At 41.6% G+C, this 119,241-nt stretch overlaps 2 protein-coding genes across 4 annotated transcripts; both read right to left on the reverse strand.

The window, feature by feature from the left end:
* Positions 1-603: 603 nt before the first annotated feature.
* kcnab2a (potassium voltage-gated channel subfamily A regulatory beta subunit 2a) lies at positions 604-86,602 on the reverse strand. Of its 3 annotated transcripts, XM_041952625.1 has the most exons (16): positions 86,544-86,602; positions 52,069-52,236; positions 49,224-49,265; positions 16,909-16,952; positions 16,462-16,499; positions 16,096-16,175; positions 12,213-12,257; positions 11,620-11,664; positions 11,298-11,341; positions 10,934-11,020; positions 9,218-9,303; positions 8,945-9,065; positions 8,234-8,328; positions 6,925-7,045; positions 4,647-4,735; positions 604-3,519 (listed from the first exon to the last, which is right to left on the reverse strand). In XM_041952625.1, the coding sequence occupies exons 2-16, from the start codon at positions 52,143-52,145 to the stop codon at positions 3,430-3,432; spliced, it is 1,104 nt and encodes a 367-aa protein (XP_041808559.1). In that variant the 5' UTR covers positions 52,146-52,236; positions 86,544-86,602; the 3' UTR covers positions 604-3,429. The 3 variants fall into 3 exon arrangements, with proteins under 3 accessions (XP_041808559.1, XP_041808567.1, XP_041808551.1); XM_041952633.1 differs by lacking the exon at positions 49,224-49,265; XM_041952617.1 differs by lacking the exons at positions 49,224-49,265; positions 52,069-52,236; positions 86,544-86,602 and adding an exon at positions 29,687-29,898.
* A 300-nt stretch (positions 86,603-86,902) lies between these two features.
* Positions 86,903-97,940, reverse strand: park7 (parkinson protein 7). The gene is made up of 6 exons (XM_041957197.1): positions 97,767-97,940; positions 97,133-97,234; positions 96,648-96,707; positions 94,716-94,785; positions 87,818-87,904; positions 86,903-87,416 (listed from the first exon to the last, which is right to left on the reverse strand). Exons 1-6 carry the CDS (start codon positions 97,854-97,856, stop codon positions 87,256-87,258), a joined length of 570 nt encoding a protein of 189 aa, XP_041813131.1. The 5' UTR covers positions 97,857-97,940; the 3' UTR covers positions 86,903-87,255.
* Positions 97,941-119,241: the final 21,301 nt, after the last annotated feature.

Here is a 119,241-nt window from a genome sequence, read left to right on the forward strand (position 1 = left end):
ACAAAAAATGGCTTCTTTTCGTCAGCCTTAAATTGATACAATACTAATAGGAAAAATGCAGCATGATGAAAAAAATAAAAACAGTTCTTTTAATTCTCTCTACTGCATTAAAGGCTAGAACATAAAAAATATATTCTCTGTATAACCTAGAACCTTCTGTAAAATAAGCTCTATCCATCTGTGGCTCTGGTTTCATTTCTGAACTAGTCATTAAAATGTTAGAACAGGAAATTTGAAACTAGGACCACTTAAAGCATGAATGTCTCCTACACAGGCGAGGGCGCTGGCTAATTACACTTCAGCCTGAAAACATTAAGAGTTATTTCTACAATGTGCAGAAACCTTTTAACACCACAAGGTCTTTGTTGGGCAGGTCAGCACGGAGTGAAATACTGATGGTCAAACAAAACGCACAGCGATACCGTTTAAAGGTCAAATCTGACATTTTGGGAAATACACTTATTCATTTTCTTGCCATGTGTTATATTAGAAGACTGATATCACGCTCATGTCTAGACACTAAAAATGTAGCTCTCGGAAGCTCCAGCTAGCTTAGCTTAGCATTACATTTTGTGCAAAGCTGCCCTCTGCTGGGTAATGTGATGCTTGTCTGTGTGGTTTTTTTTTTGCAAGGCATTGTGGGATTCCAGGCAGTGTAGGACTGACTGGCAGAGTAAAACAGGAGGGGCAAATGAACGAACAAACTCATCTGGAGGCTACGCAGCGACTACTTGACGCAACACTGGGACAGGAAGTTTAGTCTGCTGTGGAGATTATTTTTGAAGGGGCGATCTGTTCACTGCCAGTGGGTCGTAATCATTAGGGCATAAGTTAGTATTTGGGTGTTGCAGAAGTAACTAGCTGGGGTTTGGATTGATTGGGTTCACGTTCAAGTAATGGGGAACAAATCGAAAGGTTTTTGCATGGAATAAACAAACAGTATTTAACTTGTTAATCACTGAGCTTTAGAAGTGCTGGTAGGTGGATTTTGTCAGTTTAGGACAGAGTCAGACTAGCTGTTGTCCCTGTTTTCGGGCTTTATGCTAAGCTTAATTAGCCGGCTGCTGGCGATAACGTTAGCTTTGCATTTAGCAGAAATATGAGCGTGGTCTTTTTATTCCAACTCTTGGCAAGAAAGCAAATAAGCAAACTTTTCCTCCAAGTCTTTTCCCTGCAGATGAAAAAATGAAGACACAGGAACTCCACAGACTCAAAGAACTGCATGTTCTTCGCTTCTTTTTTTCCCTCTCCTGAGAAAACATCCCCAGTTTTAGTCACTCAGACACAGCAAATCAAACATATACAGGGATCAATTTATACAACAGGTTAAAGCAAGGGCTTATTTGCCCCCCACACACATACACACAAACAGGATCAACAGCAGAGACGTTCGGAGGACTAACGACTAACGAACTGTAAACCGCGCAAATCCCCCACGTCAACTCTCGCTTTGATTGTTCCCTCCACTGTAACCGAGAAGCACCCACAGCTCATTCACGTCATCATTCGCACTAACATGACTTAATCTGTACTGGTTTTATTTCTGCTAAGAATCAATAGTTTATCAGCTGTTAGTTAAGATCTGTTATCTACACGTGTTAGTAAGCGGAGTAGCATAACCTTGCTCGTCCCGGGTGAAGAGGGTCCATGCTTTGAGGATGTATCGCATGCTATCCACTTGTGCTTTAATCACAGTAAGAGAGCACCCAGAGGAGAAAGAATGATACAGGGTGGCGTCAAATTTTGCAATAATACTTCTGACACGTCTCAGCTCGTATGTGGCCTGAGACGAACCTTACCGATCCTAAAGCGAGTAGCTGTACTATGCATTCTGTATATGAAGGACGTATTTGTTCACTAGTATAACTGCATTGTCAAGTAAAGATATATATGGAGTAAAGTCCATACTATGATAGATAACAAGCTGGAGAGCACATGCGTCAAGATGAGTTCTATAATCTTGCGGGAAGTGAGAGTGAAACCGTGTCGTCAAAGAGAGATGATGAAGAAGAAGGAGGAGGAGGAGGAGGAGGAGGAGATCTTTGGCTCGAGCCACGCTGAAAATGTCACTGGTCCTCCCCAGTGTCCACACATGAAAGACAAACAGACGAGTAAATACAACCTCCTGACCATGTGCACGCCAACACACGACTACAACCACCTGCTGTTCCCTGAGCTGCTGCCGCCACTCACTGATTAACTGGGCATACGCCACGTCTTCCCCCGCGTCCACGGGTCAGCCTTCCCGTACGCATGGGCCACGGAGGCGCCCGCCAAGCCGTTCGTCTACGCTGAGAGCCCACAGCACAGTCTGATGCAACTGTAAATAAGGCAAAATACTTGAACAGAATTTGATCAAGGACAAGTTTCCATGAGATGTGGCGCCAAGCACAGATATGACCACTTCCTGTCCAGTAAATCCTCAGCCTGGAAGCAGAGGTTGGGGAACACAGTGAAGCATTTGATTTAACGAGACTGTAGCTTCTACCATTGGGGGCGAATAAATAGCTAATCTCTTCAGTGGCAGACGAGCCGCCCTGACACATCGGCCCCTGACTCGTCATTGCGGATGGTTCGAGGGCCAGGACGGAAGAGGAGCGTCTCTGTCCCCCCTCCCTCCTCATCTTGACCGCCGCGCTCAGACAGCAGGAGCGTTGGAGCATCAGGCCGGACGAACGCACTGCTGGCAAAGATAGAGAGGGAGGATGAGGAGTAACAAGAGGCCATACGATTCTGCATCCTCTCCCCTCCTCACAACTACCCTCCAACACCGAGACCGACAATACTAAAGTGCTGATTGTTGCCCGCAACGAGGCTCATACACCGATGATGTCAACCACACAAAGAGCGTTTTGTCAGAGAAACCTTGACGGACTCAGTACAGTACACACACGTTTGTAAACAGAACATCCAAGGAACAAATGCATGGCTATGGTACATGTGCAACAGAGTAGTTCTCGTATATTCACACAGTATGAACTTAATCTTCCTTTTAGTTGCATTCAGTTTTAGAAAAAGAAAAACAGCACAAAAAGAAAAAAAATACAACCAAAAAGAAATCTGGCTGCCAAGCAAGCGTGTGCTTATTTTTTTAAAAAGATATTTTAGTCTACGGTTTTTAAAATACGTTCAGCTGAATTGACTGTATAACTGATTTAAGTATGAGCGCATATCCCTAACCTCTCTCCCACTTGCGTCTTTCTTTGTCAATCCCTTCCTTCTCCTGTGGAGGTGATTGTATTTTTTTCCCCCTTTTCTTATCTTATCCCTGTGACTCTAAATGAGGTGCCCTGGGTGGCCTTGGTGTGGCCAGACTCATGCGCCAGGGTCTCACTCAGTAAAAGCTCAAGCAAACAGAGGATCAGGCAAAGGTGGGGCGCTGCGGCTGCAGCCCGGGTGCAGCCCTGCCGGGCGGGGCTGCGCTGCGCGTTAGGAGCGGTAGTCCTTTTTACTGTACGGCTTGTTCCCCAGGATGCTGTCCACCTCGTGTGTGATGGACGACGACAACTTTGGAAGAACCTGCGACGGGAAAGAGACACAAAGGGTGAAGATGCTCGGGTATTTACTGTCTGTGGGTTTGGGTGTTTATTGTTTAACAGTCCTTTAGAAATTGTCTGCAGTTGCACATCACAGCCTCTAGATAGCGCTGAAGGGCGACTCAGGGTCACCAACGTCGTGGAGAAAGTATTGCTTTAGACAATGTAAAAATCCTCCCTTCAAATTTTATTATTAGGAAAATGCTCTACAGTTATTGCAGTAAAAGTCCACATTGCACAGCAGCATGCCTCCTGTCAGTGTTATATTATTATATTGTTCATTATTATAGTTTTTTTCACTTAAATTTGATTTTGAGGGATCCAGAAAATACTTTAAAATAGACAAATTGTTTAATCAAATTAAAAGTATTCCCATGTACAAAATATAAAAGATAATTTGTTCTCTCATTTCCTTTCTTACAGTGTGGTCATTAAATGAATACTAAATGAAAAAAAGAGTTTTATGTGGGCTTCCTGTCCAGATGAGGGACTGTGTGTCTATTTCAGGGTCCCTCATGTAAAACTCCTGGTAACAGGAATGCTGTGGAGCCCTGGGGAAATGTGAGCATAGCAATTCAAATGTGAAATATCAAACGTACTAAGGGAGAGGAGACATATGTATATAGCGTGCACACATCTAGTATACTAATGTGTGTACACACACACACATACACACAGGAAGCCACACAAAGCATGAGAAGAGCAGGAATGCTCTTTACTGCAGGCCAGACATAATGTGAGGAGAGGACGCAAACCCCCGCCGGTCTGAAAACCCCATTAAAAGAGTGCATCTTATCAGGGGAGGAAGAAGTGGCCGTAAGCCTGTCTCCAATCCCCCTGGCAACTGATACTCCGCTGACCTTATTAACTCGGTACAGTAAAGCACCCAAGCGTGCAGCAGCAAACTGCCCAAGAGGCCGAGCTGTACCCAGGAGAGGGGGCTGCTGCTCCGGCACCAATGCAGGGCCTCGTGAAGCAGGTCAGGTCACATTTTCACAAATTAAACCACTGATTTGATCTGCAGGACGACAAACACGTGACACATACACACACACACACACACACACGTACGTACACACACACGCACACACACGCATCCTGTGGCCTCACCTGTATTGCTCCTATGTTCTCCATCAGCTGGTCGGTGTTGGACGCCCCTAAAAGGACAGAGCTCACCCCCTCGTTCCGTAGGCACCACGCTGCAGGAGACCAGTAAACAGCAATGACACCCCCACCACCACTATACACACACACACACACACACACACACACACACACACACACACACACACACACACAGAGCACAACATTTCCACAGCACACTGTTTTTTGAGTTCTCACATGACTAAAACATGCTGATAAAACTGCTGCAGCGTTTCCTGCCCATAAGTGAACTATAACAAAATCAGAACTGGTTATAACCTCAGCACTCAGCACTCACACACACTCTTCAACACTTTACCAAATCCTTTAAATACCACAGCATAGAAAAATACTCCACTACAAGCTCAACTCCTGAGACCATCAAAAGTAAAAGTACTCACTGTGGAGCAGAACATCTTCTTCCATTATCATATCCTCTTATTACTATTACTTCTGAATTAACATGTGACCAGCAGGTCTTTAATGGTGTCGACGGTTGAGAGGAAGCTAATTTGTTTTAGTTGTTGTGTAATTGTTGGATACTTTTATCTATAACTGCATTTTTTCTGAAAAGTTAGGTTGTACCTTTAGCCGTGACATTTTTTTCCTACCAAAACTGATTCCGGCGACTTAGCGACATTCAGTGACCTCATCATTTTATGCAGGTAAGATGGCGGTCAGCAGTCTGTCACGACCGAACGAAACACTTTCAAAACGACAGTGACAAACAAAGTGTGCTTAATCAGTCATGTCGTGGACAAATCCATACTGACCTTATTAAGCGGATCAGTGACCTGCTTAATAAGGTCAGCGTGTGTGACGATATCAATCCAGCATATTGGATCAGTGGTGAAATAAGTGTCGAGGAGCAAAAAGTACATTATTTCCCTCTGAAATGTAGTGGAGTAGAAGTAGAAAGTATAAAATGGGAATACTCAAGTATAAGTACATAAAAATGTCCCTTCAGTACAATATTGGAGTAAATGTCCTTATTTAAATCCCACCACTGCACTCTTTGTTGTGACCTCTCTGATAAAACAGAACAGAAAGACCTCAGCCCTGCTTGGTGTGCTGTTATAATGGAAAGCTGTATTATGCAATACAACCCCCCCCTCCCCTCCAAATGAGGGAAACACTCTTGTAAGCAGATTACAGCATAAAGGCTAAATAGTGGGGTTATATTTCTACACAAATCCTCCACCAACATAGGAATAATGGTCAAAAATGACACCAGCTGACGGTCTTGCACTGGATTGACATGAGCGCAGACCTTCCCTCGGGCCAGTGAAACACCCACAACAGCTAATAACGCTATTCTCTCTCTCACAACCACCTGATTCCTGGATTTCCCACCTGCTCCAGGAGCAGGAGGCCTCAGTATCAAGGCAAAGGCAGAGAGGAGTCTGTCATTATTATATAGTTTTTATTCAATACTGGAGCGCCACAGTGATGTAGAGGACTATATGTTGGACATTAATCTCTGCCTTCAGCAGCGTTCGAAGGATTTATAGTAACCGGGAGAGATGAGGGTGTCCGCTAATGGGCCGTGAAACCTAATCTATGACACTGCATTACTGCGAGGTTGAGAAATCTGCCTCGATCTGCGGCGAGATAGGAGAGGGAGTCCCAGATTTAGTCGCTGCGTCCCGAACGTCTGACGCTTTGACGGCCCTCGCAGGAGCGTGCGTCTGCAGGGGTTTGCACATTCTCACTTTCCCGCCCGGCAGTGAATCGATATCGGCCACTCGCTGGATTTATGTCTGGGACGCTGTTTTAATGCTGACGCTGGAAAGTGTTAAATACATGTCAACACCCGGGAGAGCCACAGAACTGCACATACAAATATATACTGCAAACATGTTTGCATTCCTTATGTTCATATTTACAGTTTTAATGTATTCAAAGGGAAAGATCCTGGGGATTATATTAATATTGATGCAACTGCTTCTGGTCCCAGAGAGACCATGTTAAAGGTTATATATGAGTTTATGTCCCTTTAACATACAACATTTACCTTTTACGTTCTTTTTGTCCATTTTCTCCCTATTTACTCGTTTCCCACTCTCCCTTTCTCATTAATGTCTTTTTAAAAACTGCAGTCATCACAGCACAGACACATGACAACACAAACACAACCACAGTCAAGCCAGTCAGCTGCGAGAGCGTCGCTGACCTCGGCCCGTCCGAGGCCGAGGGACGGACAGACAGACAGAAAGAGAGAGAGCGGCAGAGTGTATCTGCGTACCGATGGCGAGTTGGGGCAGAGTGCAGCCCAGCCGCTCCGCGATTGCCTGCAGCTCTTTCAACTTCGCCTGCTGACGCCGGCCCTCCTCGCTCAAGATCTTGTCCTTCAACCACTGGTAACCCTGTCGAAAACACAGCACACCTGCTCAAAAACACAGCCCTGCTCACACCGCTGCGCCGCAGCTCCCGTGTCACCAGGGCCTGTTTTTAAACAAGTGCCTCTGTCTCCTGCAGCCTACGCCTCGGTCAGAGAAACACAGCTATGGCAACGCTCACTGAAATGCTGAATTTTAGTTCAGAGTTGTTATTACAAAGTTACAAACATTAGAGGAAGTAGAATTCTCTGTTTAAACTGACTATAACTGTACCTGTTGATATGATATCTGCGCTCAGCTGAGTCAAAACAGTTATCTTCATATCTTATCGAGGATCAGGAATTATACCAGAATGCGATTAGTGACACCAGTAAGAATAATCACTGAGTTAAAGAGCCAAAATACCACAAACATCCACAGGCAACACTGAACCAAACAAGGAAGCAGCACATTCCACACACGTCATCCAAAGTACTGCACAACACCAACATGGAGCCACTTTCATGAACCAGGAGATCAGTCACTGACACACAATTCACAGGTACACGACATGCCACTCCACTACACGGACACATTGTTGCAGGAAGTCAGGTGTTAGCTTCAAGTGGTCTCTTGACATAATGTGTAAACTGCAGCTGGTCCACTGAATGAAATCATTAAAACTGCTTCTCCTCCTCATTATTGTGCAGTTCCCTTACGCTTGGAGGGAAACAAATCTTTAAAAAAAATGATTCTCGGTCACATACGAGTCACTTGGAAAAACACTGAATTGCTTCAGGATTCATCCACCAATTTAAATATTTAGTTAGAGTTTAAAAAGTGTTGGTATCATTACTGTTGAATTAAAAACAAACATATTTCAATAAATATGCACACATGCTGCACTGCTGTTGTTCTGTGCATGTGCATTTCTGTGCACATGTATGGTATGCGTTCATGTGCGTGCACTAAAATGCGTTAAGCTGACACCAGCTGGCAAACGGCGTCACACGGCGCTGCTCGGGAAGAAGCGCACAGTGCATGGCGTCAACATGGCACTGAAAACACACAGATATGAGGTGTGCACAGAGTTACAGAACCTGAAAGACACAAACACACGATAAACAAACAAACAAACAACCGGCAACCGGCAGGGAAACATGGAGAAGTGACACCGGCACGGATGGTCAGAGCGAGAGAAAAAACAGGAAACAGAAGCGAGCGAGGTGCGTCTACCTTCAGAGAGGCCCGAGAGTAGGGAGGCACCCTGCCGTCGTATTTCCCTGAGATGATCCCACAGGCCAGTGGTGACCACGTCATGGCCCCCACACCTGAGGACAAAAACATACAATCATCATCCAATTCATCACTGACGCCATCGCTTCCTTTCTCATAGAACTGCAGACCTCATTTCGTGTCTGGAAGGAGAAACGATGTCAGGAACATCAAGTCCACAAGTTCAAATCTGCTCAGTGTGGATTTTAGGATGTGCCTGTTTTTGCTGACGTGACAGTGGTGTCTGAAAGGACTCCTGTCAGTCACGTCACACACTGTTGATTGCATGATTTGTGACAACTTACACAAGACTTGTCTGGATGAGTTTGTGTAGTTTACCTGGATTTTTTTCTGTTCACATTTGTTGAAATTTCATGCTTTCACCCAGAGATATTAGTAATATCACATTCTGTTGATTCTCATATAATAAAACATACTGCATGTGTGTGTGTGTGTGTGTGTGTGTGTGCTGTAAATTGATATACAGGATGCTCCTTTGCAAACCTAGCTTGTCTTCTGGCTTGTGTGTCCACAGGCTACAATTTTCTGTTCAAATTTGTACTCAAAAGTGGGCTTCGTCCAAATGAGTGTCCAGTATATTGCAGTCACCTGACCTCTGTAGCCCCACCCTACCATAAGAAGACCTCAGGGCACAGGGCAATCACTGCTCACCTATCTTATGGAAGAGCTCAGGTAGCTGCACCTCCACCTTCTCCCTCTGGAACATGTGGTACTCAGCCTGCTCGCAGATGGGAGGAATCTGGTTGAACTGTCGTGCCACAGAGTACGCTTCCTGAAGGGAAAACATCGGAATAAACAAGATTAGGCTCACGTACAGCACAGTGCTACATATATAGTGTAAAGAGGATCCAGAAGAGGTGAAGGTAGGATACAGCAAGGTCAGAAATAAACTCAAAACTTTGCGATGGTAGAAATACTTGTCACCATTATCTCCATTGGGCTCCAGCGGGATGTTCCCCAGTACATGGCCATGCCTTGGTTTATCACATGGGTCATTGCTCGAACCGTTTCTGCAAGTCAAAACACACAAAAATGTTAAATCCACTGTCAATGCTGGAGTCTCTGTGTTGTGTTTACAGATGAGTATTTTCTCTGTGTTTTTTTTTGACTCTCTGTTCCGCTCTATCGAGCAGACAATGTCTACTGTATGCGTATCTGAGCTGCTTGTTCTTTTATATCATGAAAGACGTATTTATTATCATTTGCAATCCAAATGGACCGGGCTGCTCGGGAGAGAAGTGGAAAAGCTGATTATGTTAATCAGAATGGTGAGTGATTCGTTCTGATGAGGGTGACATCTATTCATAACGAGGCACACTTGAATGACATTTATGTAAAAATCCACAAGAATCTGTCGTTTTTGATCTGCAGCATGCTACAAGGGAACATAAAAGGAGCCCAGCGAAATAAATAAGAGATGACAGGCATATTTGCATCAGCTCAACTCTGTTTAATCATACACAAAGCGTCTTCACAAGGTTGACAAACTGGACTGCAGAGTATGTATTTTAAGCACAGAGGGTTAAAAAAATATATAGGTTTGATTATGATATGAAAAGTACATCAGGGATTAGGTTTTTCCCATTAATGTGCTGACCAGGCCTGACTGAACGTTATACAGATTAATCTTGTGTTATTCTGTCGACACATCGCTGTATTTTATTCAAAGCCATCAGATATGGAATTTCATTTTACAGCCATGTCTGACCCTGTGTGACAGCAAATATAATCTCACATTACCCAACATTAATTTCCGTCTTTAGCGAAGATTTGTTTCATTCGACCGCAGAACAAAATATGGCTCGTGTTGGACAGCGAACGCGGTGTCCCGGGCGCGATCAGGATCACCAGAGAGCAATAAAACAGGGGAGTGTCGACCCTCAATAATCTACCATCCAGTCATCTATCTACCTTGCTGATGCGCCTTTCTGAAAAGTCTCTCGGACAACCAAACCAGCCCTCCTATCATCTCTGGGTGCTCGGCTTAAGAGGGTTTCTCTGTAAACTGACAGAACAGCAGCTCCTCTTCCCCCTGTGCTACTGCCCTTCAGCTACTGCCAGAATAAAACACAGCAGATGGCCAAACTACTGTGGGTTTGAAGACACAGACTTAAAGATGTCCATGTGAACTGTGTGCAATCTTTAAAGGGCAGATGGGCAAAAGAATTGCCTTGACTTTTAGGTCAGATAACACCAGCTTCTTCTGACTAACAGGACAGTGAAGCATGGTGAAAGAGCCGGAGCCGGTGAAGCATCAAACCTAAGGCAGAAAGGTGACCTCTGACCGAACTCTGACCCAAAGGGGAACTCTGACATGAGAGCAGATGCATGCTGTGAGGCCAACTGAGCCCACACACAGTTAGCACTCTGCCATTTAAAGGTCTTCAGCATCAGTATCTATCCTCATTCTGACTGTGGAGGTGGAAGCGCCAGGACAACACGCTGCATTTAAAAATAGATATTTCAGTTACAAGAGGTTTGTATATTTAAGTCTTCATGTTGCTGTAGTCATAGAGACGGAAAAGAGGTGCGGTTTTTTTATGTGCAATATGACAAAACATGGGGAAAGTGTGTGTGAGAGGTTTAGAAAAAATAGGTGAGAATTCAAAATGGTTTAAGTAGAGACAACAGAACAGTTACCTTCCATAGGTGTGTTAGGGTCCGGTCTGTTCGCAAAAACCACATCCACATAGTCTAACTGCAGTCTTTCTAAAGAGGCTTTTAAACCTGGAAATAAGCACCACAGTTAAATGTTACGAGGAGGTGAAACTACATCATTACGTTCTTTACAAAAACCCAATTTATATATACTGCCAAATTCTCAAACTATTTATTTTCATAGGGTTAATGTGCCCAGCTTTCTTTGCCACTCCAGTAACCCCAAGAGTGTGTCAATTATTAAAAATGCAGCTTTGACTCCCTAAAGCCAAAGCAACTAATTAGGAAGTATTTTGTTGCTGTAGTGTCAGCATTTAATCCAATAAACTGCAGCGCTGTTACTTACCTTCTATAATGTGTTTTCGGGATAAACCTCTTTCAGTCTCCGCTCTAAAAAAAAAAAAAAAAAAAAACTTCAGGTCATAAACAATTACTTGGTATATGACTGGAACAGCCCCTCCATGTTAATATAATATCATATATCCTACGTGAAATATGATCTAATAAATGTTCCAGCTTCATTGAAAGTACCTGACAACAGATCAGTTTGGGTGACACACGATCGCATTACCAGGAGCATCAAACACGCGGGGCAAAATTATACAAGGAGGATCGTTTCTCGTGCGGACACGCAAGCTTTGTCAAAGAAGCGACCGGATGAAACTTACTTTCCACCCCAGAAGATCTTTGTTGTTATCACCAGACTTGAGCGTCTGAAAAATGGAAAATGAAAACACATCTGTTACAACACCTGCAACACGTAGCATTATAGGGGAAAAAAAAGCCTTGAGTATTGGAGCTGGTGATGTCTAAGTGCTACACAAACCCTATATTATATGTATTAAACGCTGGGATGAAAAACTCCCCCACATCATTCGGGTAATCATGCATTTCTACCTTATTCTGTCAATGTCACACACACCCACATCCCACAATAAGTGTGACTGTGCCAGGGCTCGCCAGCGCCAGTGAATGAGTGTTGTAGGCGTATAACCTGACGGAGCTATACAAATGCCGATCCAAGGCCGACAAAGTAGGAGACAAGGCACTAGAAGTTCATCCATTATTCAGCATCTTTGAGGAGGGACGCGGGAGTGTGGGCATGGCTGCCTGCATGAATCTTTCATCTCCCTACCTTACCGTTCCAGTTCACAACACACAGCCTCCCAATATGTGCAAGGGAGGAGATGATGCGATATTAGGGAGGCTGGCTGGGACGGAAATTAAAACCCCCCAAACTCAATTAAAGTGTGCCTCGTACCTCCATCCTTTCTTCTTTATGATGTTTCCGAGCACCACCTCTGCCCTGCGAAGCAGACGGGGAGAAGGCACGATTAAAAAAAGATAAGTCTTAAAATGCTAAGAGCATCTACACCCGACTGTCTGAGGAATGATTTCAAGCTCTGAATTAAAGAAAGCACAAGCGCTGTATAATGCATAAGAGAGCTTTCACTGGAAAGAGCACCTGTTTTGTAGCTGTGAGTGTGAATGAGCTGCCTGGTCAGAGTCAGCGGCCCAGCTGTGCTGTGGAGCCACCGCTATGTCACTCATTAGTAGCCACAGGGGTGCTAATGAGTGACATTACGATCAACACGGGGCTCATTAGGGCTGGGTAGAAACCTGTCAGTAGGATGTCTCTCCAGTGCTCTCACTCTGACAAATAATGAGACACTCCCTTGTAATGGCAGTTTCACATAAATTGTATTTGGACGCTCCTCAGAGGCAAGAAAGTAACAACTGTGATTTGTTTTGGATTCATTTTGGGTGAGCTGATGAATAAAGATAGCTGCTCGTTTTCAAACAAACAAAACAGAATGTTTTGTTGGCAAGAGTCAAGGCAAGTGTGTTGAGAGCTACAAGGAGCATTACTCATCTCACCGATGATACGGCACATTAGTGCTGCCGCTGGTGCCGGTGTGTCTGTGTCGGGACTGTGTCGAGACATGTAGCTGTGGACACGAGCCTACTGGGAGACTATCAGTCTGGACAAATGTCAGTTAGTGAAGGAAACATCGTTAAAGGAAAATGACAGCGTGATTCAACCAGGGTCTAATTCTTATAATTGTGGCCCTTTGGATTTAAGTCTAAAGTCTAGTTTAAAGATGAAAGGATTACTTATTTGTACAGTCATTATGGTCACGCCACTAAAGCCTTTTGAATTGAAACAATTAATCAAATAGTCTCTCAACATAAAATACTCTGTTTAAATGTTGACAATTTTAAAGCTCAGGAGGATTTTCTGCTTTTCTTCATCTTTAGTGACCGTAAACTAAAGGTCTTTGGGTTATGGATTCTTGGTCAGAGAAAAAAACAAGACATTTCAAGATGTCACCCTGGGCTCTGGGACATTTTACCAACTAAACAATGAATTGAGAAAATGATCTACAGATTAATTAATAATGAAATTACATGTTAGTTGTCCTGATGCTGCTGAAATGAACTGATTGAAGCCAGAGTGAACCACTGTGACGTGACCTCACTGAACAAACAGTGAACATCTCCCTTTCTTCCTGTTTGGTATTTAATGCAAGAAGATTTATTGTAAATAGTTACTCAAACACTTCACACCCTGATCTCCAACTTCATCTTGTTTTGTTTTTTTTTACTTTCTTCTCCGTGACAGCATGTGTTAATAATTAATTATCTTCTACCAATCTTAATTATCTTCTCTGTGTGATACATCACATGTTTTGCTGTGCCATGCTGTATACTGTTACCAGACAGATGATCCTACTGGTGCTGTGAGGTTGATTTCAGCCATACTGCCCATCTTTATATATGTACTGTATATAGTGTATGTGTGTCAGTGCCAACACTCTGCAGAAACTTATATATTGATGTATGGATGCTAGTAAAGAGTAAATAAGTAAGTACGAAAATGTAAAGAAATATATGATTTAAATTTTCATATTGTCAAATTAGTTTCTCTTTTGTTTGTGTGTGTTTTGTTTTTATATAAGAGTCATGCTTTAATATTTTGTCTGTGTGTGTGTGTGTGTTTGTGTGTTTGTCACTTATTTAAAAAAAGGTTAATAAAAGGTTAATAATACCCCCAATGTTTTCTTACTTCCTCCTTGCATGTGTGTGTGCCTGGTACAGTCTGCTGATCCAACAAGCAGCATGAGTACAGTAGGTGCTGCACTACTGCTGGCTGTTTCAGACCACACCAGCTGGACCCACACCTTTTTCAGCAAAGAGGATTCAAGCACTCCCCTGAGAGCAAAAATCTGCGTGTCTGTGTGCATAACAGTGTGTGTATGTGTGGGTGCGTCATTGGCAAACACCCACACAGTGCGCTGTGTCTTGCCCTTCTGAAACCGGAGTAATTTGAGAGCCATAAGAGAGCACAGTGTGCCTTGAGCAGGTTGACTTTCTTCATTCATCCGTCCATTAATTACTGTTGGTCTGCATTCCATAACTGAGTCCATATTATGACTTATGGCAGAAGCCAATGACATAATTTTGCATTATTCATGGCTTTATAAAAGTGTATTACTTTCAGATTTCTCTGTAATTATACGTCCAATTTGTCACTGGCTTCACACAATACCATGCAATTACTATGCATTTGGATCAAAATGTCTAAGCCTGAAAGAAAATGACGAAGGAAATTCTGTTCTGCCAATTACTCGCATACTTTTAAATGCTTTGACACCATGTGTGTTTGCTGATAACAGCAGCTACGCGGGATGAGCAGAGCATGTTTGTTTGTGCAGTTACACGTATTTATTCATAAACGTACGAGAAACAGCAGCCTGCATACTGGGATGGATACGCTAGTTAAGAATCATAATCAATATCTAAATATCTGTGTGTGTTGACTATTTTATGACTGTTTGTGTTTTTGTCTAAGCCAGGACAAACAGGCCTAACACACAACCAACAACTGCCAAGCGCTGAGCAAGGCGAGGAGCGTGAGCACAGTTTACACACCTCCCGTATCTGTGCACAAAAACCAACATTACAGCAGCCTGCCTGTACAGCCACCGACTCAGCTTCACTTTCTCTGAGCCTGACTGACGAAGGAATCGCAGTAATACAGAACCGAGCACTGCATGTGAAAGCTTTATCCTTTCTTACGTGCAAAGTGCGCGATGTGTTCTACTGCTGTGTATGTGTGTGATATAAGCTCCTCTAAGCTGTCAGGATTAACACCTGTGCAACACACACTGAGCTGTGTGAGATGCTGTCACATAGTGCCCAAACAGATCTGTCCATCTGTCCAACTGTGGTTCGTTTTATGGTAGCACGGTGATCTACTTACGTGTCAAAGATCAAATCTTTCGGGCCACATCCTAAAAACAACAAGGCTTAACCGGCAGATTGTAGACAGCTCTGCAGAACAATAAAGCATGCAGCGATGACGTTTAGCAGGCAACAGCTGCTGAGGCATTAGGAGAGAAATGAGGAAAAACCACTGGGACCTACTGTATGTTTACTGCGTTTTTGTTGTCTTTTGATTTTCTTTTCCGAGACACAGGCATTCTGTGGCATCTCCCCAGACATAATGGCAATACAAGAATTTTCTTGGGAGGATTTAGAAAAGGACTTGGTGCGGTTAATCAGAGATAATGTTTGCAATGGATAATCCCTTAGATTATTTCAAAGCACCCAAGTTACTACAAAGCCAGATTAATCCATGATGGAAGTTAAACCATCACTACATAAGGCACATAGGGCACTACAAGGCTGCTTTCTGAGGTTAAATATATCATCAACGTCAGTCCTGTAAATTTAGACTTAGACTATGAATATCTGAACCCTCATGAATGTTAATCTGTTGCGTCCCTTCATAAATCACTGGAACTACTTTCTGCCGACTAAATAGTCCCAATGGAAACTGTTGACAGGGATGTTTGTGGGTTGTGGGGTAACAAGGACTTTGTTTCTGGAAAGACAAATTGCTGATGAATAATTTTTGCAGCAACCAAATTCCATTTACTGCCATTGCGCCTGGAAAACTGGAACTATCTGCATGGCTACACATCGATAGCAACGCAAACATGAGATCAGAGATTGTCTGACCTTGAGTTTGGATGTGGCAATGTGGTATTTACATGGTGCTTTTAGAATGAATCACATAGGAGCAGCTTGGTAATATTTGGTGTCACTGCTGAGTGACCTGTGGCACAGGATACACTCACTTTCCAGCAGCGTAGACCTCCGCTGTGTCAAACAGATTGATGCCGTTTTCATAGGCCAGAGTCATCAGCTGCTCTGCCATCTGTTGAGAGAGCAGGGGGGAAGGAACCGAGAGGGGAGAAGATGGGGTGAGACTCATGTGAGGTGTTAGGACTTTTCAATTATCAAACTTCCCTCACAAGACTAAAGAAGGCTTTGTCTTCCTATAACATGTGTTTATTCTCTGGCTGTTGTCTCCCTCTGGCAGTATGTTTTCACTATAAGTAAAAATAGGCTTGTTGAGCAATCCAGGATGCGCCAGATCACATGGAGGGTTTCCATTCCCAAACTTTGACTGATTGAAGGTGACAGAATCCATCTGCTCTCACCTCATCCGTTATCTGCCCGCCGAACGTCACCCATGTTCCTACAGAGGATGACAGGGAAGGTGGGTTCAGGGTTTAAGCTCATAAACACACATGTGCACACAGATGCACAGATTGTACAAGAAACAAGATACAGTCAAGAAAAGGCACTGATTTTGCATCATATATTTGAGTGCTTTTATAACTTGCAGAGTCACTGGAATTGATTTTTTCACACTTCAAAACACTCTGTTCTGCCTATTTAAAGATAAGAGATTTTTTTCTCTTTTAAACCTTGATCTTTTATTGTGCTTTTGGGTGTACTCTTTTATCTGGACGGTGAGTCTGAATAAAGCTTTGAATGAAATGAGTAAAGGACCGTAAGGCTCTAAGTTCTGCTTGCAAATCTGTTAAAAAAGTCTTGGGGGTGCAGCAAACTTCAGTGTGTCTCATGATCCAAGAGACTCTTACCTAATCCAAGGCAGGACACCCGCAGGCCCGACTTCCCAAGGTTTCTGTCAACAGAGAGACAGAGAGAAGTACATTAATATTAATGCATCACTGAGGTGGCAGATACATATGATATTCTACACTCTGGCGGTGGTTATGACCATTAGAGTAGGCCTCATTTTGAACTTTGATTGATTGACATATTAATAAATAAACAACCCTATCACTCGTCTGTTATGTGAGAAAAGTCTGATCTTAAGGTTCTTACTGCAGTGGAAGCTTAGAGTCACAGAAGCTGAGAAGAACAGGGCTTTGTATGGATTTGAAGCCAGTCTGCATCTACTGCAGCGCTGACACATGTAGATAGGATGGGTAAAGGAAGGACAGTAACATGTGTGCTGACAATGAGAATGTGTGTATGCCTGTGCGTGTGTGCAGTGAAATGTCAGGGGAAAGTCAAAGAGAGGAAGTGGGTCTTAAGCAGGCCCACCATGACATCCACTGAAATTTCTCGCAGCACACCAGGATCCCTCAGCTGCCATCTGACTGAAATCCCCCACAGCGGCGCTGGAAGCTCGACTACTCTCAACAACTTGCTCCTAAAGCTGGCGTCTCTGAGCCTATCACAGCCCGGACAGACCCCTCTGCTGACAATCACAGCTTTGCTCGGGTCTTTGATTCTTTTGTGCAAGCTTTTAAACATGTCTAAGACGTCTGTGGTTCCTAGTTAAAAGGCAATATCGTGTTATGGGCCCTGAAATAACTGATCTGGTTGAATTTGCTTATATCTTTATATTCAGGCATGTGTCTTCAGACCTTAATAGCTCCTTTTCTTCAGCTATCGCTGATCTAAGAAATTATTACACATACAAAATGAAGTGTGCTACTTCTGGTCAGCTTCCCTCAAGAGATGGGCTGGCAGTGTAGAGAAATAGAAGAAATGTGGCATCAGAGATGATGTAACACGAGCAGGAGTCAAAGTGAGCGTGTGGGAGGATATCTAATTTATTTTTATAAGATTGCCTGTATAGAAATACAGTGAAAAGGAGTAGAGAGGGAGACAGAAGATAGGTGTGTGGCGTGTGTGTGTGCGCGTGCAGATGTGCGTGTTACATGACTGCGCTTGTGACTGCATGTGTGAGTGGGACTGTGTGTGTGTGTGTGTGTGTGTGTGTGTGTGTGTGTGGGTGGGTGTTTTGTGAAGCCATGATAAGACCGTTGAATTGCTGTGGTGACTAACAAAACATTTCTTTCAACGTGGTCTGAACACCAAGTCCAAAAACACTGACTAAACCGTTTAAAATAAACATGGAAATCTCAGCACTATCACATCCCCTCTAAGCAGGCTAAGTGGGCTACATTTGTGTTGTAGTGAAACAAAAAAAAGCAGCTTTTCAAATGATTTTACTTTCTTTTTGATGTATGTCCATATACAGTGCTGGAAGAGTGGATCCACAGAGAAGATTTAATCCAGTTACATGTTCACTACATCGTCCAGCATCATTAGTTCCACTCTTTTACTTCACTGAACCACCATGGATGCTGGAAGAGTCTCTCTCTCTCTCTCTCTCCATTCATTTCTACTCTATTCTGTGTTTTCTAACTCGCCATATTTTATAGCTGAAAATCAACCGCTTTCTGGGGGTTTCACTGCGATGGAGCGATACTGAAAACTAATGAAATCATGTTCAGTTTGTGTATTTTGTAAGTAAAATATTTCTGTCAAACTTATTTTCCACGAAGAGGCTCATTAAAAAGATCTTATTTGGTCAGTGAGGTCTGTAATCGTGTTACAGTTTGAATCCAAGAGCCTGATGATATCATGTATAGGAGCTCGCTGACTTATAGGCAAACTCAGGCAGTCGTGAGGGAGAAGAGAGAGTGGCTATGCGAATCTAGTGGGACCACGTGCCCTTACGGTGCACTGCGGTGACAAGGTTAACACAAGTCCCCTCTGGCACACCACTGGAGCTGATCTACAATTAACTGCCTCTTAATTGCATGAGTAAAATACCCCCTTGGGGAGCTGCTGCTCGGCATCACAAGCAGAGATAACAGAAATCAAAAGCAGCTTACTGACCAAAACTGTTAGTGGAGCATGTTTTTTAATGACGGACTGAGACATTTGTTTAATGACAGCGCAAAATTTCCTCCTCACTTAAAATTCTGCTTCATGTCATCTTGCTTTAGTCGAGTTTGCCTCTAAACAGTGTTGTGCAGTAGAGTGCTACCGCACCATCGAGTCTTGCATTATTCCAGATTTAAACACGTAATGTGATTAAATGATTCTGTGTTGCTGAATATGTTAATACATGGTGTACAAGCATGTTCAGCAAACAAGATGCATCCTAAACCCCGTCTAATTAGATAAACTAGCAGCAACTGTATACACATGCTTCTAGAGTTGCACCATTTTCATCCGCGTGTATTAGGGCTTATCACAAAGCAAAGCTTACTGTGTGAGTGTTGCATAAGCATGCTCTAACCATGACTGCTGCACATATAGTACCAGTGCATTTAAGCACTTCTCCAAACCTAAAAATAAGCAACAAGGACATCAGAATACATAGCTCTGCCCTTGCCATTGTTGTCATTGTAAGGATGTCCCTTTGTCAGCACATTGTTGTGTTCAATATTTTACTGGACTGGCCTTGAATGCTGCATTGTGCATTGCTGCAATGACCCTCTGCTAGGACCTGTGAGCAGGCAGGGGTCAGGTTCCCGCTGAGCCTCAGCAGACAAGAACCACAACAGTAAAGTCATCTCTCTCACGCCCTCCTCAATAATGTAGGAGACAGGTACAGTACAGGACAGCAACACCGGTGCAGCCGCAGGGACAAAGCCGGATGAGATTCGGGGGACAGGACACGCAGAGACCACAGCACATGTCCAGTAGGGCTGTTCACTTTGAAATACTAGGTAACCTTACTCTGACGTTTCTATTAACATCCACCTTCTAAGCTCATCAGCCCCGAGCCCAAGTGGTTTACATTTTGGTATGTTGGTTTATCTGGCTTGGAGATCTATTTGGGGCTTGTTTACACACAGGTTGCATTACACCTTAGCTTAACATAATGAATCCTACATGTCTCATTCAACCATTCAGCTCCGCTGCTGACCTTGGCAGCCATGATGGAAGGTGACCTGTGGAAAATGGCTTTGGAAATCTATTTTTTCATCAAGGTCAACATCAGGCAGGGACATATCAGAGGTCACCTCAGAGTGTCTTTCACTCATTTAATATTGATTACTTGTTGATTATGTTGTTTTCTCTAGAAAAAAAAACAGGAAATAGAAAATAGAATGACAAGACATCAGCACAGTAATAGAAAGTGTGCAAAGACACAGTGTGAAGCTGAACATCACTGTTATTGTCATTGTTTATGGACAGTGTTCAGCGTTAGCCTACTGGTAGCTGAGCCATTGTAACTCTACATTCTTGTCTACTTAATGATATTTAAGCACTGCTAACTGCATAATTCACCTTGTCACTATAGCATCAAAACTCTCTATACCTTGGGGTAGAAATGGTGAAATAGATACTACTAACCAACATAAATAAACATACAAGCGAGCACCGTGAGATGCTCGTCTTTGATATGTTGCACATGCACAGTCGCAGGAAAACTGAAGTGTCACGAGTGAATAACCGACACAAAACCGGCTGGCCAAATGAACAGACTTTTGCAGTGAAGGTGGGAGCTGCATCAAACTGTTCTGACACAACATCTAACTCCAAATAACTTCCAAATAAACAATAAAGAAAAAAAATGGGTCTAGCTGTTGATGCAGCCAGACATTTTCTATCTATCGACATCTTGAATGTGTCATTTCCCATGACTCACACACACACTCCTCCATTGGGCCAATCAATGAACCTGTAAGCAACCCCTTCAGGCAAATCAATACAATTTCTTAATTTAAAATGATATGAATCATTTCTTTAAGATGTGTGACACTACAGCCAGGGCTGTGTTAAGATATTGAGCAGGACATACAGGGACTATAAAACTATAAAACAATGTGATGAAAACAAATTTGTCTTTTGACCATGTGACTCCCTTTGTGTCCCTTTAACTTGTTAAGTAAAAAGCAGAGCTGGAAGTCAAACTACCAAAACAGCACCACCTGAGTCTACATGATGAAACTTAATGCGAATCATCATGGTTAATCATGCTTATGTCATCTAAATCTACCAACTCAATACTGTTAAAACCAGACAGTCAGTTTTTAGAAAACAATAACCTGCTGCAGATACGTCTGCTGTGCCATCACAAACATTTCTCAACACATTCTCAGGATGCAAGTTTTGGTCCCTTTACTGTAAGTCATAATTTATACAGGGAATCAAATAATGGCTGATAATGTCAAACCTGTGTTTTAAAACTACATTTGAGAGGGATTGTTATGAATGTAGGAGCAGATCTACATAAATTCTTTCCAGATTAACAGCTCTATACTGATATATACTGGTTCACGTGTGAGAGCAGAGCACCAGGATGGACTAGAGCAACAGAGCGATCGGTAGGAAAGAGGACTTAAAGTCAAAGTGAAGTCAATGGACAGAACAGGACAGGCTGATGAATGAGGAAACAAGGTCACAGAGCCGTAAAGAGGAGCGTGTTGAGAGATATGGTCGCTGAGCAGAACTATTAATACTACCACACCCGTGACTTCAACCTCAGAAAAACACACATGCCGAATGTCACTTGCTCATGTCGGCTGCAGGTGGTTTCCTCCTCATTCAGGTTTAGGTAACATCCATTCCACTTAAAGGAGGGGGGAGAGAGAGAGAGGGAGCGACAGCAGAGAACTTAAAACACTGGATTCAAAAATGTCCTGACCAGGCATTAAGAAAAGAGGAGGAACAGGGTGAGCCGCATTGCTCTGAAATGCTGCTTCCACACTTTAACTGTGATTAAAGGAACAGCTGACACAAAGTGACAAGTTTCTCCATCACCTGTTCCTCTGTATCGTCTGAACTTAAACAAGCGTACAGCATGCTAGTCCTACTTACTCTATTCACCTCATTGATAAGAAACATGAATGGTTGTGCGCTCATTGTGCACATCCTACAGCATTGTACTCGCTGCCAGCTGGATGACCTTTGTTGTGTAGCTCAAAACAAAAAGACTCAACTCTTGTTCCAAATAAAACCCAACATGGATTTGCGGGGGTGAGTTGTGACTGGAGGTGAATAGATAAAGATTTTTATCCCCCCACCCGAATTAAATTATTGTTTAAGAAAGTATGCTAATCCGTTTTCTTGCCAAAAGTTAGATGAGAAAATAATAACGAGGTAGGAAGCCAGAGGCAGGAAACGATTAGCTTAGCTCAGCATCGAGACTGGATGCAGGAGGAAACAGCTAGTCTAGCTCTGTCCATATAAGATGAAAAGATCTGTCTAGCACCTGTAAAGCTCACTAATTAATATGCTATATATAGCTCTTATGCTAAGCTAAGATAACAGGCACCATAAAATACATGAGAGATGTCACTCAAAACAGCCATGGTTATGCAAAAAAAAAAAAAAAAAAAAAAAAAAAAACTGGATGAAACTACCGAGCTGAATGTATGTAAATCTTTACACACTCTTCTACAGGTAAATCAGGGGCAATTATTTTTTGGGAAATGCCTCTTTGAGTGTCAGCTATGATTTTCTTTTAGTGGGTCAGGTTAAACTGCCATCACACTTCTGTCTAAACTGAAGTGTGTTCTTACTGGCAGAAAGGCTGGATTTGTGACCAAACAGAGGCTCTGTACTGAACTTAGAGTGACTTCCGGCTGGCTTGTACACATTTTCCACAGCCTAGGCATCCACAACCGCGATGGAGATGTCGGTAACTGGTCAAGAAATGCAATGCCATACTTCCAGGCTACATATTTTATCAAAGTTCTACAGTTCCACTGTTTTTTTTTTTCTTGTTGTGAGGGACCTTCCAGTCATTTCTGCTCTTGGTGTGACTTGAAAGACCTGTTATCTCTCGTGGAAACCATTAAATGAACACACGTTCAGTTATACACTGTATACTCGTATATTTGCTTGCAGCGTAATATCTGACAACAGACTGAGAACACGTCAAATGTGATTTCATTTGAAGTATACCAACTTTATACACACAGACAGAAACAGAGCCACTGGTACTGAGGCACTTTAAAACCATTATCAATGGCAGTTTATTTACTTATTTATTTATTTATGTATGTATTTTCTAAACTGGGGCATTAACAGATTGTTGCCTCAGAGGGTTTTCCTCTGGCTGAATTTGTTTTTCTTCTTACTCAGGCGTTTTCAGAGGCTCTTGTCTGGGGATAAATCTGCCAGTGCCCACAGGGTTGGAAAATCTTCTGCTATATCCTGGAGAGGAACGACGGAGAAACTTATTAGAACCCGTGGGGGATTCCAAGACTTATAGTGTAATGTCACACTCAGCTGTGCTCCAACATCCTGACATGCCTTTAAACTGAATATTGTTGCCAAAGGATACTGATAGAGTACATTTGCTGACGGGCCAACAGATTAAATGCATTTTCTAATCCTAAATTCAATGGAAAAAGTGAGTAAATGTCCTAACCAACAACCTGAATGTAACGCACTGAAAGAAGGTGGCGAACATAATCACAAAGAGGGCTGCAAGGATTAGCTGATGAATTGATTAGTGGATTGAGAAAAAATAAATGACCAACTATTTCAATAATCAAATCATTGTCTTTCAGTGGTCAGAGTAAAAAATGCCATGATTCTCATGCTCCAACTTCTTAGATTAGCCATATTTACCCAGACTTAACCATATTTTTTTTCTTTATAGTGGCAGAAAAATAACAGAAAAAGACTAATCGTTAATCACAGCTATTTGTATGCCAATCAATCATCAACGTTTCAAAGTCTAATAACAAGGTTAAACAACGAGAGACCATCCAGCAAACAAAAAACGAGATTGCATTGAAAACTGTATCGTTTAAATCAAACTGGTGCCACCTGCCTAATTAAAAAAAACGTTGAGGTTTAATATTCATACTACGAATGATTGAGCATGGTGCTGTGAGGTAGATGAGACTGTTCACTGCTGACCTGTGCTCCACTACTTTGTGGAATAAGCTGAAGCTCTGGCCTCCTGCTACAGTATAGCCTCACTTCTATTTGTGCTACAATTTGTCCTCAATCAGTGCCTCACACGTTGCGTAACATGCTGTTGCTTCTCATGCAGAAAGAAAAGCTAAACACAAATTTACTTGTCAAAATAAGTCTGTTGAGTCACTACTCACTTATATATCTAAGCTTACCTTGTTACTGTATGCAGAATAACGGTCTAATGTGGCAGCTTGAACACATATGTACTGAACTTTGCACTAAATCTGTATTTTAACATGCTGAACTGGGCCCAACAGCTATGTGTTATCTTTGTGGAAAACAGGAATGCAAATGGTTGTTTTAAATTCCTACTGGGGCTGGGCAACCAAACACACTGCTTTCGAAAACGCAACATGGTGGAGTGCAATATCTGAACAGCAGGACCTGCAATTTTTTTGCTTAGGGTAAAACATGTCACAGCATAGCATTATAAATGAAGTCCTCTGGTGCTGCAGGGATGCTCAGGCCTACAAATCGTATTGTACAGGAGGGCTGGGATGACAGGCTTCTCTACCGATTCGATACTATCATGATACTTGTGTGCCAATTCCATATATATTGTGATTCTACAAGTATTGCAATTCAATATTATGATTTATTGTTATTTTTGTTTGCATCTTTGACTCTATGCCATGGGAAAAAGCTGAATCATGCACTTCTAGTGACTGCATGATTCATGAGACATACTTCCAAAAACCAATGCACATTACATGTCAGGCATTCTTTCTGACTTTTATTTGAATAATTGCTATGCTGCATATGAAAGTTAAAGTAAAGTAAACTGCTATATTGAGTGTTTGAAGGAACTGCTATTGTCCCTACTCATCAAGCTCTAGTGCCATAAGGATAGGATATCCTGTCCTTATGGCACTAGCTTGATGAGCATAATTGCGATGTGATTTTTGTATTTTTGCATATTGTTCAGCCCTAATTCATGCACACACACACACATGCATGCGCACGCACGCACACGCACGCACACGCACACGCACACACACACACACATTATGAAACACTATAGACCAACTACAGTGCAGATACTGAGTGCGAGTTGCTTCTTCTTGGCAGTGTACGTGGAATTAATAAATACAGGCTATTTCTAGAGCATTTCAGAAAATAACATGTAGAGAGAAATGAGTGGTGCTAACACACACACACACACACACACACACACACAAAGACTCTAATTAAACTCTATCAGTGAGGCAAAGAAAGAACAGCTGTCTTCATTTTCTCCTTCAACATAACACAAGTGTGTCTCTCACATGCAGACACGCTTATAGACACATAGGCAAAATATTCCACAACAAACCCCCCTCTCCAACTCACTTGCAAGACACAGACAAATCCTCAGTACATATACAGTAGTGAAACACAAGGCTACATCAATAAATGAACCATTCCGCTGCTCTGCAATTTCCCTCTACATGCCCAGAGCAAACAGATGGTGAATGTTCTGTGTGCATTTAAGATGGTACCTCAGTGACTGTGGCCTGAAATCTGTGCTGTGGATGAGTCTTAATATTTACATCATAGTGGCCAAAGTGTAGTGCTGTGTGTATGTGTTCTGTTCAACTACCACCGTCTATTTATGATTCATACTTCAACAGGGAGTACAGGCTGTGGAAAGCTGGCTCCCTGATGAAGAGCCCTCAGAATGCAGGAAAACGTCCCAGCATGCACCCACACTCACGACGCCCCAAATCTCACACCCACAGCTTTTGTCACCCAAGCCTGAGCGATACATGCTTTTGCATGTGTGTAACAAAATATTGGATAAATGATGCTCAGTTTTATCTTTCTTAAAAAATTATATAAAAAAAAGAGGATGAGGACAAAAATATTCCATCAATTCAATTTTCCTCCTGCAATTACAGCTAATACAATAAGGAAACATTAAATCTGCATGCAGATGATTGATTTGTACATGTTGCAAGTTTCATTTGTAAATTTTTATCGTTCTCCCATATCTGTCTTTAGAAATTCTGCCATCTGTTACATCAAATTACTTCAAGGTGCACCAAATGAAAACAGAACTGGTGGGACGGGCTTTTCAAAGTAGTGTCTTGTCTCCGTCTTTGATAACGATACATCACAACTTCACACAACACGGTGGTGGGATTTAAATGCCATCCGCTTACACAACGCTGCCAGTAGCTATTTACTGTGGCTGTGACTCACTGTCAACTTTACAACCAAAAGTGGACCTCCAGAGATGTGAGGAATGCTACTGACAGCCTGGACCGTGGCGAGTTTACTTGTAGATTTTCACCAGGGTGGAAGGTGAGTCAGCTCTGATTTACATGGCCACTGCAGTAAAAGATACTGAGTGCAACACACCAGAAGTATTTTGGAACTGATACAAACTGTGACAAAGAACAATATCATGCGCCGAACAAAAAAAAAAACCTCCTGAAGCACAAATGTTATCCTCAGCAGTTTGTAGTGAGCTCTTACATTTAGTCTGCACAAAGCACAAAAATGGCAGCGCAAATGAAAAGCGATACGTATTCGAACTTATTCACCTCAGGATTACTTTGCAGCAGTTTATGTGCTACGCCTAAGCAAATAAACCTGGCTCTTGTAAAAGTGAGTCATTCCCTCAAGACCCTTCCCGGGTTTGGCTGCTTGAGAGAAGAGCTGATAACTGGACTGTGAAAGGCAGGGGCTTTATGGGATTGACGCCCCACCTGCATTGCCTTCCCAATCTCCCAGATATTCTTCCATTCCCTGAGCAAGACTACTTTACATAATCATAAGCCATTTTGTGAGCATCATTAATTCAGTCCTGACTGAAGCCATTTAATCATTCCTTGGAGGAGGTGCGGGCTCACACAGTCAGGCTTGATGATTTTAACCAGTCATGTCATGCAGGCCCAGCGTCACATTACGGAACGGCTCAGTCTATGGTGAGCTGCCATACCTTGAAAAGATGTTCATGTTGGGTTTCATTGGCCTTGGGGGGGAGGTCATTCCATAACCTGCATTCTTGCCCACTGATGTAGACTGACAGTCTTGATTCAAACTCAAGGCCGCCATTCAAGGGAACAGAGATGACTGTATGCAAATGAGGCTGATCTGAATTTCACACTGCTCTTCTGCAGTGTGGATAATCGCGGAAAGTTTTGTTGGGTGGATAAGCTCTGACCGTATTCTTTTGGGGAACAGTTATGAAATAACGCCTTCAGCTGTCAAAATGGAAGATGAAAAACTGAATTTAAGAAAGAAAAAAAATCTTGCACTCAGGGATTGAAAAGAGAAACGCATGGCCATGCTAAATGGCCCGCGAGCTTCAACTCCGAGAGGCACGTTTGAAAGATACGCAGTGACATGAGCACAGATCACTCCAGCCTACTGTACTTCCTCTTGGGCATAGTGCCTACACCAGCATTAACCTTAGCACTCTCCCATTCTTTCTATTTTTCACTCTCGCCCTCCTTCCCTTTCATTCGCATCTCTTCAGAACCACAAAACAATATGTCGTACCCTCAGAGCATGCATCCCTAAGCCTCACGCTGCATTTAGGCCTGCATTACCTTCAGTTTACATCAGACACGCGAACACAGAGCCCGTTATGTGCTTTGGACTACACTGCGGAAGCGAAGAATACAAACAGCCGCTGGCCCCCCGAGCTGAACATGACTTTACTCATTCAATATCATTAGCCTCAATAATGACAGTGTGCCAACATGGCGAGGCTGCCGTTAGCGAATCAGATGCAAAGCATTGCAATGTGCCTTCAGACAACAGTACTGAGGATGGGTAACACGTTTCCACATATCAATGCCTTAATTGTGTCTGTCAACAATCAAAATACCAGTAACTTTTCACCCAAAAGTAGACTCTGCTTTAAAGGCATCACCTTGTAGATTTTCTCCTTAAAGTTTGGGGCTTGAAAAACACTATTTGGAAAGACAATTTATTATATTTATTTATACCCTTTACTTTGATATTTGATATTAAGTTCTATCAGAAATGTTGTCATCACTTGAATGACAATGCCAAAGTAATGCCAGAAGTATTGATCAATATTTTCATATATCAGCATAATAAGCTGTTAGTTGGAAAAGAGTATGAACAAACGCATACAAGAAATATGTATATTGCAATGTTTGCAGCTACAATGCAATACATGGATGCAGTTTTTGGTGAAATCTTATGATTTTAAATCAATATTTTATGTCAAACAATTGTCTTTGAGCAGCTGAGTGACGTTTTTATTACAAAACACTTCCTGACAGGCTGAATGAAGTCTGCGATACAAAGCGGATACACTGCATTTTACGGCCAGCTTGCTGCAGATCATAATGTACTGTACCTCGCCACGCTGAAAAGTAATGTGAACTCATTTTCTCACCAACACTGCCTACAGATTTTGTGTTCCTCCTCTGCTGTTCAATTTGCCATTTGCTCCTCTACCCTCAGTGCTTCAATGTGCATTTAAAGATATTCCGCTTCATAATCTGCTCCCTTTTCAGCCTTGACTGTCAAATTATTCCAGCTTTTACAAGATGGAATAATTTGAATAATTTTACCACAGAAATAGAAGACACTGGCATTTTGCTAGAAATGCTTTTCTGGAAGTAAACCTTTGCCTAAATATGAAATATAGGTTATGGTAGTATCATTTGTCTTCATGTCTCTGGGGATTTCTACAGACACAAAGGCTATAAAATCCCTAAAAATAACTAACCTTTTCATCCACAACATCAGAATGAAAGCACCAGAACTGTAAATACGTACTACAATGGAGCAGCAATCAACTGACTGAAGGGGTGGCATAAATATTCAGTGCAACAGCATGTCAACATACAATGTTGTGGGCAAAAGCAATAATTATGCAAAGTGTTTGTTTTCACAGCATGCCAGGGACACTCTTTAATATGACAAAAAAGGGTATTCTAATAGTGACAGTCACTTTATAAAGCTTTGATTCAGTGATTGGAAGTATATCTGATTTGAATATTTCTCTTTCCAAGTTCAACAAAAGACTCTGCAGTGATAATAACTAATAGAAACCCATATATGAAATTCAAAACTGAGGCATTATCATTATAAGGCAGACAAACAGAAAAATGCTGTTTTATGATAATAGCACTTTTGAACTTTGGAGACTAATCTGGGAAAATACAAATTGGTTTCCCCTTTAAAGCTGAACAAAGGCAGCTTACTGTACTTTGTTTGTCACTCCTGCACAAAACAGATTAGACATCAATGGCCACAAACTTAAATTAAATTACATGCCAACCACTTAGTTCAACCACTTCGGTACAGATCAGAGAATACTACAAATTGCTATTTTTTCCTTCTTAGATTTTGCTGTTTATGAGGTGCCACTCCATAAAAAATGAGTATGGGGAGGATAATTAATTAGTGACTGTCAAACTGAAGCACCTCTGGTAGCTGTCATCAATCTTTAACTGGTGGGGTTTGGCAGTTCTGAATGGAGGGAGTAAGGAAGAAAAACTGGCTTACAATAGCAAGAAAATGGTCTGTCTTAGTCATGTATTGTAGCCTGAGCCAAAGAATTTGCTGGTATCATTCTAAATCTTGTTCAGCAGATAAATCCTGTAGTTTATGATCCATTCAAATATTTCATAAACTGTAAGTCAGAAATTTTATGGGCCAAACTTATAGCTACCAGTAAACCCTTCAGACATGCCCTACCTATACTTCATGCCAGTCTTCATGCTTTGCTCGCTGGAAGAAGGCACACTCTGAACAGAGAGCTGTCCCAGACTGCGAGCCACCATCGCCACTGCTCTGAACTTGCTGCGGGTGCCTGTGTTGGGGCTGTTGGCATTCTGTCGGTTTAGCCGGTCCTCCGTGTTGCGGCTCACACCCCCACGATGGTCTGTGCACACTAATGACACCTGCATCCTGGCTTTTGGCCGGCTGTCCCAGTTGCAGATACTCTTAATTAAACCTCTCCTCTGGCTAAATCAGGTAGGGCAAATTCCCAGAGGTGGAAAGTCTGAGAATCCTCTGAAGAGCTTGAGGCAGTTCTGCTCGTAGGATGCAACTGCTACGAATCCAGCCTCACACACACTGCGCCTCTGCAAGAAATCACTGCCCAGTCGCTGAAGTGACCGACCAGCTCACAACGTTGAGTAAAAAAGAGGGGCAGAGGGGTGGGAGGGCAGAGCAGAATGCATTCAAGCAGTGAAGGACCGCTGATCATGTGAAAACAAAATCCTCTCAAAGGAAGTCCAAATCCAAGCACATTACAGCATCTGTGCCTCAGCTGGTGTGAGAAAATGTGCAATCACTGCAGACGTCAGATACATAAAACGCAGGTCCAGTACAAAGATATAAATAAAAATAAAATCAAAATCTTCTAAAAACCAGAGTCCAAAAAAGCAGAGCTTTTATGAATTCCCCTCTGCAAGTTTTTCCTTGACTCATCTGGATGTCCTCCTCTTGCTTTATCATTTAATCAGAGGCTCATCAGAGGCTGACAGGCAGATTTAGAGTCTTGCAATTTCCTTTTAGAGCTGAGCTCAGTGCTAGAGATAACACCTCTTGCTGCCAAGCTTTAGGAGTGGAAACGCATAGATCCACACAAAGAAATGGAGAGAATAAAACACAAACACACAGTTCCAGGAGGTTTTCATCTCCCCTTCTTGAATCCGCCTTGACAGTTGTGTTGGCTGCTGACTATTCTACTGAATACTACTGCATGTTAGCAAAAGGGCAACCTCATATTCACTTCCCAGCTCTGACCGTTGCCTGGATTAAACTTACATCTGTATGCCTTGTGCTCAGTGTAAAGCGGCACGGTGCACACAGGCAAGAGATGGGAGGGGAGAGAGAGAGCAGAGAGAGAGAGAGAGGGAATGTGGTGGGAGGGATATGAAGAGAAGCTATGAGGAGGAATATTCAGAGAGCTACAGCAGTGTGAGAGAGCGAGGCATTGAAATCTGTTGTGTTTGTAGGAGCTCTCTTAAGAAAAGGGTAGTGCGTGTTTTTGTGCCCTTCTTTGTCCATATGCTGCCCTGCAGTATGGTTTAATACAGTTTATTCTGTCAGAAGAAAAAAGGGAGAGGCTGAATGCTCAGTGGTCAGGACTTTGCAGTAGCCTATGGTTCCAGAAATGGGGGCTCTCACGTGGGTCTGTTCAACTGGCCATGAAATATTCATTATGTAACTTTATCTGCGACAATATATGTCCACGGCAGGGCTGTCACAAACATAACTGAGATGCTGCGTATTTGTCTGTACTGCGTAATTCCTCTTGCCCCGACTATAATAGTGCACGTGATTAAAAGAAATTATTTAATCTGGCATATTCTCAAATTTAGCAAGGCAATAACTAAGGTTGCAGGAAGCAGCTCCTGTGTACAACTGCTGAACAGCTTTCATTACTGGTAATTAGATGCTGATCTGATGAACAATAAAAGCATTCTGAGTCAGTGCAGGTAGTAAGCGTGAATAGTAAAAATATGATAATGGTTGGGGGTTGTAAGTAAACACCACAGTAATTGGACTCAACGCAAGAGTGGCTGCAGATTGAAGAGACAGTAGATGAGACACATGCTCCCAGTAATATAATACTGAAGCTTATCTGAGGGGACCAGCTCGTGTGCCGGGGAGATAATTAAAAGAGATGCCATCAGGAGCAGACATGTATAGTAAAGCAGTGGAAGAAGCGACCTCCATCAAAGGAATCCAGCAAACAGGCTGTTGCTAACTGACAGCCCTATTCTTGGAGCTATGACCTTTTGGTCTCGTGGACTTAAATAGAACCCTGAGGGGAAAGGTGGTTTAATTCAACTGAAATCTGATTTAAATTTCACACTGTGAGAGGAGAAGCCGAGCTCAAGAAGACCTTTTCCAACCGTCCTCCATCTTCTAACAAAGGCAAAGTGAGTTTGCGTTTAAAAGGGGTGGTTAGGTACTGACATCATATTGAATGTATGACTGCAAATCCATCATAGCAGCAGCAGCAGCAGAAGCAACACATAGGCAAGATCAATGGGCTCTTTGCGACGTTATGTCCTGCACTCCGGGTCGGGCTGGTGGGGAACACATTGGGAGCTGATGCTATTCCCTCCACCAACTCTCTCTGCTCATTTTGACAGAGCAGTTGAGCATGAGAGCATGAGTCTGACCTGGCGTCCCTCAACCACGGGGTACGGTCCATGCGCTCACCGCCAGTGCTGCGGAAACGTGACGCCCCGATCCCCGCCCCCAAGAGTCATGGTATGGGGATGGTACGGAGAAGTGGGAGAGGCCATGGACGGGAGTTCAGGCTGAACAGATACAGTGACGGTCTTGTGATCCATGCTAAGCACACATAATAAGCGTGACGAAATCCCACAGCCCCAGCTAGATATGGGGACGTGTAACGTGTATTGTTACTTGTAGCCTAAGGTACAAGTAACAATATTCAAGCAAAGGAGTAAAATAAAATAGATTTTTTTTAGATACAACCTCCGTCCCAAAGTATTTTGTTTGGGCTTGTACTAGCCTGCCATGGTTTTTCATGGCTACTTAAATCCCATGTATGACAACTGATTTCTTGCCATTCCTTCACCCTTTCAGTCCTTTGTCGATCCTTGATTCATCTGCGTCTGAATATCTCCACATTTATTGATTAGCGTGCAATGCAAGGTACAGTAATCAATACAGGCATGCATCACTGGTGATCCATCACCAAAATGAATATACAGAACAACCATTTTTCACTTGCAAACCACATTGCACTAGGCATACTCATAATCTCTATCCACTGAAAAAGTCCTGTAAAATGTTAAAATAAATAAATGCCACGACACCACATGCATGGAAGCCTTTAATTAATAAACACTCCAGGAGCTATAAACTGCCACAAATATATGCCAACAGAGTGAGCAACAAATAGGCTCAATCCAATAAACCATGCCTGTCACACTTACTATGATTTAATAATTCACAACAGGCACATCTGCCAACTTTCTTAAGATTGACAGCATGCGTTTCATTTCCCTTTGACTAGATCTCGAAAACAAAAAAAAAGGACCAAAAGACCAGACAAACAGAGGAGACGATCATTAAAGATGACTGACACCTTATCACTGCAGGGTGACATGTGTGATTCTCTTGAAGAAATCACAACGTTAACAGGCGTTCACTGTAAGCGTGCCTTACTGACATTTTACGGGTCTTCATGCACTGCTATCAGTGAAAAGATGATTAGTGAAACCGTTTATATTTAGTTAGAAACCTGCGACCTTGTTCCACATGTGCCCACTTATCAACATGTAACACTCCTGCAGTGCACTTGTGCCTTTGCTGAAGGGAAGGTCTTTCAACTGCGTGACATAAAGCACCTCTATGTTTATTTCATTACTGAAGTTTTCACTTGCATGACACATCAAATTGCACCGCAGAGGACGTGTTGCCTCCTGGACTGCTTGTGAACCCTGAGTGAAAGTCAGACTGAACAAATGGCGACACGTTTCTAATCTCATTCAGTCTTACATACACACTTTTAATCAGGATTTCTTCTTTTCATCACTATTGTCCAGTGAATACTGGTCTGAACTGTGAGCTGCTTTGTGTTCATTCATCAGAGTCTGCTGGAGTACATTTGGAATGAACCTCTATTCATTGTGAGTCACAAGGTAAATCAGTCATAAAGGATGCTGAACTAAAAATAAGAAACTCTGATCTTTACATAATGCCTTAGAGTGCCGCTGTTAAATTGCTAATTAGTGACATTGTGTTTAGGCTGCACACAGTAGAGTGAGTCAGAATTTAATCAACACAGTGCATGACTGTTCTTTAATGATAAAAAGTCATTTTTGTATCAGTGCAGACGAAAAGAAGTGAACAATACCTGAAAACCAAATCTATCAGTTCCCATTATTAGTGCTGGACTCTGTAGCTGAATGTTAGATAACGGTGCTGGCCAAATCTCAGTGTAAAGACAGAAATCCATCTCCTCCCACTCCACATTTTATAATAATACCCCCCTCGTGTCATGGCCTTCGTCTCCTTGCTTTGATTAAGTGCCTGATTTGTGGTTATCCAAAAATCTACTGAGCTGCTAAAATCCCTCTCAGACACTCAATCACTGCGAGCAAATGCAGAGTCCAGATAGGACCGTGCACTTCATTCAACAGGCGGGGGAGGAAGAGGACGGAAAAACTGGTGATATATAGCAGCAGAACATGTGTGTTCCTCTGATCACGACTACAGCCGAGCAAAAATTCACAAATACCGACAAGTCTTTTTCAGGAGTGCGCAGATGGAAGTCGAGAAAACAACAATATTGAGATTCACATTTGCTACGTAGCCCAACAGCTGTAAACACAAGCAAAAAGCTGTAAAAATAAGCTGTGGAAATGTATCCCACTTACTGGCAATCCTACATCCCTTATTACCAATACTAGAAAAGAAAGCTGAAGAAAACACACATACACACAAGTGAAATTATTGGATTTGTTCTGCTCATCTTTGCAGCCCCAGCCGACAGGAGGTGTTGGCAATCAATGATGCCATACCATAATGAAGCCTCAGTGGTCCATCCTGGTCGTACAGGGGTGTTAGCTACGACAGCTGCCCTATCTCAAACTACAGCGGCACAGTGGCAGGAAGGGGAAAACAACTCCTGTAATCGACAGAGCGTTAGAAACTACTCTGACCACAGAGGTACTGTGGGGTACAGTCATGAGCGGTGATCCTTCACCACAACGGCAGCATTCGCTCTAAAAATAGGCGCTGGCTCTCTGAATCAATTCTACACAGTGAGCCTGGACAAAATACAAAGAATGCCCTTAGCCACTGTGAGGGGAAAGGGTCTCCCAAATTTGACATCTGCCACCGCATAGAGTGTCTCGTGGGGTTTTTTCCACTAATTTGCTCTCAGGGGCAGTCTGGACTCCTCCATCAAGCTGGGTTTGGCACATTGGGACTTGCTGCAGGGTGCTAGGCCCGATCTGTCCAAGCAAGTTCACAGGGCACTGGCTTTCTGCAGCCCTCTATATACACTGCTGCAGAGAGCCTCTGATTATCATTCCTTTGAAATCTGCAATTAATAACATCTTAAAGTCCTTCAAGCTGGGTAAACCGAGTAACCTATACTCATGAATTTTAAGGCATAGATAGTTTGACTGCTTCATCCAAATCTAGCTCAGCCTTCGTCTGCGTACATCTCCCATAGTTACATTAAGTAAGATTATCCACTGACACCGGGCCAGGACAATGTCATTTGTGGCAGGTGGTCATTGTTAGTGCAGCGTATAACCGGCTGCAGAGAATGACCACAGTTGTATCATGTGTAACTGTTGGCCAGCTGTCCAGTGGAGGTTTAAGTTCCACTGACGGAGGGTTTAATTGAAAAGCATTACTGAGAATTCGAGTAACCGAGTTAAAAGGATGGCGTCCCTGAGGTGGGGGTGGCGAGGAAGAGGAGTGCGCGTGTGTGTGAGGGAGTGGGTGAAGGGGCTTAAGAGAGTTAATGGAAAGTGATGTGAGGTCAGACAGATTGACAGTGTTGATCGGCAGATGTGGTGATGCTTTTCTAGAAGCCTCATGCATCCAGAGTCTGTGTGTCGAAACATTCCTAACTGTTCCATACCTGCAATGAGGATGTAATTACCTGAAGTAAAAAATATATGACAATATTGTCATCCATGGGCAATCTTAGCATGAGTATTTTGTGTCTATATTACATAAGTCAAATAACAAACCTACGAATTGCTGATCTGCCAGAGCTTAAATGTAAAAACAAGGGTTTTAAATAGCTGTAATACAAACAGAAAGAATGCTCAAAATTAGGTTTAGCTAAGGTTAAACACTATGTCAGTGATTCTGGGAATTCCTGAGGAAAGAGAAGAGTGAAGAGAGACACAGGTCACATCTGTGAGCAGCGAGTGCTGTAATTCTTAACTCTCCAGTGAACATGACAGATTCCCAGCAGACAGCAGGGCTCAGGAGGAGTTGTCGTTTCAGCTGTCCCCGCTGACACATCTTACAGAGCAGGAGAGCTGAGACAATCAAAAATAGAGGACAGGGAAGCCCTGCTCTTATGTAATATAAAGTCATTACTATGGCTTTTGGCTTTAGCTAAAAAAGCCTCTGCAATAAGACAAATTCTATGTTATCCTAAATATGGGAAATAGTGCCTATAAACAGCATTCTTGCATTAAGATGTTTATACCATAAGCAGATACATATCTAAGGAAATTTGTATTTCAGTGTACAGTGTGCAATAGAGTGAAGGCACATTGTGAGTTTAAGTAAATATGTTGACCATCACAAAAAAGCAGTTGGGATTTCAGCATCACTGCTTGTGTAACAAGGTGTGCTTAAACCAAACCGGGCAGAGTTACACGGTCCCTCGCTAATCTGGGGAGAGAGAGAGTGAATGGAGGAAGCAGAATAATCTGTACTGGTCAGTGGAAGATCCTCTCGCCTGCCTGTGTGCATTAGTACCTAAGGGAATGTTTGCACAGAGAAGCGCTGCTAGGCAAATGTTTTCTATTGCACGCCTTTCAGAGAAAAGACGCGGCTGCTGGCTCTTGGAGCTCTGGCATTCTGTGTCCAAGACTGTTTTAAGGAACTTGAGTTCAACAGCTGGTGAAGGGACCTGGTCTGCAAACCACAGCCTTAAAAAAATTCAAGACACAACAAGCCATCTTTTCAGAAATCTACAGAAAGGAGCATTACAGTATATTTTAGAGGTATTCAACAACAATGATAATGCGCTAATTTAATTCTGGCTTTATTAATGTAAACAACACTGAATGTGTTCTTCTTACGAATGATTAAATGGTCGATGACCATTCTAAACAACAACTTGATCACATCAACATTTGTTATAATTGGGGATTTTATTTTGTCAACTACTGAAATCAAATGTAGGATATCGCAGGGATCCTGACTACCTTCACTATATATCATCTATGAACATTACGTCTCTGTTCATTATGTGTTTGTCTACAAATAAGAGAAACACTGTCAGTCAGGAATAATGTTTTATAATTTTTCAGACATAATAAATCAGGTTTATTCTGATAAACAGTGTGACCGAAGTTTGATTTATAGATAAAAACGTTTTTTCTGTTTCCCATTCAATCACATTTAAACCATTCTTTTGAAATGATGCCAGTCACTGGCAAATTTTAGAAGCTAATTAACATTTTTGTCCACCAAAGTTGGATGAAAACGGTTTCATATAGGAAGAAGCATCATTTACATACGAGAAAAAGCTAGAGCACTGTGTCTTGTTGTAGGAGTGGTGACTCTCCCAGCTGCACTTCCACAAATGTAGTCAACACTTAAAATCTCCAATTAGCCAGAAATACACAGGTGACATCAGCTATTCCAGTCTTGTTTATATAAATGTGTGTATCAACTCATATTTTTAATCAATAGATCACCCTGACCCTTAAACTGCCACATTTACTTTGGTATGGTGACACTCTTAATACCCACAAAATGGACAGCGGTTGCATCTGTCCTGTTTGACACAGTAATAAAGAAAATAATATTTGATTTCAAATTCTATTACTGCAAATTGACTGGTACAGTATACTTTATAGAATAGACTGCAAGCGAAGAACCAATTGGAAAGAACTATTTTATAACCATCTACTGGTAATGTGTCATCCAAAACGATCCACACGTCTATTACAGTCAATGACCCATCACTTTATAGCAAATGCCATTTGAACATAAGATTTTGAGTGTTCTGTCATATTACTGTTGAATCAAAGTGATTAAACCAAGCTCATGAAACAGATGGTTGTTATTTATCTCTCGGCTAGTAATTTGTGTCCTTGGCTGGCCTCTACCAGTGGAACATATAGACACAAAGCTGCTCCATAATGTGATCAGGCTGCTGTTAGTAAATCCCTGACCTAGCCTTTGTGAGAGGTCAAACCAGCCACGACCTTTTGCCTGGTGGTCCAGTCCTGAGGTCTCAGTCTACACCACATTCTGACCTTAAAATAACAAAGGAACAATCTGAGAGGAAATATCAGGCAGACCACAATAAACACAAATGCTACAGCTTACCGGCAAAAATCAAGGAGGGAAATAGGAGATGGAAAAAAGAAAAATACGCAAGAAAAGTGCTTGTTTGTGCAATAAGAAATGAGGTCAAAACTGTAGTTTGGGAGAAGTGAATTCAGTTGGGCTGGATATTGTGTTTCCTCAATGTTAAAACGCATAAAAACAGGGACCATGAAAGAATCAGAAGGATCAACAGAGCATGAGGAGACAAACAACATAAGGAAATATGATGACAGGTTTAATTAAAAAGAAAATAGGTTTAAAGATTATCTGTGTTTTATACATTATGGAACAGCAACACCTGCTTTAAACAAGGTCAGGGCCGGGTTTTTCCTGCATTTACTGAAGGATCAGTCAAGCGAGAAACTGAAAACTTCCCTCTCCATTAAATTTGCACGAGTGACCAGAAAACCACAGAAATGTACTAAAAGCTCCGGTGTACGCTCCCTCTTCACCGGGATCGCCTTGTGAATGAAAAACACTTTGGCTAAGTATTCCCAACCTGTAACCTACGGAGGGAATTGCAAGAACAACGGCTTCCTGCATGTAATGATTTACAGCCATCATATTTTCTGGTGCCTATGGACCTATTGTTATTTATTATGGAAACAAATTTAACACTGATGCAGCACATTCTGGCATTCAATGAGAAGTTCACGAGAGAAGGAAAGCAATAGACATGGCCCTGGGAGAACTTTTAAACAAACAAAACTTCACATTTTATTCAGAGACAAAACATGACAGTTTAGAAAATGTGTGCTGAATGTTGTTAAGCAACAACTTTATGGGATCCAAAGTGACAGCGGCACATTCTTAAGCCTGAGTGTCTAAAAGGCTGGGGACAGTGGAGAGGGCCTCCTACATCCTGTCACTACTGGGTACTCATAAAGTACAGAGCATTCCCCCTGCAGCCTCCAGTGACACACACACTCACACTATAATACACACAGACACACACAACACAAGACATGAAGAAAAAGGCACGGTTCATGCAGAAAGGCTTGAAAGCACATGTTAACATAGGTGTAAGTCATGATCGGTCTGGCTTAATTAAAAACAACACGTCCTGACACACAGCTTCCAGCACGCATTCATCAGTATGATGAAGGGCAGAACAGGTATAAAGGTGCTCTAGCTGTTGATATTTGCGGAATAGCAACAACAGCACAGCCTGTGTTTTACATAGGAATCGAACAATTGCTAAATTGAAAAAGAATCAATACCAAAAAAAACTGCTTATCTGGGACGCTATCGCTTCATTGAACAACACAAATTATTGACATAAATCAGGTACACTGAAGTAAAAACTATGGCGTAATACAAGCAAATATAGAGGCTTACAAATCAGAAAGCTCCAACATCGTACGGACTAGAAACCAACAATGGCAATGACCAATTACACTATTCCACATTACAATAATCCAAGGAGAGACAGGGGTAAAAATGATGCACAGACCCATAAATCGCGATCATGAGGACATCTTGTTGAGCTGCCACAAATAAGAGACTCAAATTGAAAAGCAACAATCAAAATAAACTAGAATTGTGTAATCCCTGGCATTCCCACCTCTTCCGCCCACACAATTTTTTTCTGACTAGAACATTTTGACAAGCTGTCACACTAGGCCAGCCAGAGATAGCTCAAAGAGGAACTGGAGAGGTCACCACTGGAGACCAAATCTATATCACTCCAAACACCTAAACGTCATCTCCCACTCTGGCGACAAAGATAAAGCAGGGCCACCTCTGCAGCTCTCATCAATGGAGCAAGACTGCGAGGCAGTGGGTTTGAGGTAAAACTGTGGATGAACAGGTTAAGCTGCAGCCCGTTCGGCTGTATCCAGCTGCAGCTGTGGATACGAGTCTGTGGCTAAATTTAGCTCTGGAGTAGGGGATCGCCTGAAGAAAAACGTCACAGTTGCCCAAGCTGACACACATGCTGCAGTGCTGCTGAGACTGAGAAGAAATATCTAACAGTTTAGAGTGGCTCAGTGTGGATTCATGTCCACACCAAAAGCTTTGTGTGTGTGTATATATCAGTGAAATAAGCAAACGAGAAAGAGATTGGTGTGTCTGTGAGAGTAAGAAAGAGACAAATGTTAAGACATTAAGAAAACATGTTTGAATGATGCTTTGAAGCAGAAGCAATGAACTTAAAATAATAATAAGACATAAGACTTTATTGTTGACTGACATGGAAATTTATCTTGCATCTCAAGCTCTAACAGTCATCAGATTAACATAATACAACATAAAAACATCTAAGCATAAATGAAACCTCAAACCTCAAAGGCCATCCTCAACAATCACACAGCCTTGTGCGAGGGCCATGCTGCCACCTGGTGACACGGCTGATATCTCACATGGCTTTAGTCATATTTTGCTCTAGTTTCAATAGTAACTAGGAACAGATAAATATTAGAAACAGTTGAACAGGATGTTCAACATTGTAGGGGTGCAGAGAATGCTGTACACATTGTGTTTAGCGGGTGCATTATGGCACTGAGTGCAGTGGGAGGCATTAAGAACGTGTATCAACTTCTGCTGCTAAAATGAAACATCAGCACCATCTAGTGGAGATCAGCTGTTATTAACAGAACTTTCTTCTAGTCTCTTTTACCTACAACAGGACACAGTGCTCTAGCTTTTCCTAGCATGTAAATGATGCTTCTTCTTTGCCAGTGACCACTGTCATTTCAACTTCCAAAAATGGCTTCAAATGATCACATTATGACCTTGTGAAAGTAATATACAGTAAATTCTACATATTGAGGGATTTATGCTTTGTATTATTGCTGTTTTTCTTTGCTCTGATGAGAAAGGACTGAAAAGACCAATGTAGACTTTTTTTAGAATTAATTAATAAATGTAATTAATTGATTAGTTGTCTAACTGTTCATCAGACAAAATAAACATCTGAAGGCATCCCCTTTTGCTCTGAAAAACTTTGGACATTTTGTCTATATTTTTTAATTAACTTTTTTTACCCCCAAAACGCTTACCCAGAAAAACAATTGGCAAATCAATTTATAATGAAAATAATTAGTTTTAGCCCTGATCTTCATTTATCAATCTGATAAGAGAAAAGAGTTTTTGGCCTTTTTTTTAGCAAATTGTTTTGATTTTACAGCCCACAAATTTAATGCAAGTGTATGGTGCTCTAATCAACCCACTAGGCAGATGTTTCCAGCACAGAAAGCTCTTACAAAACCACCGTACACTACCTGACCAACACTTACCAGCAGACAGAAAAAGTGTCTGATGAATATGTTTATGGATCAACTAGCAGCTAAAAATGCATTTTACTCAGAACAGATATCAAATAATAATCCCATTCATCAGGCGCTAATGCTCCTCCATGTCTGTTGCATACGTAAATGACCTTTCAGTAAGCCCATGATGTGGTGCTGACTGTGCATGCATAAGGTTTTTCTGACCCCTAGTGGCCAAATGTCAGTTAAAGCATCTTCACAAAAAAGCACTATTAAGTCGCTGTCTAAGCAATAGTACTTATAAAGTTATTCAAACTTTTAGGTATACTTCATTAAATACAGGTGAAAAACACCTTTTTAATCAAAAGATCCCATATATAATATCATATTTGCACCTGCACATCACAGCTTTTCGCAATGAGCAGGAGAGGCGTACTGTACATCAAGGGACAGGTTATGGTCAAACGTAGCTTTGCATGTATGAATGCCTAAGTGGTGGTCAATTCCATGTCCATTAGTGTTAAGTCACTCGAGAAATCTATACCCCGCCAGTCAAGCTCCATATAGTTCAAACAGGAGACACAAGGCTTCCTGTCTCGCCTCACTGAACTCGAGCTGGCTCCTTTACTTGCCGCCTGGCTCTTTCGGTCGGAGGACATGGACACTAGGGAAAGTTTTCTGGTGTCCAAATGGGCCTGCTGAGTTGTGGTATTTAGTTTCAAGGGCAACATAATGGAAATAGATGAATCCTTTACCCTTATTTAAATTACACAATATTTACAACCTTAAAACCACATGTTCAGAAATATTTCTAAGAAAAAGGGTGGCTTAGAACCATTAGTACTCATTTACATGGACTAATGTATTAGATTAGATAAAAACCATCAATCATGTCTTTCTAAAGTAATGTCGATTATATTTATTTATAGCAGGGAAAATAAATCTCATTCTTTTCTAGTGGTATAAATTAGTATCTCCTGTTCTAATTGGTCTGTCAACAATAAAGTAAAAAAAAAAAAAAAGTGTGCACGCATGTGTGCAGAGAGTGAGCCAGAGAGAAAAAGAAGAGGGGAATATGACAGTCTAAACTTTATGCCTGTGCTTGTTGGAAAAGGTGACAACAATGGTTAAATGCGGCTGAGCAGCAATGCTGGCCCGCCTTCCTGACCACACACCTGAAATAATGATGAGTTTGACTCAGAGGTTGCATGTACTTGCTGACCCAATTGCAGCACTAATTACAGAACTGCGGGCGATCACGATACAAGAAACAGCAGATCCCGGCAGGATTTCCTTCCTTAGATGGGCTAATACTGCTGTGGTAAACCAATACCAATAATTAAATACAACACTGGACAGAAGCATCATAAATCACTCATAGATTTGTTACTAGATCTATCACATTGAAGAGAAGACAAAAAGCTTCTGATCAAAGATAAACAGCTTTAGTGTTAATGACATGTAACCAGTATTGGTGGTTACTGTAGGAGCCTTTCTGGGCTTTGTAAGTAAAGAACCACACAGGCTCTTTGCAATATTAAACTCCCTTTCTACATGCACACTTGCAAAGCTGCACCCAAGCCCGTCATGGGCCAGTGACTGAGCTTTACACAACAGGGAGACAACTACAGGCAAGGTAACATGTTGGCGGCGGTGACATACAACACTGCCTGTAGACAACAGTAAGACTTGGTCACCTCAGGCATGGCGACAGCAGCCAACCATACCTGCGTTCTGGTCACTGGCCTCGGTCAAAAACAACAGCAGCCATGCCTGTGTGTGATGAAAGTTATCCATGTCCATGACAATAACAACATCAGCCTAACAAGCCTCATTAGCTAACCCAACAGCCGCTAGGCTTGCTGCAATGGCTCAATCTTTTGAACAGCAACAGTCCATAAAATAGCCTGTTTGGTTTGCTGTCACTGGGTTGTTGGCAAAGAGAAGATGAGCAAATGTTTTGTTATTCTGTATTAGTGCTGCATTTCATACTTGTTTGTAGTTCTATAAGTAAACTTTGGAGATATAAAATACTGTATATACAAACATATTAACTCAAGTCTCGGCCATTTGAAACCACGTCTCTCCAAAAACAGTAACTTCTAATAAGCTAAGAAAAACAGCCTTCTTCAGATCAGCTAACAAGATTTCTCTTTAGCTTAGAAAGTGAAAGAACTTCAACTCATAAAAAACTCTTAAATTACTCATTCAAAATGACCAAATTTCAAAATACATGTTTTTCTTACATGGTTGACATTAAGGTATGTAGTACTAATCATCACTGAGTTTAAAAATTAAAATAAGTCATGAGAACAATATGACTCGGACAATTATGTAAAAAAAAATTAAAACTACATTAGACTATTCTAACAACTAAAAAACATCTAACTACATTTTAGGCTATATCTATATTATCAACCTCTTTCAGTTCTACTTTGAAAACATTTATGTGGCAGAATTCTCTACAACAGGAACACATAGCCAGAGAAGAAGAGACGGTGTCTACAAGATCGAGGGGAAAGGGAAAAGAAAGTGAGTGAGATTTTAAGGGGCCAGGTAACTCCTTACGGAGCAGTCTGTCCTTCCCATGTAGTTGGGCAAATATGCCAACGACCTAGATGATTAAAATAAAACCTGAGCCCCAGTACCTTTGCGTGAGTACAGTCTGACCAGAGAACAGAGCAAGACTGAATTGCTACTAACAAAGAAGACCGCTAAACGTGTTCGTAACAGCAGATCGGTTTCTGATGAGAGCATTTATCTGAATAAAATCAACAGCAAAGGTATTAAAACAGTGATTTTTGAGGCCAACCTCAACACCGATATGATTGCACACACCTGTTCAGTAGACCCTCGAGTATCTGACCTCCCTCGACCACAAAGCTGCCCTCACCTGCTGGTTCTCAGCCTCTCTGTCCAGGTCTCGGCAGAATCTGAGTCACTGTCGAGCTCTGCCTCCCTCTTACCTGTACTTCATGCCTGTCTGATAGGACACACACTCCTCCAGGGCCAGGCCATTCATCTTCAGGAAGTCTTCCATGTTCTTAATCTGAGCAGCGACTCTCTGTTCCCGGAGTCTCTGCAGCTCAGCCTGGTCGGGGGGCCTGGCTGGTGGCTGATTCAGCCCTTGGTCCGAGTGGTAGCGGTTGATCCCGCTCCGGATGCTCTCGCTGTATGACATAGACAGCATCTTGCCGCTGCCACTGCTGCTGCTCTTCCGAACACCGCTGCCTGGCGCTGCCGGTTTGGGGATCTGCAGGTTTTCAGGAGGACAATAACTGGACTTGCGCCTGCCGGGAGCCCCCCGGGGGCCACCGGCGTACCCTCCCGCAAACATGCCCCCCCCCCCGGCCCTTGTTCTCCTCCTCCTCCTCCTTGTGATGCTGAGGCGACCCGTGCAGTGACGAATAAAGTAGGGACATGGACAGAGCGAGGAGCCGGCAGGGCACAGCCACCTCCTTAAATAGCACCTGCTCCCATAAAAAAACAGCTCTCCTGCTTGGGGCAGCACACGGCCATGCATCCTGTAATCAGAGTCGCACAACATAGCCCCGCACCACCCTCCCCTGACAGGTACACAATGGCAGGGTTACACTGATAGGGAGCTTTCAGGTGACTTGTTGGTGATTAAGGAGCAGGACCAAAGAGGGCGCATGCCATCTGCAAAGGGGAGGCATTCAAACATGCACCGAGCAAGAGGATGGGAACACATTCCTGGTCTAAGTTATGAGTCTGACTGAGAGGGAGAGCCAAGAGATGAACTTTCTGAGAGTAGTCTGCAATATTATTTGAGTGTATCCCACAAAAAGGCACAAGTCCATCTGGACTGGAAAACAGATGGGCACAAGAGCTAAAAGAATCCCAAAAGAACGGCATGATATGCACTTGCCATGGTTCTTTAATGTGTGGTTGAGCTTCATTTCAGGTTCAGGAAGCATAACCAACTGTGTCTCTTTTCAAAAAGTACTTGTTTTAACCATTAAGCCTTACAGTGTTGTGCTGAATTTAGTCAGTAGAGGGCAGCACTGTGTCCACCATCACTACAAGAATGCAACTTAATGCTGAATGGACTACTGGGCACTGACCACAAAGCTAAAGTAAAGGCATGAACTGTACACTGAGACTACAATTTCATATTAATACATTGATAGATAACTCTCTGATCTGCAGACCAATGTTATTTAAATACACATATACTCTAAATACGACTTCTATTAGAGAAAATATAAAGAGAAAAGTTTGACCGTTCTTTTCTATAATAATAACAATAATACCAAGACGAATAAAAATTAATAATGACAATAATAATGGTAAATAAATGTTGTAGCTGTTTCTAAAGTAAAAACAGGTGAAGAACCACTAAAAACACTCACAGCATACTCCATATCCATGTTTTTGAGATTATGGGAATCTAGCCAAATTATTCATTAAATATGAGTATAATCTGATATAACGGATCAATCATAAAATCATTTAGTGAGATTAACTCTGGCATTTTAATAAAGGCAATATGTACCCTCAGCAATAATTACTTTCAGTTTGGGTCACAATGCAGAGTCTCTTCTTTGTAATGACTTCAGATTAAGGAAATGTTTTGTTTTTTTTTTTCTGCTGGTCTGAAGTATGCTATAAACTCTAGACTCTGTTGATCCACAAAAAAATCTGTTGACAAATACAACACTTGACCAGCACTTTCTTTGGCTCTTTACAAAACAGCACACAGAGCTACAATAACACTGACAGCTAACAGCCATTCCAAAACTAAAAGTTTAAGTGGAAATAAACCAATGTTATATCTAACACGTCACATATTTATTACAAAACACAGACTGTAAATAATTCCAACACTATCTGTTTGAAATTCCAAGAGGACATAAAAAAAATAGTCAAACCATTGACGCAATCATGTCATGACACGACGTGGATCTCTCCCACAAATTGTTGATTAATTTCAAATCTCCCAAACAGCTGGTTTCCTCGCATCGAGGCAGAAGACATAAATAAAGGAGGAGACGTCAAGCTAGGCAGCATGCATCCACACACCCAACACACACTCCTAATCACTCTGCCGACCCCTTACACACGAAAACACACACTCAAGCAAACACACTCCTGATGTGGCCACTAGTGCAAAGCTTTCCTCAAACTCACCCGATTTCTTGGGGGTCGGCTCATGAGCGAGGTTGTGGGGTTCCAGTCTGCTCTTATAAACACACACTGCAGACAGTGATGAAGCAGGTCCACCCAAACTGGGAGTGTCTTACTAGGAAACGTCTAAACCAATTAGTGAATAAGAGAGTGCATCCCTTCCCTCCCCTCACCACTTGGACCATACTCTATCACCACAACCAACACCTCTCCTCCTCCCCTCCCTGCGAGATCTCATGGAAGAAATCCATTTATGTCGTTTAGTGGCCTGTCTTGTTTCTGCTAACCGCAGCAAATAATATCAGCCCTGAATTATTCACCAATGCTTTTGCGCTAAAAGCCTCTGATTGTTGTTCCACAGGAAAGAATACTAAGAGCTGGACAATAACGAGGGCCTGAGTGTTGTGTGCAGATGATACACACACACACACACACACACACACACACACACACACACACACACACACACACACACACACACACACACACACACACACAGTCAAGCAAACACATTCTGTATGTATACTCACACACAAACACAGAAAAAGACAAACCACATGCATGTTCAAGTACTCTCTAACCGAGGAATTATGAAAACCACACTGGGTTAGCATGCCTCGCAGCATCTCTCTGCATCTCAGTAGCCTTGTGTTCAGGTCAAGGTCAAAATCAGAATGTCACATAATAATGACGGCTCTAAACACAGACGTGTCAAGCACCTGCATGAGTGCTTACAATTGCAGTGCAATAACAGCCACTGATTTCACACATACTTGGCAGTATTGAGTAATAATATCTCAACAATTGTACACTAAAATCACAAAACCACCTTGCTGTGTATTTTCACATACAGCCTCTCCAGGGTTTCTGCAGGGTTCACAAAGTAAGAACTGCAAAAGAACTTTTAAAGATCTTTTTTAAACCACATAGAATGCAATTTCAATTCTGTTTCACAGTCATACTGGCCAAAATATAAGGTACATTGGAAAACCACTATGGCCTTGAATCATTTATTATATCATATTTTTTCAGAACTTCCCTAAAGTCCCTAATGATATAATCAATTAAATTCAAATGGACTCAGATAGGTGTCATTAATGGATGGAATAATCAGTAATTCATTTAACTTCCTGCTCACATGTATATTGATGAAAATAGCCAGTGTGTTTGGATACACTACCACTGCCCAAATGCACACGTATCGTAATCTTACAATTCAAGTTCCAACCCACCTGGACACTACAGGTCTTTACTAGTAACAAAGTTTGCCTTAATGTCGACTCTATGAGCAAAAGCAATCCTTAAATTTGAGTGATTCAACTCCATTTAGTAAAATCATGTGTTTGTTCTTGAAATCAGTTGATTTTATAAGATAAAAAATGACTTCACGCCTGCTATTTCAGAACTCCTGAAATATTTTTCTCACCAAAAATCTGCGAGCTCAAGTGGTTGAAATATGAACATTGCTAATCTGTGCACAACAGTGCCTGTGACACATGCAACACATTAAATGAAGCTCCTGCTTCAAGAATTTCTTTCACATTATCTTGGTTCCAGGCACATGGGACATGCAGCGGTTAGAGGTCAACGACCTTCATCATCGTAAAGCACTCAGTCCTTTGAAAACTGGTAAATGGTTTAACGATGGCCAGAGCGGAACTACTTTACTGAAAGCAAGTGTTGATCTACAAGTCAAGGTTGACAACAAACCAAAATGCACACAACCAAAAGCACTACAAAACTAAATGTTGAATTCCATCATATTTCCAAAGTTCATTTTTATCCTAGTATGAAGTAGTACATGTGCTAGTCAGCATGGTTCCAGTATTACAGTTTGTGTGTTACAGTGCAGCAATGACTGAAAAGAATAAAAACTTCCCTCCTCAGCATCAGCCCGTCACTGTCAAAGTGATGGACAGAGATTGGGGGCTTAATCGATGCCTCTCACATAGGCCAGGAGAGCAGCTAGTGGGACGGTTTGCACTTTAAAAGGACAGAAAAGTGTGAGGCGCCAAGATAAAAATCCGATAGTGAGCTCATTACAAGCACATCCACATAGTCAGGGGTTTTTAGAACTAGATCAGCAGAATGAGGCCTGATATGAGATCATAAAACATGATCATACTCTAAAGCAGCAGAAAGACATGCAGACCATCTAAAGAGGCACACTGCTAAAGAACTGAGTACCAGCAACCCCACTCTATGAGAACTTTATCTCATCCCCAACATTGTTCACAGTGGTCTCTCTGGCCTTTAGAACAAGACAGATCAGGTTGAAGTCCCATGAGGTCAAACAGGATTACAGTTTAATATAAAAATGATGAATAAAGGAAATGACAATCTGCTGAATCAGGCCCAAGTAAAAAAACAAGTGTCCAGATATGGGTTCAGAAAAAAGCTTCTTAGTCTCATGCTGAAGTTTGACAAGAACAACAGCGGGTGTCTCAAGTGTCACTGCTGAGAGAAAGGATGAAAAAAAAAGCGATTTGGACATTCAAACTGGGACAATTATTGTTGATTCAAAGGTTTTGTGAGCAACCTTGCAACAAAATCCATCATCTCCCCTATCAGGTTTAAGATGGATAGTGCATTGCCAGCTAAATTGTATATGACAAGTGTTATCTATGCTGCAGAGGTTTACTAATGGATGTATGGTTTTAAATGACAGAACAGCACGTCTCTACAGCAAGGTTATTATACTGGAAAAAACAAAACAAAATACAAAACGGTATACTTACGGCACAGAAATACAAAAACACACAGATGAAAACAGTGCTTAACGTAAAAAAATCCTCCTTTGCCACAACAAACAGTGATTGGTGGATACAGAGACGGACAGGTACCTGTAGAACTGCAGCTGTCGTTTGGGGCTCCCATAACGAGCGCTGAAGACATCAGGGGAAAGGAGGAAAAAGGAAAGCTTTGGTTAATATAAGCAGGAAAGGGAAGAAGTCAATAGCGGGGAAAATTAGATTCAGACTTTATGCTGACGAAGGATGTTGACAGTTAGCCGAAGACGGCACAAAATGCGGAAGAGTGAAGCAGGAGTAAATAGAAAAAACTGCATTAGAAATGACAAACACGTGTAGTGTGTTAAATATAGCATTCACTAAACTTTGTCTGATCAGTGCTCACTGGATTTATCTATGTATGCTGGAAGTGTGACACTTGAGGCCTTCAACACACAACCACTGCATAATCTTCACAAAAGTAGCAGAATAAATTATCCTGCATGCAAGGTGCAGTTATTTTTGCATACTCAAGAAAATAACAAAAATCTTCCCGGTGTCTTTTAACACAAATTTCCCGGCTTCCCAAGCCAATATACAGTACAAACGTGCATCTTAATTACCTCCAGCTACCTGATCTCACAGTATCGACACTGGGTACATGTTTATGCTCATAACCAGATTTTAAGATCAAACTACGTGTGGGTAATATGGATAAAAAAAATCATTTTTGAGTATTTTACGATATTGTTAGTTTAAATGCGTATTTAAAGGCTTGTCTGTAAGGTACAGACCAATACAAGCCAATCATCATCAGTCTTGAAATTAAGTGTGTGCCAACAAAACAAATGATGATTTTTTTCAGTTTAGTTCATTAAGCACAAGAAAAAAAAAATATTTTTTTGATTGCTGTTAATCAGTCTAATTTCAAACACAATGTACAGTTTATAGTTATAATAAAACAATTTGAATAGAGCTCTTCAGTCTAGACCAGGCATGTCAAACCGATTCCATAAAGGGCCATGTGGCTGCAGGTTTTTGTTGGAACTTGGTTGGAACCAAGGAGGAGCACACCAGGCCAACCAATCAACATCAAGGGATCACTTAGTTATCAGCTGAAGACTGAGATCAGCTGATTAATCGATACCAGCCAGGTGTGCTCCTCCTTGGTTGGAACGAAAACCTGCAGCCACATGGCCCTTTATGGAATGAGTTTGACATGCCTGGTGTAGACTATAAATCACTTGTCTTGGTAATGCAGTGGTTTATCTTCAACCTGCTTCTCTGTTTTAAGAGGAGTGAGTCTGTATTAGGCAAGACTTAAGCATCCATTATCTATTCCTGTTTGATTCATATGGAGTGCATCCTGCTAATAACTTGAATATAGTGTAGAAGACTGTATTATGTAATTAAAGTTTTGAGTAGTCAATCCAACATTGCCAATGCAAAATGCAAAAAAGTTTAACAGTAAAAAACAGAACAAAAACTACATATTATACTTAGAAACTGTTCAAAATATTACACAATATCACATAGCTTTCACTATCTATATTTGACAGTGTTTCCATACCCTTCGTGTAACCCAGGCATTATGGGGTTGCTCAGGTGTGTTAAACAACTATATGGTTACCATCACAAAGGCTGAAACACTCCACACCATTTGATATTTGATTATGTTACTACTGGAAAAAGGCAGTGAAAAAAAAGTAGTGGATGTAAACCAGAATAGTGACCATTATGAATGACGAGCTGGTAACAGGCTGCTGCACTGTGTCTCAATGTCCCACATATTCCCAGTGAGGGCAGATGAAAATGTCATGTCAAAATCTCATCAACTTTTTATTGTTATGCTACACAGTTATGCTACAGAGTCCAATAGCTTTAGTAAAGCATCGCAAAGCCTATAGCTAACAGCCGCTGCACCCCATCTGGCCACTTGACACACAGCCTTAAAGCTGCATGACACGAAGAATGGAGCAGATGCTTTTTAAGATGCTGAGTCTTTGGCGCCACATGCTGGTGAACCACTAGAGTGCAGGATAATCTGTACTAATTAGGCGTCATTGTCCATGCTGCTGCTGCTGCTGCTGCTGCCACGAAGTAAACACAACACACAATGTGGCGAGTGAAAATTAAAAATGCTGTGATACACCTGCATGTGAGTGTGTGAGAGCGTTGGTTGCCTGATGTCATAATTTAGGGGACCTGTTTCAGGCTCTAACAGTTAGGGGCAGCAAGTACATCTGTTGTCCCCAACTCATTCACACTGCAAAATTAATTCAGTATAAGACAAAATGGTGTGTTTTCATTAAGGTTAGGCAGGTAATGGTTAATAAAGGGAATAAACACAAATCTCCACATGCTCGAAATGAACGATTGCAAATGTGCATGTGCGACAGAGAGACAGTTTGCGCACTTATCCTTGGTTGCACTTTCATTATTCTTTTACCATGTGTGTTTGGCTTGTTATGTTCAGCTCTCAACACATGTCACCTAATAGTAATCAACCAAACATTTTGATTGCTGCAAGATTTTAGGTGATAATAAGAATACTATGGAATCAGATGGGTCTCAGTGTTAGTGAACGCACACCGAAAGATTCAAAATTGTATTTTGTGATTTTTACACAAATAACTCTCTCCACAAAAATAGTTTTCAATGCACATTTACACATTTAATGTTATATATAACATAATCTTTCTGTGCACATTTATTCATATCAAAACTCATCTTCCATAGAGTAAATATAACATACTGAACATACCTCAGTTTTAGTTTAGCACAGCATAGAAACTGCTTAATCAGATTCTTTTTTTTCTGTCCAGTATTTTCCACCATCAATCATTTATTGGTTCTTCTCTGAATACTAGACTATAGACTATAAGACTATAATAGTCTTAATCCAAACAGTCTGTTAGCTGATGTGTTGTGTGTACACAGTATATGTCCATCAACTCACCTATAGATCATGCCAGGAGAGCCAGTCTGTCGGAGGGAGAGGCGAGCGGGGGAGTCTGTGGTAGATTCAGGATACATGGAGGCAGGAGGGAGGGGGTGTGGCCAGCCTGCCAGGGGTGGTGTTCTTTCACCGGGACCACAGGGTACAGTTTACCACCAATCACGGCCTCTGGAAAGGAGAGAGAGTGCCAGTTGGTGGTGAGGGTTTGGTTTCCGCTACACTATAATTGTAAGTGTTTTCTTACACACACACCATAATTGGCCTGTCTTCTCAATCATACTTGGCTCATCTAAGCATTGTATTTTTCATATTTTATTTATCATTTATTTATTTGTTTATCAGTTATCATTACGACAAAAACACCACACTAATTGCTACATAATATATTTCATACTATTTTCATACTATGTTTCAATACAAATTAATAAATATAAAATATATTCCAAAATCTGTAGATGAACCATGTAAACAATGTGATTGTTTGGGGTATCTATTAAGCATTTGTGAAGATTTTAATGAAGGCAGCGATTCAGAACTGTAACTGTAATGTTGAGTGGATCTGTTGGCCAGTTAGATCACTGGCAAGAATTGTGGTCAAACCAATTCTCATTTTCACCCATTCAGTCAGTCAGTTAGTAAGACATTATAATAATCACAGTGATGGATTAGATAGGCTTTAAAAGACATACAGGCAAAAAGGAAGGCCGCAACACGTTATGTCAGGAGGCTTCTCACATTAGCTGAGCATAAATTCCATCTTACTCTTGGCTACAGAAAGCAGTTAGGCGTGTTCAACCACTCACACTAAATGTCTGCCAATGAAAATATTTACATTACATTTGATGGTGATCAACGCGTCCCAGACGAGGTCAAGAGCATAAGAGGGTAATTAAACAATGGCGCACAAACCTTCGTATCGCCAATGTGGAGACGGGGCTCTACACAAACCCTGCCTGGAATGATCTAATTGGCCATCCAGCTGACCATTGGCAAGGTGGATCTCGAGCCAATGGACAGTCCAAGTGTAGTGCAGGATGTAAGAGCGGTAAATTGTAGCAAAGACCATAAAGTCCATTAGCTAACCCACAGGGGACTAGACTCAGATTTGCTTCCACTATTTGCTGAATGGCAAAATTTCAAATGTTGCAGAACGGTAATCACCAAAAGACAATCCAATAAATGCACCACTTCTGAGACCATGTCACTTTTATTTTTGTCTCCGTTCACTTGTAATTCGGCACCGACTTAAATGTAAAACTGTATTTCCCAAAACTAGAAAATTATAGTTGGGAAGAGAGTATGTGAAGGTAAGTGAAGTTATGACATTCTATCACCTTTTATAAAGGATTGCTACATGCCTCCACCACTAGATGGAGTCAAGTCCTCACTCTGCAGACATGAGCTGAATGAATAAACCATCAAACCAATGCAGCCACTGTAGCTTCCCACACATTTACTATAAAGATTTAAACATCTTCACAGTAAAGGCTTTGAATACCAATCTGGAATAATCACAACAACCAACTATTTACCGACAGAAATAGAATCGCAACACAAACACGCTGGTCCTGCAGTAAAAATGCAGCAAAAAGCCAGGCAGTTACAACACGCAGCCCACATTAACACATGTGAAGGTCTCGATCCTTCTTCATCATGCTGTGCCTGCTGTGTATTGTACATATGTGGGTACACGACAGCCAACTGTAGCTGATCCACTGCTTAGAGAGACGTTATTCTATGAATAATTCAAAGTGTCTGCCCAAGAAGCAGGCCACTGCTGTAAAGAGGGCTACAGCAAAGGAGCTGGGCATCAGTGAGGGTTGGGTGGGTGGGTTAGGTACACAGATGCCATTAACACATTTATGAATACCTCATTAGAGTATTTCAAGTGAACACCAGTTTGACAGGGAGGGGAGAGGCACTGCTGACGTTCTAGCCCAGTTTACTGTAGTGGATAAAATCAAATAAAAAGAGCTGCAGAGAGCATGGCATCTATGTCACCCTGACAAAGCTGTGAGCTGAGCAGCACCACGCTACCCTATTTCACCAGTGGCTGCACTCACGTGAGTCATGTCTCGTAGCCGAGAACGTAATGATAACATGAAGGTGACTTTCTCCTCTCATCAATTTCCAAGGAAGCGAATAAGGTGTCCCATGTTCTCAAGGACTCATTTAACGCTCCCTGCTCAGTTCATTTCAATCATGCCACTATGGGACACCAGTCATACCTGCTATCAGGTGATGATGATGATGCCGTGACCCTGATTTTTGAAAGGCATGGTAGTAGATCTACGACACAGTACATTACAGTCCTGCTGGATTATCTTTCATGTGCCGATGTGGATCAGTTGAAATGGGGGGTTGGGGGGTTGGGGGTGGCGATGAAATCATACTTTCTTGCAGTGCCTAAATACCCTAAATCTATTGTGAGGATTTGCTGCTTTTCTCCATATCACATGGTAATAAAATGAATATGTTTCACACTGTTGGTTTGAAAACAACCAATAAAAATATACATAAATCATCTTTGACTTAAGGAAATGTGATACATATTGTGCACATTTTCTGACATTTTATTATTATTTCAAGTCAGTACCTGTACAATTTTGCCTTTTATTGCATTTGGAACTAATGAGCGAGTATATATAAAATTATCATGACACTGTGGAGCAAGTCCCGCTTTGTCCTTTGATGAAGGTCTTTCTGCTATTAACTGTGCACTGATTTCCAGGACAACCCTAGGTGAGCAAGCACATGTTCAGGATAAAGACGAGCAAGTCACAAAAGAAGAGCAACCATATTTGTTAGGAAGTAGTTTTGATCTTAAAATACAAAAAACATCAAATAATTATCTGCAAATTGTGCAGAAAAGGAATGAACAACAGTAATCTGTCTCTGCAGAATTTCCATGTAAATATAAGTACCCACAACTTTATCTGTCATCAAGAGTCCAACAACAGTTAAGTACAGCCAGAAGCTTGGCTCAAACTATCAAATAAGTTAACCACACATAACCTTATTATCATTGTTGGCAGCACCACTTTATATAAAAAGTTATGCTGCAAGGATGTGATACTGATCCAAAGAGAAGACATCAATGATTCACGTCACAAAACCATAACCCTACAGTGCAGTGACTTTGAAGTGAGCTGTGGAGTGGAACCTGACCTGTCCAATCAGCGCATGGTTGCAGAAATTAGGAAAACTACCACATGGGGTCTTCTAGGCTCCAGTGCCCATTTTCGCAGATTAATGTAGTAGGTTATGAGCTGTTGAGATACTGTACAAACATTTTGCCTTTATGCCTGATGCGTTTACACTGGCACACTGTAGAGCAATGCACCAGTCTCACAGAGATGCCTGTAGTGAGCTGCAGTTTGAGAGGATGCTGCTGCTGACTGCAGCAATGCGGTACACTACAGACTCATCCTGGCTCAAGTTAGAGGGCTCAGATTTACTGCAATAATGGTCCAACGTGCACTTTGCAGATTAAACTGCCGACAGAGACAGAGGAGACATGAAGCACAAAGAAAACAGAGAGTGTTCATTCAACATCAATAACTATCACTATGCGTGCTGGTCATAAGGACTCCCAACACTGATTTGCTCCTGTTAACATTTCTTCCTAATATGTGAAGAAAAGTACAATATTCTGAGCCAAAATTCGATATGTCAGGGATAGAGGAATCACTCAGTGGCCAGGCATCTGATGGGCCTTCAAAATGGACTTCCTGGTTTGTATTTTATTGTCTTAACAGTACCCTGTAGCAAGCAGCAACACGCCCACACCAACACAGCCCCTTGCATTTTCTATCCAGTGTTATTGTTGATCTGAACATGACCTGAAGCATCGAGAGCAATGTTTTTCGAAGTGTATATTTACATTTTCATTTCAAATGGTTTTACTGCAATACAGCACACAGGAATGAGTGACATTCATATCGTCCTAAATAAAAAGAAGCATGCATTTCGTTGCCGGATTCCTAACAGTGATGAAAATAATCAGATTTCACATTACTACAAAGATACCAGACTTTACTGCAAAATTCTACTATTATTATGAACACTTACATCATTAGTGAGCTGTTTCCATGAACTAATTTATTACACTCTTACACTTTTCAGTACTTCATCATATTCATCACAGGGATGTGTTTGTGTAAACTGGACAGAGACAGAAGATACAGAGAATCTCTAACTGAGGCTCGTCTGCAATAGCATGACTCATTAGTGCTTTATTAGACACAAAATATGTTAGCAACTTGTCTGTCATCCAGTTTATATGGATAACAGATAATAACATGATTTGACCTTTAGGTGTTAAAACATTAGCGTGCTCAAACCTGGAAAATAGAAGAGCATGATGCACGGGCTAAGGGAAGCTAACGATATAGCACTTCAGTATGAATTAGACACTCCCTGGTTGCCATTGTATGTATGACAAAAATAAATTCCAATACATTTTTGACAGTCCACACCTTGTGTTAATTCCCTGCAGGTTTTAGTAAATGATCACAATAATATTGGCCAATATTATATTAAAAGTACCACTCATTCCAGATTACATGAGTGTCATCATAAATTAATTCAAGGAAACCTTCATATAGATATTTCAAGGATTTTTAAACTGTCAAATATTGTTAGCAGAAATCAAATTCTAAACTCCAGACAGGCTTGAATATAGACTCCATACTCATTATATTACAGCTGGAAAGAGGTGGAGCTCAAAGATAGGATGGATCGGTGACATGGTGCGATGTTGTACCATGTCTGAAATCATGAAATACATGCATCGCCATAGTCTCTGTTAAGCTTGTCTCACACACCCCGGTCTCTTCCAAACAAAATGCAAAACTGAGTCACAAAAGGCAGCTCTTCATGCTTTCCATCCATAAATCCACCTACACCCAGCCTGAGTGAATTCCCTCTTGAGACAGGGCTTACGTGAGCAAGGCAAGCAGGCAGGCAGTGCTGGCCTGGAAAGCACAGCACGGTGTTGTGTAGTATGTTGGCAGCTGTGGAAAACACACACAGACCCGAGCAGATGGCTGTGGAAGAGGGAGACAGGCTAACAGACGAGAACTGCCGGGGATATCCTACATGGGAGTTCAGTCAGGCAGAGAGTGAGAGAGAGGGAAGCTAACCTAACCTCGTTCTCTGCCAGGCAACAAAGAGGATTCAGTCGGAATCTCCTCTTCTTCTTCTTTGGTGACATTAATCAAAGGATCAAAATCGAATCCATGGAAAGATGTGAAACTGTTTCAGCGCATCATCTTTGCTCTCATCATCACATAGTTTGAGGTTTTATAAATGGTCTCCTCTCAGCTGAGCTGTGAAGGGTCCTTGATTACAAAAACAGTGCAGGTCATTGGCTGCCAACGGAGAAAAAAAAAAAGCTAACAGCAATTTGCATAAATAGCCTATTTATACAGCAAACTCCAGATACAAATCCTCCTGCCCCCAGTTAAAAGAAGTTAAAAGCGCAACTGAGAACTCTGCTGTCAGGAATCATTAAATTCTAGGACAGCTGCAGCTGTTTCCCACACAGAGGTTTACCACATATTATGGTCAAACTTTAAGCCATGCCCATCATCAGCTGCTGTGACTGGGCCTACACAGATTAGGGTTCAGCTGCAAAGGTCTAATGCAGGGCATTATAGATAGAAGCAATCATCCTTAAGACTTTAATCATATCAAACCCCATTTTTGACACATTTGTGGTATGCGTTTTTATTTTCAGAAATAGCCATTCGATGTGTTTGCGTAACTGCCAGGTGAAGCTTGTTGTGCAGCTTTTCTTTCAAACTATTTTCAGTATATTTTTTTTGTAAACCTTGTACATTTTGAAACTTTTTGTCAGATCATGTTAGATTTTCTCATTTTGATCTTGTCTCGCAGATTTTCAAAGTGTCAAGAAATTCCAAACCTACCACAAGAAATCAGGCACAGACATGATCGAGCTCTTTCGCTTGGATCAGAGCCTTTGTGCATAACCAAGCAATGAAGTATCCCCGTGAAGTCTAGTACATATCCCCCACTACCTGGTTATTATACAGCATGAGATGTATGGTCCCAGGTTGCCTGTATCACTGACAGCATGAAGATGAATCAGCACACTGTGTGTCCTTGCTCAACATTTTCCTTTATGCTGTTGTGCTGACTTATAGTGAAAGCCTAACATTAAAACACGGTGCTGCACAAGCTCCTACAGAAATACTATCCAGTACAAACACAAGTCAGGTGTACAGACCATCTGGAAACCCGAAAAGCATGAGTAGAATATCACAAGCGAGTTGGCGAGGGACTGTACAGCTAAGTTTGGCCAAAATGAAAGCTGAAATGAAGCCTTTGCTAGCACTGCAGGGAGAGAACATGCTGCAGTGAACCAGGAGCACAGAGCAGCACACTGCAGAGGAAATGTGAAACCATCTTTCTCTTGTTCTGGGTCCATCCCAGCTCTCCCCCTGCACACCAAAGACAAACGAAGACCATGAAAATCAGGGCTGGAGAGACAAGTGTGATTTTGGGAAGGGTGTCGGTCTCGTGCGGGCTTCACACGCCAACACTTGGCACGTGGTATTAGATATGAAGGTGTCCGCAGAGACTAGTCAGAGACTGAGGAGCTTTAGGTTGGATCGTGATGTTAGACTGACCTTTTCACCATGTGCTCAAACCTGTTAACCTAGATAGGTAGTGCTTTCAGACCATTCCCGACACACTTTAAAGCACCAGATTGCTCCAATTAACTGTGTGCCCTTGCCTTACTGGCAGGTTTTCAGGCCTGTTAAAATCATAACTGCAAGCACCATTCAGAAACGCAAGATGAGCAATACATCTCACTTTAACATACTCCATGCTTTACATCCCTGATTACATTCGGTTCCAAAAATCCTTTTCACTACACAGAGCTTGCCCTGTTTTTTTATCCTTGTCCAAGTACAACATATCAGTGCTATCCGCATCACTGCGCATATAATGACACATGGGCATGAGCAGGCTGTACAGAGGACTTTCAGATTTAGTCGTGCATAGGTGAGTAGAAAGCATTAAGTTGATACAAAAACATAGCTGGGCAGATGGACGCAGAGTGGCGAAGGCGATCAATACATATGAATCCAGACAGTCATTAGGGAGGATGAAGAGGACAGCAGCAGACCAGTAAAACTATATTAATACCAGCAGTTTAATTCTACATGTACACAGACAGTTAGTTTATGCAGTATGTCTGCATGTACAGCCAGTTACAATACTCCTCACCAACAAACCTAAAGGACCTCTCTTTTTGCTGCTGTAGCCAATCTATAACTTTCCTACTAAATACTGCATCAGCTGTGTCCACACAGAGTGGAGGTCTTAGTGTTTGTATAACTGATGGATAGAACTGTGGGTTCTGGCTCGGCCTGTCGTGGCTACAGACTGGAAACGAGCCTAAAAACATACCCGCTGACATTTTGGTACTGCCCTGCTGTAACAGCCTCTCTCAAACACAATACAAAAGAGAAGCACCAACCTACCCAGGTCCCCATCTGAAAAAAGAATGTCTGTCAGGGGGGTTGCTGGGTTAATGCAACAAAAAACCACAAACGCAGGTACATACAGAATGTGCTGGATTTAGCTAATATGTAGTGATTTAAGGATTCTTTGGCGTTCGTGCAGATGGATGAGAGCCACTGCAGCAGACAAAAGTTGCACAACACTCAGCTTCTACTGCTGGTTTTCTATTTCTACAATTACACTGATGGTTTAAATAGATTGTTCAATAATTCACAAGGTTTTTTAATGCATCTTCCTAATGTTTTCATATATACAAGCCCTTGATACCTCCAGTATTGTATTTTCCAGCCAGACAGGATTCAATCTTCCCCCTCAGGGTGCCACTGAGCCACTTTGAAGGATGCTGTTTCTAACGGACGGGGAAAACGTGGAGGGTATGGTCCAGAGTTTCTAATGAAATCTGGTGCAAATGCAGTAAGTGGCTGGCAGCTCTTTGAACAGACCGAGTGGCCCCAGGAGAAGCGGATTTTGGCAACTAGAAAAGTAAAAAAGAAAAATAAAATTGCATAAAAACAAGCAATGGGAAAAGGAGGACTAGAAGAGAGTAGAAGAGAAAACTGCAGTTGAGTAGACGTTGTGGGGAAAAGGCTGAGTAGGCACTAGAGAGCAGGCTGGTCCAGAGAGGCCCTGTGCTGCAAAACAGCAGTGCTATGTATCACTCCTCCCACTGTGATCTCTCTCCATCTCAGACCTTCACTTCCCTCCGCTCCGCAAGCTAACATGATTGTCCTGATATTAAGTTGAGCTAACTTACGTCAGATAAAGAAAAATAAAGAATGAAAATGTGTTACATATCAGTAAGATGCTCAAAATGATATTTATCAATCACCATTTGTCTTTTTAATACACTTACATGCGACTCCAGCTAAATTTGATTGGCTCATCTCTCAGTGTAAACATGAAGGACTCAGTCATTTATTTCCAGTTGTAGAAACTTGCAAGAATAGTTAATCTAGAAAATGTAACTGTTACACTGCAACTCAACATATCACAGTCGATAGACTGGATAGACTGTATGTTCTTTGGACACGCTGTGTGACTACAGTGCATACATGTGTGCATATCTTTGACATTAAACTTGTTATCAGTTCATAGATGCCTAACTTGATTATGCTCCTTGTAGCTTCTGAGATACTCATTTTCTTATTACACTATTTTTAGTATTTTGCTATGAAAGCCCACATTTTTAATTTAACACATCATCCTGTATCATAAATACATGTCTGAAGTTTCTAGCAAGCCAAACTGCTTGAAAAATGGTTGAACATTCGGCAAGTTATGATGATTTTAATTGTGGCTAGACCTCCTGTTTCAACAGACTTATATGCATTATGAGACGCTGCTTCCCTGTGCCAATACGGCAGCCACTACCTATGAATTGTGGGAATTGCCTTTGATTCGCCTCACACACAAAAAATATGACATCGGACCTCCCACCTGAAACAATGCATTACTCTTCCAAAAATCCTTAACTTCTTCTGCCCTCTGTACTACACCGTCCCCGACACAGGCTGTCAAAGTACAACAGGATTAAACTGAGGCATTGTGACAAACTGGCAAATTACAGTTACAGTACAACCACCCACTCACCCACAGTCCTCACTCACACAGTCTATGCTACTTTGCCCACTCAATGTGGTAATGTTGACAAGGATGACCAATGCACTCAGGGAACATACTGTACATGTTACAAATTGCATGCACATTCATAACAACAAGCAGAGTTCCTTGTAAATTGAGTAGAATAATTAGATTTGTGTACAGGTAAAAGTACACTTTTGTCTTGGATTTATGCCTTTCATGCAAAAACTGTCAAAGCATTTCCTGTCATTGTCCTTATCACAGATAAGCCAGCACCACATACACATGTTTCTAAGATTACATTCATACAAACTAAGGCGAAGCACCTCAGTTTCATTTCTTATTAGTTCTTTGTAACCATACTTCATAAAACTAGAAACAGCAGACAGGAGCATAATTGTCACCTCCTATAGTCATAGTTGAACTATTGATAATGAAGCCAGAATGATGATTTGGCCCTACGAAATCCATTTTACTCTCTTCTAGATTCTGGATATAAGCACATTTTCTCATCAGAAAACTTATCTATTTATGTGGTGGATGATTAAAATTTCAACAACTCATTAAGATTGAAAATGTAATGAATATCATTTGATTTGATGTAACACATTGTAACATTGCATAGTTTTTATCAAAACAATCTTTTGCGGGACGGCCTCCACATGCAGCTCAAACACACTGGGTTAGTGGGTCTGACGGCAGCCCCTCTCACAGTCGGGCAACGCTCCTCATTGTTTATAATGCTTGACCAGCAATGGATGTAACTATTTCATTTTTTCCAACAGAATATTCATCTCCAAGTCTGATCCATTTCCTTTCTGTGTTTGCAGCAGGTACACCAGCTGTAAAAACACCAGGTTTCACTCCATCAAGCACGTCCCAAAATAAATAAACAGAGGCAAGCACTTCCAATTAATGATATAACAGTGTATGTGGGGCCTGTCTCTCCAGCTGCACTATCAAATAAAGGAAAAAAGAAAAAAAACAACTGTGTGCAAGCAGCATTAGAAAGCAGTGCCAGCACAGCTGCTTTGAGTAGCATACATCTTTGAATCCACCTTGACATTTTGCAGGTGAGCAACACCAAAGTGGTGCAGTATGTGGAAAAAGCCATCTAAAATTGTTTAAAAATAAAATAAAATTCGGATTACGACATACTGGCCAATAGTTAATGTTGTTCATTCTGTTGAGATCCTGAGACAACACAAAATCCACATTCACATTCACAAGAAATACAATCTAACAAACAAACAAACAAACAAGAACACTTAAGAACTCTTAACAAAATATGTCAGACCATCAAACATTTGAAAACTCATCTTTTTTCAAAAAAAAGGGAGGCTAATTAATTTTCACCAACAATCAGGCAATATTACAAGTGGTAGTGCTCCATTCCCATCCACTTAAGTTAAGTTTCTATTAACAGTGCTGCTTTAGAATCAATGCTTTTTCGATTGGCCGACTACTTAAGGTTAATACTGCGAGCAGCTGCAGCTTCCTGTTGCCTTAGTCAACTACTAAAACATGGACATTACTACTGTCAGCAGATTAGTTTTATATTACATATTGAATTTAGAAATTCCTTACTTAAGTGCCATCTTGTATTGGTACCACAAATAAGATTGTGGCAGACCACAATGGACAATGCTGCATCCCTCCTGTAAATTGCCCCTACAGTCTGACTTAGACTGTAGTTATCCTGTGCATGAGCTGGGGTGGCACGGAAAAAAACGCAGTTAGTTGCACAAGCGAGTGGTTTTATTGTACTTTAAAAAAAAACTACACCATCACAGCTCCTATATCATAAGATACTCAATACTAAAGGATGTGGACTAGAGTTTGGCACATCTCTAATGACAATAAAAAAAAATATTTTAAAAAGTAAACAACAGAATGATGTCAACATAGACACATGCAAACTGTTGGCAGACTCAGACAATTAAAACTATTCAAGCCCAGCTGGGGTCCATACTGCACCACTGAAATGGCGGTAAAACACTGAATATTTGTGGAGCACAGACAATCTGGCTGTCTGACATAGTATGTGTGATTCACACAGGCTTTAAATGCCAGCTGAGGGAGGCTGCAGCCTATCAGCTGTGAGACAGTAACGGTCTGCACAATTACGTCCCCCTTTAGCCATCACTGTAACCCCATTCTCAGATGCAGATGACAGATACAAATCCTCCTGTACATAAGCATAAAGTGCACAGGCCTCTGATCACATACATGTGTGCAGATCTGACTCACTCATGGATGACTTGGCAGGGTCACTTTCACACACACATGCACACAACTCACTTATCTTGGTGACTTGCATTTGTACTCCAGAGGGCACCGCAACCAATTGCTTAATAAAGTTACTCTACATTTATTATGACTCAGTAAGCCTATGGTAAACACAAAACTTGTGTAGCTCAAACAGCTGGTGACTGGCTTGTTTTTCTTTGGGTTATGGAAGCAGAGAATCTGAGTACCAAGACGGGAGCTGCAGTGCAGCAAGCATATAAAATACACTGAGCCTTCTGTCGAAAGTAGGACAAACTTAATGGCTACATGCAAGTGCCCACACAATGACTGTATGGTAGTGTATAGATCCATCTAAGCATGCTTTCACATAGTAGCTATTTGAGTTTCTATAGGAAGACGAAGGAAGACTGACACCACGAGTACATCTCTCTCTTCCATTTTCTGCACAAACAGTCACATTACATCAGACTACCTACATAAACCCACAGTGCCTGTGCAGTCAAGCATGAGAATAGTGGCAGGTTTCCTGAGGCATAAAGGGTTAACATCATGCTGTTTATTCATGTCCATGTATATGCCTTTGGCCTGCCCATGGATTGTGTCACAATCATTGTGGAAGTTCAAGTGTTTGTTTACCAACTGATTGTGTGTCCCTGAGGCAACAGCAGCTACGCTGCAAGAAGAGAGGGCTTTCATGTGTATTAAGGTAACAGCACTTGTTTCGATCCTGTGTGTCAGCGCAATGTGTCCAGGTGTTACAGTGATTCAACGTGCCATCTGTACTGTTACATTAACCTAGGTAAACTGTGAGGCTAACAGCAGGCAACGTGTAGGACTGTGAGGATATGAAATATTGCTCCCAGCAGTGTTGTAACATTCAATGCGTGCATTTGCCTGGAGTCAGCTGTTACTATTCTATTATTATTATTATATCTTCTCAGGGACCATAAGTGTGGAAAAAAAGGTTTTAGAGATGACCATTAGTCAGTTGGTAGCTAATCAATTAGCCAATCTCAAGAAAATTAACAGGTGTATGATTTCTGCAATGCATAAAACACGGATGGAATTTGATCATGAAAACAGAATCAATGGTAAAATGCAGAGTATCGAGGGAATTGCAAAAATGTGGAAACTATGCTGCTATGTTTGGGTGTCTCACACACACACAAATGCAGAGTCATCTCAAAGGGGTCCTCTGACAGAGAGAGAGAAGCAGTGGGCTAGCAAGCACTCATCACTTCTGCAAGCTCTCAGAAGAGCAACCACATCGGCAGATGCAAGACGTGAGTTTGTTGAAGACTTTGTGGCTGTATGCGCAGAGTCAGACATTCTACTAAAAAAAAAGAGAAAAGCCACGTCCGTTTCTAGTCAAGCACTGTAAACAATGAGGAGCGTCACCCAGACATGAGAGTAGCAATGGCATGGCTTTAGGTCTGTGAACTCGCCATGGATATCAAGACATTCATTTTTGACATTTTCTACAGTAAACAACAGATTTGTTAATATAAAAAATAGCCAGTACAGTAGAAGAATCACTGGGGAAACAATCATTAGTTGCAGCCATGGTGTATTTCTTTTAAAGGGGTACAAGGCTGTTTTTCTTTTCATACAGTACATATGAGTTACTAACTGGTAGTAGTCGAGAGTAAGGCTCAAGGTTGAAGTTCAGCACAAGTGCTAATCAACTGACAGGTAACAACCTCATCAGACCCCATCCTTCAAAAAACTTTATTTCTTTCAGTCTGAAAATAATCCTGAAAGGACAAGGTAGCGAAGTGCTGTCCCGTGAACTCTTTCCGTCCCTACAATCACAATATCAGTATCTGTTTTTGTCTCTCTGCCTCCTACAGTGCGTTCCATCTGTCTCCCAACATGTTTTAAACAGCTTGTCCCTGAACATATCACTCTACCTCTGCCACGTCACTTTCTATTTTATTCTGTACCGTTTTGAATACAGTACTTGTACAATTACTCTGAAAAGATATCCCATATATCCCTCTAGTTAGTGAATACATACAACTTGTAGTATTTGTTACAAAAAAATAACAACAAAAGAACCAGAAGATTCCCCCTGCTTTTGATCTAGAAAATTAAGTAAGTTCTACTTCTGTAAAAAACTTAAATGTGGACTATAAATGCAGACCTGTGGTCACACACAATGCACATACTATTGCTATTTATACAATACTGCTACAGATAAGTGTGATAAATGGAACAGTCCCATTTGTTTGTACAATACATTCTTATAATGCAATCATTTGTTGATTCGCATCATAACACGATTTCAGTTGCACTCTAATGTCCAAAAAACATCATGACTGCTGGTTCTCTTGCATTTTTAAACACTTAAGAGTGCAGGGCGAAACATTTAAACTTGGGTTATGTGGTGAACCCAGGTTAACTTACATCTGTGCAGAAGCTGATTTAATTGTGAGACTCAAACTCAAGTTGTTATGTGAAGTGGTATACTAGCATTTTACATTTCTAATGACACAGGAAAATGTCACCAAGACAACAGACAAGACAAAGACTATCTGTGCAAACAAAAACATCTCACAGTGTCTCCACAACATACATCTCACTGAAAACCCCTTTCGCCTCCTGCTAAGAAGTTGCTTTAAAAAGGCCTGACAATATTGACAAATTCTTTCACAGCCCACATACTCGAGACACACAACAACATTGTTGTTTGCACAACAGTGTATCTAATATAATGCTCGAAAACAAAATGACCATACAGTGGAGGCTCATGGAGAAAATGCTTTGTTGATGTTAAGAGAATAAAAGAATAGTCAAGCTAAAAGCAATTCAGAACCATGCTGGCAATACTGCCGAGCAAAACAGTGACATGCAAAAGCTGTTTCAGCAGAAACATCTCATCAAACACTGATGAAGGTGGGCTTCCACTCCTGTTAACTAAGAAGAAGACAGTGCAACAAAGGGCACATCATCACTAAAGATTGGATGACCGAAGAGTGGAAACACTTAAACCTGTCCAACAGTTTCCAGGTTGTGGTGTGACAAGCTGATGACGGGGACACGATTTGGCACTGACAGCATGTATCCATTCTGCCTGGTGTCAACAGCCCAGGCTGCTATGGGGGGGGTGGGAATAAATTCTTGGCAAGCATCAGGCCCAAAAGTATCAAATGAGTCTGAACGCCAGAACTTATCACTAAATGGGCATATCCCTTCTTGGCAACTTTTTCCAGGACAATGTTTTCTCAACATCAGCTTCAGTTATGTAAATGTCCCTGCATCACACTTTTGGGATGAGGTTGTTTGCTATTTCGACGCACAGCTACAAAAGCTGGAGCAACGGTGACACATTCAAGTCAGAAGGTGACTAAATAGTGTTTCCAGCACCTTAATGAATCCATGCCTGAAAGAACACAGACTATCCTGGAGGCCAACGTGGACCTTCTTTGTACTACAAGCAAGGTGTACCAAATACGACAGTAATTGCATTAAGGCTGAAAGAAAATGAAAACACCTGTTTCAAAACCTCTGCCTCAAAGCTTTGTGTCATTGTGAATCTATTACCCACCCCAACATCTCATGCTGGGGTTTTCAATATTTGTACTACTGTTTTTAGCAATTGTAAGCAAATAGCAGTATTAATGAACATTAGGTTTCTGCTACTTTTGAAAAAAAAAAAAACAATTTCAAGCAAATACTTCTTATCCAGTTACTTGATTAATATCCCCAGTTCTCATTACAATATTTGATTAGCTGTGATTACTTATAGCCCTCAAATGTATATCTCACTCAGCCCCATCATGCACAGACAGCCTGATTGGAAATAAAACAGTACAAGGTCATTGCGAATGGATAAAGAGAGTTTCAAAGGAGCAGTAGGTTGGATGTGGGTAACTGTTCTCCAAAGGGTTTTTTGACCACAAGCATCTTGTCCTCGAACCAGGCCGGCATAGGTAACATATGGATGGAGAGGTCGAACCTGCTGTCCGCACCCTTAGTATATAAAACAGGTGTTTCATGTCAGATTGGAATGGAAACAAGCTAGCAAGAGATTTACTGATAGTAAGAGCACTAATAGAGAATCCATTTTTTTTCCCTTTTGCCACTGCACTTATGTTGTCTTTTACATAATCACACAGTTTTTTCCCTTCTATAATTAGCTGTCATAGTTCAAAACACCTTCCGAAAGTTGACTTTTGTCACAGTATGATTGTTTGAAGATGTGGTAAATAAAAGCATGAAATTATCACCACACCCTACATGTTAACTGCAACACTGAAATGAAAATCAAGCATATCAAGTACGTGATTTTGCAGGCAACCTTCTAATGAGTACACGAGACATGACAAGCACAAACCAATAAGTATTAAATATAGCCATTGGCAGGTTTGTCTCCTCTAACTAGCACTGCTTTTCTTTGCATTTCTCTTTCCATCGATCTCCTGTAATTTCACCCTCTCCCACTTTGTCTGTGAGCTATGTGCCGGGTCAGCCCTCCCTCAGTTCACTGCAGCACAGACACACACTCAGACTGATAAACCCCTAACACAGTCATGTCATTTCATTTTCTTGTTTTCAAGATGTGTTTACATAAACAACGCAACTTTGTTACTGTGCTCCTGATCTTATTGCTTAATATTTGGGCCCACTCATGTCATTCTTGTCATGTGTGAGTAGAATTAAACAGCCTTACATTCCTCTCAACCCATTTTCCTGAACCATTTACTCTGAGATAGGCCATAGCCTTTTTTTAGTCAGTGTCTGGCCCAATCCACATGTGCTGTAGCCAACTGGAGGACCCTGGAGCAGAACAGGCATAGCCTGGATCTGTGCTAGAGATACACATATGGAAACATGAATGGGCAGTGACACCATCTAAGGCATGTGTAATCTTAACACTTGCCGTAATGTCCCATAGACAGGGACGCAACACTAATTTGTGCACATCTCACTGAACTACACTTAAGTGAGTTAGCCTAAGGTGCATCATGTTAGCCTAAAATAAACACTTAGCACATTTTGGGTGCAAGTCAGTAATTAGTATGCTAAACGGGCAACACAGTGCTGGAGCTTTACTAATGTAGCAGTCAAGAATCAGCAGAGAAAAATCCCACACAGCACTCGGGCTTCAGACTCAGGCATTCTAATCAATCTCAAGCATTTGCAGCAAATACAGACATGACCCCAATAACTCAACCATCATGAACAGCATGGTGTCTCATAAGTCACGTACGTGTGTCAACAGACACAACAGTCAGCGCTAAATCATTTTTCACACCTGCAATATTGTTGCCGTAATTCACATGGGCTGTTCCCACAGCGTTGCAGTGTGTCATGATTACGGTGGTTTGGTCTTTGTCGGTCGCATCTGTCCTCACAAATCACCACTGACACGCATGCATTACTTAAACAGAAGCCCTGAAAAAAAAAAAGATCATGGCACCATAAATCATGGCGCTCACACCACATCTGTGTAAGATCAGGGGCTATCACAGGTACATCTATGGGGAGAAACAGCCCCACTGCATGTTAACACTGACTTGTATGATCTAAAAGTAGCTTTTGTGGGAAAATGCGTTCTGTGCTATTCAGGAGTATCAGCTCGTGGTGTCTGTGGTCAGTGCCGAGAAGGCTACGTGCAGACAGTAGCTCCCTCTCCCTTACTTGCGTGTGAAAGATTTTCTTGCTTTATAGCGGAGGCGGGCCTCCTCCAAAATCAGAAGATGCCAACACACCTTTATGAAATAAAACCTTCAGGAAAACTGCAGAGGCACTATTTTACATAACATATATCCAGTGAGAGAAGGTTTTTTTTAGATTGTTATTTAGTGACTAAATTGATCACAAAAGACAGAATATATAGCAGCAATTGTAATGTGCTGTACAGTTACTTGTCGTGGTTAATCAAAGCAATATGTTGCAATGTTGGATTCTGTTAAAGCAGACCACACAATTCACACAGACAAATCAAACAAACTTTTGTTTGGAAAAAAAAAAGAAAAAAACCTTGAGTATAAACTGCAGTTAGACTTCTAAAACTAGGCTCCATGGATCTAAAAATAAAACACAGTTCTCCATAAATATATACTGAACACATGCAGTACACTCTTATACAGAGCGCTTAACAGTGGAATCAAAGCAGGAAGGATGAAGGTTGAAGGATGATGATAAGGTTAAGATTACAGTATTTATCATGAAATCAATATCAATCTGCCACAGTCGCACAACTCCTGAGAATGAGTGGAATCATCGTCCAGCCCTACTCGGGGTCTCTTTATCCTCCAATACATTTTTCCATGCTGTGTGGGACCAGTGTGTGACTGAGCAGCAGACACTTCAAAGCAAACAGCCATTTTAATAACACTTAAGGGTGTAATTTAAGCTTTTTGTTAGTCAACCAACACATTATCCAGCATTGTGTGGGAATATTTATGCGGGTTATCTCCATTACAGTGATTTATTAAGTTCCAAGGACATACAATAGACTACCTGCTACAGAGCAAGGGCATGGTATTTATAGTAGTCACGACTGGCCACTGATGGTTCATGGATTTAACAGATGAAATTTAAATTGGTAACTAAGTCCAAAACGGTGATTAAGAAAAGCCATGAAACAACAAGATCTTACAAGAGGAAAGTAAGATCTTGAGAGGCGAACTTCACTGTGATGGAGATTCGAGGCCTTTCTCAATCACTCTCGTCTGCACTTCCGTTCTCATGGAACTGCGTTTCTGTTCCAATTCAAGGACTGCTATTATGTCAATTTATTAAGTTGTGGTATTTTTTCCAGTCAAGAGAGTAACCATTTAGATTATGAGTATGTGGCGTGTATCCAAATAATGCCTACATCAAAATTTGCTTGCATTTTTGGACAATTCTTGGGTTTACATATCTACAGATATTCACATTTCAAGAAAAATATATATTTCTATCACATTTATATGATATAAATATAATGAATAGAGGCAGTGCAGTCTATATTTTATTTCCTTCTGCTTCTTTAATATGCATTATGATTGGATAACAGATGTTCTTTTGACTGCAGCTGACTGTCAATCAGTTTATTTTTTCAAATAAAAACGTCTGTCAGGGGACCTCTGAGATGGGATTATTTTGGTACAGTGAAGTAAGCAGGGTCCGATGATTTCTGCAATGCAGAAAACACAGACAGCATTGCGGATTTTGATAATAACGGAATCAACTGTAAAATACAGAATTCATTATTATATAAAAAGTCAGGGTTGGTTGTCCCTGCCATTCTAAGCATTTTTTCACAGTGCCTAAACCGTATGAACAGAAAAAAAACATTGCTGCTGTATTTTGCTGTCACACACATGCAGAGTCATGTCAAAGAGGTCTTCTGAGAGAGTGAGAGGCACCACGCTCACAAGCGGTCAACACCTCAACAAACTCCCAGAAGCGCAACCACATCGGCAATTGCAAGATTTGAGTTTGAAGACTTCGTGGCTGTGTGTGTGGAGTCAGATATTCTGCTGGAAATAGTTAAACAGTTACTTCTGTTTCTGGTCAAGCATTGTACACAAGGAGGAGGAGCTACATAAAGTAGCCTCCGTCAGACCCACTTACCCGGTGTATTTGAGCTGCATATGGAGGCTGTCCTGCAGAGGATGCTTATAAAAGTTGCAATGTTGTATTACATCAAAATCATTGGAGTTCATTGAATTGAAAGGTTTAACTTTTTATTCATCCACCACCTGATTAGACACTCTTTCAGATGACAAAATGTGCTTAAATCATAAAACACAAAATTGAGAAAAATTTAGATGAAAGACAGAATTTGGGTATAAATGAAACAGAATCTGAAAACAATTAAAACAGATTTCAGGGCCCTCAGCGGGGTGGTACCATTGTTGTGTTGAAGTGTAATCACCAGAGCTAGTGGTGTTAGCAAGAACACTGCTGTCCCACCTGCAAATTGATCAGGATGCGTCCTCCCGTCCTCAAGAGTTTGGCCTCCTGTGTGAACTTGCCAAGTTCAAACTCCCAAGTACATGAGTCTGAACTTGGTGTACCCTGTATTTAGAAAGGCCTTCAGTCTCCACTGATGGAATGTCACATCTCAAGGGAATGACCACCTGACAAGCCAGAGTCAGTCTTTGACATGAGGCTGATCCACCACTCCAGGAACTAAGCTACAGTCTGATAGTGACAGTTATGTAGTTCAGTCGCTCGCAAATCGCTCACCGTCCACCACGTTTATAGGAATCACCTTTTCCACCATAAAGCAAAGCCTCTGATGCATGCAAATTACCACAGCCTCTTCTAGCTAACACTGACAGCTTGCACTGCAATGTCTGGTATTGACTTTTCAGATGGTCACATAGTTTGACCAACTCATGGAATTAACATTCATTAATTTCAAAATAGTAAAATAGTTGATTTCAGAGGCGGCAGAGTCAATGGTAGTAAACTAAAGATCTGAAAACTTTTCACAGCTTAAGACATTATATTAGTGCTTAAATACTTGCCTTCTCATTTATTGTACATGTTAAAATATTGCTAGGTCCTGTAATATACACATGAAACTGCCTTTTTCCAGCTGAGCCCCACCCATTTCAAACTAGCGAAGAGCACAGACAAAACAGTACAGACCAAAATAAAAAGTGAAATAACCAAAACTGTTCTCACTTCAGGAAACCGGAAATATGTTGTCAGGGCTTTTAATATTGTAACTCATAAACTGAACTGAGATTTCTAAAAGACAGCACTCTTTCAAATCCTGATTTTATATGAAAAGTTTTAACCAAATCTTCTCTCATTTCTTTTGCAAACATGGAAAATTGTAAATTAAAGAGGAGGATAACACACCTGCTGAAAACATGTGTGACAAATCCACAGAGTTTCTGTGTGTGGGCATGAGTGTGTGTGTGTGTGTTTTTCAGAGTGTGATGCCCCTTGGGAGTTCCAAAACAGGGCTAATGAAGCTAGACAGGCCGCTAAATCTGAACTGCAGAATGATTACTGAGCTCAGTTTAGGAAACACCCCCACCGGAGCATCCAGCAGACCAAGCTGTAAAAACTGCAGAGAGTCAGGACCTACGTTAGTGATAGTGCTGTGTGAAATGTCCAGTGTGAAAAAGATACACATGCCCACTTTAACCAACATAACTGTCTGCATAATGACTTGCATTGCACGTCACATGAGTAACAATAGTAACCAAAGTGACTTTTCAGCTTCATGTAAATAACAATTAGTCAATGAATCAAGTAGTCAACAATGTTGATCACTGATTAACCAAAAATGTCCAATATGTCGGTTCCAACTTGTCAAATACCAATATTTCATTAAATATTTGCAAAATTTATGAAAGTAAACCGAATATCTAGGGCCATATGAAATCAATTTTAATTGTTTTCAGATTCTATTTTATTTTTTCAGTCTGATCAATTTGCAGCTGGGACAGCAGGGTTCTTGCTAACGCCACTAGCTCAGCTCAGCTCAGCTCAGCTCAGCTCAGGTAATTAATTGTTTCCAAATTCTGTTCTAGTTTTTCCCAAGAAAAAACAGTAACAACTTAATGAATATCAAAGAATTTGATGCAACACAACACTGCACAATTTTTAGAAAATGGATCCACTGCAGAACAGCCTCCATATGCAGCTTGAACACAAAGGGTTAATGGGTCTGACTCTCATGTTCAGGCACCACTCATCCATGTTTACAATGCTTGACCAGAGACAGACGTAGCTTTTTCACAGAATGTCTGACTCCGTGCATACAGCCGCAAAGTCTAGACTTATAATAGGAGGGAAAACCCTGATTTTTATAAACTGCCACCACATTTAGTCAATTTCTGTGATATTCTGCATTTTACAGGAGATTCTTTTTTTTTTTTAATCAAATTCTACGATTCCGTTCTTGTCTTCTGCATCATGGAACTCATGGAACCCCAAATATCTTTGAGGTCTAGACTGTTGGTTGGACACAACAAGCAATTTCAATATTTTCAGGAAATTGTGATGGCTATTTTTCAGAATGTAGTCAACATGTTAGCTCAGCTCTGTCCAAAGTGCCTTTGAAACAGTTACCTTTAAAAAATTATGTCTCATGTTTTTAGTTCAGCAAACTTTTATTTTCTGTCAATTTATGGCGGCCCCTGTGGACAAAAGAGGTAGTTTTCCACTGCCTCTATTTTTCTTTTTAAAAAAAGGACGCATAGCGATGAGGTAATGTATACATTTGTTGCTATGACTTAAGAACAGCAATATAACCACGATGAAACAAATTAAAGTCTGTTTTAGTAGCATTCATACACACGTAACACTACAACAGACTCAGTTGCTGGGTAATAGCAATTTTGTCATCAACATTCCATATATTATAAACCAGTCTAGGAGGAAGCACACAAACGTCAGAGGAATTAACTGATGTGGCTGCTTTCCTATTTTGTAAAGTAACTGCTCAAAAACGGTGTCCACGGTTCACTTTAAAATCAGCACATCCAGCATAACTGCAACATCATCAAAGAAGTAATGTCTCCTTTGTTTCTAGGATAACAAGCAGTAGGACAGACACTTAACCAAAGCACTTTCCAGATGAATCTGCCTTTCCTGTTGTCGTATGATGTGACATTGTATTTCTTTGAAGACATTCTGTTTGAAGCATTATTAGCAGTATTTTTTGTTAGGTCTTGACATTGGCTTTCCCTCAAATACAAGACAACAAAGACAAAATAATGAAAAACCTTATTCATGTTCTAGCACTGTCACACTAACACCTGTCTCATCATCAGCCTATATTATAAATTATAAGATATATGTCAGTATTAACAACAACAATCTTACTTTGTGATGAGTTTGGCTATGCAAGAACAAATTAAATGCAGACATTTCAGAAAAAGCAATGCTTTCTGCAATATCGATGTACCATCCCAGTGAAAGGACACACCAGCACAAGAATCTGCCTTTTCCTGCTCGTTACAGAGCATTCAACAGCTTACTGCACCAAACTGAACCCCTGCAGCCTGCCTCTCCTGTGCTTTCGTCTTGGACCGGAGCCTATGGGCAGACAAACACACTGTATACGAGAGTGCACAAACACACAAATGTGTACAAGCACACACATGCAGAGATACTGGCCCACAACAATCAGCCTCAGCGTGAACCCCCACACACAAGCACACATTAAAATGACACGGTAACACATTCGGCCCGGCACCGATGACTGTCACAACCTCTCAGCAATACACATCACAACACTGTGAGAACAGTTAAAGCCTGGCCGCAGGGTGTTGCTGGCTGTGGCGACTGCAACAGATGGAACTGCAGCAGCAGCGGCAGCGGGGCAGGTGAGGTGACAAGGAGTCGAACCTCCTACTTGAATGCGCATGTGCGTGCATGTGTATTTTTGCGCAAGCCTGCACAAGTCTTTCGCCCTGGCTATTTTAAGGTGATTCTTTATAAATCTTACAGCATGACCAAGTCTCTGGCAAGAATTCAAAAGGACAGAACATGCGTAAAACATGACAGAGATTCAGACAGAGGAGTGTGATGAAGTAGAGACACGAGAGAGAGCAAAATACATGCCAGTATAATGAGGTATGCAAAGACGGTTTTCAATGCAGCAGCAGCAGCAGCAGCAGCAGCAGCAGCAGCAGCAGCAGCAGCAGCAGCAGCAGCAGCACTATCAACCGTACTGACAGCTCTGAGACAGTCACAGAGATCTGGAGAGGTAGATATGCTACCTTGCTAGCACAGCGTGTGACAATATTAAATGCTGCTGCTTAAAGATAGTATGACATGTGCTCCCCTGTAGGAACAGACAAGCACGATCATCCCGACTCTCACTGACAGAGCGAAGTGACAAGAGGCAGGAAGAGAGAGGGGCGAGAGAGGAAGAGAGAGAGAGAGAGAGATGCCAAAGACATGTAGCCTCAGACCTAGCGATGATGCTCTTAAAACACCCACCTCAGTTTGCTGCTGATTCCTGACGCAGTGAGCACAACCAGGGAGTAAATGCAGAGTACAGTGGCTGTGATGGAGGAGCAGCAGCCAAAATCCAAGAGGTTGAGCAAGAAAACAGAGAGAGGAGAGATAGGATGAATGATACTGAAAGACCCGTGAATGAGAGATGCTGTGTGACTGAAATTATATGCCTGAGTGAGATGAGCATGTATGTTTGACATGAAGAAAGACAAAAATACAGAGAGACAGAAAAAAAGTGACACGAGACAGACAGAACAAGGACAAGGGGGGGACGGGGAGAAAGAAAGAGATGGAGAGAAGAGACGGAATAAATGTGTGAGCTTGGAGAGTCACTGAGCAGAGCAGATGCATTAAAGGAAATGCCCCTCCCTCTTTCCTCTACACACACACACCCACCTCCCTTTGCACTGTCAGCATTTGAGTAAGCATGCATTCAGTGAATCAGAGTGAGCTGTAAACGGTGAAAGAGAAGAAGGGTGGGCCAGAGCAAAGCAAGCAAGAAGATGCATGTATTACAAATTCAATGACAAGACTCACCATTCTTGCACTGAGAGATTTGTGGTTTCTGAACAAAGAGCTACAAATCTGTATGAAAACACTAAAACACTAGTAGATCCTATTGTCTAGTATGCCAAAAGGTAAAATTAACATGTACTGCATGTAATCTACACTGCAACCAAATACATTTTTGCAGGGCCTGGTTCAAGCTCTGACAAGTTGCTCTTTATATGTTGAACAGGCTATAAATCCCTGTGAAGTCCTGGTCTGTTGTCTTGCAGACTGGTGCACTCTCGCTGTCATGCAGAGGGGGGTCAAGTGAGAGGATTACTTCCTCAAGAATCAATACTTGTTACATAATATGTACAACTGTACATTAAATCTAATGCATCTTTGTATGCACAAGCTGCCTATTTTACTCTCCCTGTAACTGTAACAGGGAATGTTCAGATTTAAGAAGAATTTAAGATGCCATCGATGTTGTCTGCTAACCAATTCCTGACTACAGGAATTCAAAAAAAGTACTACAGTTTCTGTGATGGCCCCACCTCGCTGATAGCATTTGCAAGTAATGCTAGCCCAAATCAATGAGCCATGAAACCGCTGCTCTCACAAAGCAGGGATGGAAATTCCACTTAATGTTATCGATGTTTAAACAATATTAATGAAACTGACTACCTGACTGCTCTTAAAAGCTTAGATTGCAGAGTGAGAAAAACAGTGTGGGGCAGGTGCAGAGGAAAAGATACATTTTTAAATGTCATGGTGACGGTACTATATTACCGTATTTCAAAAATGAAAGGGATGCTCCACTTAAAACATGATTCTACCCATTTTCACTAATCAGTTTTGTATTGGAAATGTAAGGAAACATCTCTTAAGAGAGAAAATTATTTAAAAAAACAGACATGTTTATTGGCTCCAAATAGGAACGACAATTAGGTTCAGGTCTACACATGTTTTGGGAGGAGTAGCCTGCCCATAATGTAGGTTAGTAAATATAAAGTCAGGGTTCAACATCAACCATGGTCCGACAGCCTGTGGTCACCAAAAGTTATTCTGTGGCCACCAAACAGCCTCTGTAGGTGGCCACCTGTGGCCAACAAGTTTTATTAGGTCTCTCTAAAAAATGATACTGTGCATCTCAATGAAATATCATTATATTAGATTCAATCTGTACTGTCTGCAGTCTATCACCCACCACCGCTGTTTTACACAACCACAGTGCGCTCAACTAATAGCTAATCGTTACGCACAAGCTAAAACGAAAGCTGTGTATGCAAATTGTGGTAAACTAACCAGCCCCTCCTCTCTATCAGCTGTACCTGCAGGCAGTGATTCAGATCCGCGAGGGGGAGGACAGGACTGGATGAATGACTGATACTGACTGATGTCTGGTTCCTTCATTCTTTCTAAACTTCACTCAGAATTGTGGTGTCAGGCCTATTATTTGTTTTATTGACATTTTAGACTTGAGGGGGGTTGGAGGACAGATTGTGAACTAAGAGACTATGAGAGAAAATATAGAAGATAGAAAATAAGAATTTGAGGTTTCATTTTAAATAAATAATTATATTTTTTTATTAATGTCTTGCATTAATGTCTTGTATTAATGTTAATGTCTTGCAATTTATTGAAGTGTCACAGTTAAGGACGGCTGCATTAAGTCGATTAAATTGCCTTTTCTGTATTGTTTTTGCATAACTTTACACTTGGGCCACCAAAAATATACTTTGGCCACCATATTGAGGTGCTTGGTGGCCTGTGGGGCCAATGCTTAAAAATATAAGCCTTAATGCCTGAATGTGATTCAGTCTCAGAGCTAGACAAGGGGCAAGAGTAAGCATCTCAACAGCATTTATTTGGCAGAAAACCCAAAGTGTATTATATAAGTACAACAGTCAGTGGACCACAGGGCATGTCCATAAAGTACATTTACATACGGCAGCAACAGACACACATACCAACACGGCACACTGCAGAGGGGGCTTTTGTGGAAGAACTAAGCCAGTTTAACTTGTGTCGCAAGTGTGGAGATAACGTTAGCTCCGGCTAAAAAAACGTTTCCCACATCCAAGCTACACTCTGGTTATTTAATTGGCCTCAGATGAGGCCTAATGTTCACATGGTTTCTCTTGACTGCCTGTCAATATTAAATAGACCAAGATTGCTCCAGTGTGTGGGTCTACATTTGATGGTGCAAGCGACATTAGCATAGCATGCTAGCACCAAATTCAATGAACTTCCAAGCAAAATAAACAGCAAAGCAACATAAAAATGGCAAAAGTTACAGATTCTAAGTTTGATGTCGGTATTGATCCATTCTTGAGCTTCAGTTTTGTAGCGAATCTTGGTTTGTAATGCCCATCAAAACAATCCAAAACAAAATGATTAGCTCACACATATAGCCTAAGAGTTTGTTTGTTGTTCATGTTGTTGAGACATTTCCATCAAGTTAATCCAGTGGGTCTCCACGTTTGTGCTGATTCTTGCAGCCAACAGAGAAATTGGCATGTATTGCACATTATGTTAGGTTCCACATGTTTGTGTTAGCAGAGTCAGGGTTATAGCGAGGAAAACAGTAGAAATGGGATGTAACTTGTAAGTTCTACAAGTACATGCATAGCCCTCTTCCTGTATGTTATCACAGCTATATTAAAGCACATTTTAATACGCTAACATATTTATCACTGTGATGACTGTATTGCAAAATGCAAATCTGAACCTACATATTTAAAAAATCATCACAGATCATGGGTGGTATCATATGCAGCAGTGAAAATGAGAAGGGCCTGGTTGTGTGCAAACAATTTCAGCAAAATTAAATAAACAAAATGTATATAAATGATGGCAATGAATTGGCATTATCCCTAGTGTGTGGCAAATAATTTCCAAATTTCCAACTCCAAAAAAATAATATTCTTAGATGTGATCTACTCTTTGGTAGAGTGGTGTTCAGATGAGTTTGTTAGATTTGCATTGATGGATTTGCCTCACCCTGTGTGTGTGTGATGTACGTGTTTGTGTATGTTGCTCAGAGCTTGAGGGGACAGCTACAGCTTCACTGTTGCGCACCACTGTCCCTGGCCTTTCTCTATGAGCTCAAGCCCAGTCACGGCATCTCAAAGTTCTGCTTCCAGCCAAACTACAGCTCCACAGCTCACTCCTCTCCAATCATGACACCAAGCATGGCGAGGTATCTGCTAGACAGTCTGTTGGGTCCACAGCAAGAAATCTTCACCCACACCCACAATAATTACTACACTTGCCTCAGAGTTTCTTGGAGTTTAAGGCCAACCATGTGGAAACCATTTAGTTCTCCTAAATGATGATACATCTAAACTATTTAACGTTGCCTTTCATGAAATGGATAAAATGATGCTGGGTGACTGATTTTGTACCATCTTCAACTGGTGGCAGCAGAACAGTAAAAAAACAAAAAAAAATGCACATGACCATGAACACTGCCATGAAATCCTATTTTCCATAGTTCCACAGATAACCATAAACACACTCCTAAACATGGCCTTCCAAAACATCCGACCTCTGACTCCATGTTTGCACTGAATGGTGTGAGGAATGGCTGTGTGCTATGTATACCTAGTGCAGCACGCTGTTGTCTGCATGTGACACTTCTGTGGTGCTTTGGCAGCTGCATAAGGGAAAAGTGATGCTCCTGTGATTATGTCAGGTGCTTGAGTGTTTGCCCTCTTTAATACCCTCTGGGAAGTTGAAAAAGCAATCGGGCCATTTGTTTTAACTCTGCTTGCTGCCATTGCAAGGTATGGGTTGAAGCTTCAAAAACATACCAGAATGTAATTTCTCAACAAGGCCAACATCAAACCCTTCCTTTCTCCACACTGACATATGCCTATTCAAGGTCAGGGTACTTACAGAAAGCTAAGGAACATCATTGAAATGGCCCAAGCCAATCTGCAGGTTTTGCAGATCTTTATCAAGGCAGATTTGGGTATCAGCTATCCAAAGCCCGATCCATTTGAGATACTTTGTTAATTGTAGCCATAAAACACCCTAGTAAACGATCAAAAGGTAAAGTTGTGAGGCAGGCTATTTTTTCTTAATCCAAAGCTTTTCACTGTCAAAAAATATTATGTGATAAACACGTGATAAACACTGTACGGTCTTAAGTATTCATACACGTGTGTTTTAAGGTTTACAAGAAAACTGCTGCATAGTGCTAGCTAACTATGAACGTAAATGGTTCATAAGTTGCTGTAAGATCTGACTTGCCACATATCTGTGTACGGCATTCATAATATTAAATTTCCAGTGATCTTGTAAGTGTGCTGCGCTAAAATGCGAAAGGATGCATGAAACTCAGTATCGACACGTTCATGGCACACACCCTATTTTTTCCTTGATGCTACATGGTGAAAATAACAATGCTATGAGTCGGTATTTAATTCTAGTGAGAAAAGGTCCCCTTTGAAAGGGTTCACCTCTCATTCCGACAACACTAACATAGCGCAGCCAACCAATGGCACCTGGCAGGGAGTTGAGGTGTCAAAATCCAAATTCTTTAAAGTTTGTGCGGTATTGATACCAAAGTCACAAGACTGGTATTTGACACATTTTATTTTGTTTTTCTGGAGCAATATGTTTCTGTGGATGCATAAGGAATTGTTGATATGACATATTTCTTAAAGGGAGTTTGGTGTTGCATTTTCCCAGGAGAGTGTAGTGGCTTACAGTCCAATAATGTGTGTTTACATTGGTTACTGACAATGGCCGATCAGGCTAATTTTCAGCTAATTGTACTCATATTCTAACCTCAGTATGCAGTAAATGCCCTTTGTGTACATGTTTTTAAACTCCTTCCTAAACATGATGTGCTTGTTGGTGTAATTAATGACTCCTGATAAAACTTGAAAGCTCAGCATTCTCTTTGCCCTTTTTTAGCTTCCTTTCATAAGTTACATTTACATTTATTCACCCCGAAACAGCTAATATTTCTGTATAATATGACCTCCTCTTTGTGTCAGCTGCTGAGTGTCTAGTGTATCTAGTGACAAGAAGAGACTAGTTGTCTTGCCATGAGAAATTTCTCATCAGTGTTTTGAATGCTTAATGCGTTAAAAAAATGCATTGTTATTTTTGTGACTGCTCTTATGATCTCAGGCTCAAATGCTAATAGTTGCATGGGTGTTGAAACTTGTTCAGATTAATCCTGATCACCCTTAGCCCATTTATAGACTTTATTCAATCATTAAAATGGAACAATAACAATGTGAGTTGTTTACATTGAAAAATAAATACATAAATCAGCATTTTGAGAAAAAGTCCAACATTCAGTTCATACAGTTTGAATAAATTCAGTGCTGTTTTTCGATACACTGGCTCCTGATCGATTGGATACCATTTTGTCTTCATAGTATGTGATTATCACTTACTGCTATTGCTTCACTGGCTTTGGTTGTGATGCCCCACTAAATTTGTATTTATCAAAGGCCAGAGTGGCCTTACCCTAAAAACAACTTAATTCCAGGCCTGGCATTGTGTAATCCAAAATGAAGAGGTGAATCAAAGCAAGGAGGAGGTGCTGTAGACCAGTGAGTTACTTGAAATGTGTTACAGGAACACACATTCTGTGTCACTTGTTTGACACTTGGACCTCAATTTGAGTGGAACTGGGGAAGTATAATAATAAATAATATATTTAAAAACAATGTGCGACAACCGATTCCTGTCTCCACTAACACTTAAGGATATTTTTCACTTCTCTGGAATGGCACCACATGTCCATAGTTTAAACCAGTGGAGTATGCCCTCTATAATGCTTGGTGCAGAATGATGCAGGCATCTACAACACTGCTTTTTCTCTGCCTCTCCTGATTTATTGCTAATCACTACTTTTCCACAAGTCTGCAATCACTCAAGGAGATGAACAGAATTTACTTCAACTTGAATATAGAAAACACAAAATGTGTATTCCAGTTGCATTATTTTCTACAGCAGGTAGAAAGGATTGTCATATTTTTACATTATTTAATTGTTTTTACCTCTACAAACATATAGGCCACCAGTAACAGACAACACAGAACTGGCTTACAAATTATCACTCTACATACAACACTTTAGAAGCAGTTGGTTATAATTTCAGCCCCATATTGAATTGACTCTGAGGTCCTCTGGGTATTGCTAAGGCGAAGGCCATTAGGCTTTTAGTGCTACAGTCTCTGCACGGTCTCAGTGGGATTAGCACACAAAGAACAGAGCAAGTGACAGGCATTAAGTAAACAAAATTTCATGCTCTGAGGAATTAGTCTGCAACTTTCTGTACAACACAAAAAGCCTCACAATCCTCAATCAGATCCTAATCTGGTAGATGAGAGCACTGACGGATATCTCAGACCGAAAACAGAAGAGGGTGATGATATTATGCTAAAGCTATAATTTTGGACATTATGCTGAATACACAGCCAGATAATCTAAAGACATGGAAGGGAAACGCTCTGATCTAGTTTTAGTCCTCAAATCTGGAGTTCACTGAGGGCAATATCACAGGAATATTAAAACTAATGCAATGCAATACACTGTAAGACAATGCAATTCCCTCAAGACTTCAGAAATAATACATGTATACAGTGGACATTAAGTGATTGTGACTACAATAAACAATTGGCAGGATAGAAAAGAAACAAATATTGGCTTCAGCTTAAAAAAAAACAATATGTGTGGAATCCCGAGTGGGTCTGTTGTTCTTGACAACACAATATATGAATGATGTGATTATCAATTCTTCCAGGACTGCAGGAACTTCAGCTACGACAAACAGTTGATGCAGCACAACATCTGCACTTGTCTGTGTATTTGCTCACCTTTGCTAACATACAGCAAACAAACAACTACAGTGATTCCATGCAACAAAAGTGCTGAGTAAGGTAATACTCTTTCTGCTTTGGTTTAGGATCCACTTTTGTATCTTAGAACAGACCTGCTTACTTCTGATAATTATAGCTGATTTAAGCACAAACAGAATAAAAGGCATAAAACAGTGACTAATTTGTATTCGTAGAGCTGGATAAACATCAGTGTACAGAAAAAAATATGATCACTATTTTTTTTGTCCATATTGATCAATATCAATACTTATCACAATATATCATTTAAAAATGCTGCCAGTTTGAGGAGAGTACTGATTAGGCCTGAAGAAACCAGAGGGTGCATTAATTAAAACTTTAGAATATAGTTTACTAACAAAAAAATATCAACATAATGTAAACACTTAACTGTGCAAAAATAGCTTGGGTTAGAATTTATTTTGTGACAAAAATATTTATATTGAAAAAAATGTCAATGTAAACATTTAATTTTGCAAACATGCTTTATCTGTCAAAACAAAACAGTGCATGTTAGCTTGCCTTGTAACCTTTTAAAATAATGGTGTGGTCAATGGGATACTTTAGATACCACCTAAAAAAATACCTTTTTAGGTGATGGAAAAGATTTTTTGTGTTTCCCATCTTGGTTGGCACCAACCGACAGCATATTTCTCAGACCGTCTTAATGTGCACTTAATTGTTTTTGAAATATCGAAACTACTTCCATGTAATTGACCTTGTGTTGCCTTTTTGTTAACAATTTACTCAACTCTGGAGGATAACGCAAGTTCACTCTCGTCACTTAATGCCCCTCAGCTCTAGTAATTTTTTCTCTCTTTTCCAGAGGACATCCGCTTTCACATCCACTTTCTTTATCAGTAGCTCAAACAATGCTTCACTTTGGGCTAGTTCTTGAATGCGCAAGCCAAAAAAGTGCAGACTGACTGGCTGCTGTTGCATTTAATTCTGCTATGTGATAGGCTGTTAGATCTATTCATATTGAGTAAAAAGGTTTATTATGTTATCACAATCCCATACCAAGATCGCTTTATAGCCTAGCCCTTTGAAGGGGTCATTAACGTCAGGAGAATTCTCCATTATGTTCATGAAGTCAGTGCAAATACTAATGCAGTTACAGCCACAACCAGCACATAAAAAATATGTGTAGATTTACTGAGATGTAAAGCATGTACCCACATAGCCCTGAAGCCCTATTTTGTTTATGGGAACTAATTACAAGAGCAGTGCAGACAATCTAATAACAAAGTGATAAGTGTAACTCTGGACAGCTGAGTTCAACATTTCTCATTAACCTTTTCATTTGAAAATGTTCTAGACAAACATCTAAAGTATCTATGCAATTACCTTGTCATATTCTCTTCCAAAAATTTTGTCTGTACTTCGCATTCAAAGTCCCCCAGAGTAATCAACTGCAGTAAGATGGTTGCTAAAAAACAAAGACACTCATACTGATCAGTTTAAAGCACATCATTTCTCATGGTCCACTCTAATACCTGAGGCTGCAATATGAACATAGTAAAGTCATTCACAAATATGGTTGTCACAAGTTCAATTGGAAATCAAAAATCAATCAAAAATGAGCTTCCGATCAAAATCAGACGCAGGATTGGCCATTCTTTCAGTGCTTGAAAAAAAAAAGAAAATTTAAATGAAAAATCGAACCAAAAGTGACCATAAAACCATGACATCGCTATTCATAAAGTTACTTTTTTCAAATATTTGGAGCAGAGTTTCATATTGACTTGATGGTATGATTCTGTTTCACTACGCTAATGTGTTAATTGGTACAACTGAATATGCTTGAAAGAGTGTTTGCTTGCTTAACAGCCCAATCTGACATTAAAATATCTATCTTATACAGTGCCATAGCGAAGTATAAGAATCAGTTACATACAGAGGTTCCAAATTGTACAGTCACCAAGAGCTATAATTCAGACTCCACATTTATTGCTGGTGACACAAAAAATGTTGATGTTTGACGAAATCCCAATTGTCTGCAAATTGTCTATTACCTTTTAAAATATATCTGCCAAAGCAAGTCAGGCAACTCGATTCAGTCCTCACTGTCTGCAGGCCAATGCAAGTAGGGGATCTAATCAGGAGATGCAAAGTGCAGCACTCTAATTGCATCATTAGCCAAACCAATGACTCAGTCACGGTGACTTCAGCCTCACCCTCCCCCCACCCCTCCTTCCTCTGCCCCATCCAGAAATAGGGAGTCAAGCCTCAAGCGTTTTACTGTACAGCTGCTCAAGCAGAATAATTCTAACATGTGATGTGCAACAGCGCAAAATGTTAACGTTCCAGAAATATCCAACTGAAAAACATAGCATTAATGAGACTGTGCTATACAACTGTCATCAAGACACTATTTAAGCACTGAGGTCCGTCTGCCAGGGAGTGGCAATGATTAGCTCTTAAGTTTTAAACACAGATATGAAACATATTAGCTCAGGCGCACAATATAGTGATGTTGCCTCAACATGACAGGCATAGCCCCATGTAAAATGCTGAAGACTGTCATAGGGCAAACAACTAGCCTGAGCTGTTTCGCAGTGTACCCACAGGTAACAGTCAGACGCAGGCACACACTCATGATTTGGATTTTGATGTAATGTGATTTTAACAGTAAACAACGCTCTCATGATGCAATGTAATGGGAGCAGAGGCTGACAGTCTTTTTCTGTCTCACGTTTGTTTGGTTGCACAGTGGTGGATAAAAAGCCACTTCAGTTGCCCTCCTATTTGGATGACCCCTGACTTGCTGTGGTTCTGCATGCTTCGCTAAGAATGACTAAGAACAGCAACTGAAAAATGAAGCCTGCCAGAGGAGAATTTGCATCGTATTTCCTGTCTCTGTAAAGTGAAAGAGGTGAGGGTAACACCCCTTGTCCTTCCTGTTTTAAGTGCTAAAACAAAAATGAGAGCATAATCTTAACGGGCCTCTTGTACTGACGTACTTTCTCAGATGAATTAATCTTAGATGAACTCTCTTATGAGGAGAAGTCACGTCACCTTAACTTACATTATTTCAAGTGGTCGTGTTCTTTTGATTAAGAGGTATGCACAGAAGAAATTTTTTTGTATCTTTCTGTGTAGATTTAGTTAGTTGGATATGTTTGACAGCTTCCTTTCTCGTTGTCACGGTGACACCTCGTTCTGATGGAGGAACTGACCTGGCCTCTGCCGCACTGTGTTAGCCACCGTCAGTGTATTTGCAGCATAGTCTGACTGCGGCTGCTGCTGAGGATGGGGAGCTTCTGGAACTGACGTTTCCATGTCGGGTCACATCTGCAGAGCTATCTCTCAATGTTAAGACACGATGGTCGGCTGATTTCACTCGTGTGTCCTCCGTCTGAACGCATCTTTGGATTGCGAGCATGTAGCGAACGTTACCTCAGGCTAACGTTACTCTGTCCGGCCACTTATGAGACGCTGATGTCAATCCATTATGCCATGGATTGCAGCGAACTTGAAGCTCTCCACTCATCCCACTTAGCAAGCTAGTAACGGCCGATACAATTATTCCTAGCTGAAACACCCACTCTTTTAATGATGTAACGTTAGCACTAGTCTGTGTTGATGCCGCGTTATCAACTAACGTTACAGTGGCATGTTAATTTCGATACGGTTGGTAGCTAGTTATCGTGATTAACGTTGCGTAAACTGCTTTGCCAACAGAATAGCTGATATGAAAAAATCTAAACGCCATTAAACCCATTTCGGCAGAACATTATCGTTGGTAAAAGTGTCGATAACCCACAAAACAGTTAGTATCACATGCGAGAGACCAATTGCTCTTACCTTTGGCTGAATCCTTCGCTTCCTTTTTGACTGTGAGGACCCTCTGGATTTTGTTGCTCTGACACAACTACCACGCGCTGCATCACAGCCCCGCCCTGTTGGCTGCGGCCGGGCTGCCATTCGTCAGTCAGACTACAACTGCAGCCAGGCTGAGGCTTCTCATTGGCCAGGCCACCTGCCAATCTATTTGGATTCTGCTTCCCGCGTTCTAAGCTGTGCTCACAATACATTACATTATGCAGCCTATATTTAGGTGTCAACAACAACTGCAACCATGTGAATACAAGTCACAGTGACCTCCAGTATAAATATACCAGATTAATATAATATAATCGTGGAATAAGACAAACAGATTTCATCATATTCATGTTTTAATGACAAGTGAAACAATTAAAGCAGTCAAACTAATGAGCAAACAATTTGAGGGAAAACTACAATGAAACAAAATAAATTTCATCTAATTTGGAGGTCCTGTGCAGTGGTTATCCATTTTGTAATTCAGCATTAAATAACAGAAGGGTGCCTTTCACTGCCAACTAAGAAAGACAAAGGAAGACGATAACCTGTCAGAACAGCAACATCCTTGTGACTCTGAGCGAGAATGATTTGTCACTAGTGACTTTGACTCTTTGTGCCAGCTACATTGGATTAGCTGTCTGCCAGACTTATATAGCAGCCAGGGCTGCTTGTATGTAAGTGAACACGGCTGCAGTCAGTCTTTCATAATAAGAGGCGCTTTGACTTGAGCTGCAACCTCAGCCCCCATAAGTTCCTCTACAATCGTCAGGGCAAACTCGAAACTGGTTCCTGGCCCACGGCTGGTGATGTAATGTCCATCCTTCTGCACCCGAGCCTCTGAATATTTATAGTGGTCTAAAAAAAGACAAAGAGCAATACCATAAGGATAATCACAATACGAGAGCTTCAAGCTACAGACTGAAAGCCACACATGTCAGGCACAGTGTGCTACAAGCATTTACACATAGATAATCTATCACCATTTCATCTGACCCAGTTCTCGTATGTTCTGTCAAATTCCTGCATCCGCTCTCACTTGAGTGGTGTGCACTCCTCCACTGCATAGTGACATGATTTTCTATAGGCAAGAAAGAGCTAGTACAGCCCCATCTGCTGCCCTATACAGATAATTACAATTCCTCCTGGTTTGAGTTAGAGCTGCAGATGCTAAAGCCATTAGCTGTACATTGCAACAAATTTCACACCTTTTCATGCACATATTTTTTGTTTGTTGTTTTTTTTTTTTTTTTTTTTACCTCCAGCCATCATCTTCTCCTTCATGGCAGGATGTGTAGTGACTGTGCTGCCATAGCCGATGCCATGTGCCAGAAGAGCAGTGGGACCTGCAGAAGGGCAAAGGCTGATTTAACTGCTTGCTGTTATAAAGTGACACTGTTAAGTTAATTTAAACACAAGATACTTGTGCTCAAAAAGAGGATTCATTCTCAGTGAAGAACCTTGGAGCTCTAATCTGCCTCTATACCTGCCAAAGAGCAGTGATTCCTAACACGTCTCTGGGGGTCATCAGGTGGAAACCTCCCTTCAACAGTGTTTCGCCTACTTAGTCCCACTACACCTCCAGGAGGTTAGGCAGTGAACTCCGGCGTCCCAGAGTCACCCCCCCTAGTGCCAGTTCACACTGCTCCTACACAATCCAAACAGCACCGCCACGTTCAACTGACCCAGAGATGCTCCAGGTAGTGGCCAGTACCGATGCTACCATTTAACTATTGCTAATGCTACTGCTAACCGCTAGGAAGAACAGAAGAAGACAATACAGTTCCGATGCTACCATTTAGCTAATGTTATGTGCTAACCGCTACCTGCTAAGAGGAACAGAAGAAGACAATAACGCTAGATTCACCTATACTGTTAATGTTAATTGCTAGCTACCAATACTAACTGCTAAGATACTATCATACTCTCACCGCTTTAGCTATTGTTAGCTGCTACAATGCTACCACAGGCCTAGATGCCACATGTAACTGCCGATTGCCACACTACCATCATCTACCCCTGCCTCTCACCAACTGCACCAAGAAAAAAAGCGGGGTGGGAATACAAACCCTGGTTCGGGTAGGGGACAGAAAATAAAGAGGTAGAGTCAAAAGATGAAAGTAGGGATTGGATACAGACCCTTGTTCGGGTAGGGGGTGGAAAATTTAGAAGGTGCTGAAGGTGGAGGCCTAAACCACAGACTAGATTTAACAGCCTCTTCTAACATTTCCTTCAAGAAGCAGCAAACCCTACCATTTCCTTCAAAAAGCAAACAGAGCAGGAAAACAAACCCTAACATTTCCTTCAAGAAGCAGACAAAACAGGAAAACAACCAAAAAGATCAAAAAACAAGCCAACTCTGTGTCTTACCACGCAAACTCACCTGAACAGGCCGCATGGTCCCAAAGAGAGACTCTAGCTGGCCACACCCCCCACCTTATCTAAACTTCCTGGTTCTCTTCCTATTGGCAGAGCGAGAAGATGGGGCGGGGAAAGCAGAGCAGAGGAGAGGTGTCTTGTTCAGACTTTAACCTCTTCTCTTGCCGGGTTAGGCATGCATGTCCTCTGCCTGCCCCCCCACTGTCCCTATTTCACCCCCCAACTACTATTATTTCTCCTGATCCATATCCACTGACTAGACCTAGCAGCCTCATCTGACATCTCCCTCACTGTCTTTCTTAAATTTTGCCCATGCACTCCCAGCTCCCTCAACAGTGAAACAGCTGACCCTGCAACAAAACCTCTACACCCCACTTCAACCGGACAGACCCTGGTCTTCCATCCCCTCTGCTCAGATTCTGTCTTTAAATCTGCATACTTAGTCTTCTTCCTTTCATAAGCTGCCTCCACTGAATTTTCCCAAGGGACTGTTAACTCAATAAAATACACAGTCTTTTTACTCATGGACCATAAGACAATGTCTGGCCTCAGATTACTATAAACTATTTCCTGGGGCACAACTAGCTGTCCTCCCAAGTCGACCTGCATTTGCCAATCATCAGCCCCTACCAGGCAGCCACCTCCCTGCTTTCTCCCTGACTTAGCAGCTTTATTTTTCTCCCCCTCTCGAACAAACTGCACATCTAACCTCTCCTTTCTAGAACTTCCAGAATTCACCTGCTTCCTTCTCTCCTCAATGCCTGCGGCTAAGCTTCTCAGCACCTGATTATGCCGCCATGTATACCGGCCTTGTGATAAGCTAATTCTACAACCTGACAAAATGTGCTTTAAACTTGCTGTACCTGAGCAGAGTGGGCACGATTGATCGCCCTGTACCCAGAGACTTAGGTTCTGCGGGGTTGGCAACACATCGTATGTCGCCCCTATCAGAAATTTAATACGGCCTTCCTCCATATTCCACAGGTCCCTCCAACTAAGTTTCCTCTTCTCAACACCTTCCCAATTCAACCATTGTCCCTGTTTGGCTTGACCAACTGCTTTTGCCCCTCTTAACAACTCCTCCTGCCTACGCACCTGTTCCACTACAAGCTTTCTTTTCTCCTTTAGACCTGCTTTATTCCACACTGGTTTGCCTGGGCCAAGCCCCAAGCCTCCCCGGCCAAATTGAACATTTCCTACTATTTCTGCATGCCTAAGAGCTGCCTCTGCCTCCTGCACTGCTGCCCTTGGGTTCCATTTCCTCCCCCCAGAAGGATTCGGAACCACATTGCTAACTAACATGTCCTTACTCCCAGATAATAAAAGTTCTGTCCTAACCTTAGTGCATTTAAACTCCTCTGTTAGACTGGATACTGGCAGCTGAAGCATTCCTTTCCCATACAAAGCTACATTGCTTAAGCACCTGGGAGCACCCAACCATTTTCTAATATAAGAGCTAACTAGCCTTTCCATTCTCTCTGCTACAGATAATGGGACTTCATATACTGACATTGGCCACATTAACCTAGGATACAAGCCAAACTGCAAGCACCACAACCTCAGTTTTCCTGGGAGCCCTGATTTATCTATTCTCTCCAGCCCTTCTGCAACATCCTTTCTAAATTGCACAACCTGTTCAACATCATTCAGGTCCACATTGTACCACCGTCCTAGACTCTTAACTGATTTCTCCCTAATTGTTGGGATTTCCTCACCATCTATAGCAAACTTTCTATCACTTACTTTCCCTCTGTATATTGAAATACTCCTTGACTTACTAGGCTTAATCTTCATACTAGCCCACTTGAGATTCTGATTGACTTTATCTAACAACCTCCTTGTACATGGCACTGTTGAAGTTAGCAGTGTCATATCATCCATATAAGCCCTAATTGGTGGAAGACGCATTCCATTCTGCCGTCTCTCTCCACCTACGACCCACTTGGAAGCCCTAATAATTACCTCCATAGCCATTGTGAAAGCTAGCGGGGACACTGTACATCCTGCCATAATACCAACCTCCAATCTTTGCCAGCCTGTTGTGAGCTCTGCGATACTTGCACACAGTCTGATGTCTTGGAAATATGCTTTCACCAAGTTAACAACTATCTCCGGCACTTTAAAGTAGTCAAAGGAACTCCAAATAAGGTTATGTGGCACTGACCCAAACGCATTAGCCAGATCTAAAAATACAACATTCAAGTCTCTTTTCTCCCTCTTAGCTGTCTGAATCTGATGCCAAATCATGCTAGTATGCTCTAAGCATCCCGCAAATCCTGGTATCCCTGCTTTTTGCACTGTCGTATCTATCATACCATTCCTTTCTAAGTATTTAGCCAGCCTCTGTGCTACGATACTAAAGAAAATCTTTCCCTCAACATTTAGGAGAGAAATCATCCGAAACTGGCTAAGGTCCGATGACTCCTTCTCCTTAGGGATGAAGACACCTCCTGCCCTGCGCCATGCTCTTGGAATACTTTGTTTCTCCCAAACTATTCTCAGGTATCTCCATAGTGTCCTTAAGATGCCAGGTGCACTCTTATAGACACGGTAGGGGACTCCATTAGGCCCTGGGGCCGAAGAAGCCTTTGCACGCCTAACCACCTCCACCACTTCTCTCCACCTAGGTGGGCTCACATCCATCTCCTGCTCCACTTCCCCTAATGGTGGCATGTCAGGTGGAAGACCTATGTTCCTATTCTCCTTTGAATCTGAATACGTCGACTTCAAATACTGTTCAATCTCTGATTTCGTTGCCTTAAGTTGCCCTCCTTTTTCTTGATTAAACAAGCCTTTCACAAAATTAAAGGGGTTCCTAAAAAATGCTGACCTTGCACGTTCCTTCTTCTTTCTCTTCTCCCTAAGGTGTTCTGCCCTTCTGAGTACTGCTAACCTGCTTCTCAGTTCCTCCTGCAACACCTTAATTCCCTCCCTTTCTTCTTCTGTCGCCTTCCTCCACTGCTTTCTTAACTGCCTCCTTTCCTTTACTAACTTCTCTATTTCTCTTTGCCGCCTAGACTTGCCGACCTGCACCCTCTCGCCTTTCCTTTTGACAAGCACCCCAAATCTCTCTCGACCATAGGAGTAGATCACATCTCCAATTTTATCCAATTTCTCCACTACATCTCCTCTAAGCCTGCTTAATATGACTGATAAATCTCTATCAACTGCCTCCCACTCTTTGCTATCATTAGCCCTCGGCCACTTAACTCTAGCTTTCTGCTCCATGCTTCTCTCCTTGGCTGGCCTGTTGCCCTCAACACCAACTGCATCCCCTCTCCGTACCTCCTCCTCTCCAGGGATAGTGTTACTGATATCCTGCGAACTGTGGTTTTCTACCTGTCGCTGGACTTCATCCGACTGATTCGACTGACTTCTCAAGAAATACTGGTCGATGCGGCCACTCTGCCCTTCCACCGCTAAACACTTCCTCCTTCCCTGATGAGTTCTAAGGCCTCGGATTGATGTTATTTTCTGCCAGCCACATGGGCAAACTTGAAGCTTCTTATCCTCTGCTGCACAACTTTTGCTCTCCTTAGTTGCCTTCCCTGTCACCTGAGTACTGCTACCTCTGGCCCTAAGAGATGGGTCCGTGCCCCCATCCCTCACTGAGTCATGTATCCAAGGCATAGTCATATCCGTTATCCTGTTCGTTACCATGCAATCCACCTGTGAGTCATCTTCCACCCCTGCTCTCGCTGACTCTTGGGGTATTTTCCTTATATTGGTTGTAGCTAAGTCTGGTTGTAGCAAGGTTAAGGCTTGCCACTGCTGCCATGGGTTGCTAGCCCATACCAGCACCTGTGGGGTCTTTTCCCTCCTGTCAGCTGTCTTTCCAAGCAGTCACATGGTCTTTCCCATGTTGTCAGCTGCTCTATTCACAACAGTCACTAGCCAAGCTAGTTGTGAGTTAATTTAAACACAAGATACTTGTGCTCAAAAAGAGGATTCATTCTCAGTGAAGAACCTTGGAGCTCTAATCTGCCTCTATACCTGCCAAAGAGCAGTGATTCCTAACACGTCTCTGGGGGTCATCAGGTGGAAACCTCCCTTCAACAGTGTTTCGCCTACTTAGTCCCACTACACCTCCAGGAGGTTAGGCAGTGAACTCCGGCGTCCCAGAGTCACCCCCCCTAGTGCCAGTTCACACTGCTCCTACACAATCCAAACAACAGAAGAATATGTTCTTTTGCTTGTGTCAGTGTATGTTTTCAGCATTATGCAGCAAAAAAATGGAGTCAAGAGCAAAATGGGGTGAAGTCCTTCAATCACTTCGCTCAAGCTGAACACAAATCAAAATACAGAAAATGCTGCATTTAACATTAGCGATTACAGTTGGTACAAAAACCGAACAGCATAAGTATGAAATATTTGATGACAACACTATGTCCTAAAGGTGTCCTCAACAGTATCATTGTTTCTAATAATATACACATACAGTATACAGTTTCAGGCTCTCTACAAAGACTCTGCACCACATTGAAAAGGGAGAAAAAACAAGAGAGGCTGAAGACATTGACTGCTGCTGCATTAACTTTGGCAATGTCCTAGCACTGCAGTGAGCTCATCCAAAAACTGTTAATAAATAGAAAGTTATTGATTATGCTCCTTGGCTGCCTTCCCATGCAGTCTAAAGATTACACTTTCCCCTGGCAGAACAGCAGACTGCCAGTTAAAGCCAAGCTACTCCTGTTACAGCCAGTCCCCGCCCAGAGGACGCCAGTCTGGGAGAACGAGAGACCTTCTGAGAACCAGAGTGAGACAGCAAGGCAGATGTGGAAAGAAGTGTGATAACAACCATCTTTCTAATATCTGTTGAAAATAATGTGTCCATGTTTTTCGCTATGACCTCACATGCATCTAACAAACATTAGCTCAAAAAGTGAAGTATACAATGGTAAAATTACCCTGCTTGCATTTTTTTAACACATTTTTCTGGTTTTGAATGGAACCTTTTCACATGTTCAGATAATTTTCATGTTAGGGCAGAATAATAGGCCCTCTTGTTGGCAGGTTCATTAAACTGTATATTCCTGTGAGGATTTCAGTCATTTTCTAGGGCACCCTTCAATCCACTTTGCCGCATTGGTCCCATCCCTATTCAGAATGTCCTTCCAGTGTCCTTCCTCTGCATACGAAGGCTGTCAAATAAAATGTCAGTGCTTGTGGGTTCACTCAGGGACAGTTATTAATCAAACCCTCATCCTTTCATTCCAAATGCCAAAGAGGGGTCATGACCATAAATTAATGAAGTATGTCGTTTGTTAATAGTGTCTATTTTTCAAAATGTGGTTAAGGTGAGTGGTAAACTCTTTTAAGGGCACATTCAGTTACTAAAATACCAGAAATTCACTGCCATGTGCATATAAATATGTACACATGTACCTTTTTTCTATCCAAGATCTTTTAATTCTACTTGGGGGCAAATCCAAATCCCATTTACCGGCACAACATTAGCTTAGTAGGTTTAAAACCACAAAACCATACCTTTAGTGTTATTTCTAGTTAAAAATGGTTACAGGTCACATGGTAGCACAGTGCACAGTTTATTAATTTATATCACTGGATTCTCAAACTGGTCCAATTTGATATGGAAAATGACTGCAAGTACATTTACTGCTCAATACTTATGAAGACGCTATTTTAGAAAGCACACACCAGAATAAACTGTGTAGGTTAGCAACAACATAATGGTCAAATTTGAGGTCATATCACATTTAAACTTTAACCCATTGGTCCAGTATAATTATGAGTTTAGTTGGGTTTCACAAACTGCACCTGCACAGATGGCTGCAATCAGGCCTTTTCTGCCATCTTGATCCGTCAGCACCTCCTTAACAGCAGGAGACTGCAAGAGAGCACAGAAACCAGGTGCACTGTGACTCACTTGCAGGCCATGTGACTGCACATTGTACGTGCTGCGTATAGTATAATCACTGAAGCAAACTGGCAATGTTTTAAACACATCGAAAAACACTGACTGTTTCTAATACAACCACAGGTTTATTAAACAAAAACAGTAAAAATAGTATTTCAGCTACACATGGTGTTTGCCAGATCTCATCTATCAGATGAGTTTGATTAAAATGCTGCCATTCTTAAAAGTTTTACATTTTCAGAATAAAGTGAGGAGACATTCCTCTATGCCACCCCAGTGGCGCAGAGAGATGCAGAAAATAGAGTACATCAATTATTTTGAAGCCCCAAAGTGTATTTAAATATTATAAAGGATCCAAGTACAACCAACAATAGCGTAAAACAATATATGAAATATGAACTCAACTCTTAACTATAAATGATGGTGACACAATCTTATATTGCTTTTAGTGTCATATATTTTCCATCCATTCAATTTCTACATCCTTTTTTCCAGTTCAGGGTCACAGAAGGGTTGTAGCATATCCCATCATGCACAGGGCAAGAGGCAGTCATTTATTAATCAACATTACATTGTTTACTGAATAACTCTCCCAGTGAAATATAAAGCAAAATGTAAATGCATGATACAGTGTAGAAAATGTTGTATTTAGCATCACACACTGCAGTTATTTACTATACTAATTTAAATAACTAATGCAAACATAAAATATTTGGGGCATGAAATAACTGTCTGGACACAGAGTGTTTGCAGGAACTCTCACAGGGATTGGCCTATCCAGTGGTTCTCAAACTGTTTTTACTTAGTTTAGATTAGAAAACCTCTCCCTAAAGAGGCAATTTGTGTTACAGCACACAGTACATGTAGGAAGACACGGGTCAGGACCACATCACAAAAACCCATGGAACAAATATAAACCAGCAACAACAACACACTGCACAAGACAGTTTTTCCTCAAGGCCATTCAAACTATGAATAAATGAGCACAAATTGCAAACCCATTAACATGTTAAAATTGTGAACAAATAAAAATTTAAATTGCACCCCACCCATATTCTAAAATCATGAATACATAAATGTATTGAATCTTGCAATAAGGCTACCACATCTTAATTAACAGTGCGTTTGTGATCTATAATAAAGCCCAGTTATTTTAGTCACCACCTCCATCTTCTCTACACCAATCTTGGCACTGGTGGGTGGTGTTTGTGCTGCTGGCCGCCACGGTGCAGTGCCTGGAAGGTGAACTGTGGGGCGGGCATTTGTAAAACACAACTAAACTCGAAGGAGGTAACAATAAACAAGCATGCTTTCATGCTATGGCTATGATGTTGGTGAGCAAAATTTATGGAGAGAGGTTAAGCACATTCTCTCAATCAGCTTCTTACTATGAGAAATGGGGTTTTAAAAAAAAAAATCTGTATTAGTATTTTTCTCTGTGCTCCTTTGACTAGTTTGTAGTGGGTGGGGTTCAGTAGGAAGGTGATATTTCCATGCATGAATTAGGATTCAGCCAAATTTTAATTTAAATTAACTTAATCAGAGTCTGAGTTCTTTTGTGGGTTATTGCTTATGTTACCTGCCAATTGTCAATCAAATCTGCTCAAACCACACCCACGCAGTCCTGAAGAGGCAGGTAAGCTGGGTTTTTGAGTATTAAACTCTTTCCCCTGTCCCTTGTTGAGAGGTTGCAATGGAGACACGTCACCAAGGCTTGGCACAGCACGGCAAGACTGTAGCAGACCGACCCAGGCCCGCGGAAAAACGCTGTATGTGATCAAAACGTGAAGAGACTGACCCACCTACATGCAGTTTATCCGAGTATTTCTCACCTCTGCCAGATTCTGGGCCCCTGGCATTCCTCCTGGCAGAAGCACCACATCATATGGCCCCTGGGACATGAGAGACAACACACTGCCATTTGCTGTATTCTTTTTTGTGCAATACTTTTTCAGTACTACTGTTTACTATTTTGCTATTTTATTATTATGTATATAATCTTTTTACTGCTCGCTATTTTGATATTTTATTATGTATAGTTTGCTCTTTATAGTCTTATTTCAGAATTTTTCACTTATTTCACTGTGTGTAATGCTGCTGCTGCACTGCAATTTCCCAGCTTGGGATAAATAAAGTATATCTATCTATCTATCTATCTATGACAAAATGAGACTGCAAGGTTTAAAATTGCAGGATACCACCAACATAGTTTGATTAATGGGGGTAATCATACTGAAATAAATCCATTATAAATCTAACTATAGGGTACAGTATTCACATGTAATGACAGTGTTGGTAGATAGATGCTGAGCCCAACCTGTTTGCTGGCATCCTCCAGGCTGGCATCAGGACAAATGACGACGTTTCTGCTGCACTGCACTGGCTCTTTGCCCGTCAGTCCTGCAACAGTCACTGCAATCTGCACGTTTGGGAAGGTAGCAAAAAAAAGTACAGCATTAGCAAAATGGCACGACATGGCATCCTGTCTGTATATGGGTAACGGAGACTTTTATTTTGAAAGCTATCAAATGGCGGAGAAGTGTCACGACGGTGGACTTTGACATTTAACTTGGCCTCTGTCTGCATTCACTTTAAAGGTTGTGAGTGCGTCCACAGTTAACCACACAACTCATTAAAAAGCAAATATCAAAACTGTGGAAGGCCAAGTCGCGTTAGTCATTATAACGCCGTTCATCCAAGTCGGCAAAGTTAGTAAGCACGTTAGTAATAACGTTAGCTCGCTTACTGCTCAACGCTGTGGTTTCCGTCACTAACAGTGACAGCATGTCTTGATAAGACTTCAGTCACGATAGTATCGTGGGCTGAATGAAGATAATAAAAATTCAGGTTAGCTGGATGAGTCAACTGATGCTGCTTAGTGGCATTATTAGCTAGCTAACTGCTAACATACAGCTAGTCAGCAACCCAGCAGACGAGTTAACGTTACAAACCCCAGCTCTACGCATGACGTCCACAGGAATAACAGTTTCCATCTCCTCTGCACCTTTAGACAGGATTACTAACGCCCTCTTGCCTGCCATGGTTAGCCTGTAGTTACGCTACTACTAAGTGCAACGAGGCTAACTTCACTGTCCAACTTCCAGCAGCAACTAGCATGCGCTGCAATGAGGTTTTGACAGGAGCGAGGTTGCCAGGCTGCGTTCGTCTATCCCCCTTTCTGTGCTACCCACCCACTCTACCCCTGTAAAATAACCAAAATAATACCAATACTAACCTACCAAGTCAAGTACAATTCCTAACCGCAAGAAATGGTCTCAAAATGTAAACTGATATATGAGCTAAAGAGAAATGAATTGCAAAACGAATAAAACTAGATGACAACTTCACTGAGTTACTACAGAAACATGTAAGATGCTCCTGTCCTCTGCAGGGCAACAATGCTGGATGCTCAACCGTGCAGCTCAAATTGTCATCTTGGGACTTTTAGATTGATAAACAGGGACAATCTAGAGCTCCAGTAGTATTTATTAGTTTTGTTTTCAATTGTGCAATAGCTTAGAATATGCATTGGGATATTTTGCCAATAAATGTCTTTTAATCAAAACAATATTTTTTTGTGAAATTTCACTAATACTGGAGTCACACTGACAAACAAAGCCGACTCACTTAAAAGTGGTTACACCTGTAGAGCAGATGCTTTTCAGGGGAGGCGGATGATTTTAACTCATTGATAAGAATAATATTTTTCATGAAAATGTGTCATGTCACTTTCTGCATTCATTTTAAGAAACGGACATCAGCATTAAAACATTCTTTTCCTTTCATATATGTACTAAGTGAAAAAAAAATTCAGCACCTATTCAGTGCAAACGACCACAAGACAGCTTGTAGTTTACAAATGGAGCAGCTTTTGGTGCCATTAAGACCACCCTTATAAGATGAAATTGTTATTATTACTGTGTGATATACCACAATAAACAAAAGATTTTCCAATCTTTGAAAATAAGCTACACAGAGGTATCAAAGCAAGGTACATCTAATGGCCTTTAATAACAAACAGTACATTCTTTCTTCCAGTAGGTGGAGGCATTAACCAAAGATTCTGGGTGGGATGTTAAAGGAAGCTCGAGAAAGAAGTTGACATTAAACAATAATGTCCTCCACTGTCTTGAATCAAAGGAAAAATGTTGACATTTTGAAAACAAAACCAAAAAGCTATTTTCAAAAGAAATCCATGTAGTCTGCCAGTTAATCACAGGCTTATCAGCAGCTCTAATGTTCAATTCGAAGAGCTAATTCAGTAATATAACAAATGTGGTTTTGAAAACAACACCAGGCAGCAGGTCACCAAGTTCACCAAATTCTTCAAGATCTGTCTGAGAACTTCTGCACCAAAACTCTTAAGACATTTAGGGAATCGTATTCCAGTGTAAATCCTAGACTTAATGTCTGGGGCTTTAGTGTGCAGGCACCCATCCTAGTTAATGTGCCTGTGTGCATTCTGCTGCTGAGATTCACTTTCATATTTGTGCGACAAACTAGAGCCCAGTGAAACGGCAGATTAGACAAAAGCGTAGGGGGTGCTGGCAGCAGGTTGTTTATTGCGTGCCTGTGAGTGAATCCAAGAGGCAGCGGTGATTACCAACATATGCAGCTGGGGATCAACTGAACCAGACCCGCGGTGGCACTCAAGCTAATTTCCATACATTAATTCACTTATGTACATTTTACTAATTCCTTTTGGTATGTAGTCATAAAGTGCAGGATCGCACTGAGGAAATCTTTCAAAGTGACAGCAGGAAGAATGACAAGTGATGTCTGAGACAAAGAGTCTAACTGACAACTGGTGAATAAAATTATATATAACTGTTTGCACATGGCCTCAACTTCTCATCTCAAGCAAGGTTCTTTATAAGCAGATGTTTATACAACACAGCATAGATTAAAACAATGCCTGGGAAATAATGGAAATGCAGCAAATAAGAGGCAATTTTCTAGATTTTCATTATTGTCAACAAATCTCATGAAAAGACCAAACCATCAGTAAATGGATCCTACTGACATATTGTCTGTGCAGCTAAATCCTGATACATCTCCTTCCTTTGTGCCCAGACCTCCATTGTTTCCAAATACTATTAAAACACATATATGAGCCACACTGTTGCACTGGATGACAAGTTCCTTTATTATGATAAACACTGTAGTTTATTCTGTCACAAACACAGTCCTGCTGCCATAAATGCGCACTAGCACAAATTAATCCACCGCTGAAAATAGTCCCCAACAAATGCAATGTTTCTTCTGTTTGAGTAACATTTGCCAAAACTGCAGTGACCAGCTCTTTTAGGTAGTCAGTCTTTTTTAAATGAACCTATATATATTTGTGGTTTGTTTTTAAAGTTTTACGTCTTCAGTTGGAAACAATGGGCCACTGAGAGTCACAGACATGGCAGAGAAGTTGGAAAGTACTGAGCAACATAGCAACGCATTTGGTTTTGCTCTTTTCATAGGATTCATTGGTGGTAAGAAAATGACAAAGTAACACCAAACTTCAGCATGCTTTGAAAAATGGTCAGCTATAAAAGCATGCATAGTTTGTACATGAGCAAAATATGCAAACTGGCAGGGTCCAAAGGTGTACAGTGGTAGACAATGATTTTTCAGAATAAGTACGGTACAGTATAGTCTTCATGTTCTTGGGATACGTGACATTGGCCTGTGGAGTGAAACGGTGCATGTCAGTGGAGGCCTTATGCGTATTATTATTTCTCCCGCGCTCCCTCATGTCTGCATCGCCAGGCCTTGCTCTGCTTTATCTGGCCCTTCACAGAGGTCTGTTCCAAAACCTGAAGGGCTTCTGGAATCGAACCTCCGGGGAGATGAGAATACAGAAACTTTTTTTTTTTTTTAAGACGGGACAGAGGAAAAAAGAAAATCCTCAAACTGAAATGAGGGAATTCCACAAATTACCATTTGTCACAAAGTAATCCTGTTACTATTGCAAAGAATATGGAGCGGTGTAAACATGGAAATAGACTGCTAATATGGATGTAGCTTACAAGCAGGGGCTCTGTTCAGTTGAGATATACAGCTGCAAACCCTGTTTCAGATCCCCAGTAAGGAAGAGTGCCACAAAATTCAAAGTGGTTACAGAAAATTTGCTTCTACGGGGACAGATTAAAATTTTCAGATGTTTTTCTGTATTTATTCTTTGCATTGCTACATTTCGGCTCATTTTGCTCCAACACTTTGCTAACCGGTGACTCTTCCCGGTGATCTAATGGCAGTATTCAGAGCTTACATTGCTGCAGTCAGAAAACTGATGAATATTTAGAAGCATTTTATCTTCCCATCTGTGCACAGGCTTTATCTTGTGTCTGTTTCACACATTGTAAGCCACTGAGTGCACAGAATGAGTGACAAGCATATAATCTTGATTGCATCTTGATGCTATTACCTTATGCTGCCAAGCACCCAGGTGACAGCTGGGGGACGGTGAGGAGATCTGGGGGAAAAGGTGACATTGAATTTTATGCACCTGTGTCGGCAGTCAGCAGCCCCGCGCAGACACAAGATGGCGCCAGTTGAGTGAGTTCAACTTTGAGCAGAATAGTTCAAAAGCAAGGCCAGTTGAGTGAGAATATTTTCAACAATTATTCAAACTAATATGTAAAACAATTCCAAACAAAAGTTGACATTGTAAGGCTACAACAAAGGCAATCCTCGTCAAGTTTTAGACACACAGCATATATTGCTAACTAAGATAGATAATAATAAACCGAACAAAGATACATTTGCATGTATATGTCTCAAAATCCATGAAACAATTTGTGTTAAATGCTTTAGAATTAGCCAAAATAAGATTCCTACAAATTCCACGCGTGACAAATTGTTTTCAACTACAGAGGCAGACTTACAAATTAAGGCAGCACGTTAATGTGTTGTTTAGATTATTGAGTATGTGTAACAACATGAACCAGAATTGCCTCACAGTCATTTTTCTGGTTGCAATAATCTGCCTATCCTTAAATTATGCCCCCGCCTGTGCTATTTTACGGGGGGGCAAAAGTGACTCTCCTTTTTCTTTATTCTCTCTCTCTGTCTCAGTGAGTATCAGTGTGTTTTGCTCTCAGCTTGCCCCTATTAGATGCCTTAATGCTGTACAGCGTGGCCTATCTTCAAACAGGAATGCTGATGATACTGACCCTGCAGCGGTGCCCCCCCCCCCCAGCCCCAGCCCCAGCCCCGGCCTGCTCCTCTACACAGAGGGCAATAAAGACACAAGGAGGATTAATGTTGTGTTCCTAACAAAGTGGTTGCCAGAGAGTGAGAGGGCCATGCCCATGGGCTCAACCACAACCCCGCTCAGCTCCACTCGGCTCTGACGAGGTCCCCCCCTGCTCGGGCTTCCCTAAGGTCCGCTCTCTCTCAGGGAGCTCTGTGGATGTGTGATAGACTCTGAGTGGGTGAATTCATGTTGATGCTAAAGAGGCAGAGGACGCAGACAGATAATCCGTGGCTTAAGCAGTGCTGTAGTAACTTTCCCCCTTAAACAAGGGAACATATGTGCAAACAGTTAAATTTAATTCAATCACATACTCTGTGCGCCGTGCATATTTTTCCGCTAAAGACTTTCCCACAGTGAACTCAGACAAAAAAGTTCCAACTCTTCTACTAGTAGGCGCTTGAAAATCACCATTAGTAAATCCACGATCATGTAGTTTAGCCTACACAGCAACCTGATGGTCCAATACAAGGGTAGTGCAGCTTCTTTCTGTGTTATCCCACTCACCGTTCGATGGAAAAACATGGCTTGATACATGGTATGCGCAGCCTAAAGGCCTTACAGTATTTTATGGATATCTCTCCCACTATAACCAGTGCGCTTATACAAATGGAACACCATATAATTGTACAAGTCTGATAAACAGACGGGCTGTGGTCTTGTAAATGTTGTCGCATTAGATAGGAGTGTTACATCTGAGATTACTGTGGAGGAACACGTCTGTGGGTGCAGGCCTGTGAGGACAGTAGCCTCTGGTTTGATGGAGAGCCGTGTACAGGACAGGACAGGTGAACCAAACAGCTGCTACCCCCGTTTTTCCTTAAAAACCCCAGCGTGACAGATCAGGCCATGGCTCTCACACATAACGGCCCGCTTTTCACACGGTAGCTGTCTCAGGCCACGTTACACACGTCTTTTAGATGGTCCATTTTGTGCGTTGGGTAATGAAATTTACGCGGAGACCCCAGAATATGCAGACATATGGTGGCTATTAATGCTCCTTTCTCCCTTTTCAGCTGCAGCCCTCTGCCAAACAGTTTGGTCTGTTCCCGCCTGTCTGTTTTGGGTCCTCTTCACTCCTCAAGCTGTTTGCCTTTTACCTCTGTCACGCCAGCCAGGATTCGCACAGCAGCCTGAACTGCTGTGTGCAGAAGAAAGGCCAAGTTCTGTTAATACTTGGCTAAGTTTACATGTTCATTCACACTTGATTATAGGGGAAGCCCTGAGTTCTGAATGGTTTCAGTATGTCAGAGAGGCAAAACAAGGAGAGGGCTATCCCTATAGTAGTATATATATAATGGTGAATCCAATGCTTAACATTTTTTTAAATAACATTTCTAAAATTCAAACTATCATTGCTTGGGAATTTATTTTAAAAAAAGAACAGGGCAGAATAGTTTAAGTGATTTTTAAGGAAAAAAAGATGTAGTTAAATACTGATGAAGACTGGTTTATGAACTCTTCATCCCTTCATTATAGGAGTTGCTCCTTATATTTACAACTCAGCATAATTCACACTGCAACAAATTTAGCAAAACATTCTGATTCTGTTCAGGTTTTTTCCCGTTCAGGCCTCTGGTTCGACGGCAGCAGTACGCTTCATTCGCTGAACAATGTACCGAAGCAACACCGAAAACTGATGGTAACATATCCTTTTTCCATTCCTTGGTAATGGAAATGGATGCTCAATAGTCTCCCTCTGCAAAGTATTATGGAGGTAAAAAGGCATGCAGGTGTAGTCTATTTTTACCTGCATAAGCCTTTATAGATTAACACAGTTTACCAGTCCCTGCTCAGCTTTCCGTACACTATCCTAACTCTGAAATTAACCGGATTCTACTCACTTAATCTCCTACTTTTTATATAAATGCATACTGCATTATCTGACTCAATGTCTGAGACGTTTCCAAACAATTTTCCTTTAAAACTTCTTCAAATTGCTATGAAAACATTCCCACGAAAATGATGGCTTCTTTATTGTTGTGGAAGGGGGTATTTGCAGCTTGGAGTGTAATTTTTCAGGGTTTTGGAGGAGACAAACTACCTATAAATAAATCCTATGAGATCTCAATTATGTCTGCTCCCCCCCATTCCCACACTTTTGATTTCCACTTTAAAAGCAGAGTGATATATCCCTATGATTGGAAATGTTCAATGCACTTCTGGAAGTGGGTGCACTGTCCTGTGCAGATAAGGTTGCGAATGCACGATCTGTCTCTCTGAAATAGAAGCCTGACAAACAGTGCTGTCTCTCCCAGACACAGTGGGAGAGGAGTGTGCTCGGATGGAAGCCTTTGAGACCAGCCTTTTTAATATCGGCGCCGCTGTAACATCAGTAAGGTGACATTTCGGCAGCACCATCAAGATCCAACAGTGGCCATGCTGCTTCGACAATCAATTATCCATGCATAACATCCCACCAGTGTGTGCGACATGAATCAGTCCTGGACCAGGCTTCTCCTCTGCCTTGATTCTCAAGAAAAGAGAGACCTTTCATTCGACCCTTAAGAAAGAGAGAAATGCTCTGTGTGCTGATAAGGAGTGAAGAGAGGAAAGCAATGGAAAAAAAAAAACGGGTAAATCAGGGCTGATATTTATTTGCATTATCTTGAAAGGAGCTCAAATTGGTTTCATTCCAGTGACTGTGAATTGTGATCCAGAGAGGACAATGACCATCTCCAAGGAAAAGCCAATGTTATGATTTAACGGGCAGAATACATTCTTTGTATTGCCTGGTGGACTACAGGGATGAATGCATATTATCTGTTGCCCAAGGAGAGGGAAATACATTTCACAGCACATATCGCTCATATCAGTTTTTGAGGCCAGTTTAGTTGTTGTATGATTGTTATCAACGTAGTACTTCCACATATAACCGACATGAATGACATCTCCTCAGCCGACTGTGAGATCTTCCCGTACTTGTGTTCTTCCTCGACTCAGAATGTGTTGCTCATGATAGAGCGAATGGCGGGCATCCGAGGGGGAAAAATAAATTCATGTGCATGCAGCAGGAGGCCCTTTAGGCCAAAAACCACAGCCACTGTAACATTATGCTTTATCATTGCTTATAGCGAAGCGGTTCACATATGTGTTTTATGGCAGCAGATGCAAGTGTGAGGGTGTCGTGCTGTCTTGAAACAAGCTTGGGTTAAAAAGATTTCTTCTGTCACTTTGATGGCTCTGCAACATGCTGTGTATATCTTGTGGCAATCAGATCATAAGTTCAGCCTGCATGTATGCATTTATGATAACTGTGTTAAGTACGCGATTTTGGGTGCTGAAACCTCACAGTAAGTGAAGTCAGAGGACCCAGTTTGGCGCAGCAGTCTACTCCCTGAACCCAGACGCTTTCTCCAGTGTTTGACAAACAGCACCATTCCCCCGCTCGCCTTCATTTCCATCTGTATGCTATCACTTGGCTGTCAGCGGCCGGATTGGCCTGTAGTTCGCAGGATGAAAGGGGGAGAGATCCTGTTGAGTGAATAATCTTGCCAGTTTACAGAAGAGAGTGGATGTCAACTTGACAGACTGTGAGTAGCACACAGATTTGGGATTCATGGGCAATCCCATAGTCCCTTTAAGTCCGGACGTGTGAATGTGAAATCAATAGTACATCCATACAACAGTTTGTTTGCTGGACCCTGGAACGCTTTGTTATGAAAATAAGAGTCATGGATCTTCACCTTACGGATTGAGCACACAGAATAGGGGAGCATAAACATGGGCTTTCAGCATGAAAATCCAGATTTTTTTTTTTTTGGTAACTGTAAATGAAAGCACGCGCTATTCAAATACATCTATTTATCAACACAATGCAATTTAAAAACATGAAACCAGTGCAAATGATCAGATGCAGTGTTTGTGTTAATATGAAATCCTTTTTGTGTAAAATTACTGATTCTATTCTCTGTGAGTGGGTTAATTTTAATTACCATATTCACCTGTGATGCTTCAAATTAAAAGTGTCACATCCTGAAGGTAAAGCTCACCATTTCGAACATCCCCTCAGGACTTTAACACACCACATATGAACCACTTCAACCTCAGACACTATGTCACCATGATCAGTATCGCAGGAGATACTGAATAGACTTCAATGGCACCTTTATAAACGTGTGCATCACCGTGTACATATAACATAGCTGTCTGGGTTGGCACCGCCATCATGCCCTGCTGTTTATTTGATATGCAAAGGAGTGCTGTGGAGCAGCTCCACGGTCTCTGCTAAAGTACTTTACTCCTCACATAACCCAAAGTGGCAGCAGCAGCATCAGGATGAGCTCCAAGAGCGAGGTGGCTCCCTCTCAGTAATTTATAATGCACTTAACTCCTCTACCCTGTTGATTGTCTACATTACCAAGAATCAAACACGAGGCAAAACAAATAAAAAATGCCACTTTTTATTCTGCTTTAACACCGTCGAAAGCACAAGTCTTTCATTACGTTCCCGCTCATTCACATCAGGGTCTGTGTGGAACAGAAACAGGGATTACGGTGGCAAAGGAAAACCACTTCAAAATGCCTCCATAAACACCATCAAAGAATGGCGTCTTGTAAAAGCCTGGGTGCAAAAGAGCGAAGGGGGGAAAATAAACATAAACGTGTCAGTTTAACTGTGGTTGTATTCAGTAGTTTGGAAAAATGCCCAAAATGTCATTATTGAAAACACTACAGCGCTGTTAGATTTGTGAAACAGACACTGCAGGGACTCTAGCCACGCCCTTCATGCCAGTGCGACAAGCCGCTGCCTTCCCAGAATGCCGTGCTGCTGCCTCAAGCCAAGAGTCGTATGGACTGCCCATCGCTCGGGGTGGAGACCATTATTAAATGTGCTCTGTGGAGGGCCTGCAGGTAGCTCCCAGGATCAGACACAGGGAGAGCAAGAGGGGGCTGTTTGGCTTAAGTGTTTTTTATTAGGATAGATGGAGACCTAAGCTCCATAACAGAGCTTCAGCCCTTTCTCCCAGACAGGGGCCCACTTTCCCTTCTCACTGCACACAGGCACAAATCAAAACACCGGCCCCTCGCAGACACGCCGCTCAAAAATGGCATGTTCTCTTTTTTCACTTGGCTCGGCTTTCTCCTTGTCAAAATACAAATGCTCTATGATGGAATTCTGCAATTTCCTTTATCATCTGCAACAAGCCCATTTCTCGACTGTTAAGCCCATAATTATTGTCACTGAAAACAACAGGGAGGATTGACGGGGGGACTGTGTGAGTCCTTGCGTGCGTGCGCGGTGGAAAATTAATGATGTATTTATGAGAACTTGTGATACTCTGCTGGAGATCTTATTGTGCGTCTGCACTCCACACACGGAGCTCACAAATACGAGTGGGCAACTCAGCCAAATTTGAGTTTTGGCTCCACCCCTGCTCTATATTTTTCCACACAATGCTGCAGCACATATTAGAGCCAGCTGGCCCGATGACATAACTTCCTCCTCCAGTTGTAACAATACGGTGACATGTGTAAAGGCTGCTTTTACACTGCCCATCACTGACACTAGAACACCATGAACATCTGCTCCGCACAAGGACAGTAAGTCGTGGAAGAAGACTGCCCACAAACACCCCCATCCCTTAATTCGGTGACCAGGAGCTGTTGTTAAAAAAAGATGGAAGAACTTTATTTGAACTTTACAGTATCTTACAGACAGCGCACGGCTCCATTACAGCAGTTTTATATGCACTGTGTTATGTCTGTAAAGTGTAAAGGTATGAGGAAATATTTTATAGAAGACTTTACCTCGTCTTGACCTCCCTGTTGTCATCAGTGGACTTCTGTGAACCCAGAAAAAAAATGTTCCCATCTGGCTTGCCATCACTCCAAACGCTGCTGTTAAACGTGTGGGAATTACAATAGTCTCGCGCTGGGCACAGAGGAGGAGGAAAAAGAGGGAGGAATCGCAGGGAAGAGGGATGGATTCACTTGAAAGACCCAGCTGTTAGGCCATCCGAACCCTGGGAAAGTCTGATACTGTTTTTAATGTATGGGTGATCACCTCGCCAGCACATCAGCCTGACTTATAAAGCCTCCTAAAAAATGTAGGGAACAGGTGGACGGGGAAGTCTGGCAAAGGGCGAAAGAGGCCGAATGCCAGGTCTGTTCTCTCTGCCAACATTATATGTTGCTTTGAACCCCCCTCTGACTTTTACCCCCTGCAATGCAATGAATCACTCTTGTTTTTTTAATTTCCCCACTTTTTTTTAGCGTCTATTAAGCCACAATCCCTTTACACATTTATTTCTCCACCTTTAATGCATATATTTCTGCACATTTTCTCCAATGCTCTGTATGTTGCATGCAGCAGTTTGTGTGAGTAGGCAGGTAGATATGAAAAACTCATTCCAAGGCTTTAATGTGGTGCAATGCGGGTGAGGGCTGTACAGCAGTGTGTATATTGACTTCTCTGTTTCTGTAATGTTTCATTGAATAAAACAAACAGCCAGCCTCTCAATCCAGTTTTATCCATAACCTCTGAAATGAGACTTTATGTTTCATACAAACGGCATCTCGGTTACATCAATAATCCTGCAAATGAAATCGATTTCCCCTCCCGCTCTTCCAATTCTGATCACAGCTGGGTTCCCCATATGGAGTATTAATGGGGTGGAGCACCCTGAGCCTGATCTAAAGCTGGAGAATTCTGGGCACACCACAACATCAAATCCCACTGTAATTACCTTCATGCAAACACAGGGGCCCTCTCCAACACAATATGGGTTGAAGATTGGGATTTGTGTGCATTGTTTTTGACGCTGGAATTGATCTTGAAAATTGTTTGGTGCAATTTACCAAGATGCTTAAGAAAATTGAAGAGCACTGACTGTGCGGCATACAAATGCGCTGTTGTGATGAGCACAATATACCAGCTCTAGGTGGCTCATCTACATTTTTGACAGCAATGACTTTCTGGGACAATACAACAACAGCTAATCATTGTGTTTTCCATAAATTCAAATTACCAAGATCATGGATCTTGACAATCGTCACTCATCTTTTAAGTTAACGAGAAATTCTCCAAATCGAAGATGAAACCAATTTTACCCATGCAGAGGGCTAAGCAGCCGGTTGTTCTCAATTAGCTTACACATGTATTTGAGCCCAATTTTGGCACAGCAAATAAAATGCCATTTTGTCACTAGATTATGCTATCTGACATAAGGCTATTGTCTTAATTCCCTTAGGCTGTGGTGGAGAAAAATCACTAAACATTCAGAGGGCCAGGCTATATCCTGTCTTACAGACGTCGCTATCCCATCATGCACACCCCAGCCTTCTCTCTCCAGCAGGTGGGGGTGGTCATGCACCACGCAACACGGTTATGGGTTTAAGTCTGAAATCTACATACTGAAATGACTTCAGCTCTCTCGCACAATGCCAAACTTGCTGGAAGTCTGATGAGTTTATTTCATCAATTCCAGAAATGCTGCAGAGAGAGAGAGGGAGAGGGAGAGAGGGAAAGAGAGAGAGAGAGAGAGAGAGGGAGGGAGGGAGGGAGAGACGGACAGACAGAGAAAGAGAGACGGACGGAGTGAGAGGAGAGAGTCTATTTCTACATACAATAGCCTCTGTCCATCATCGTCTCAGTACGTGTGTGTGCATGCGTATATGTGCACTTACATCCCCTCTGCATACATAGATGTGTGGAAGTAAGTTTGATGTGGAGCCTCTCTGCCCTCTGAGTAGCACAGTGACTGCTGTCCATCTGCTCCAGGGTCTCAGGTGTGTGTTATCTCTTCCTGTGCCCCTGGGAACTTTCAACAGATATGCCAGTCAGCCTGGGCTGAACTGCTCTTGTAAATTACTCACTAAACAGCCCTGCCCTGGATTCTGCATTCGGGGGAAAATCAATTATTTGACCCCCCCTTACATTTCACAGTCCATTTTCAGCATGCTGGGGCCAATTACACCCAGCAGAAAGACTACTCTTTATGTCATTCCGACGATGACCTCCATCTTGCAGCTCCACACGGAGCACTGTTAATGCACCAACTACAAGCACTTGTGCCACGAAGGAGCGTGCTAATGCACTGGTTACCCACACTTTAGCCACACCAAGCACACAAATACAGCAGCTGAGAGGCAGCACCACAGCCACACACAGCCTGCTGTAGTGTCTCTCGACTGGGAGGTGATCATCCCGTGTCCAGTGCACAGAGCGAACGCCACTGACGGTTTGACAGCCCTAATGAAAGCTGATTACCAGGAGGCATCTATTAATTTGTCCTTAATCATGACAAAGAGAGTCTGTGGCTAACAGCTGTGAAATGGCAGCCGCCGCGCGGAAATGAGGCTCAGGGAAAGGCCGGGGACAAGGGGTTAGGCCCTGCACTGTCATTAACTGCCTGCCATTGTGTGTGCTCGCTCAGAGCTTAGCTACAGGTAACTCAATAAGATAACACAGACTGCGCTCTGCCCTGGTCTTTGTGAAAAGCTATTGCTGTGAATCCTGGGCGGCTGTGCAAAGAATAGGAGGATATTGGTTTGCATGCTCCGAGCAGGAGTTCTTATGATCCAGGTGAGAAGCTGACAGTAACAGGTTTAAGCTCTGTTCCTCCGTCTGCTGGAGGGGTGCTGAGGGAAAAGTCAATCATGGACCGAACAGGTTGCTGAATAAGGAACTGAGCTGGCATTTCAAAGAGGCACGGTGCAACAAATGTAGGCTAAATCAAGGCCTAATTTTAGATTTTTAGAATATGAAGACATAAATGACAAATCTGTCTTGTGTTGGAAATTGACCAGAAATAAAGCAAAAACAAATACTGACTCCAATATACACAGATTTCATGCAGGGAGGGCACATCATAATGAAATCATCGTATTTGAATATTTACAGCTGTGTCAAATCCTGGATGAAGCCGCTTTGACGGATTGGTGGAGTCATGTTCAGAGGAGGAGGCCCCTCATATAAATGATCCGCCTGCTAGAGTGGCTAATGTGGTTTATAGGACCCTTAGGAAGCATTGGGAGGGGAGATAATTATAGTGGCTGTCACAAGGTCTGTGATATAACAACACCACCGAGTATTTAACCCATACGGTGATTTATCATGAGACTAATGATCATTGAATTTCTCTTCTGTCAGTCAGCACAATAATGCAAACATGTGCTTTTGAGTGTAAAACAACAACAAGCTGGGTGGTGCCGCTTTCATTTCGACTTGTAATGGGTTGATGTCCATATCTACAACAGTGGTGTATAAGTGACTTGCACTAATGTAAACTTGCATGCTGCTGCTTTAAAGCTCTTGTTGTGTCACTTTGGCTGTTTTTGTAACTTTTTTTTTTTAACAGGAAATCACATTACTTATCCTAGAGACAAACTGTCCAATCAAAAAGAAGGTCAACAGCAATATGTTGTTTATTTTCATTTCCCTCTGCTGTAAACTGGACCACTGGACACTTTATTTGACTAAGTGTCCATGTATCGCTAATAATCCCGATCTGAATAGTCTGAATAATCCATTTGATTAGTGTGCTGCAACGCTGGCACATTTGTGCAGTGATGTTAAATCTGTTCTGCTATGGAGGACGTTTGTTCCTACATTCTTCTGTTTGACTGATTGTTGCCTTTTTCCGAATCATATCTACTACAGCGAGCTAGATACGTTCAGACCACCGGACCGACACTCGCAGCCGTGAACTCATGTCCTCTGTGTGTATATGAAGCTGGTTTGATTTAGTGCACAAAACATCGGGTTTACATATGCTTTGTGAAATTCTCACTGTTCTTCTCCTTTTCAACACGAATGGAAGTGAGTGGTGCTCAGTTCACTTAAGAGGTGAACAATTTTACTTTTAAAGATCCATTCATTTGTAATACAATTTTATGGTTTGGATTGTGAGAAATGACTTGAATGAATGAATTTTGATTATGTACTATACACAGTGAAACCTTAATAAATCTCTTATTCTGTCAGGCTTTGATATTTACATGTAGATATACAGACATTACATAGATGCTATAATAACATTACACATCTTATATGAATCCTCTGCTTTACATTTCAGTCATTTTGCACCAGTCTAAAAACACTCACTTAATTGCGGAAGGACTGCAGGGCTTGGATGTAACATGACAAACAAGGCAGAACATTTCGTTTGGCTTCGTACGAATTAATCAGTGGAAATGGGCAGACATGTTGAGCAAACAGTCATTTAAGACTCTGCTGAGACACTGATGGAAGCCATGATTCAATTAGATAGCGAGCTCTTAAAGATGCAACAAGTCTTTTAGCTCAGGAGGGAGGACAACAACCACGGCTGGCTACGGCTATGTCAAGCTCCTGAGGACAGGTTAGATTACTTGACGGATAAAAAGTGATAACAGCAGCAAAAGTATTGGGATATTATCCATCCTGGTTCAGTTTTTTATTCAAATGAATATTGCCTGAATTGGTCAAATCTCAACAATGTACTACTCTGTTTATCATTTAGATATTTCTCTAAGAGCTTGTACACATGTGGGACTGAGCACATTTTATATTTAACATCTGTTAAGCACATTTCGTAGCTCGGTATTGCATCAGAAGCTGGCATCAAACCAGTACGACCATACAAAGGAAACGTTATCTCATCGCGTATTCAAACAACACATGCATCCAGCTACAATATTATCTTTGTTCTCAAAGGCAGTTGTTGTGTCAATTGTATATAGTGTAGAAAACATGTACAATATAAAATACTGCCCTTAAATTAAGGCTTAAGTTCAACAGTGTATGTTAATTATTAAAATAACTCAGCAGCATTTACATTGATTGCAATATGCAACTACATTTTGAAAGAATTTTACTCAAGTGAAAAGTGTGTCTCTTGTAGTTGTTCTCCCTATTCATTAATATTTGCATCTCGTGGTAGAAAAATTACTTTTAAGCATACGATGTACATATTTCTTCATTGACACGGTTAACTGGCCTCGCTCTTTTATCTCTGCCAAGCAAGCAGGAGGTTGAGACTGTGTAGTTGGAAAGATTATAAGAGGTGTCTCAGTTTGCTACATTTATTTTTAAGACAGAAACTGAAAGTGCGTGTTTTTATTCAATACATCCATTAACCTGTAGAGCGCTATTTACAGTACAAAAAACAGTGTTATGTTTTTTTTTTTTTTACAAAAATATCAAAATGATAATGATACATAAAACAGAATTGTGAGAGAATAATCAAACAATCATTATATCTTATTATTATTATTGAGAACCACACAGTATATTAATCTCATATGAAACATTTGGGATTTTAGACAAGTTGCAGGCTCCGCTTTAAACAGCAGTAGCATTGAATCAAAGACATGAAGTGCTGCTACTGTGGGTGGTGTATCACCATCCAGCCTAGCGCCTACCAACGATATTTGAGCCTGCATTTGGGTATTAATCAGACAACTGCAAAAGCATTCCTACTGCTGAAGTGCTTATTTGCATAACCTATAAGCCAGTGGCTGAACGTGCGTGATCAAGTGACACATTTTAGCTGTGGAAGAGATATCTCAAGCTGAACAACACAAAGTCGTATTTTCAGTGTTTTCACCATTAAAATTCAGACATAAGGTGTCTTTCTCAGAGTCAGTTAACGTTTTATTAGCGTTTGATTATTGCACACTTAGAATTTTCACTGGTGCGACCGAATGATGGAATGCAGCGCCGAGAGATTTTCTGTGTTTTTGTTTGGCATTTGGTGGGTGTTGTCAGTTTAGGGTTGGGGCAGCAGGGAGTTGAGAGGCACCGCAGGCCTCATGCTGAGTCCCCTGGTGCTGCCCCCTCTCATCTACGAGAAGAGTCTCTTCTCCCCTGCTAAGTTTGCAAAGTCCAATTTTCAGCTAATATGGAGGTCGCAACAGCAGGCGCAGAGGGCGTAGTAGGACATAATGGCTATGGGATTGTAAATATTGGTTTTAGAGAGACACAATTGGAGGGCAAGCGGAGAGAAATTTCCATAGAGTATGTGCTAGCACCATTGGAGGCCTTGGTGCGGCAGAATAGATTTTCCATTCTAGTGTGTCACATTAGATTTTCGGAGGTGCTCAGTGGCAGGTACATGTCATTAGTAACACTTTAGCACAGTAATGAACCTTTTTATTTATCCGGTGCTTCTCTCATGAATGAATAAGGAGCTGCTCCCCAACTGTGCCCAGCTGTGAGGAGCAGACAGAGGAGGCAGAGGGAGAGGGGGAGAGAGGGAGAGAGGGAGAGGGGGAGAGAGAGGCTGGAGCGCCACGAAGTCGAAAAGGGGAACGTAGAGCCCTGGGGAATGCTGAGGAGGGTTAAATGATCATTATTGTGACACTCACATGCACACACACACACGCACACACACATGCATTCACACACGCATCAGTGAACAAAAGAGCATTACGCACACATGCGCACAAGCACACACACACACACACACACGCATGCACGCTCCCCACCTCCGCTCCCTGGGGTCCTGATCTGACACTCTATTTACACACACATTTACACAGTCTACTCCCTCCTTTATAAAGCTGACAGGTACTTAAGCGGTACATTACTCTGAGGAGCTCAAGCCTCTCGGCGGTGTAACCAAACTGTCCATTCACTGCTGGCCTTGTCTCACTGTTCATTCAATAATGGCCTCGGAGAAATGCACCAGTAACGAGCGCTTGTAGTTGGGCAGGCAGGCCGGCAGTCTGACGCTGAGCATCAGGAGACTTTTAAGATGGCCCAGGCTCACTGAGTGGGAAAGAAAAATGTGTCAGGGTTCAGTAGCTCGTGGAGACGCCGGGAGTCTCGGTGGAGTTTAGGTCACACGGGGAGCTCAGCTCCCCAGATCTGCCAATGCCAGTCGAGTCGCTTGACATGCGTCTGCTTCTGTTAGTGGCTCTTTTTTTCCCCTGCGCTGCATCAGAAATCAATAGTACAAGTAGCTTTATCTTGACATACCTAAAAACCAATCAGTGCACGTCTGTCTTAGGTCAGTGACATTAAGTGTCGTAATACAGGTGGCCCTCCTCGGCTCCTCTCAGATCCCAGCCTGGTGCAGTGAAGCGGTTAGAGTGGCGATGGCTGGTGTGGTCAGGGCCCCATGTCACCCCCAGCATCCTCAGTGTTCATTTCCCTTTCATCTTGAGTGTGAAATCGCTGCCGGTGCAGCACTGACCTCAGCATTAAGAGGTCAACTATTGAAATCTGATGTGCGCCTCTCTGGCTGAGGGACCTCAACAGATGGAGGGAAAGAGAGGGAAGGTAAGAAATGGAAGGAGAAAGGAGGAGCTTAGAAAGAAAACAATCATCTCAATAGCAAGCCGTCCATTATTGCACTTAAAGAGTCTTAAAACGCTACATTGCGCAAAATAAGTGTAAGAATCAGCTGATTCGTTGAAGTAGTTCCTAAGTTTTGGATCGAGGTCATTTTTTCGACTTAATTGGCTTCTTCCAACAAACATGAGGTCAGATGATGTTAAGAAGATTTTTTGTGTCGAGGTGAACACCTTTATGCAAAATCATCACTGTCTGAGCCTTTATGTGACTGAACCAGACATAAGAACAGAATTTGAATATCACAAAGAAAATGCGTGTTCATTTATTCAAGGTCATGTTCAGTGTTTGCCTTGTTTGTTTCCATCTTGAAACACTCATTCTAATACATCAGCAGTTTGTAGCTCACGTGTTACGTCGGCACCTCTTTGCTAGAAACCTTTCGCTGTCATATTTTTTTCTCACAGTTAAGGACACTAATGTCTCTGAGTAGAGAAACTTGCAAAACTCCAAACTTTGCAGCTTTTGGCAGCTTTTTTCCAAAATACATGCCAGAACTTCCTGTCTCAATGTGCTTCAAACATAAGGTTCTGCATTTAAAGTCAATTCGACACCTCATCTCAGTATGAATCCCCTCCGAAAGCATATGTGATATGAAGCGTCAGAGAAGTTTGAGGTCTTGTCTCATATTTCCCATCGGCTACACTTTCATCCCTCTCTCTGCAGCAGACCACCCCTAGCAACCCTGCCCAAATAAGGTGTTCTGCCTTCAATACTCTCCTCTCTGAAGAATCTGAGGAGTTCAGAATCTGCCGAAACTTTGGATCTCAAACACAAACATCTTTTATTCAAAGGGTGTCTGTAATCACAAATAAATAGCATTTCTAGCGATGAGCACAAGGCACAAGGGAGAGAGGAGCCTATCTCAGGAGCAGATAACTAGTAGATATGATTCCTTAGATAAGGAGCAGTAATTTGGCTTTTAGAGATAGCTCCGGGGGCCGCTGTGCTGAGCTGCGCTGATTTACTGTGTGTATGGGAGGTTGTTTTTTTCCACATTTTTATCTCTCCTGTTGAAGAGCTTTTCATCTCTGATGATTTTCTCTCTTTTTTATGTATTTCCCCCAGAAGGTGAGATCACAAACCCACAGAAGGCAGAGTGGCATGTTTTAAAGCGATGGACAAAATACAAATATTTGAAAATGTATTTCATGGTAATTATGTCAGGTTTCATGGCCTTGGCACAGTACTGAGGCACAGCCTGGATGCCTTAATTTGTATAGAAACTGTAATCATTTGTTCATTTCAAGGTGAAAATTGCATTTTTTAATTTAAATTGTATCCTGCGTGATAGGCTATTATCTAGAAAAATTGTCGCTGTGTATGGCGGTCTATGCCCTGCCGTCACGCCTGTTTAGAGCCCACCTCTCCTGAGAAAGGGCTTATATATGAATCTCCTGACTGAATGCACCCAGCTTGTTCTTCACTTAGGGCCGCCACTGCACTCATTTCCATTTTTGTTATTAATATTAATTAGTTTGAGAGCACAGCTCAGATTTTAAATGTAAATCAAGCTTGGCTTCACAGTGATTTTTATCTTGCTCCGATTTCTTAGATTTACAACTTTACTTGGACTTTTTTCTTCTCCTTTCCTTTTTTAAAAGCTGGTTCGAGGGAGGTGTGCGTTGGTGTGGGCGTATTTGTGCATGCATGTGCACAATTGCATTTCCAACATTGAACAAATAAGTCAAGTTAGACCTAAAAAACTAAATGTCGACTGATCAAATGCAAAATGAGTTAAAATATATCACGACCGGGACACAGTTTCTGATAAATCTGATGACTTCAAGCTATGACAATAGCCCATTTGAGCTCTTGCTTTTTACTTATACATGACAGATTGTCTATCTATAATACCTGAGAGGGGTAACCATGAAATTCAAAATACCTAATATGTTCTGAAAATAAGATGTTCTCCCTATGCAAAACACACAGTTGGGTAGGAGATATATGCGCACCAAGCTGTGCGTCTGTGTCTGTGTCAGTGGGATCCTTGAGGTGACGAGCACAAAGCTGAGGCTCAGGTACACGGCGTATGCTGGCATAATTACAGGATTTGGAGGATTATTATACTGTAAGTGCTTTCATGGCGACAGCTGGGAGCTTTTTACTCCCCGTGACACATAATCTCAAAGAATAAAACCAAGACCCCCAGAGCATCTCTTAATCATTTCTTAGCATACCTGCACACGGCTCTGAACTCTCTTTCTGAAGACAGATTTGTAAAATTAGAATATAATTATCATATCTGGTGTAAATCATTCTAAAGTCGTGTTTTCAAATACATATTTTCTTAAAAATGGAGACATTTTTGGCCTGTTTCTCTCCACTGAAGGCCCTCACTGGTCGTTTGTGTTCTTCTTCTTCATGGCTGTCCCGACTCTACACCAGCGGCTTATTTATCACAGCATGGCCAGGTTCAGGAGCCTGGTCCTAAATTAGATCTGAATCAGAGCCTCTATTCCATGGCTCAATCTGAAAGCGAGTATGACCAGGCTGAGGCTGTGACTTCTCTATCGCTGCCTCCTGAGCGATAGGGCCTCCTGGTCTCTACAGCGAGGCTCAGGAGTTTCATTTCCATCCCTGTGATCTAAACAAACCCATTACCGCCAGCCAGTTATGCACAGGGGCAGTACGCAAGCCCCGGGCCTGAGGACACAGCCCACGGCTAAGCCACCGTGGCACAGAGCCACCTTCAATGGCCGTATGTCCATATAGAGAGGAGAGAGGAGGAACGGAGAGCCCGGGCCACTGCACTTTATCTAAACCACTCCAGAGAGGCGAGTGGAATCGGCTCTTGTGGGCTCTGTTTATCCTCTGCTCCTGTAGTCAATCAATTAGGGGATCAAAGGAGGAGATGAGGGAAGTGTCACAAAGCTCTCCCACACACCACTGCCTGAGCTGCCACCTCGTCCAGTCTGAGTGACAGCAGACCGGAGGGAGACAAAACTCTCGGGCCGGCACCTCAGGAGACAAGCTGGAGCAAAGGGGACAACCATAGCACATGCCAAGGTCTAATCTGGACAACCAGAACACAAACTTTTAGAGGAATATTTGAGGGATGACACACAGCAGGCAAGGAGCCACCTAACAATGCATATTAAATATGTTGAGAGGATCCACTGAGATCCTCAGAATGAGCTCATATAGAAAATTTGCCACAGAATCAATTCAGTAATTGACCATATTCCTGCCTTATTGACATGCTTCTCCACAGCATAAGAATATATATATTTTTTAAATGTGTGTTTTTGTAATTAGACACTGACGAGAATTTCCATTTGCATCAAATTTAACTGAGCCTCGATGATATAATGTGGTGATAACGCTGCAGTTTGGAGCTGATTTGAATCTGTGAATCTAAAGGGAATACTAAATATTCTGCGTCTATTTATACTCGCTGAGCTGTTCAAATCTCTCAAATATTTAACAAAGTATGAAATATGAATGATAGTTACCTCATGATAACAGCCTAAATGGAAGTTTATTCAGATGAGTACTTACTTTATTTAGCATCAAATTTATCTTCTAATACAATTTGATGTTAGTGATGTTAATACTTGTGATTAGTGATGCCTTTAATTAGTTTCATTTAATTGCAAATCAACAGTAAAGTGCTGGTTATTATTTTGTGGTATATAAAATGTAAATGCATCTCTCACAATGCGACTTGGCACGGTTTTCTGTCTTTGCTAAGATTATTTATAGACATTGTATCACCGCAGTGACTGCAGACGCATCCAACATGTTTGAGACGTGTTTAAAATCTGTCGGGACCGAATGAACAGACCTAAGGCTCGTCTGACATACCTCCAGCAGGGCCGATGGCAAAAAAACTGAATGAGCTCAACTGTTCTGACGTGTCATTTAAAGCACAGCGGATGCTTCCATACCACACCAG

Source organism: Chelmon rostratus, chromosome 2 (genome assembly GCF_017976325.1).
Source record: "Chelmon rostratus isolate fCheRos1 chromosome 2, fCheRos1.pri, whole genome shotgun sequence".
In the NCBI taxonomy this organism is placed as follows: Eukaryota; Metazoa; Chordata; class Actinopteri; order Chaetodontiformes; family Chaetodontidae; genus Chelmon; species Chelmon rostratus.

Coding starts and splice junctions, on each gene's coding strand:
- kcnab2a (XM_041952617.1), bottom strand. CDS start 29,898: ATGCAGGTGTCATTAGTGTGCACAGACCATCGTGGGGGTGTGAGCCGC. Junction 11,665..12,212: donor ATAAAGAAGAAAGGATGGAG/GTACGAGGCACA, acceptor TCCATTTTTCAG/ACGCTCAAGTCTGGTGATAA. Junction 8,329..8,944: donor TGAGCTCTTCCATAAGATAG/GTGAGCAGTGAT, acceptor TTTTGTCCTCAG/GTGTGGGGGCCATGACGTGG.
- park7 (XM_041957197.1), bottom strand. CDS start 97,856: ATGGCAGGCAAGAGGGCGTTAGTAATCCTGTCTAAAGGTGCAGAGGAG. Junction 97,235..97,766: donor ACGTCATGCGTAGAGCTGGG/GTTTGTAACGTT, acceptor CCAAACGTGCAG/ATTGCAGTGACTGTTGCAGG. Junction 87,417..87,817: donor GGAGAAGATGATGGCTGGAG/GTAAAAAAAAAA, acceptor GTCTTTTTTTAG/ACCACTATAAATATTCAGAG.